At 42.0% G+C, this 124,146-nt stretch overlaps 4 protein-coding genes across 11 annotated transcripts; all 4 read left to right on the plus strand.

Annotated features, from left to right (window-relative positions):
• Positions 1-20,746: 20,746 nt before the first annotated feature.
• Positions 20,747-92,230, plus strand: LOC116217910 (carcinoembryonic antigen-related cell adhesion molecule 5-like). Of its 6 annotated transcripts, XM_031576637.2 has the most exons (10): positions 20,759-20,882; positions 22,397-22,726; positions 25,095-25,352; positions 26,560-26,826; positions 28,151-28,417; positions 30,529-30,628; positions 39,049-39,077; positions 39,339-39,364; positions 39,608-39,763; positions 40,947-42,475. In XM_031576637.2, the coding sequence occupies exons 1-10, from the start codon at positions 20,837-20,839 to the stop codon at positions 41,004-41,006; spliced, it is 1,539 nt and encodes a 512-aa protein (XP_031432497.1). In that variant the 5' UTR covers positions 20,759-20,836; the 3' UTR covers positions 41,007-42,475. The 6 variants fall into 6 exon arrangements, 5 of the variants coding, with proteins under 5 accessions (XP_031432499.1, XP_031432500.1, XP_031432502.1 ...); XM_031576639.2 differs by lacking the exons at positions 39,049-39,077; positions 39,339-39,364; positions 39,608-39,763; positions 40,947-42,475 and adding exons at positions 90,775-90,803; positions 91,005-91,030; positions 91,795-92,230 and having other exon boundaries at positions 20,747-20,882; XM_031576640.2 differs by lacking the exons at positions 39,339-39,364; positions 39,608-39,763; positions 40,947-42,475 and adding exons at positions 91,005-91,030; positions 91,795-92,230 and having other exon boundaries at positions 20,748-20,882.
• LOC105894903 (carcinoembryonic antigen-related cell adhesion molecule 8-like) lies at positions 68,811-87,976 on the plus strand. Of its 2 annotated transcripts, XM_031576646.2 has the most exons (4): positions 68,811-68,914; positions 71,128-71,448; positions 74,404-74,661; positions 87,553-87,736. In XM_031576646.2, coding segments are annotated over exons 1-4 (627 nt in total). In that variant the 5' UTR covers positions 68,811-68,868; the 3' UTR covers positions 87,555-87,736. The 2 variants fall into 2 exon arrangements, with proteins under 2 accessions (XP_031432506.1, XP_031432505.1); XM_031576645.2 differs by lacking the exon at positions 74,404-74,661 and having other exon boundaries at positions 68,818-68,914; positions 87,553-87,976.
• Positions 92,231-100,113: 7,883 nt separating the features above from the next.
• Positions 100,114-111,583, plus strand: LOC105911145 (hemicentin-2-like). Of its 2 annotated transcripts, none has more exons than XM_031576643.1 (6): positions 100,114-100,247; positions 108,027-108,071; positions 108,675-108,923; positions 109,390-109,653; positions 110,060-110,326; positions 111,084-111,583. In XM_031576643.1, the coding sequence occupies exons 1-6, from the start codon at positions 100,196-100,198 to the stop codon at positions 111,203-111,205; spliced, it is 999 nt and encodes a 332-aa protein (XP_031432503.1). In that variant the 5' UTR covers positions 100,114-100,195; the 3' UTR covers positions 111,206-111,583. The 2 variants fall into 2 exon arrangements, with proteins under 2 accessions (XP_031432503.1, XP_031432504.1); XM_031576644.1 differs by lacking the exon at positions 100,114-100,247 and adding an exon at positions 107,627-107,768.
• On the plus strand, positions 102,195-103,471 carry LOC105902937. Its single transcript, XM_012830621.2, has 3 exons — positions 102,195-102,462; positions 102,853-103,119; positions 103,286-103,471. Exons 1-3 carry the CDS (start codon positions 102,201-102,203, stop codon positions 103,387-103,389), a joined length of 633 nt encoding a protein of 210 aa, XP_012686075.2. The 5' UTR covers positions 102,195-102,200; the 3' UTR covers positions 103,390-103,471.
• Positions 111,584-124,146: the final 12,563 nt, after the last annotated feature.

Below are 124,146 nucleotides of genomic sequence, written 5' to 3' on the forward strand. Positions count from 1 at the left end.
GTAAACTTAATGATTTTTTAATTGAATTTGTTCTTTTCTTCCACAGAGAAGGGGCAACCTAGATTGCCAATAGGGACCATTATAGGCATCATTGCAGCAGTTCTTTTGATTGCTGTGGCAGTGGTTGGCATTTCAGTATTTCTGTTTAAAAAGAGAAGGTAAGTTTACTCCTCAGTCAGTTAACACTGGACTGGACTATCACTGTCCACACACATTGAATTATCAGGTTACACTCACAAATGCAATAACTTCCCACAAATTAAATAACTTCCCACAAATGCAATAACTTCCCCCCTTGAAACAAGGTATCGGATGCAAACGTTCAAGGCGTGTTTTACTTTGGATAAAAAGAAAGGCCACGATGGGCGAACAAGGCAAAGAACACAAGAATCAGAGAACACAGAACACAGAACGTAGCGTCTTACAAGTCACAATCAATAACACACAAACAAAGAAAAAGTCCAAAGCTTAAATTGGAACTCAATTAATACATTGGCTACAGGTGAGAACTAAACATGGAGGGAAAACTAAGATGTGAGGGAAATACTAAACACGGGAGGATTAACGGACTAGAGTAGCATCTGGTGCCAGAGCAGGAACCAGGACTGGAGTAGCTGCAGGGACTGGAACAGGAACAGAGGAGCGTGTAGCAGAGAAGCGTGTAGCAGAGGCTGTGACACAAATTTAATAACTTCCCACAAATCTAATAAACCACAGACACAATACAAATCTGCACTTTATAAATTAGTAATCCCATATCTATTTGTAATATTTTTATGTAATATATATTGCCTACCACAAACTAAAATCATCACGAACAAATGTAATTTCCTAACCATATAAGCCTCCTTTGTGTTTCTACCTTTACTTCTGATTCCACTTCTTTCTCCCATCATTGGAGACTATGGCACCTGCTAGAACCATATGGTAAAACTTTTTTAAATGTCTGCATATAACGTTTGAACTGTATGCCCAAATTATTATTTTTTTGGATCAAGCAGATTTCAACGCATTTCTGCTCAATCGGATATTCTGCCAATATCCCTCCTATTATGTTCAAATTTTACCCACATCTATTATGCTTGGGGTCAATTTGACCCCAGCAATTTAAATCTCCAAAAAATTATTATAATTCTTATTTTTTACCAAAGTTTAGGTGTCAGGTACTTTAGGTTTGTTTGTTGACTACCTAAATAGCCCTTAAAAATAAAACAATACCCCCACCCACTCCCTTTATACATCCAGAATACATGTTACTCGACTATGGAGAAATATGCAGATCCCCATAAAATCTCACTGATTGACCTAAAATTGGAAAGAGATATCCTTCTGGTGTTTTTATGGCTTCATATTATTTCTAAGTACATATTGTTGTTATCTATAACATTTGGAATAAAAAACTATTTCTTTTCTCAAGAAAAGTAACAATGTGATGAAAAAAGTTGATATTTCTTATATATTTTATACAATTAAAACAGCCTGGGGTCAAATTGACCCCAAACAACACCTATGCGTAAAGTATGTGTACAGGACATTGAAAACATATCATCATGTTCATTTTGTGTTTACCCAGTTGTCCCCATTAAATTAGGAAAAGTCATTAAATATGAAGCAAAAAAAAGTATGTCAAAAATTTATTTAGAGACGTTAAACATTGAATGGGGTCAAATTGACCCCAAACATAATAGGAGGGTTAAATGAAAAAGTTTAAAGAAGCATTATGGACCCCAGAAACCAAGAGTTTAAAATCGGTACTGCATTTCAAATTCAAAATATTGAAGAGCGTCGTCTCCCTCCTCCCCAGACTGGAAGCTCACACGGGTTGCCAGGTTGAGGACACTGAACCTACACAAACAACCACAAAACTAACTCAACATTAAACTGAACCTACACAAACGAGCACAAGACTAGCTCAACATTAAACTGAACCTACACAAACGAGCACAACACTAGCTCAACATTAAACTTTGACAATGGCAAGCAACGACGAGTGCAACACTATAAGCAGATCAGCTAATGTATATGTTTGCAGTGTTACTATTGTTTGCAAATTATATGCCAGCTCAGATGGATTTTTCATGTCAGTGTTAGCTAGATGCATGTACATTAGCCAGAGCTAAGCCTGTTATCCCAAAAACAAGCCCACTGCACCGAAAATAGGCTACACATTCGACTTGAGGTTAGTTATTTCCAGGCCCCGATGATGATAACATACTGCTCAAGTTAACAGATAATGTAGAAATCAGTTATGAAATGCCCTCAGCAATGTCAAGTGAAGCCACTGATGGCTGGCCAGGTGCCAGAGAGGAGAAGGAGAAGGAGAAGGAGAAGGAGAAGAGAGTCCTAGTGATACAAGAGGCAGAGGATCTAGAGGAAGAGCAACAGAGAGAAGAGAGAGTGCAGGTCCTGCATACCTGTCAAGTAAGAATGACAGAAATCTGTGAGGTCAGTGATTGAAATCCGTGAAAATCCATTGAGATTCAGTGAGACGAGATATGAGAGGTATGGCCCTGATCAATGAGATTCAGTGAGACGTGAGATATGTGAGGTATGGTCCTGATCCAAGGTGAGACATGAGATATGAGAGGTTTGGTCCTGATCCGTGAGATTGAGTGAGACGTGAGATATGAGAGGTATGGCCCTGATCCATGAGATTGAGTGAGACGTGAGATATGAGAGGTATGGTCCTGATCCAAGGTGAGACATGAGATATGAGAGGTATGGTCCTGATCCAAGGTGAGACATGAGATATGAGAGGTATGGTCCTGATCCGTGAGATTGAGTGAGACGTGAGATATGAGAGGTATGGTCCTGATCCAAGGCCCAGAGGACAGAGAGGAAGAGTCAGAGCAAGAATGTCAGAGAGAGGAGTGTCTAAAATTGGCGGAATTTGACCACATTCATTGATTGTTGCAAAATTGAATAAACTCCTCTAAAATGGGTATATGGTTTCTATTTGATAAGATGGATGAATAACTAGTAGCTAGGGATTGGCATGAGTAACGTCACTTATGTCAGTATTTGTTCAACGTATAGAGTAATTACGTTCGTACATTGAGTCAATTTCGAGTCAAACTTTCAGTTCCCCTTCCTGAGAATGTCCAAAAAACATTTTACCAGTTTTTCACCAGTGGTTATGTCTGGTGATGTATTAGGAGATATCAGGACATGACCACCTATCAACTCAACCAAATGTATATGGACGCCATATGGGATTTAATCAACAACCTTTTCAAATCTTCACCAAATTTGGCACGGATAATCTTTAGACCGAGCTTCATGAAAAGATATTTCTTTTACAGCCTATCGAATGGTGAACCTGCCAAACAGGGAGTGAGCTCAAATCTCGAGTTATCTTTGGTGAATTGACATGAAACTTGCTGTGATGGCTAACAGTCATGCCTTTGACACAATGACATCAAGTTCCCATGGCAACACTGGCCTGCTAGGCTGCATGGCCCCTCATTTCTGCTTGCAGCTATACGTTTGATTAATTCATTCTACTGATTCAATTCTATTCTTATTGATGGAGAAGGCACCCAATTCAATTGATTTCATTTAAACAAACATAATAACTTCCTGCAGTTAGTTTGTGGGATTATTATGTTTAAAAAGTATCAATTTGTATTATGTTTGTGTAATCACCCTTATATATATATAAACAAAAATCATTCAAGCCTCAGGTCCATATTGTGGGATTTTAATGCACATTCAGCGTGTAAAATGAATTAGTAATTTTAGTCTCAAAGAGATGTACTGTCCTTTAGTGATTACTTTTTCCTTCTGTATGTCTGTGTTTGTGTGTGTGTGTGTGTGTGTGTGTGTGTGTGTGTGTGTGTGTGTGTGTTTGTGTGTCCTGTCTGGACCCTACAATAAAAGGAGTTTGCCTGGAGACCCTACAAGAAGAGGTTTTAGTTGATTTTGTGACATTACTCATTTTGTCTCATGCACGATAATCCCAAGCTTTTTGTCATTCATATTCCCTAAATGCAATTTTTTCTAAAGTAATGTTTGCAGTAATACATATCATTTGTCTCTCTCATTCAGATGTGGCAGTCTATGAAATACCTGTGAGTAAAATCAATTACAATTATTATTCATTTAACAATTCCACAATTTCATCCAAGCATTTAAGCTTATATAAGTAGTATACCTGGTGTATAAATAGTATACCTGGTAAATATGGTTGATTTCCTGGATGTGGAACCCATGCCTTTTGTGTCATCACCAAGAACACATTAAGCCTCACATAATATGTGAAAACATTATCATGAATGAAATTAAAATTTGATTACATTCACAGCCTTTCTGATTCATATAATTACAGTGAGATATAAATTAAATGTGTATGCTTTAAAATGCTCTATGTTGTGCTATGTTACCCAAAAGGACAACCACATCTACATAAATACTGTGAGAAACCCAGAACCCAATCCTCAGCAGGCACTCAGACCATGCAGCAGAAAAGGTGGTGACTCAACATCAAGCATCAACCAACATCAAGCAGGTCTGAATCATAATTGATGAAAATTAAACTGCAAGTCACATTATTTTACACTATTGTATGTTTTCAGCTGTCATGGTACTGCAAAGGAATACAGTCACCAGCTTTCAAGCTTTCTTCAGTAGAAAGTAGAATTAATTTCAGTTGACAAATAATGTAAACACTTTCAGAGGAAAAAGAAATATAGACATAAAGACACCATAAATGCCAATAATGTCATGAAATAGGGTTTGGACATCATGTAGGAACATTCAGTTGAAAAGGAAATCTTAAACAAAGAAGTCATAAACACAAATCTCAACCAAATGACTTCCTGTCTGTTTCAGGCTTGGATGGTCATGTTTATGAGACCCCTCTTCCTTCTACTGTGAGTACACAAATGCCTTGCACTTTTGATATCAGTTTGTTTTCATTTGCAACTTCAGAATCATTTCAGACCCCAAAACAGAATATGCTTGATTGAGTTCTACCACTCACTTTTTGTTACTTTATCCAATATGTATCTGACCAGGTCTATGAAACCATAATAGGAAAACCTGAGTGACAGGCCTATGACCTCTACCAGTGTGACACAAACATCAACGGAGACAGTTCATTTCAATGGAGGCCTGCTGGTGGTGTCATCATAGCACAGAGTTTGCCTTGTTAAAAGTATCCAATGACCTGCTCCTCTCTGTTGTGCTGTTCTGTACTGTGCTGTTCTGATTCTTCTTGACCTCAGTGCAGCTTTTGACACAGTGGATCACAACATTTTAATTGACCATCTTCAGTGTGGGGTTGGTGTTAGGGGTATTGCCTTGAGCTGGTTCTCATCCTACCTCTGCAATAGAAGTTTTGCTGTGAATTTAGGAAATGTTTCCTCCTCTCCTGCTAGTCTTTCTTGCGGGGTCCCACAGGTTTCCATCCTTGGTCCCATCCTGTTTTCTATTTACATGCTCCCCTTTGGTCAAATTATTCAAAAGCACAACATCTCCTTCCATTGCTATGCAGATGACACAGCTTTATCTCCCCCTGAAACCTAACGACCGGCGAAATCTAAACAGTCTCTTGGACTGCCTTGAGGACATTATATAAGTTATATTATTCGGCCCGCCTGACTCCATCAAACTGACCACCAGCAGCCTAGGCAATATGTCCCAAGTCAGAAACCTTGGTGTGATATTTGATTCAGCCTTTAAATTCGACAAACAGGTCAATGCAGTAGTTAAAGCCAGCTTCTTCCAACTTCGCACCATTGCCAAAATCAAATCTTTCCCTTCACCCAAAGATCTTGAGAAGGTCATCCACGCCTTCATATCCTCCCGGCTAGACTACTGCAATTCACCCAAAGATCTTGAGAAGGTCATCCACGCCTTCATATCCTCCCGGCTAGACTACTGCAATTCTTTGTATACTGGAATTATTCACTCGCCCCTGTCCCGCCTACAACTAGTCCAAAACGCCGCTGCCTGGCTCCCGACCGGTACCCGGAAAAGAGACCATATTAGCCCTATCCTGGCCTCTCTCTACTGGCTTCCAGTGCGGTTCAGGGTTGATTTTAAGGTGCTCCTGTATGTTTTTAAAGCCCTGAATAGGCAGGCCCCTTCCTATATCGAAGACCTCTTAACAACTTATTCCACCGCCAGGCCCCTCAGGTCGTCTAATTTAGGGCTCCTGGCAGTCCTCCAATCAAATCCAGGGGTGACCGCGCTTTTGCTGTTGCAGCCCCTAGACTGTGGAACAGCATCCCCCTCTCTATAAGATCAGCCCCCTCTATTGACTCCTTCAAGTCCAGGCTCAAAACCCACTTTTATTCTTTAGCATTTGGATCCTCCTGATCTGAGTTGGTAATTTGTATATTTGCTTTATGTGTATATAGATGTTTAGTTGTGTTTTGCTTCTGTTTTTCTATTTGATTTTATATTTTATTGTGTTCTAATTGTTTTATTTCTGTTTTCAATTTGATTTGATTTTTTATTGTGATTTAATTGTACAGCACTTTGGTCAACTTGAGTGGTTTTTAAATGTGCTTCATAAAAAAATTTGACTTTGAATTTGACTTTGTGAAAAAAAGATTGCTAGACATAGATAATCAAATAATATACTAGATTAAGTCATCCACAGCATGTTAAACTATATAATCCTGTGAGTTTGTTTTCAATAAATATTAATCCTGTAACTGATGAATGCAAAAGCCACGCAGATGCCTACATTACAATATTCTTGTGTTGAAATGACACAGATATTTTGTTATGATGAATAAAGAAGTAAGTATAAGGACCTTATCTTTTGAGGAGGTGTGTGGACGTGTTTTTGTACCGCCTCACCGTCAGTCATTGGGCCTCATTTATAAAACGTACTTACACACAGATTTGATCTTAGAGTGTTCGTGCGATCAAATCCACGTCTAAATTCAGATTTATAAAAACCGTCTATATCTCTACGTCTCGTTCTAGTTCGCGTAAGTACATTTCCTTGTGGCAATACTGGAGTACTGCAGGAATTCGGAACTCTGAGCGCCGACACGCAGTCACCACCACGTCACCATTGGTAATGGTAAAAGGTCAAATGAATGTTTCGCTCATTAAAATCAATTAAACAATTTGAATAATTCATACAAATGAATGAAATTCACGTCTAATAGGTATTCATTTTAATTCCACACGTGTAAAACATTTCGCTCAATGTATAGCCTATAAAAAGCCTGATAGTGACAGTTTTCAGTAGGAGATATGGCTGCATTGGCGTTGTTAGAGGATATTATCCCTCTATGTCCGAAATGTATTACATGTCCATACAGTGCCCAGGAACAGCGAAATGTGAAAGAGGATTTTCTGCGTAAAACAGGGTTCCCAATGGCTTCTCACCCCGATTGCGCACACTCAGACAGCCTAGGAAGCCCTCTTCAATACAGCATATGCCCGTGCGCGGTCGGTAGTGGAGCGCAGCATAGGCATGCTGAAGGGAAGGTGGCGATGTTTGGACGCATCGGGAGGGAGACTGCTATATGACCCCGAAAAGGTTTGCCAGATCATCCTAGCCTGTTGTGTGCTACACAACATCTGTCTAAGCCATGGCATAGAGCTAGGAGAAGACGAAATGCACATGGACCAAGATGACCACCCTCCCATCCAGTGGCGGCGCCAGAGATTTTTTTCTGCCGGTGCTATGGGGGTGCTCGGCGTTTTACCGAGGGTGCTATGAAATTAGGGTGATAGCATATGTGTCACATGGTTCTCTACTACAACACCTCCCCACCATATCGTCACATATGTTTACACGTTTGCTCACTAAAGCGTCTTTAGGGTCCATAAAAAGCGCCATACAAATCGATCGTATTATTATTATCATTAGGCTACTTTCGACGGACGCGCACAAAGCCGCGTTCTTCGGCGACGGTTAATGACAAAATGCATGCAGCATAGATTCCGCAATCACAAATACTTCACTTACTTCAGTGTGGGTTTAAGTTGGCGCCAGATAACCACCAGGTCACCACTACCATCTCAGACAAATTAAACTAAACATAAATAGTTCAATACATTTTAAACTAAAGAGGGCAAATTAGAATAGCAGATATAATGAACTAAAACAGGCAAAGAGTCAGAAATGCTTTCAAAAAGTATATATTATTTTAGGTCACAATCAATAAAAACATGAATGAAACCAAACAGTAGGCACTCAACCACAATAATCAGAACTAGATCATTGTATCAAAAAATGCACACAAAACTATGCTCGAAAAGCCATAAGAAAAAACTAAATCCGGGCAAGCCAGCAGACCAAGTGTAGCAGTTTCCATCTTATTGTCAAGCACCTAAACAAGAAAAATGTGACAGAAAAACACATTGTAAACCCTTTTGCAAAAACCCAGCAGAATGCAACAGACAACACGGGAAAATCTTTCACTTACCTAGACGTCTTCATAACAGGACAATGCGCCTGTTGTTGTGGTTGAGAGCGAAGGCATCTATGATGCTGTCGCTGTCCAAGGCCCGTGCTCGCAGAGGGTTAATCGCCAGAAGTGCCAGGTCACTGGTTCGGCCATCCCCACTGCTATTCCTCAGGTAGCTCTTCAACCGACGCAGACAAGAAAAACTGCGCTCACAGCTCGCAGATGTGACAGGCAGGGTCAGAGATATGGAGATTAATTTGTACAGGTCCATGAAGGCGTCTTTGTAAGGCCTCATAAGGGATAGGAACTCCTGGTTGCTCTTAATGGTACATCCTTGCTCTTCCTTCCTTTTCAGGAGCCGGCGAACCTGGTGGAGTTCTGCAAACAAATTCTCCTCGCTGACCCCATAATGACGAGCCATGGGCAGAATAAGTTGTTTGTTTAGGAATGATGGGTGATTGGGGCTTAGGGCTGGCAAGCCTGCCAGTACATCGTTTGCTTCTATGGAAAAGCGTCGCCTTAGCTCAATTAACAACCTGTCTAAGACAGGATAGAATGACTGCGTTTTCAGGTCATCCATGCTGCCCATGCCTGGTCTTTCTATCGGGGGGCTCCACAATAAAGTCCTCCAGATGTTTGGCTGTTTGGGTCTGCCTTTTTCACGCTGTACAGTCGCTATCAACGCACAGGTCTCCTGCTTGCTTACGGATGACATCCCATTTGTCGTCTGTACGTTTCTCTGATATGGCAGTGATCACAGATTGGGCCAGGTCATCTGCTGTCAAAAGATCAAAATTGGGAGACTGTAGCGTATCGGACATGAATTTTGTCGTTCTAAAAACATCCTCAAAAAGAATAAGATGCAGAACAAACTGCTCATCTACAAGTGAACTGACAGATTTAGACTCTGTCCTCCGTTTTGCATTCTTGTCGCGAACAGTGTCACGCAGGGTAGCGATGATAGCCGGGAGAGTTTTCTTGACCGCACAGATAGCATCATACTGGCATGCCCAGCGAGTGTCACTCAGTCTCTTCAGCTCTATGAGCTGTGCCGTTGGAAGTTCCCTCTGTTTCTTCAGGAAGAGATTGTGCACCACTGACCCCGAAAAAAACTTGTAAAGGGTTTGCAACGTCTCAAAAAAATCAGCGGCAGCATCTACATTATGCACACAGTCCACCAACACCAGGTTAAGCCTATGAGCATGGCAGTGTATATAAACTGCTTGCGGCACCTCTCTTCTGAAAAGTTCTTGGACTCCGTTGTTACATCCAGACATGACTGCGGCACCATCATAGCACTGGCCAACACAACAATTCAGGTCAATGCCGCACCGACTGAGCGTCTGCTTGATGCTAGCAAAGAGCGAGTCTGCGTCTAAACCATCTGCTGGAGTGAAATGCAAGAACTCCTCCACCACTCTCTCTGATTCCGTGTTTAAATAACGCACGATCACTGAAATCTGTTCTTTTTTGCTGATGTCTTTGCTTTCATCCACCAAAATTGCAAAATGTTCAGCATCCTTAATCTCATCCCTCAATTGTTTCCGAATCATTTCTGCCATTACATTTATAATCTCATTCTGCACGTCATGGTGCACATACTTTGCATTTGAAGGGTTGTTCTCTAACTTTTTTTTGACGGTTGTATCAAATTTTCCGATAGCAACTCGCGTAAATTACCCCTGTTTGCTGAATCCTCATCTTCAATGTGGCCTCGCTGTGCGATCCCCTGGCAAGCAGTATAGCGCAAGCTTTCCACAACACCCATCATATACTTTCTGTTCTCCTGGACCAATACCGAATGTCCTTTATCCAGCATATTTGGGATTTTGGAGCCACTTTTTTCTTTCAGCTTGTACTCATCCCATGCCTCCATGGCAAATTTATGTCCCATACTCTCATGATGGGCCTTAAAAGATGCTGTTGCTTTCCGCCAGTTAGTAAAACCATTGACTGTATAGGTTGGCTCCCGATGAAACCCGTGACCTCCACCGAGAAAGTGCCTGCAGGCAAAGCAAAAGACGGCATCCTTTGATACACTATATTCCAACCACGCAAATGGTTCCATCCAGCTCTTGCAAAAACTTCTTTGCTGGACTCCAAACATGCGAGTTGGATACTTCTGTAGAATTGGTCTTTTCGGACCATACTGGGCGTTCATGCTTAAATCACCCAGGGTGCTAGCATCATGGCTAGCATCATGGCTAGCACCCCCAGTAGAGGTAGAGGGTTGACATCTTTGACCAAGACGTTCCTCTTCATCTAAATCAGAATCAGATACTTGCATTTCTTCTGTTAAAAAGGCCACCAGTTGCACCCAGCTGTGCACCCCCACTGTGCACAGGACCTGGGGTCCATGAAAGGTCAGCCTATCAGTTGATCCCAGAGTTCCGTGGGGCTCGTGCACAGTGGAATTTCACTGACCATTTGGCCACTTCAACAGTTTCAAGACAGTTTCAAGGCCCCCCGTCATCTCTCCACTATATAAGGCCGACCCTCCTCATGGCCATGTTGTGGGTCAAGTCGAGCGGTGTTGGAGAAGTCATCATCAAGGAGCACATCGGACAATATCACGATCAGAGACATTCACTTTCATTCTTGCCGTGCGTCATTAAGAATGTGAGTGTTTGTGATATGTGTCATCTGTATAATTTGTATTTCACTTGTTACCGTCACTTCAATCAGTAACTGTTATTACGGGATAAATGGAATGTTCACCGTTACGCGGCACGGTGTGAAAGGAACATATCCGTAGTTAATCATAGCCGTAATATTCATAGTGTATATACTGTTTCATTCTTGTCGTATTTGATTGTTAATATTTGTATATATTTGTTATATATTATTTTCATAGAAACCACGGTTCATGGTTCTTCAACTCAATCACGGTCAATCAAGAATTCATGTGTAAATACGAGTCCTTTACGCGGATAATCGTATTCACCGTTCATCTTCAATCATTCATGTTCATCCTGCCATTCAAGGCTTGAGTGTGTGCAATAAATACTTCATTACATCTGTCATCATTGGGACATTGACATCATTCTAGTTCTAACCGGACAGACCTGTGGCGATTGTCACCTATTTCAAGTACACCAGCATACAGTCTTTGGGTTTCATTCAATTCACATATCACCCTATTTTATATCTTCTTCTTCTTGAACGTCTACTGATTCTTCCACTCGAGGAATTTTGCGGATCAAAAACCGATCCATTTTTGTGATTTTGTGAACACTACCGCTTGACTTAGAATTTGACAGTGCACTAGCTCTCTTTCTCCTTCAATCATCATTGAACGTGAACGTTCACGCATGCAAAGTGTCTGTGTCGTGCTACGTGAACAATCTGTTTATTTCAATATGTTATTATTTTCTTTTGTGATTGAAATATTATTATTACACAATACATTAAATTAAGAACGCATAATGAAATTAAATAACAATATTAAATAAACCATGATTTTCTTGGGGGTGCTATGGGGGTGCTATGGCTAATCCAGGGGGAGCTCTAGCACCCCCTAGCCCCCCCCCCCCCCCCCCCCTGGCGCCGCCCTTGCTCCCATCCCAGCTGGCTGGAACACGCACATCACTGCGCTGAGAAGACGGGAGCTGATTCACCAACTGTACCAACGTATAAGAATAACGAGGCCCCGATGCTGGTGCAGCAGGTGCTGCTGCCGCAGATGCGGCCGCTGGTGCTTCGGAGACGTGTCTTCTACACACGGACACACTCACACACATGCACCCGTATACAAAGATTATGATATAATTAAAGATTAATTATTTTTTGTATATTGTGTTGTTGAGGAGAGAGTGCTTGGGGAAAGGAGGTGCTGGAAAAATATGGCACAAGTTGGGTGTGCTTGTGTAACCATGTTGGATAGGGAACAGTCAAAGATTTTGATTTAAAAACATTATTTGTTCTACACTTTTTGGACTGAGCCTGTTGATATAGTCTACTTTTCCTATAGCCTCAATATTTAACAGCCATAGGAAAAGTATGTATATAAATGGCCATCATGAGCGATAAGAATAAAGTGTTCCCACATGTCAGAACGACCTCTCCTGCTAGATGCTTCCATAATGATGATGAATCAATACGAACGTAATGTCTGTCACAGAATGAGATAGGCTACTACGAACCAAACGCAATTTTGTGCGCTGAAGTTTTTATGCTTTGAAGGCGCTACAATTCAGACTCGAAACGAGGCAAAGTGGCCAGCGCAGTCACCAGATCTCAACCCCATTGAGCTGTTGTGGGAGCAGCTTGACCGTATGGTACGCAAGAAGTGCCCATCAAGCCAATCCAACTTGTGGGAGGTGCTTCAGGAAGCGTGGGATGAAATTTTTACAGATTACCTCAACAAATTAACAGCTAGAATGCCAAAGGTCTGCAATGCTGTAATTGCTGCAAATGGAGCATTCATTGACGAAAGCAAAGTTTGAAGAACAAAATTAATATTTCAAATAAAAATCATTATTTCTAACCTTGTCAATGTCTTGACTATATTTTCTATTCATATTGCAACTCATTTGATAAATAAAAGTGTGAGTTTTCATGGAAAACACGTGTCTGCTGAAGTGTCCTCTTTTTCACAAACTCAAATCTGGTCACCCTAGTTTTACCCTGTCATATAGATCATCATCACGAGCTGATGACCACTAAAACAGGGACATAGCAATAACGTCTCCTGCACAGCTGCTATGCCCCTATTTAACAGGTTGTTATAATTTCGGAGTCAGGTCGCCGCCGAGCGCCTGTTTGATTGTGTATGTGTTTTTCATTTGTGGGTAAAGCTGCTGTGTGTGCAGCCACAATAAATCGTGCCTTTCATCAGTGTTTTTAAAGAACCTTTCAGCACTTTGACCGTCTGTTTACGTTAGTGTGTAAGAGTGCTATCCATGTTTCTGATAGCTTTCTCTTTGACCTGTCAACTTCCCCAAAACAATAGTAGAGGTAACTAATTTGACCGTAAAATCCAACACATTGTTGGTAATATATATTGTTAGATAAATTAATATTAAGAAGTTAATATTAATGAGACAGAGACCGGCAATCAGAATTTGTTGTTGCTTTATCTTTTGCAAAAGGGTAGAGATGACACAAACAAGATCATGCACATGACTCCAAAGTGCAGCTGGGCGCAGCCAGCTTTTATGCAAGTGCTCACATAAGCTTATATGGGCATGTTCATATTCTGTACATTCTGCTCAGAGTGGTGTCCCTTCTGCAAATGTCTGTGCGTGCAAGATATTGTTGTAGCGAGAACAATCTCTTCAAATATAAGAGTTGATACTTAAATGAGTCAGAAGACCGAATGCGATGAGCTAAAGTTTGTTTTAATTTTGCAGACATTTCATTCAATCAGAGTGGTGGTCAATGGAGCAGCTCTGTCAAAAACCTTGTGAACTAACTTTTTAAAGGGCATATTTCATCATTATGCTTTTCCAATCAAAAGCCTAAAAAGTATCCAAATTGAACCAATTGAACACCTAAAACTCAGAATCAGAATATAGGACAATGGTAACTCGTGATAGCAGGTTGGTGTCCTTGCCAATATGGCAAAGAGCCTATCTACAACTTTTTGGGAGGCTTTGCCTGTCCTTGACTTGTCTGCATCTCTTATCCCGGGACCCCTCCATGACTGCCTCCTTCGGCCTGCACCTGTAGGCCTGTTTTTCGAAAAAAAAGTCTTATCCCTGGGAACAGGCCTTTCTGCTTGACCTTACAAGACACCCACCTCTGCATAGGGGCCATTCTGACTGACCTAACAAGACACTAGTCTCGGCGCACGGGCCTAATGACACTTGTTGTTGCAAAACTGCTTCATGTTCACCACACTACTGTTGTCACGGAACGAACCGAACCGAACAAACTATGGCGGGAGAGTAAGTAATCCTCATGCAAGTCAGGCCGCGGGACATCCAAGGGTTGTGAATCCGTTGAAGTGCGATACCAGACACCTGAGTGAAGGGAGTGTGAGGTATATGTAGGGGCTGTGACAGGTGTGGGTGATTATGAACCCGGTGAATGTAAACACGGTGCAGGTGAGTGAGGATACAGGTGTACGTGATCAGTATTCCGGTGAGTGAGGCGAGAGAGTGGAACACGTGTATGTGCTTGTGTGATTGGGGACCTGAATGCAGCTGATGAGCGTGCAGCTGGGAGAGTTAGTGAGCTGAAGGGGGCGTGGCCGGAGCGGAGCTCCGCAGGAACCTGACAACTGTATTAATACCATGATTCTCAACAATATCGATTTGCAGAAGTGGTTTCAACCGCAACTGGCCTTTAGCTCAGAATATCGCGTGCAGAAGCATGAAAACAGTATGTGTATGTATTGCAGCAGGAGCGTTTCACAGAACACATTCATTTATCATTACACGTGTGTCTCTTACACAAGCATACAATGGATTATACATAATAACAACATAGTTAAACATCATATATATATACATATACGCCTAATGGTGTGTGTGTACGCGCGCCTCTTAACTAGTAACTAGCGTGCACTAGGGCCCTTCATAATAGTATGCACTGGGGACACAGTGTGTGTGTGTGTGTGTGTGTGTGTGTGTCTGTACAGTGGGCGTCGGTGTGTCTGTGTGTACGGTGTGTGTGTGTCTGTGTGTAAAGTGTGTGTGTCTGTGTGTGTGTGTGTGTGTGTGTGTGTGTGTGTGTGTGTGTGTGTAGCTCTGGTCTCCATGGTCTGCCTGCAGCTGCTGTTTGTCCTGTCTGCCTAGTGGGGGCGCTCCTGTGCCATGTAGTGAAGTGCAGCGCAGAGCCTTGTTTGATGCACCCAGGCCGGGCCAACTGAGTCAGACTGTTAACATATTCAGATGGTGTTTTCCCCACAGCACCTCCTACAACCCCAGCACCTCCTCTTCCCCCTACAACCAGTGGCTCAGTGGTGGAGAGACCCTCACTAGCTTGGGTCTCCATGGTCTGCCTGCAGCTGCTGTTTGCCCTGTCTGATAAATGTATGCACAGACATACCTGGCCTGGCCTGGCCTGTCACCAGGAGTGGACAACTTCAGCGAGAGCCTGTCTGGAATCAGAGCAGTTGTATGACAGAAACCACAAGCCTCCAGACCAGAGGAAAATGTGGACCAGGAAACATATAGGACAGGTAGTGCTGATCACCAACTATGAGATGAAAGGACCATGCTAGAAAGTACAGGGATAAAGAGCCACATACTAAATTATTGTAATCTTTAAAAAAGTATAAGCTATTTGAGAGATCCATCCAAAGATCTTGCCTGAGCAGAACAAAAATAACATACCACTGCTTTTAGTGGGCCTTATAATAGTAATGATAAAGGTAATACCAAATAATATATAATTGGACAGATGATGAGCCAAGTATATCAACTGCAGACAAAGACAAAGAGCCAGAGCCAGACCCAGATGAGAACAGAACAGACTTGGAGAACAGGGAAAGGAGAGACGACACAGAAAGTCAGGACAGGATGCCAACAAGGGAGGATATTGAGATGGAGAGTGAGGCATAATCCATGAATACAGATTTTAGTACAAGCAGGCCTTTATCAAATTTTCACATTCAGTCGGCCGTCCTATTGTGAAGTTCCCAAAAAATGCAGAAGGGCGTTCTTTTCAAGCCCACTGGTATGATGATGACCCCTGGCTGGAATATTCTCCACAGAATGATGCCATGCGCAAATTAATTGCTGTATTTAAGTGTTATTTTTATTACTATTAATAAAGACCCTTTTCTTCCCAGTTCTCCATACAGTTTTTTGCTGGGGGGGGGGGGGGGGGGGGTTGCCCTTTTTTCTGGTCAGAGCAATGGCCCTTCAAAATTCCTGTGCACGTCCGTGCCGGAGAGCAATATCACTGTAGCGTGCCTGTGTAGTTCCCGTGATTGTGTGCTCGATGTCAATGTTACTTCTGTGATTAGTGTTCAAATTTAGAATGCGCCTGTGTTAGTGCACAATGCTGTTGCCATTTAGTCTGTTCAGTGGCCAATAAACGGCGTTCCCGGGATTGTGCGGAGATCTTTGGGTCCGCCCCGTTCTTCTGGGCCAGCTTGCCACAATAGTTTGGGTTTGGGAGCCTGTGTAACGGAGTTGAAAAATCTGTTTAACTGTATAATGAGTTTTCGCCATAATTGGGTGTTGGTGTTTTAGAGCCACCTTTGGAGCTGTGGTGTACTGCAGGTCTGCAGCTTATATTCGTGTGCTGTAGACAGAAGAAGTTTGCCTGTCTGCGGTAGGTCCACTATGCAAAATGACCATCACAATTTGTAAACTTTTAGATTGGTAGATGCAGTGAATGTCGAGAACTTCGACAAGTAATGTGTATTTTCTATGATTAGTATGTATTGTGTTGGTTGTAAAGTAGTTTTGTCAATGGGCAGAAAGTTTGATTGTATTTTTGTGTACCACGAGGTTCATTATATATAAACACTGTGATTAGCTAGCTATCGCTAGTTCGCTGGGAACTTCCCATTGCTTACGTTCTGTTAGTTAGCTAACCGTGCTGCCATACTGAACCTGATGTATTTTGTCATTTTATTTTACTTGTGGAGATGCTGCGTATGCCACCGGTTGTATTTGTGTATGACACAGGTATGTTGCTCCAATAGCGAAATGTGTGTGTTATATGTGTCTAATATGTGCATGGTTGTTTGAATTGTTTGTGCACTGGTTTACTTGTATGTGATTAATGTGTTGTATGCAGCGGTTCTCAAACTGGGGTCCGCGGACCCCTTGGTGTCCGCGACGCCTTGCCTGGGGGTCCGCGAAAAAGTCTGGCTTCGAAAGTGTTTTTTTAATTGCAATACAGTATACAAAACATGTAGAGTAATGTTACACGCTGTACCGATACTAGACAAGTTATAAGTATAGTTACTTCATTAAAAAAGCACGCAATCAGAGCGCACTCACTGTTCCGCTCCCTGTCAGGCTGCCTGCACGCATTGACTGCAAGGGCGGGGCTGCCCAACTCTCACCCATGCAACAGACAGCCTTCACTCATCTCAGGGGAGACATGGCCTCATGTGCAGGAGCTCTGGCCGACCGTCCTTGGCTTGTTTTTAAAAAATAAGTGAGATCTAGAATTACTTCGGATACGAAGCAGACTGTGAAGGAAAGCCCATCGACACACAGAGACCCGTCTGTAAAACATGCTTCAAAGCCACTCAGGCAAAGGGAGGTACGTAAAATATGGCTAGGACCTCTCAGACAGACACCCCGAACTTTTCAGAGAGTTCAAAGAACGACAGGTTAGCAAATGTGATTAAAAACATGAACACCCACAAGGTCACTCATATACAGCCTAACACGAGTAACCTTAGCCTATTGTTTAGCGACAAGCGATTTTCCCCATCACATAATTTTGACTATGCGTAGTACAATGATCATAATGCAGTGTGGTTAACGTAACTAAACCGCACTTTTCACGCTAGTAATGTTAACTGCCATAATCTGCAAGTGATGCATTTAATCTTCCATCAGTACAGGTCGTGTTTATCGTTGCAGAAGGCCCTTTTTTAAAGATAGGTTAGCCCTATTGCATGTAGCTATTCTCGTTTAAGACGTTGATCTAGCTTTCAATTTGGTTGCAAGAACGTAGCCCAGTTCATTGTCAAAATTAACCTCTAGAAAGAAAACGCTATACGTGTATAATCAATGCAGTGATGTCACCATGTTGTTTCCATTAGTATCTTGCTGGAGGATAATACTATAAATGCCATTTGTTAAGTGTTCGTGACAACGCTAATACAGACAAGTGCTCATCACATCAGCCATAAAACAACTGCAGATTTCTGGTTTCCAAAGGTTGCCATCGTTCAGTGACAACAAGACCGGGTAAATAAACTGCACTGGACAAACTATGTGCTGAGAGACAGGAACACCCTTCTCATTGATGACACACACACACACGGAGTGTCAGTCTGGGATACCAGTTTTGGATAACATTAGGGGGATATTTCATGTTTGTTAATGTCTTTGTTAAAAATAAATCTTCAGAATCATGTCCGTTGGAAAACCCTTCAATCTGAGTTGTATTGGAAAACCCTACAATCTGCTTTGATAAAAAAAAAATGTATTCCATCAATATTTGGTTTTTATTTAAGGTAAACATTATTTAGCTTCTCAGCACATTTTCCCAAAAATAATTTACAAATCTATCCTACATACTGTCAAGTAATGCCGAATGTAATACAATGATTATCTAAAACTCTTGTAATATTAGTACTATATGATTTTAGAGTAAAAGAGTCCAAAAGCATAAAACATTACATATAAGCCTATATGGTTTAATTTGGGATGTGATTATGAGGGGGTCCTCGGAAAATGTTCTACCCTTTGAGGGGTCCCTGGCCCCAAAAAGTTTGAGAACCCCTGTTGTATAGAATAAGACAATACGTTTGCCTGTCTGCGATGCTGCGTATGCCAACGGTTGTATTCGTGTATGATACAGGAATAAAAAAAAATAAACATTTACTGACGGAGGGGTTGTCAAGTAGTGCATGAGTGCGGTAGCTGAAACCTTACTTGAGGGAAAACAAAAATAAGAGTTAAGTGAAAAAATCAAGCAAATACCTATGTCCACATCATCAGCCACAAAGAAATTTTATTAAAAATAAATATTAACCCAGGATGTGCTAGCACAGCTGGATGAAGCAATTAATTAGGCACCATGTGTAGGCTTAGCTGTAGATGAGTCCACTGATGTGTGTGACAATGCTCAGCTGTTAATTTGTAAGGTTCTTCAAAAAGGAGAAGAAAGAGTTCTGTGAAGACTTGTTAGGTGTTACACCCCTTCAGACCAGTACAAGAGGAGAGGACATCTACCTGGCCATAAAGGAGATGTTAACAAAGAGGGTAATAGACCCGAAACAAGTGGTTTTAATAACCACAGATGGAGCCCCTGAATTGTACTTTCTTTATTTGATTTGACAGTCAGTTTTTGTCTCTGTCATGGTTTTCATAATTTTTAGGGGGAAATCGTCAGTAGCAATCTATAACACAATTATATGCTTATCGTACATACACTATTGAAAAGCCGATTCACTTAAATGAATAATTTCTTATTTAATTTGTTATTTTTGTCATATACAGATATGTAATGATGATTGCTGGGTAATATGTATCTTGTTCGCCAATGTCAAGTCTCTATTTGATCATGTGACGAGACGATACGATATAGCTAATTTAGGCGCAGAATCTGAACGTCAAGACCTACAAGCTGACTGAGCACAGTCAGAGGCACTGTACACTTGCCGAACGACGCCTTTCAAACATAAAAGTGGTAGGCTAATGCATGATTTGCTCTTTCAATGGACAGGATAGCCAGCCCATGCAGCCTCTCCTGCCCCATGCTGCTCAGGTAGGTCTTAATCAGTTTCAATTTGGAAAAGAATCACTCGGCTGTTGCTCTGTCACATGTCACATGTAATGTCAGAAACAATAGCAGGGCAGTGCACCAAAGTTGGATGTTACGGAGTAAACCTGTTTACTTTCCCAATACAATAGCCAAAGTATCTAATTCAACCGTTAAATCCAACACATTGTTGGTAAAATATATATATACGCCTAATGGTGTTTGTGTGTGCGTGCGTGTTTTGCGAGCGCACAATAAAAAAATGTTTGCGAAGGGGGGGACTTTAACCTGTCCAGGCCCAGGGGCCCATGGTTTCTTAATCCGTCCATGACTGGGGTACTTAATATATATGGCACTGAATCATAACGCAAGTTAGACATTATGATGTTCCGGACCTCTGCTTGAGGAAATTTACTCTAACTGGACCTTGTTGAATTTTAATTGAATACCCCTGATGTAGACATTTGCATATTTGGCATTAAGGTGATCCAAAAGTAATGGAAAGTAATCAAGTTACATTACTTTATTGTTGTGATACTTGGATTACTGAATACAATTTTAACAGGTAATTAATACATTTTAAAGTAACCCACCCAACCCTGCATGTTGCATGCATCAACTACAAGTTTCATGGAATTTGACATGTTTTGACACGCTACCAAGTATTTCATGTTTATCTGCACAGACAGGAACATGTTGAGGAGAGGCCATGGGCATGCAGCACTCCGTCGGGAAGCGCACACACTCAGGCATCCCTCACGCATCGTCCAGCTGTACTTCTCCCATCCCAGGGTGCCCCACACACTAGTGCTTCACCCATCTGGGTCCCTCATACGATTCAAATACTGGGCACGCACAGGTAACAATCAATTCACAGATTTTGTTTAGTTTTTCTCGTCCTCCTCTGGGATTAGCAAATGCAATTCAGATTTGTGTCCAGCAGAGGTCAGTAAAAGGTGTCGCTGTGTCGATGTCCCGTGATCACATCACAAAAGTGGAACAAATGTAAGGGTACAGGTACAATACAAAATACGGAAGCTTTGTAGCCTTGATATTCTAAAGATAAGTTCCATTAACACGAGAGCTCAGTCAGTGTGTTCCCATCGTGCTGAATGGATTCTCACGCTTTACTCACCGTAGGGATACTATCAGCAATCGGTAAGAGACATGAGTTTAATGTTTTAATACATGAAGGATAAAACTGCAGGTGTGATTTGCTTCAACAACAATGTATACTTTGAGGAAAAATTGTATGTTTAGGGAAACTTTACAGCAACCTTAAAAATGATGGCCTGCTTTAATGACAGCACAGTACCACAGGTCATTAGTATCCCTTATGATGTTGGCTGTAAGACTTTTCAAACATGCAGGCTATGAGCAATGGGCATGCATCGTTATTATCAGTATTCAAGTTATCAGAATGTAAGGCTTTAAGCTACATATTTGATAAAACAAATCATGGTTTTCAAGTAAAGAAAAATTTAATTTTTCAAAGGTTGCATCAAATCAGATGCATCAAAAATATTTGTACACAATTTACGAGACATGTTTTTGCTGCCTTTTGTTTAGAGGACTTTTTCCTTTTACGGCAAGGATTGACATTAATGAGATTATGCATTTGAAATGATGCTGCATGTTGCAATAGTTACAGCACCAGAGCAATATTTGCAATGCAAACTGGACGTTTTTTATTGTAATTTTCATTGGTGGCCTCTAATGTGGCCAGATGATTCATGAACAGAGTTTTTAGCTTAGTTGACTATGCCCATCGACATATAGCCAGTGGGTGTATCGATATGTTTGTAATAACAGATCTGCAATGAAATAATGCAGTAGCCAGTCTCCTACCACCAGTATCATCTGACTGGGATGACAGACCACATAACCCCTGGCATGGAACTTGTCCGAGTTGTCTCCAAGGAGATGTTTTCCTTCCGATCCTCTTACAGTGGAATCTAGCATCATGTGGCTTTTGGAGCTGAAAGCAATCTGGATCTGCATTGAATCTGGATCAGTAATGGTGGTGTTGTTGTTTTACATGTAGGAATATGATAGTTTAATTTGTTGGAAGTCATAATATGTGTCATAATATGGTTCTGGCATATCTTGCTCAGGTAAAGTTTATTTAAAATGTGGTATCAAATGTTTTTGGAAAGATAAAAAAAAAAAATGACTTTCAAGTCAGTGTCTTAGTGTCTGATTTTATTACCCTAGGGAGGCGGGATTTTTTGTGAAGGGAGTTTCAGTAATAAAAAGGAAGTGTTGAATTGATGGTCATTTGCAAACACTACATTTAGCAGGACCCTAAGAGTTGATCATAGTTAGTTCTAAATGGAGTATTTACTCTACAAAACCACTGCATTTCTTTTATTAGGTAATGTATGTGTAAAGCTTTATAATTCTGTGCTAACATACACAATTTTTTTTAATGCCATATCTTGCTCAGGGAAAGTTTATTTAAAATGATCACATCAGAGCACATCATTATTACTCCTACTTTCATGGTTGTTGATAATTGTGTTTCCAACTATGTTGCAAACACTGTCTTGATTTTGCCAAAGGATTTGGTTGAAGTACACTGAAGTGTTGAAATCCTGTTGTAAGTATATGGTGCTCTGTAGTATTTGTAGCCACTATGAGAAATTCAATCTGTGCCTTTCCTGGTCCTTCAGGATTTTGCTCGTGCAAAAATGAGTTACTACTGAATGGACCTCTGGATGGAGCAGTAGGAGGGAGTGTGGAGTTCACCCTCATTAACCCACCATCTCCACCACCTAATTTAATCACCTGGAGGTTTACTGGATATACAGAGAATATAATCGTTAATTCCTTCAGTGGTGGAAATGAAACACATGTTGATTATGTTGGCAGAATCTCTGTGAACAAAACCACAGCTTCACTGAAGCTCAGGGGCCTGACTCACAATGACACTGGGCGGTACAGTGTGAGCTTCCTCATCAGTGGTGTAGGATACCAGGGAGGCACATCACTGACAGTGTTTGGTATGTACTTTTTATACATCCACTGAATGAATAGTACATCAACAATCATGTTACATAAGATGTAGTGTTATGTTATTTGTAAATGGGACACAGAGATGCTATGGTGCTAAAAATGTGCCAGGAAACTTGTCACTGCCACAGTAAGCATATGTAACATGTGTAGTGCTAAAATGTGCTTTATCGTCTTTACTGCACTATCTAATTAACTAATGAATTACTCTGGGGAAAATACAGAACGTACTGTATTAAATTCTGATATATAAAGATTATGAGTGTTGTATTTCCACAGTGACAGAATCACATAATTTTCTTAATTCATTACTTTAAATACTTTCTTTGGTATAACTCCTCAGATAGTAATTCTCTAACCTACATGTAATACTTACCTTCACTAACACTAATACTATAATGTTACACTTAATACACTAATACTACAATGTTACACTTAAGCTGCTGAGAATTAAGGATCCTGTTGCCTTATATTTTAGTGTACTACCCCCTAGCTTTAAAGGAGAACTCAGTCTTTATTAATGCAGACTTTATTATGCTAGGCAGAGGCCACCCTGGAAAGGGGTTGCAAAGGGCTCATTGTAGTATTTCTGTCATGTTTTGGTTACCCACAGTCCTTATAAAAGGTTTGAGTGCATGGGTTTAGAACCAGCATGGTCAGATTATTGTTCATCATTTGTAATGTATAGTGTGGTGAAGTGGGAGATCTGAATGCTCCCATGTGATGTAATGCTGGCTATTGAACAGAACAGGTTAACAGCTGTTATAGTTTACGTAGCCTCTAGCCGTGTTATTCCCCATGCACTGTGCATCCATAGCACTTGATGCTTATTCTATTATTATCACTTAAGCATGCACAGTCTTTTGTGGCTGGCTGATCAATAGGATCGTACAAGAAACAATGTTTTGGCCTTGTGTGGCCTTACTGTAGTGTAGAGGCTAATGACATTTTTAATTTCTTTTTTGTCATTCCCCCTACACTGACGTGCCTGATCTGTTGCCACTCAGTATTCTGGTAACCTCTGAAATTGCTAATTAAGGACTGGTGGCAAGTGCGTTATCCACGTGTCCTCATTGCTAACGCCACAACTGTTTATCCTAACCTTCAACCTCTTCAGAATTTCTTCCTGGCTGCATTCATCAAGGTTTATGTGAACTGAAAATTGTATTTACCACACTCCGCATACGAAACAGTATAGGTCATACCCCATATATCCATTGATCAGTATCAGCCCAACTGCTTTGCCTACCAATGACTAAAGCTAGAGGAAATGCACTTTCAGGATTAACATGACAATAGATGGATTTTCTTCTTCTTTTGAAGATGCACACTGCAAAAAGGTTCTGCTGAAGCTGATTTTCACTAGCAGCTGACATTGTAACAGGATGACATGTGTCAGTCAGTCACCCCTCTCTTTATGTTGTAAAGATACATGACAACAGTCATCAAGCACAGCATGAGTTGGCCTCTGCATTATCTCCTTTTTCATCATCGATTCAACATAGACAATCTGCGCTGTTTGAACACAATACCCTAATCTCAACTTTTATTGTAATGGTGTTTGCTATACTTTACTTCTGTCATTTCAGTTCTGTTGAGACGAAAGGGAACCTTTCAAGTTTCTGGGGTGCACCAGAAACTATCCCATGATCACAAGAAAGTTTCCCATTCTGAACTGAAAGTATTGCGTCATATCTATGGAGTTAGAATAGTTTCAAAATTCACAAATACATTTCAAGAGATTCACAAATGCATTTGTGATTGAAAAATAAATGTCACAGGATTCACAAATGTAAACGTTTTTGAGACTTTCTAGACGCGGCTTGATAAACAAATTAATTTGTTTTCCAAAAGGACATTCTCATAATCACATAACGTAAATTCGAGGGTATGACATTATGACATTTGTTTGTGAATCACAAAATACATTCGTGAATCGCGTGACATTAATGAAATTTTTAATGAATTTTGAAAACATTGTAACTCCATAGATATCTAGTGCGTACCACATATCACATGTACACACAATACTCTCTAGTGACTAGAAACTTTCTCAAGTGAAGGGGACAGTTTTTGGTGCACATCAGAAGATTTAATTATGTCCCCTTGGAGTCTCCATATGTTGACTGTGTTCCTGACTAAATGCACAATTCTGTACAAAACTGGTATTTCGTTGAGACATTGGTCAAAACAGGAAGTTATATATTTTAGGTGGATTAAACTGTGGTGTGTGTGTGTGGTGGGGGCTGTGTTTCTCAATCAATCTCTAACTAATTTAGTTAGTGTTGATAGGAAACTATTGTTCCATGATTTGGTCCAGCTATGCTAAGAATTGTCCGTGCTGTATTTAACCTCCAGACAAAATCTCCAATGTGAAAGCAGAGGCCAATCAGCATGAGTTGGTGGAGTTCAACAGCTCTGTCATCCTCACATGCTCCGCCTCTGGCTCCTACCCCTCATTTCGTTGGTTTAACAGGAGTGCTGATGTCACAGGAAGTGACAACAGAACCCTCACTGTTGTGAATGTGACTAGATATGATACTGGGCCATTCCAGTGTGAAGCATCCAATGCTATCAATGTCGAAATGAGCTCCGAGGTCAATCTGACCATTGCTTGTAAGTGCATGATTCATTAAAATACATATTTAAATATTATTAAATGTTTTAGTCATATGGATGCCTGCCTGCCTGCTGACACACTTTGCTCTTCACTGGGAGATTTAATTTTATTCATGCTAAGAGTGACTAACATTTTAAGTTACTGCTAGCATGATGCAGACACAATTACAAAAAACCCAAACCTTCCAGAAACATCCCAAGCTGTTGAGTGTTTTGATGCACGAGGGCAGGGCCTCATTTGAGCATAAAAGCTGTCAGTTAATCAACTGAAGTTGAACTAAAATGAATCCAGTAAAGTTAAAGTTCATCACAGATTTAGGTGACATTGAAAGACATTTCTTATGGTGTCTCTGATTGTTTTCTTTTCCTAATTACTTTTGATCCAACTGCACTCCTACTCCTACTTGCACTACTTGTTTTTTCTATGGTGTGCATGTCAACACTATGCTGTCTCTAAAGCACTAATGTTATTAGAATCTGTTTCAGTTTATCAGCATCAGCTACAGCCTCAGGTAACATATGGGGCACCAAGTGTAACAGTCTTTTTTCATTTACAGAACACATTCTCTGCTCCCATTTACGGCTCTGAAACCGTGTAACACCGTAATGCCTATTGTCCTCGTGAAAAACACAAACATTAGCATTGTTCACAAAATATTGAAGAAAACAGTCATGCATTGAAAACAAAACAGATGATTCAGTCGTGCACTGAATTGACTGTTGTGCTTTTCACACGTTTGTGTTTTTTATGGACAAAAGGCATTGTGGTGTTACATGGTTTCATAATAATTTCATGCATTTGGGTACCACAGACTGCATTCTGGATACAAAATAAGTTCTGTTACACTTGGCACATAGTAACAGACCCAAAAATGTCACATTCCACAACCATTCCGTGAAACGTCAAATCAGTAAAATTGTCTTTGGTTGATAGTTGCAATCCACTATGTAGAAAATATGCTTTTGTCAGCACAAAACAGAGCCTTCATAGCTCATGCCCAAAGTCATGCCTTTTTTGACAAGCATGTAGTATCCAGAAGAGCACAGCTACCACAGCCATAAATGTATAGTATCATATATATCAACATTTTTCAATTGGAGCAAATACTCCTCCCAGTGAGCTAAGTGTGAAGGCAACTGTAAATATATAAACCATATTAAAATGACAATGAAATGTAATACTACTAGTACTATTTAATTACAGATGGCCCAGATAGTGCAGTAGTAACAGTGAAACCTCCAGACTCATTCTACAGCTCAGGCTCTGACATCACCCTGTCCTGCTCTTCTGAGTCCAAGCCTGCTGCCCAGTTCCAGTGGGCTCTGAATGGAACCCTGCTGGGTAGAGAGGGACCAGAACTCAGACTGGAGAACGTTCAGGCCAGTCAGAGCGGTGCCTACAGCTGCCGGGCCTATAATAGTAAAACCCACAGGTCTGAAACATCATCACCATCAACAATCACTGTGCTTGGTAAGCCCAAAGAAGAGTCTTTCAACTGGCATCTTTTGACAAAGAGACAGAGAGAGATGTGAGATGTGTGAGAGAAATGATGATAAATCTTCAACATTATCTGTCACATGTTGCCTCCTACATCTCTGTCCATTTTGCCTTCAATCATCTCCAATGGTTGCTGTCTCAATCTCTGTTGTTTATCATATGCCAGTCTAACCTGAACTGAGGAGTATCATAAGATTCCTCTGATGCACATGGGGATATACGTGTGTTTCACATAGTTCCTTTAAATCAACCAAACTCATCTCTGTTGAACTGGACCTGTCACCAACAGCAGATCATGTCAGTGCTTTTTGAGTGCACAATGCTTTTAGGTTTCATTTCCAGGTCTAGCAGCAAAACTATTTCCACACATCAGAGCCTTTAGAGGTCAGTTATGAGGTGTGCTCTTACTTGATCAGCGGGAGTATTAAATCTTACTGTCCCATTAGACAACACATCTCTTTTACCACTTTCCTCTCCATTTCTCAAGCTTCAGTCTTACTTTGTCACACTGTACCTCTGCCTCTGCCAAATGTTTCACAGAGCTATTAAAGTTAAATAGGTAATCCTCTTGTATCTAATCAGTAATATATTATAAGTAAGAAGCAACTTTCCTGCTCAGGCACACAGAGGTGTAATTTTCACTGTTGATTAATAGCCTGATTATCAGATAATAACCTGATATAATAGCTTTAATAACTTGTGGCTATAATGATCAATTAGCATCTATTAATATAAAGTGCACAGGCATGCACTAGATGAAGGGACTTTACTGCCAGAACTGAAGGGATGGGCTGTATTGGTTTAGCTGTTGAGTTTTCCATCAGCTATATTCCAATTGCATTGCTGGCAATACCCATGAATATGAATCAACAGTTTCAGCAGGTACATCTCCTTGTGTCAGACCTGATGCTGCAACAACCCGTACTGAGTTTAGAAATTGGACTGATATTGCCCATGGCCTCTAAAATGCTCACGAAAATATCAAAGTTTGTCTTGTGAAGTTATATATTGAGGAACAGATTGATTTTAGTCATGTGGGTGTCTTTTATTTCTGTAACATAATGAATGAGGACTCAGTTGTTATGCCTTTCACAATATGTCATGGGATTCAAGATATTACCGTCTATTTTGAAGAACTAGCATGTCTTCTCATGAATTAAATACTTTTAAAAGCATTATTTCAAACAGCCCACAAGGCAAGAAGTCTCTGCATGTGTGGTTTGATGTAAATTAAATCTCAAACAATTTAAACCTGGTAGTCATTTACTTCTGTTCCCTTCTTTTCCACATCACACAGAGAGAATCTCTGGTGCTGCCATTACAAGTACTGGTGGCGTCTGGATAGAATGTAAGAGTTCTGTCATCTTAACCTGCGATGCACAGGGCTCCATCATCACCAGAGAGTGGAGAAAGGATGGTAATCCTCTGCATGGAGTTAACATCGATGAGCTCAACAGAACAGTTTCCATCAGCCCACTAAAGAAAGAAGACAAAGGATACTACACATGTCAAGTCAGCAACCCTGTCAGCTCTGAGACCGCCTCTAAAGGACTGATTGTGAACTGTGAGTGTCAACTATGTTTTGGACTGATTCAAGCTATTACACGTGTATTAAACTTGGTTGAAATGTGTTTTGTTACTAGCTAATATCTGTGGTTACAGACGGACCAGAGAAAGTGAACATTATGGGAGAAGGAGCTACCATAGAGATCGGTAGTCCAGTTCATTTGACCTGTACTGCTGAGTCCGTCCCTGAGAGCACCTACACATGGGCATTTAATGGGACAAGTTTGACTGGAGCTTCATACATTTTGAAGAGACCTGGGGTGTTTATCAGAACGCTATTATATACTAGTTTTTCATGATAATTATGTGTATGAAGAAATATTTGTCCATGATTATATCCACAAATAACACCCATTACTGAATGCCCCAAGTATCTTGTTTTACAGAAAGTGATTTTAGCTTCCTTTTGCACAAGGTTGCAGGTTAAATCCTACTGTGGAATTGTGCTTCACAATGCAATTGACACTGGTTTATGTGACACAGACTGGAAGAGATGTTTAGGAGGGTTAGTTCATCTGGTTTCTGTGACACAGACTGGAAGAGATGTTTAGGAGGGTTAGTTCATCTGGTTTCTGTGACACAGACTGGAAGAGATGTTTAGGAGGGTTAGTTCATCTGGTTTCTGTAACACAGACTGGAAGAGATGTTTATGAGTGTTAGTTCATCTGGTTTCTGTAGCTTCGTTTCCATTTGGGCGTTAATCGTCCCGCTCTCATTGGGAATGAATGGAGACGATAGCCCGTCTGTCGAGCAACGAAACGCCTCCGCCTCCCATTTAAAGTTGACGATTCTTTAACTTTATGCAAATGCAGACCACGCGGTAACCAATCAGTTTGGCATGTGTGAGAATTGGAAGCTGACGTTTTGCAGAAGGGCGGGAGTAATCAAAAAAATCAAAGCAAGATGGCGGAGTCTCTGGGGTCTGTTACTGGGACATCTTTTATGTGAATAAAGGTGAATACAGGTGTTTACACGACTTGTATATGTCTACATCGACTCGGTTTGTTGTTTATATACTACACGAACACTGTCAGGGCAAACAGAATATTGTAGGTCCTAACTGAAGCTCTCGACCATTATTGTTAGCTTGCTGCTAACACTTTAATTGAAGATCAATGTAGAAGCTAGCTGGTTTGTAACCTGTAGCCTCATCGGTGCGTTTTGCCTCTGGTATGTGTGATATCGTGATTATACTGGCTGATATAAATGAATCAGAGAAAACAAATAAATAAAGGAATACATTTAATGGATAAGTAAATGAATCAGAGCATGAGTGACAGCCGCAACATCTATCATATTTTCATGACTTCACAAGCTAATCTGCTATATTAGCGCTGCACTGCAACCGAAGTTGCTACTTAACAGAGAAACTTGATTTTTCTGACAATGCCCCCTAGGCGGAATACCGCCTGCCGATAATACGCCCAAATGGAAACTGACTCTAGGTTTCCATTCAGGCGTATTATCGGCAGGCGGTATTTTTTATTCACATAAAACATTTCCCAGTAACAGAATCCCGAGACTCCGCCATCTTGCTTTGATTTTTTTTATTACTCCCGCCCATCTGCACAACTTCAGCTGCCAATTCTCACACACGCCAAACTCATTGGTTACCGCGTGGTCTGCATTTGCATAAAGTTAAAGAATCGTCAACTTTGGAAGGGAGGCGGAGGCGTTTCGTTGCTCGACAGACAGGCTATCGTCTCCATTCATTCCCAATGAGAGCGGGACGATTAACGCCCTAATGGAAACGAAGCTCTAGAGTGTGACACAGAACTTTTTCCTTACTGTCCCTACATTTCTGTCTCTCTGTACCTGGGAGAGTGAAATAGGGGCCAGTACCAATAGGGGCCAGTACCAGATGTCTTTCCAGATGTTGCAGAAGAGAAAACTTCATGTATAAATTATTTAAATCATATATCATATATTTTCTTTACATTTACAGCTTTGAATGTGAGTGGAGGTAGACCTTCATGATGCACACTCTAATTCTCAGAAATACATTTGAAATCAGTATTATGAAGTGTCATTCACTGAAAAAAACTCATTCCTTTTGTAAACTTTTGCTTAATAATAAGCAAGGTATGCTTTTTGTTTTCTCACCACTAGGTCCATTGCCGCCTTGGGTTATAGTCATAATAGTAATAGGAGTGTTAATAGGAGTTACAGCTGTGATTGGAATTTCCATCTTTCTATTGAAGAAAAAAGGGTGAGTTCACTTTACCATTAACTTACACAGCCTGGCCACCTACAATATATAAACTTTATTTGTATGCAAACTATGGTAGTGTATCGCTTGTCCATGACTCACAAAATAAGACCACTTCCATGCATTGAAATGATTACAGTTCCTCATATTCAATCACCCTCTTTCGTAATGCTCTAAAGTAAGTTTCCATTATGAGCCAATTGGTAATGTTAATGTTACAGTAATTTATATCAGCAAAGCACAGGCTTTAGTACACACTAAGAAATCAAAGTACAGGAATGGACCTGAAAAGGTACAAGAGGTTTGTTGCTCCAGCTGTACTCTATCGGGGTACAAGCACTGTGCCTTTATCATAGGTACAATTAGTACCTTCTTGTCTGTACACAAAAAGAACATTTCTGCACCCCTAGTGACAGAAATGTACCTTTATGTCCTGGTACCAAAATTAACCCATTGGAAACCCATGCTGTTTCCATACCTGAGATGCTGAAAGTCGACCAGGCAAAAACCCAAAACAATGTGAGCAGCTTTGGGAAAGAGAGAAAAAGATGAATATGGAATCTTGCTTAGTTAAACAATGTGTGACAAAGTGTTACACTACATCTAGTGTTGTGGCAAATTTAATTCTTAGAGTTGATACTTCAATGAGAGACAGACGATCGAATGTTATGAACTGAAGTTTATTCAATCATACAGACTTTCATCCAATTTGAGTAGCGGTCTATGGAGCATCTCAGTGCATTAACTTTTTATACGACATTTTCTGTCACTATGCTTTTCCAATTGAAAACTAAAAACGTATCCAAGTTGAACCAATCAGAATATTCTGCTCGAACCTAAACATTTATCCAAGTTTAGCCAGTCAGAATATTCAGCTCATTGAAGACAAGAGAAGGTAAAAAGGCAAAAGTCGCAACGATAGTTTACAAAGTTAGTAAGATAAGTCAACTATCAAAATTGAGCAGAGCTAAAGTAAAGACTGAAGACGTTACCAGTAGAGAACATTAGCTGGTCCCTGCTAGCTAGCTTAACCTTTCTCCCAGTGTGATCAATGATTTCCTGCATCATTTGCCTGAACCTTAAGTTTGTTAAAAGTACAACTTTGTACCCTTGGCTGTCAGCAATGATTGTGTACCTTTTCAATGATTTTGGTCCGCAGTTATCACCTTAAGGACCATTTCCATACCTTACCGGATACTTTTCTGACAACTGTACTTTTGGGTACAGATATTATACCTCTATTTCTCTGTGTGTATAAGTGTCACAGGTTTAAACTGAGACCTTTAACTCCACCCGACACAGGTGGATATAAAACCTCTCCACACTCTACTCCACACAGAAGACCAGGACAGTTTGTTTAAAATAAATATCTTTATTTATTGCCCACACCGAGCAACATGTATAAGGTCTCCCACACCCTCCCCTACTCAGCTCTCATGGGGCAAAGAACCTCCCTCACCTTGTCAATGGGGGTGGACATAAGCTTGGAACCCGAGCAGGACAAGTCACACAACACACGTGGTAAACATTAACAACCTCAAACAATCAGGCAATGCAGACAGTCTACCTAGGGCACTGCGAGGGAAAAGTGAAGGCACTCCACTGCACAAAATACTTGGGCACTGCAATCTATTTCCAAGACCCACGCTAGAACCTAGCCCAACCCACACCCCCTTAACTTGGGACCCCCAATGGCGATGGAAATGCAGGAGGGGCAAGGAGACAGACACACAAGACAGACAACAAGAAAGTTCAAAAAGTGGGGATCGACCCTCGAATCCCCACAAATAAAATCAAAACAACAAAAACTGTCCATTAGTGGCTCCCCGCAATGCCACTTCCCTCTGCTAGGCACGGTGACGTCACCCACTGCTCCGTGTCAGTGACCAGGGAAGAAAGAATCCGGGAGTAGATCCGGTGAACGGCACAGCAGAGAAGCCTGAGGAGTGCACAGCCTTCAGTGTGGACAGTAACGAGAGGCAAATAAAAAGAGACTAGACAACAGCGGAGTAGAATGGGACACGTTCCTTACTGTTTGGAGCTTAGCTCCAGTTGCGCGGTGTATAGCCCCGTCGTCGCCGATCTGCCCAGCTGTCACTGCCTCCTCGTCCCAATCACGAACCGGGAAAACAGCCACGCTCTCTCCCGTGGAAATCAGCAGGCACACTGGCAGGCACACTGGCAGGCACACTGGCAGGCACACCGGCAGGCACACAGACAGGACACATAAAACCAGGACAGAAGCAGACGTACAGAGTGCCATCCTGCACCTAAATCCACCAACCTCCCGCACACCAAACACAGGGCCTTTTAAAAGAGGATCAACCTATCCCCACCATGCTCTACCAATGAATGAAATGGGCAACAGCTCTGTCTCAATCACTGCCAATGCCAATCACTGGCATGGGCAACAGCTGGGTCCAACTCACTACCAATTCACCCTGTGTCCCTCCCCCCACCTTTCTCAATAGTCGTCCCGACTACCTAACTTCAGGAAGATTGGTGCCTACTTGGTGGTCTCCGATTCTCCCTTTGAGATCTACGAACTGACCCATCTCCCCCCTCAACTCTATTCGGTTGAACCTCTGGGGAAGTGGCAGACTCTCTGTGGGCAAGTGGGGCCACCGGGGCATATACTGGGTACCAGGTATAGTTGCGCCAGTCAGCATTGGGTAGCTGGGGGACCTGGGGGTCATCTGGTCGACTTGGTTCTGAGGAGTCGGTCTAGGGGTGGATGTAGTACAGCATAGGGGCATGGCTGCACATTATTCCGATGTATCGTCCGTTCGGGTCCCCCTCCCTCGGGTCGGATCCGCAAAACAGGCATCCCAGGAAGGAGATGTCCTAGAACAACAAAGGGCTGGGGCTGCCATCGAGGAGCCAATTTACCTTGGTTGCGCCATCTGAAGTTCCTCAGCAGCACTTGCCAGGCATTAATAGGAGGTCCTTGACTCGCCAATCATACCGCCATTTGTCTCGGTCTTGCTGGTGCCGGGCTCTGGCCTCCACTTGGCTGTAGGCTCGGATGAGCTGGTCGTGGTGATACTGCACCCACCCATCCAGGTCCATTCGAGGCCTTGGAAACTCCACACCTGAAATCACATCCACAGGAAGTCTGGCATGTCTGCCACACCTTACAAAAAAGGGGTTAGGCCAGTAGTGCTGTGTTCAGAGTTGTTGTATGCCTGGAGGAGCCGAGGCAATTGTTCAGGCAAGTGTCTCTGCTCATTGTCCCCAAGCGACCCTAGAAGAGACAGAACTGTTTGGTTAAATCTCTCGCAGGCCCCATTCCCCTGAGGGTGATAGGGAGTGGTACGCATCTTGGTGCACCCATAGAGCTTACAGAACTGGGCTAAGAGGTCTGACTCAAAGGCTGCCCCTCGATCAGTCAGGATCTGTTCAGGACAACCCCAATGCTGTACAACAGCTGACCAAAGGGATTTCACAGTCGTGGCTGCCGTTTGGTCCTTAGTGGGGACAGCCCACCCGTATCTTGAAAACAGATCGGTCATTACAAGTAGGTAAGGGTAAGTGTCATTAGGCCGTCCAAGAGAAAGATAGTCAATAGCCAGCGTCTCCATGGGGTAGCTTGTGGTGATTGGCACTAAAGGTGCACTTACCTCAGGTTCAGGCTTCCTCTGAACACACTGGGGGCACTCTGCAACCCAACATTTGACGTCCTCCCCTAGCTTGGGCCAGTAGAATCCTCGCTTCAGCGCTGCTTCGGTCCGACCTGCACTTAAATGTCCTAGGGCACCATGGTACCTTCGAAACAGACCCTTAGTGGCAGCCCTGGGGACTAGGATCTGCCACCACCAGGTGTCCCCAACGGCATCCCACACCTTCCGGCCAATGACCCCTTCTCGCACACTTAACCGCTCCCACCACCATCGCCTTTCTTCAGGGTGAGCCTCTTTCCTTAAAATCTCAGTAGGTGGTCCGCCTTGGCCAAGCCTTTCAGCAAGTTGGCAGCATCTGTTCGGCCATAATCCTCTTTGTCCGCAGCGAATACCCCTGCCCAGCGAGAGAGGAGGGCATCAAATCTTTGCTGTTGTGTTGGATCCAGGCCTTCTACTGGCTGTGGGCTGAGGTTATGGCCCTTTCCCGGCTGCATTTGGACAGACCGCACTGAGACCTCGACTTCCCCTGGACCCTGAGGGTGAAGCTCCAGATCCAGCTCTCCACATATTTGAATGGGGTCCAGAGGGGTGACGTTGGCCAGTGGTCGTCTCCTCGGTAGCTCAAGGGGGTACGGATTCAGGTTCAACAGTCGTAGGGGCAGCCGCCCTCCTTGTACCCTAATAACAAATTCTATTTGCATCAGACAGAAACTCGTCACATTTCGCTGTTTCATAAAATTGGGAGATCTGTATTAACCCATTTAGGCAGAGAATACATACAATGAAACACGTATACACAACGATACATGCGTGGTTATTAACCTTATAAAGAAAATATTATCGTGTTGTTAACATAAAGTTCTCGGAAACCAGTATTTTCAAGTCCCAGCTGTTCCAGCTGTATTTAAAGTGCCAGCGTTCCGACAGGCCGCAAGTGTCGGCCTGCTTCCGCGATAATGTACCTGGCAGTTTCAGGAACAATCCCATGTGTAACAATAATCCAAAACGTTATCCACAAAAATGAACCCAATCCTCTTCTAACTCAAAAATCACAAGGCATTACCATGCGTAAAACAGGAACAAAAAAGAAATATCGCCCTTCTCGCCGCTTCCCGAGCTGGAAGGAATCTTCCGTATTCCGGTAATCCTCAATGCTTTTAGAATGGACTTGAGAATAACCTCAGTGGAAAATGTAAACAATAAACATAAATAAAGAAACAAAACTAGTTTGAAACAAAAATAGGCCTTTGGCTGTCTAAGTTGTCTCAGATAATTCATAAACCTTAGCTTGCCACCACTACTCCATTCAATCACATTCCCACCACCCCCTTTTGAGCGTTCACCTGCCTTCAGTCAACCCAGGAGCGTCTCTAGTTAAAGGGCTAGCCTCCTAATTTGAAGGCCTAGGTGGTTGCTACTCATCCCATTATTCTAGTCAGATGGGGTCATGTACTTATATATATATATGGCTAGACTGGATTTTTGTCCAGCATACATATAAAAAGGTACCGGAGAGCCTTTAACTGACTTCTCAGTACCTATATCAAAACACCTAGTTTATGTGAACATCACACCCTCACAACAGCACGAGCCACCTGCCACCCAGGCCCAGCCACGGAATCCTCAACCAGAGCATAGTAGTCTTGCAAGGGGCTTCCTCCAACCACCCTTGCCCACAGAAGCTTCTCACAACTGGCTGGAATGCAGTTTGGGTCTTTCTTGAACAGACGTGCAGTACCAGCCGGTTCTTCGGTTTCACAGGTTGGGACAGCCTGGCGACAGAAAGCAAAGGCTTCCTTCCATGCCTTCCTTGCCCCTGGCCCCATGGTGGCAGTGAAGCTCTTCACCCCTAGTGACATGCCGTGAAACAGCTCCTTCCAGCAGTGGCCTATAATATTCATCCCCAGGATCCCTTCGTCAGCCCCAATGCAGTCATCTTCCACAATCACTATCCCTTTGGCTGGGACCGATATCCCTCCGACAACAAAGTCCACGATAGCATAGCCAACATAGGGGATCTTGAGGCCATTTGCTGCCTTCAGGGTGAGCCAATGGAGCCGGGATGTATCGTGGATGGAGAGATGGCCAAGCCACTTCTGAAAGAAACTGAGACTGCACATGGTTACTTGGGACCCAGTGTCCAACATGTACGGTATTTTGACCCCACTCACCTCCACTTCCACTTGAGGGCAGGTCCAGACAAAAGCGGATTGTTCAGGGCTCTCCTCTTTCCCGCTGCCTATATCCCCGACCGCTCGCCCTACAGTGGCCGGGGATTCCGGTTTAACGGGGCCGATTCACCCCTCAAGGTGAATGGGCAATTGCGCTGGACATGGCTGGATTGCCCACACTCCGAACAGATGGGTCTGCCCTGTTCGTCCCACCGAAATGGAGTCTTCCTCTGGTTGGAAAAAGGAATGTACTGTCCCCCCGTTCCATTTCCCCTTGGCTCACTTCTACGTTGAGTAGGGGCAACGGCTGGACCAGCATGGTGCCGAACCTCCTTCACCAAGGTTTCGGTCAGGCTGCTCAGCTGTTCCCTCATTTCCTGGCGTAGCTCAGCTTGCAGGGTTCCCTTCCACTCCTCCAAGTCTGCAATGGTCACAGTGGCTGGGACACCTGGCAATGGGGGGGCAACAGTACGGCAAACCTGACAATCTCTAATCCCTATTTCCCGAGCCAGTACTTCCGCTTCTGCACTATTCTGCTCAAATGTCATTTCTGGTTGTCTTCGCATGTGCCTCTCGAGCTCCTGTTTCAGTGGGCCCTCTCAGCCCCTTAACGAACTGGTGGCAGAGCGTGGATTTGTCCTTGGAAGAGCCATCCGGTTCTGACTTGAGCCACCGACTGAAGAGCTCCCTTGTATGCAGAGATAATCCTGGAGGGACTCTTCCCCATTCTGTTTAGAGTCGAAGAATCGAGACCGGAGGGTGGGTATAGGGGTGAGGCTGCCAAACCGGCCCTGTAAGGCAGTCCACAAAGAAGCAGGTGAGTGTTTCTGCTCTGGGCTAAACAACATGGCTTCTCTCTTTGCACGTCCATCTAGCGCCCCCATGATGAGATCAGTCTGTTGCTGTTCCACTAGCCCTTGTGCCCTCAATATAGCCTCTATCTGTGTCCGCCACTCCCCAAAGCCCATCCCACTAACCTCACCAGTAAACCTTGGGACCCAGGGTGAGCACATAAACCAGGGCATTGCTAGTGGGGTAAATTGGGGGGCTACACTTGACCCAGATGCTCCTGGCAAACTAGGGTTTGACCCCCCCTGTCGCCCTGACTGTCCATGATACCCCTGCGTGCGAGCAGTGTGTGAGAGAGGTCCTGCCGACTACGCCATTTAAAGGTGTCACAGGTTTAAACTGAGACCTTTAACTCCACCCGACACAGGTGGATATAAAACCTCTCCACACTCTACTCCACACAGAAGACCAGGACAGTTTGTTTAAAATAAATATCTTTATTTATCGCCCACATCGAGCAACATGTATAAGGTCTCCCACACCCTCCCCTACTCAGCTCTCATGGGGCAAAGAACCTCACCTTGTCAATGGGGGTGGACATAAGCTTGGAACCCGAGCAGGACAAGTCACACAACACACGTGGTAAACATTAACAACCTCAAACAATCAGGCAATGCAGACAGTCTACCTAGGGCACTGCGAGGGAAAAGTGAAGGCACTCCACTGCACAAAATACTTGGGCACTGCAATCTATTTCCAAGACCCACGCTAGAACCTAGCCCAACCCACACCCCCTTAACTTGGGACCCCCAATGGCGATGGAAATGCAGGAGGGGCAAGGAGACAGACACACAAGACCGACAACAAGAAAGTTCAAAAAGTGGGGATCGACCCTCGAATTCCCACAAATAAAATCAAAACAACAAAAACTGTCCATTAGTGGCTCCCCGCAATGCCACTTCCCTCTGCTAGGCACGGTGACGTCACCCACTGCTCCGTGTCAGCGACCAGGGAAGAAAGAATCCGGGAGTAGATCCAGGGAACGGCACAGCAGAGAAGCCTGAGGAGTGCACAGCCTTCAGTGTGGACAGTAACGAGAGGCAAATAAAAAGAGACTAGACAACAGCGGAGTAGAATGAACACGTTCTTTACTGTTTGGAGCTTAGCTCCAGTTGCGCGGTGTATAGCCCCGTCGTCGCCGATCTGCCCAGCTGTCACTGCCTCCTCGTCCCAATCACGAACCGGGAAAACAGCCAGGCTCTCTCCCGTGGAATCAGCAGGCACACCGGCAGGCACACAGACAGGACACAAAAAAAAACAGCACAGAAGCAGACGTACAGAGTGCCAACCTGCACCTAAATCCACCAACCTCCCGCACACCAAACACAGGGCCTTTTAAAAGAGGATCAACCTATCCCCACCATGCTCTACTAATGAATGAAATGGGCAACAGCTGTGTCTCAATCACTGCCAATGCCAATCACTGGTATGGGCAACAGCTGGGCCCAACTCACTACCAATTCACCCTGTGACATAAGTACATCACAATTCATGTTAAAGGTACATGTTTTTATGAAGGTTTTTATGTAGTCATGTTTTTGTAGGTAACCTGTTTTTACTACCACCCCAAATTCAAATTGATGGCATATGGTAATGTGAAGGACAGATAAACACATCTGTCACTCCCACTAGCTGGCCTGGTTAGATGAAGGCAGCTGTCACGGAGCTGTGGAGTTTGTAAAACCTCACTTCTAAAAATACTAGCTAGCAGACACCTGAGCACTTGAATGGGAATTATGTGGATGATCATTGACTTAGGTGTCATTTTTACTCTCCATAGGAAACTGGGCCTTCCAATGGGTCGACAAGGTAAGAATAAGTTCTCTCTTTGTGTGTGTGTTTGTGTGTGTGTGAGTGTGTGTTTGTGTCCGTAAGGGAGAGTGAGGAAGAGAAGGAGTCTGATGTTGTATTACATCCTTTAAATAACATACTGACCAGCTACAGGAAAGGCCACTGATGTTGTATTACCTCCTTTAAATAACATCCTTGTTTTAAAACCATGTCATCACTGACCAGCTACAGGAAAGGCCACTGTTTGACTTGATTGTTTTTTATCCCTGTCTCACACAGCACCTCCACAAAATAATGCTTCAACAGTGAGTCCAAACTACATTCTTTATCCGCATTCTTTTTAATTGATCTTTGACTGCAAACAACAGATAGCATTGCACTTGTCTTATCAGTGTAATGAGTTCCCGTCAGTCTCTTCTTCCTCAGTACCCTTGTCCTGTCGCTTTATAAGATAAGTTATATTAATTGTGTTTTAGTAATTCATTATTATTTAGTATGAGTAATAACAAATACAAAAACTTCTTTGTTTCTCATTTACTTGACTTCAGGAACTTGACTATGCAGATATCAGCCACTTTCAGAAAAGAAATGGGCAGAAGGAGGATCTGGGAAATGGAGGAGACGGAGGAGATGGAGGAGTAGCCGCGGCAACGATATATGCAGCAGTCAAACTCCCAAGGTCTACTGGTCCCAACCCAGGCCAGGTGTGATGACTGCCTTGTAGAACATGACATTGCATTTTTTACATTTGAAGCCATTTCAATATCTTTATCCAAAGCTGTGTCTGTGTGTGTGTGTGTGTGTGTGTGTGTGTGCGCGTGTGCGTGTGTGTGTGTGTGTGTTTGTGTGTGTGTGTGTTTAATTGTGATAAAATGAGTGTATATGAGTGTATATGTGTGTATACAGTATGTGTGTATATGAGTGCATTTGGCTTCTAATCCTCCAGGCACCACCAGACCCTATGCATCCATGTTTGCTACAGCATATTGTAATCTGTTAGGCTTGGATATACAGACGGGTTGGCACAGAGAGTTGCCCATAGTGTGCCCACTGGTCATGCTACAATGCCCTTGTCTATATTACCCAATACAGACCCCTTTCAGCTCGAATATTGCTCCTTTGCTGGAGGTCAACTGTGATCATTGTGTTCTAGAGGTGCTGTGATCATTGGGTTCTAGAGGTGCTGTGATCATTGTGTTCTAGAGGTGCTGTGGTCATTGTGTTCTAGAGGTGCTGTGGGATGAGAGAGGTCCACTGTGGTCATTGTGTTCTAGAGGTGCTGTGGTCATTGTGTTCTAGAGGTGCTGTGATCATTGGGTTCTAGAGGTGCTGTGGTCATTGTGTTCTAGAGGTGCTGTGATCATTGTGTTCTAGAGGTGCTGTGATGATTGTGTTCTAGAGGTGCTGTGATGATTGTGTTCTAGAGGTGCTGTGATGATTGTGTTCTAGAGGTGCTGTGATGATTGTGTTCTAGAGGTGCTGTGATGATTGTGTTCTAGAGGTGCTGTGGGATGAGACAGATTTCTGTGGACTATCCCAGAAAAAGGAGCTGGTGTTCCTGTAGCTGATAAAGCAAAGTGGACAAAGTCATGGGTTCAATACCGAGGGACTGACGAAAAATGATATCTGTACAGCATTTCAACTGGGTTTGGATGAAAGCATCCGCTAAATGACAAAATGTCCAGTAAATGCTGTGGTAAGACTAGAGTGGCCCCAAATGGCCAAATATTTATGGGCAATTAAATGATGATGCTGTGCCAAGGTGATGGGATTACAAGCTCTATAGACTTGTGTGCTCAGTGTCTGCTTCAGTTTCCTTTCCCTAAGTGACCAGATGTAACGTTCATTACATGATTTGCATTCATGATTACATGATTCTTCCTACAGGCTCCTGGACCACCCAACCAGGTACCAGATGTGACGTATGCTCAGGTGAAAAAGAAATGATCACCCTCTCTTACTCCCTTAGTGGGGTTTTCAAGCAGGCACCTTCCTTCATCAGTGTTTTGTATATTAGGCCCAAGACACCTCCAGAAGGCTAAACAGTGGTGTCTGGCATCCCAAATCCACCCCCTCCATACTCATGATGGGGTAGAAAACAGCTTTCCATCTAGTGTTGTTTGAGTATCATTGGAAGATTTGAATTCTACATTTGGTTGTCATTCATAAATACTCCACCAGTAACTGCCCCGGCAATTTGGTGCTTCTGTAGTTTAAAGCACACAGTAAGATGTTTGCCAGCAAGTCATTTATCTGAATCGTGTCATTTGGCAGATTAACTCAGGTGTCACTTTGAAAATGGAAGCACGCAAGAACAGCTGGCCTGCTTCAAATTGTTCTGTAGCTCTGAATATGAAGCCAATCAATTTCTGTTTAATTGAATATTGACTGACTTGACCATTCAGATTGCTTTGCCTTAATGTTGTAGTCTGAATGTATGCACTTTATGTTTTAAAGTGAGAGTTAATTTGTATGAGGTAAATTAATTGTCAGGTAACGTTTGCTACAACAAAGTTTGCTACAATGTATTAGTGTGATTGAGTAAGCAGTAATTTGCGCTGCCATTCATTCCCATTCAAATGAATGGTAGAACATTCGCCTACTGTGACGTATTAGGCTACAGTACGTAGACCAATGGTAGCTGCCATAGCTTGCACACAAAGATTATAGAGCGCAGCAGTGGGGTAATATAACATGGCCGATAGCAACATAGCGCATTAGCGTTAATGTTTACAGCTTAGATTACACATTTTAACATTTTAACCCTTTATGGACACCTATCTGCAATATGTTTTAAATAAATGAAGAAACCACCAATAATGTGGATTATTTACAGCCTACAGCTATGTTCCAGCTGAGTTTTTGCTTGTATAACGTTCAATTCAGAGTTACTAGGTAATGTCTGCAATAACAAACCATCAACTAGCTAGCATAGATAGTACTCAGTGCCAGCAAATAGCTAATGTTAGCTAATTTAATAACAAATGGCGATAGGGCACTAATGTCAGTTTGTGTCCACGTATCTGCTGAGGGGTTAGGGCTGGGCACTTGCTGGGCAAGGGTTAGTGATCCTCTGCTGCCCTTGAGCAATCACAGTTTTGAGTGCCGAAATGCATCTGTAGTTGTGTAAATTGTGTTATTTTTATATGGGAAGATTGATTTAGAAGAAGATTTAGATATGCATGTGTTGGACCAATCGCAAACCTTTTGTGAATTTTGTCACTTAACTCCAGTTTATTATTTTTATTTTGTAATATGCATATAAGAATGCCTCAGGGATGCACTGTTTTTAAAGATATACTGCGATATAATATAAAGGTTTTGTTTTCCTCGTTTATCAGTGTCCTGTACTGTGCAAATGCTCTTGTTGCTGTTATGATGCTACCTTTCAACAATAAAAACAAACTAAATTCAAATTCTGTGCTAAAACAGTTCTCTGTTGGCCATCTATCCCACCCTCCACACATAAACTGAAGAAAATCTATGTTAAATGAGTCAATCAAGTTCATCAAGATGTGCTAATTTCTCAGGGTATTATTTACAATTCTCATTAATATTCAGTAATTCACGCCATATACTGTATATAAGTGCTATCCATGCTCAGTATTGTGTCTGAAATGTACAGTAAATTTTATGAAATCTGTAATACCACATAAATGTCTCTCAGCCAAGACCTGGTAACTGAATTTTTAGCAAGCAGAGGTGTAACCTCAACAGATGATTGCCAGGTTCCATGTAGTGGTGCTTGTTATGAACATCCAACGTCCAAAGTTTAAACATGAAGCATTACTGCCATTCAAAATGACTTCCTTATTCCAGTCATATATCATCCTAGCTATAGCCAGACTATGTATACTAAGATGTTTATCTGGGAAGAAGGCCTTACCCAGCGTCTGGGCATGAGCAGTCAAGCAGTTAAGGAGTGTTTATTAGTCCTTTACTTTGGACAGTCATTCAGCAAGCATTAGGAGAGATTTAAGCTATGGTAAAGAGGACAGCTTTAAAGTCTTGAAGAATATTCAGATGTAGTTTTTGAAAGCCTTTATTGTCATTGTATTTGCATGCAATGGAATTTGGAGCGCTGCCCCTGTTGGTGCCACGAGGGACAACATATCACAACACAACAATAGTGTTTGTGTATTGGTGTTTAATTGTGTATTAGTGTTTCATTTCAGTATTAGCTATGGTCATGTCAATACAGTTTGGACATGCACCTGAAACAAATATGCTTTACACACTCAATCAGTTGTTGGCAAAGATCTTTCTGTTCAGTTAAGTGTTTCGTAACCCTTCCTGTGCAGGGTTCCTGTGCAAGTTTCTCACCATCCTTCCTTATTTGTGATATGTGAACCTGAAGCGTAACTTCATCTCATCTATTTCTCTCAGTATTTGCATCTCTGCAAAAGGAAACAGGTGACAGTGAGAGTACGACTTTTGGCGGTGTACCCACACTACAAGGTTTGCAACCAACTGCAACACTGTTGCCCACATACACACAGGCACTCTACTGCGGTTCACTTTTTGAAAACAGGAAGTGTGCAGCCCAGCCAAACCTCAGGGGTATTTAGAATAACAGAACACGGTAGCAGGTGCGGCAGGTTTAAATAATTCAGCTCATAAACGACAATTGAATGTTTACTAACATGTCTCCACTGAAAAACCATGGAAACCACTCGCCTCAGTGAGCAAGGATTGGTAAGAACCGATCCCCTCCCCCGTCAGAGACCGATGTGGATGGAACACAGGGGCTGTTATCATGTTCATGTATCAAAGTTCTGAGGGTTCCTTGGTACTTATAACAAGATAAAAAAGACAGCAGACAACATGGCTTTAACAGAAAGACATTTCACAAGGCTTTGCGTTGTCTTTTTAATCACTTGAATACACATGACTGCAGTAGTGGCAGAAGACCTATTTCATATCAGACAATAAAAGCTCAGTTTCAGTTTACTACATTTCAGTGAGGGGAACTGCAAGAACAGGGCCAGTCTGCCGTTCCAATGACATTAGATCATGATTTCAGGTGAAGAATTGAACTGAAAGGACATTGACACAGTGAGCACCTCTGAACTGTCTGCCAGTAAATGTTTGTTTAAATGGTTTTTCATGGATTGCTGATATAGTTTTAAAATAAGGACACAGATAAGATAAGAGCAGTCCGCCCTCCTCTGTGCAGGTGCTATATTCTTTGTCCTTAATAGTTACACTCAGGCACTAGGACCCAGGAGAGAGAAATAAGACACATAAATAAGACAGAAATAAAACAGCCAACCTGGCTTGCATTGTTTTATAATTATGTGTCTGTCCATTCTCATTGTTTCATAATTATGTGTCTGTCCATTCTCGTTGTTTTATAATCCATAATTATGTGTCTGTCCATTCTCTTCCAAATGTACTTTTTTCAAATGTACTTTTTAGTAGAAGTGTATTTGCTATACACCTTTTGACCTCATCTCAACCACGTACTGACAGATGGCAAATTAAGGTGCAATGTCACAAGACATTATGACATGTAGATCCATTATGACATGTAGATCCATGTTACGCACACAAAGGAAGTCTCTCATTTTCTGGAAGTTGGTAATGAATTGTATCATATTAGAACATTGTATCACTTTTTATATCACTTTTTCTCTCTTCTCTCTCTCTCATTCCCTCTCTCTCTCTCTGTGCATGTGTGTGGGTGTGTCTGTGTGGCTGTGTGTGTGTGTGTGGGTGTGTGTGTGTGGACTGCGCAGTGGAGTGCCACCATCTGACGTGTGTTAGTCATTGCACCCCTAATAGCACTCAAGAGTCTCTACAACAGAAACTCAAACAAATGAAAATACCTTTGAATTTACTCCTCCAAGGGTAAAGACATGTATTCAGACATTGCATCAGCCTAGAGGTATGTGTCTCTAGATCTAAGGTAGCTTAGCCAAATTTACATCACAGCGCTAGTGCACTTATGTGGATTTTACTAGCATAATGCTGCAGTTCAATGTAGATGAATATCTTACAAAAATCCATCACATACAAAATCAAACAGTCCTATGCCACAATGAGGAGACGCTCACTTTAAAAATAAATAGTGAAAAGACATCAGAGGTGTTCTCATGTAAACATTTAGAGGGCTAATTAAAACTTGGATGAGATGTTTTGGGTGGGCTACTTTTACTAAGTGCATTTGAAGGGAGAGATTTATGAAACGACAGATAACACATCTAGATGTTCTAGACAGATTACACATCTAGATGTTCTAGACAGATTACACATCTATATGTTCTCAAGTAGTACTCAACAGCATATAATAGGCCTGGGCCACTGGGCTCCAATGCAGAATACACATTTTATCGTCACTCAGTGTAAATAGGCCTAAAAACACTGTTTTGGTAACTTGAAGTAAGCAGCATCGTATGATCACTACTGTGTAAACATGCATTTTAGTTTATTGATAATCTTGTCTTGGGTCTACCCTCACATGTCACTGTCTCATCCTACAGACCCGGTGATGGTGAATCCCACCACCGGCGCAGATCCACAGGAGGGCCAGGCCTTCATGCTGGCCTTCTCAGCCAGGGGAGACACGGTCCGATGGACTCCAGCGACTCCTGGGCTGGTTCAGGTGTTCCAGTGTAGCGCACAGAACTCACTGGCCCAGAGGACAGCCCAAGCCACCAAGAGAGTGACAGTAACGGGTGAGTTAAACTTGTTATTACCTGATGAGGATGCACTGTCTGTACGGTGTGTGTCTGTACGGTGTGTGTGTGTGTGTGTGTGACTGTACGGTGTGTGTGTGTGTGTGTGTGTGTGTGTGTGCGCGTTTGCGTGTACCTGTGCCTGTGCCTGTGCCTGTGCCTGTGCCTGTGCGTGTGCCTGTGCGTGTGCCTGTGCGTGTTCGTCCGTGTCTCTCTCTGTGTGTGTGTGTGTGTGTGTGTGTGTGTGTGTCTGTGTCTGTGTCTGTGTCTGTGTCTGTGCCTGTGCACGTTCGTCCGTGCGCCTGTCTGTGTGTGTGTGTGTGTGTGTGTGTGTGTGTGTGTGTGTGGTGTGTGTGTGTGTGTGTCTGTGTGTTTGTGTGTCTGTACGGTGGGTGTGTGTCTGTGTCTGTGTCTGTGTCTGTGTGTGTGTTTGTGTGTGTGTGTGTGTGTGTGTGTGTGTGTGTGTGTGTGTGTGTGTGTGTGTGTGTCTGGGTGTGTGTGTGTGGGTGTTTGTTTCATCAGAAAGGAGACTAAGGGTCTGCTGCCATCTGCTGGTAGTTGACGTTTGTGTTTCAATCGATACAATCAAGTGAACCTCTAATATCATGGACCACTTTTATCATTTGAGTTTTACCCATACTGCCTCATATATCAGCATCACAGAGTCAACATTATTGTTTACTCACCAGAAAACATAAAAGTAGCATATTGAAACAACTCAGTAAAAGTAGCGTATTGAAACAACTCAGTAAAAGTAGCGTATTGAAACAAATAAATAAGTAAACAAGTAAATGTCACCCAAGTGAACACATAAGATTTGGTCTCTAAAAGACAGTTTTTACTCGGATGGTGTTTTCCCCACAGCACCTCCTAAAACCCCAGCACCCTGACACAGCATGGTGAGACTGAACAAGGAGTGCTGAGTGGCTATAGCGCCCCCTGCAGGATGAATACAGACCTGAAAAGGACCAGCATTCACTGGCTGAAAGGTGTGTGGGGGGGGGGGGGGGGGATTCCTGTCCACGTCCGTATTAACTGTGTTACGGCCCTACTAATCAGGCCAGGGGCTCCGCCCCTTGTGTGTTACGGCTGTTGCTTATCTATCCTGCAGGGTGCTGAGTGCTGAACAGTTAATGGGCTGGCCTATAAGAGGCTGGGGTTTTGCCATGGACGGTCTCTCTCTGATCTAGACCTCTGCGTTGCCGTCGTAGGGTATGGACTGTTCCAGTGGTGAGAGCCTGGGGAAAGACTACTACTGAACTCTACACGGAATACCACACGGAATACTTCCTCCGTCCTCGTCGCGTTCTACATTATTGTTTGTTTACTTGATTACCCCTAGACACATTGCACGACACTTCCTTTTAATACATTATACTGATTGTTTGTCCTATTGTAAATAAACCCTTTTAATTATCACTACGGTGTGGTCGACCCATTTTATGTCAGGGCTGCCTTGAGCCAGGCAGTCGTGACAACTATTTTCATTGAAGTAAAATTATTGAAAGAAAAAAAAACTGTTGACATTAAATAAATATTTTTCCCCAAAACATGTGTGCCACAATTATTGGCACCCCTTAAATTAATGTTTTGTGCAGCCTCCCTTTGCCAAGATAACAGCTCTGAGTCTTCTCCTATAATGCGTGATGAGGTTGGTGAACACATGGCACGGGATCTGAGACCATTCCTAGATGCAGTATCTCTCCAGATCCTTCAGATTCTGAGGTCAACGTTTGTAGACTCGGCTTCAGCTCATCTCACAGATTTTCTATGGGGTTTAGGTCGGGGGACTGTGATGGCCATGGCAAAACCTTTATTCTGCGGTCGGTGAACCATTCTTGTATTGATTTTGAGGTGTGCTTCGGATCAGTGTCCTGCTGGAGGGTCCAACCACGGCCCATTTCAAGCTTACTGGAGGGGGCTGTTTAATATTTTAATTTAATATCTGCTGGTATTTGATGGAGTCCATGATACCATGTATCCTAACAAGATGTCCAGGGCCTTTGGAAGAAAAACAGCCCCACGAAATCAAAGATCCGCCACCATACTTCACATTGGGTATGAGGTGCTTTTCTGTATGGCTATCTTTCTGTCTACGCCAAACCTTTGATTTTTGTTGCCAAAAAGCTTTATTTTGGTCTCGTCTGACCATATAACTCTGTCCCATTGAAAGTCTGACTTACATTTGGCAAACTGTAGGCGCTTTAGTTTGTTGTTGATTGACAGCAGAGGCTTTTTTTCTTTTTCGTCTGATGGTAGTTTTGGAGACTTTCTGACCCCAAGACTCAACTAACCTCTACAATTCTCCAGCTGTGATCCTTGGAGATTCTTTTGCCAGTCAAACCATCCTCCTCACGGTGCGTGGGGTAAATGTACACACACGTCCTCTTCCAGGCTGATTCTTAAAATCTCCTGTCGCTTTAAACTTCTTAATTATTTCCATGATAGTGGAAATGGGTATTTTCAATTGTTTAGAGATTTTCTTGTGTCCATTTCTTGATTTGTGCAGCTCAACAACTTTTCGTCGCACATCGTCACTGTGTTCTTGGGTCTTTCCCATAGTGATGAATGACTAATGGAATTTGGCCTGTGTCACCTCATATTTGTACGCCAGTGGAACAGGAAGTCATGGTTGACCTCTTAAGAGTTCCTTATCAAACAGGTGAACTTAAAAATGTAAAACATGACTGGAAATATACTTCAGTTGGATTTTAATTATAAGATTTTTCTAGGGGTGCCAATAATTGTGGCACACAGGTTTTGGGGAAAAATATTTATTTAATGTCAACAGTTTTTTTTTCTTTCAATAATTTTACTTCTATGAAAAGGTAAGATTTTTGTGAATATTTTGAGTGAAAGACCAAGAGGATAAACAGCAAAGACATATTTTTTTATAGCCTGTTTTGCTCATATTCACTAGGGGTGCCAATAATTGTGGAGGGCACTGTATATACAGTAATCCTGTGAGTTTGTTTTCAATACATTTCAATCTTGTAACTGGTGAATGCAAAGGCCACACACATGCCTACATTACAATATTCTTGTGTTGAAATTACACATATATTTTGTTATAATGAATAAAGAAGCACAGATATTTAGTTATGATGAATAAAGAAGCAAGTATAAGGACCTTAACTTTTGAGGAAGTGTGTGGCTGTGTTTTTGTACCGCCTCACTTTAGTCAGTCATTGACACATTTGGAGAGTTCAACTGAAGTGGCTTTGACAGACAAAGGACCAACCGATTCCATCTCACCAAATATATAAACGTACAAAGTCAAGATATCACTCATGCATTACTGATAGACATAGCCTTTAAAAGTTAAATAAAACCCTTCACAGCATTTGAGGGAGAAAATCAACACACTCCTAATCCACATAATGTGTACTACAATACCAGACACCCGCTTGATCTGTGTGTGATCAGAGAGAATCCAATCATATACTGCATTAACCCATCTACAGCAAGTGGAAATTTAAGATTTATTTTTAATTTCTTGAAACTGATGAATGCAACGACTACATACAGATACATGCCTGCATTACAATATTGCTGTGTCAAAGAGTTTTCTGTAATGACAAGTGTAAAGACCAAACTGAGTTCTTTTAGTTGGTGCTCTGTTGACGATGTGTATCACTGCATACAGCCTATTTGAGTCATTAACATGTATTTGTAATGGTCAACTGAAGGGTCTGAGAGAAAGGAAATACCTATCTAATCTCACCAAATCAATAATGTCAAAAATGTATGTCACTCACTGATGACTGTGGGGGAAATAAAACCTTGTTGGTTTCAGAGGGAGACCCAGTCCAACACTGATCACATGGCATTGTTTACATTCCCACTCACCTGCATAAACAGAACAAGGAAATACATGACAGTAAAGTAGTACATTTGGTATCTATTCATTCAGGCCTGACTATGACCTTCTGTTTCACATAGCATCATCAAGATTCCCTGTGCACTGACAGACTGCTAAACACAATATATCATTACAGAAGCATTTAAAGGCCTGTTATCTGAAAAGCAATTGACAAAGTTAAAGACTTAAGAATATATTAATCAAGTGCCTCGTATTAATAATATATATAACCAGGTCATATTTTGAGGTTGTTGTATGTTTTCTAAGTGGTAATGGGACATGTCTCCTTTAAATGCCAGAAAACTACATCGCATCATGTTGTAGTTCCTGGGTTGGTATGTGGTGAATTCTGGGTATTAAGACTGGAGCGAGAACGCGGTGCATCAGAGAAGGTGGCTGGCGTGAGGGAGATTTGGTGGGACATTTGTCTTAAAATACTTTAATAACATTGCAATTGTATATATCATTGATTTATATGAATGGATGAGTTAGTTTGGGAAAGAATGTTTGTGGATTCTGGCAGCATGTGGATTAGCCCAGTCGCTCTGTCATTTGGGGATGTCGCTAAATTTAAGTTTACATTTGTGAAATACAATCACGTTTTGGCTTATAGAGTGAAGAGTATGAGGTGATGTAGTTAGTGTAGAAGTAGATGTATTTTGCTAGGAAATTAAGTTGCATACAGGGTTTATTAAAGTGAATTGTCATGTTTCACCTAGCAGACATATACAAAGCCATACTGGTATCCTGTGAGCACACGTGTGGAGGATAGAGTGTGCGTGTTAAGAACATGTAAGTGTTGGTATTATTTCATTCGGACATACCGGTGTATATTTTGGTTTTATGTATTTGATGTTAATGGTGTATTAATGATGTTTCTGTATTTTTCTACTCTCAGTATCACCACTACCGTTTTGTACTGTTGAGATTTACTGTTTTATTTTATACTGCTAGTCTGGTCACAGTTTTGGGGATAAGTTTAGCTTGTGTACCATAGCTTTATATTGGATGTCATTTTATTTTTGTACTTCAATACAAATCCTCTTTTTCTATATCTATCAGATAAAGAACCCTTACTCTTAGTAGTTGGACTTTGTGTGTTTTTATTCCCTGCCAACATTAATAATTACCTTGAATGAATCATGTACTTATGAACATGGCTTTTCTGTGTGTGTGTAACTGTGTGTGTAGAGGTGATAAGAAGGGTCAAACTGACATCTTTACAAGACAGGAAGCATAGTAAGATATCCTCGGACGTCAGAGACCCACCACGTGGTTATCCCTGCTGATGTATTGTTTTGGCGCCAGAGAACGCTAAACTTCTATCTATATAAACCTTGTGTGATGGGTTTAATAGTGCTTCTCTCACTTCTGCTGCATTGTGGGAGTAAGCCCGGGCTCCCTCTCTCTCTGAGCATCTCTCCGACCTGCTGGGACGTGGGTGACCCAACGAGCTTGTTGTTGTTGTTTAATAAATATACTTATATGCATCTCCGGAGTCCTGAGGTAACTTGAGTGAATTTTCACCTAACAGCAAGTTTAAAGTGATCATATAGTACAATACAGTTTGGCCTCCATAGCATCTTTTAAAACAACTTGAAAATAGTGATTTATTTCTGATGAGACTGTGTTATCTAAAATTGTCATTTCTGCTATAATTAACAGTGAAAATATTTTGTATGTGTTTGTTTGATGATCATTCATTTCTGTTTGATTATTTTCAACATTGGTGTTTTATTTGTACATTTTAAATTAGTTTAGTAATTAAATATAATAATATATTTATTTTTTAAGTACAGCAGGTGTTATTTCTCCTTATTGTCCTGATTTATTTAATTTACACTTCTGATAATTTCCTACAAAGCTCTCCTGGGGACTTGGGGTTGGTCTTTCTTTCTGCGCCCTTGTGACATCACACCAACCACAATCCTAACCAATCACCAGAGCTTTAGCAGAATAAACCACAGCGATTCAAATTCATTTACAAACGTGTGTCTGTCAGGGTTTTCAGGCAAGGATTTTTGTAGTGTCGGCGATGTGGAGAACAAAGCACTCATTATTATATGACAGTGTTATTAGTACACCATAGCATATCATTATTGTAGAAAATTATAAGAATGGAGAGAAATACACACAATTTCTTTTCACTGCTTCAATTTATTGAATTTCTTATTAAAACATTTACATTGTCATTTAGCAGACGCTTTTATTCAAAGCGACTTACAAGGAAATGTAAAACTACACTTAATAAGGAGATGAGGGGAATCAAACTAGCAACCTTGTAACTACTAACCAACAGAGCTACCCACTGTACCAAATCACACTTGCCATAATCTATACATACATAGATATCCCCCCTTAAACAGCCTCATACACAGCTTCTTGTCTTGCTCTCGCAGCGGTGTTGGATTTTGCCATGATTATGGTCTTGTATTCTTCATAAGCGTTCATGATCTCCAGCGGAGAAAAAAAAGATTCTCCTTCATTGAGTTTAATAGCCATTGTACAGAAAATCATGGTTTTGGTGATTGACGCTTCTCCCTTTTGACGTAGGACGGGCACGCGCAATTGCCCTGATAAGTTTAGCCTGGTTCAAATTAGCGACATGGTTAGACCGCGGATAAGCCGTCGACGAGCCGATATATCCTGTTCTCAATCATCTCTGTAATTCAAACGGGCTAAAAGGACAATTGATCGACTTAACTTAATCCCTTACAACGAATACACCCCAGGGTTTATTCACCAAAAAGGGAAAAGCACAGAAGATCCAAAGGCAAAAACTAAAAAATCCCAAAACACAGAAGACTCCAATTTAGGAGTCCAGAAACAGGCAGGGCAAAAAACCTCAAAGCACGGTAGAGAAGGAATAAGGGAACGCTCACAGCTAAATAGGACATAATCTCTCACTATACTAAAACTGACGAACCCACGCGAAACACAAGACAGACTGAACTTAAATACCAAAGGAGGAACTAGACAACAAGACACAGGTGAAACAAATCAGGTAAACAAACAGGGTGATGATTGGGAACAGGTGAGGGGTGGAGACACGGACAAAGACAGAAATCTCATGGCATGACAAAACAAACACAAGAAGCACATGACAAAATAAACAATAGGTCTCGTAGCACACATGTCAGTTTTTGAGCACAAGAGGGCAGGTATTCAGCATTTGTCTCTGCAGTGCTTCTATGACATTAACACAGGTTTCACATTTCCTATGTGAAACTTTGAGGAACCAAGCCTGCAATGCTGAAGTCCAGTGAGTTCCCTGTGATACTCTGACACATAGTTCCCTTCTCCTGTCAGGAAACATCAGGCAGGTGTTCTAGTGCCTCTGCTCAGCTTTACATCTTCAGTGTTCATGCTGTTTTAGGTTAAAGTACCGACTGTCCCTGAGTTAGAACAGGATCAGAGAACTTAGAACCGGATCAGAGAACTTAGAACAGGATCAGAGAACCTGGCTCCGTCGGTTTGAGCCAAACCAGCTGAATGGATCTGCACATCTCACTTATCCTGTGTTTACTCTCAGCTCTTGGTAAGAGACATTCATTTCATGGTGTGACAGTGCAGAGATAAGGACTTTGTGTGAACTCACTCATGCCTCATAGACTTAGTCTATACCATTTTTATATCATTTTATATCATCTTATACTGGACTATAAGAGAACTCCCAATTATTTTCTGATTGGCTAGTGAGAATGAGCACATTTTAATAGTAGAGCACTCACTTATTTGTTTACTTACTTATTAAAATACATTATTAAGCAAAAGTCATATCCTATTTGTAATGGTGATGTATTCATGTGATATGTTCATATTCATGTCCCTCAGGATTCTGCTCGTGCCAAAAAGAGTTACTACTGAATGGACCTCTGGATGGAGCAGTAGGATGGAGTGTGGAGTTCACCCTCATTAACCCACCATCTCCACCACCTATAAGATTCACCTGGAGTTTTAGTGGAAATACAATCGTTAATTCCTTCAGTGGTGGAAATGAAACACATGTTGATTATGAAGACATAATCTCTGTGGACAAAACCACCGCTTCACTGGAGCTCAGGGGGCTGACTCACAAGGACACTGGGCTGTACACTGTGAGCTTCATCATCAGGGGTGTAGAATACCGGGGAGGCACATCACTGACAGTGTTTGGTACGTACACTCTCTATTATTTATGTCTACGAGGTCATTTACATATGGAATGTTTGCACTAAACCATCTTAGTGTGTTTGTAGAATTTGGAAATGTAAAAAACTATAATGTTTTCTAAATACCAGTGCAGGAAACCACAACTGGCCAAAAACACTAATCCTTGTATTTTCCTCTGGTAAACGTGTCCGCTGTTTCACTTTGAATTTCTAAATTCTATTTTCTTTCAATTTTTCACCCACTGTTAATCTGCAAAGTATATCAAAATTGGCATTTGATGGATCGATTTTAGCCTTTTGGTAATTGTAACCTTATCAACATTTGAACGTTCTCTAGCGTATTAATATGGACATTGAGATAAGGTCACAGCTATGGGTAAATTAGGGGAATACAATAATCTTGATACCGTATCAGTCAATCATGAGTGAGGGCTGGGACACTCCATTTAAAATAGCATAATTAATGGAAGGAGGTACAGGTCTTGGCTAGTCCAGGTCCAGTGGGCTCTGAGTGAAACCCTGCTGGGTAGAGAGGGACCAGAACTCAGACTGGAGAACGTTCAGGCCAATCAGAGCGGTGCCTACAGCTGTCGGGCCTATAATAGTAAAACCCATAGGTCTATAACATCATCACCATCAACAAAGGTTGGTAAGCCCAAAGAAGAGTCATTCAACTGGCATCTTTTGACAAAGACAGTCACCTCTGTCCATTTTGCCTTCAATCATCTCCATAATTGCTGTCAATCTCAATCTCTGTTGTTTATCATATGCCAGTCTAACCTGAACTGAGGAGTAGCATAAGATTCCTCTGATGCACATGGGGATATACGTGTGTTTCACATAGTTCCTTTAAATCAACCAAACTCATCTGTGTTGAACTGGACCTGTCACCAACAGCAGATCATCTCAGTGCTTTTGGAGTGCACAATGCTGTTAGGTTTCATTTCCAGGTCTAGCAGCAAAACTATTTCCTCACATCAGAGCCTTTAGAGGTCAGTTATGAGGTTTGCTCTTACTTGATTAGCGTGAGTATTAAATCTTACGGTCACACCGGCCCTCTCTGGTTAAGACCACCAACGCCTGATGTTTAGTCTTCTGTGTATTCCTATGGTAGGGCAACAAAAGGTTATTGGTATGGAAGGTCCAGGTATTTAACATGTTTATGTCTGTGCATCCATTTCCTCATCTCTCTGTCTGTCTCATCATGTACGGTGCTGTTAAGAAAATCACCTCTCATCTCTAAAGTGATTCATTATCTTTATCTCTCCATTCTCTCCTATTAGACACCACATCTGTTTTTACCACTTTCCTCTCCATTTCTCATGCTTCAGTCTTACTTTGTCACACTGTTCACTCTGCACCTCTTTCAGTCTCCCCCTGCCAAATGTTTCACAGAGCTGAATAGGTAAACTATTAATCCTCTCTTATCTTATCAATATACTGTATTATACCAGTAAGAAGCAACATTCCTGCTCAGAGGTCATTTCTGCTTTTGGTTAATAGCTTGATTATCAAATTATAGAACAAAATGACCAATTAGCATCACTTAATGCAAATGAACAGGCATGCACTAGATGAAGGGACTTTACTGCCAGAACTGAAGGGATGGGCTGTATTGGTTTAGCTGTTGAGTTTTCAATCAGCTATATTCCAATTAAATTGCTGGCAATTCCCATGAATATGAATCAACAGTTTCAACAGGTACAATTCCTTGTGTCAGACCTGAGGCTGCAACAACCCGTACTGAGTTTAGAAATTGAGAAGTTTTTCTTGTGAATTCAGATATTGAGGAAGAAATTGATTTGAGTCATGTGGGTCTATAATTTAATGAATGACTACTCTGTTGTCATGGCGTCCACCCTATGTTATGGTATTTCACACCTTCCATTAACATGACAAATTATGTTCTTCCTTATAACTAGAGTGTGTTTTAGCTTAGAGAACTAATGTAACGGGAGCAAATGTCATTCATTTGAACACATGTTTGGGGGCGGGACAGCCGATATCGTTCTGTATGTTTGCTGTGTCGGTGTTTGTGTGACATCTCTCTACAGGTGTTCCTTATCTGCGGGCTGATTTGACCACCTACGGGATTGGCTGGGTAAAGGCATAAGAACAAACCAAGATCTCCTCTCAAGGCTCGCACCCGACTACGGACAACAACGGTTTCAACACGGAGGCGAGATCCGGAGCCAGCTGCTCTCTTCCCCGAGTCCTGAATGATCGGTCAGCACGGTGCCTCCAAGCCTCACCAGATTGTTCAACGCACTCAACTCCACGCCATAAAGGGAAGTAGCTCCGCTATTGCTGTATGTGTGTAAGAACAACCCCAACCGTGATCATTACATTCTTTGTGTTTGATTTTACACCTCCTGCACTTCCCCAGCACACGGAAGAAGCAGACGCCATCAGCAGTGTGGACGACTACTCCGAGACGAACTATTGTTGGTGCGGATTATAGTTTCCTGCTTCCCCAGCCTGAGCTGGGCTGCTAGGACACGGGGGAACAACGTCAGTGCCTCGTAGGCGGGGCCGACAGGCTCGCATCTGTCCCTCAATCTCCTCCTGGACTTCGGTTGGCTAGGCCGTGGGTTGGGCCGTGAGTACTGTCGAACGGTGATTGGCCTTCGAGCCCGTTCCCCCGTTAGAGTAGGGAATTGTGTATTTTAAATTGTGGTTAGACTTTCCACTGGCTGCCCGCAGTGTCACCATATTTATATTGATTATCTTCATACCTAGGGCTCTGTGTTGTCATACTATGTGGTGATCTTACCTGTTGGCTCATTTAGCCTCCAGCTGTTTGCATGTTGCACATGCTATTATAGTGCCAGATTGTTTGCATTCTTTGCACGTACGTTTGCAGTGTCATTGTTTACACGTTTGCACATACAGTTACAGTGTTGACCTTCCTTGTAATTTGCACATAATGACTGCCGTGTTGTATTGTTTGCATGTTTTGCACAGACTGATCTCAGTGGGGATCACTGCTTAAACTTTGCACATCTTGACGTTTACCACTATAGGGTTACTACATGGTCGGTTAGATTACTATAGCCCTCTTTACAGGTTTGCAGATAATACCCATTTCCACTGCCGGCGCCTAGTCTAGCCACCCTGTTCTAACCGTGAATTGATGAGTTGTCTTTTTGTGTTTTTTCATCTGCTAGTATTTTATAGGATGACGGTTTCCTGTTTTAAACTTTGTTAATACCAATAAAACCTTTTTCATAAATACATTGTTGGTATTGTTGTGTATTCAAGGGTCTAACGTTTTAACCTGTCCGGTTACACTAACACGTCTTCTCATGAATGCAATCATTTTAAAAGCATTATTTCGAACAACCCACAAGGCAAGAAGTCTCTGCATATGTGGACATTTCAAACAATTTGACCCTGGTAGTCATTTACTTCTGTTCCCTTTTTTTCCACTTCACACAGAGAGAATCTCTGGTGCTGCCATGACAATCACTGGTGGCGTCCTGATAGCAGGTGAGAGTTCTGTCATCATCAGAGAGTGGAGAAAGGATGGCAATCCTCTGCATGGAGTTAACATTGATGAGCTCAACAGAACAGTTTCCATCAGCCCAGTAAAGAAAGAAGACAAAGGAAGCTACACATGTCAAGTCAGCAACCCTGTCAGCTCTGAGACCGCTTCTAAAGGACTGATTGTCAACTGTGAGTTCAGCATGTTTTGGACTGATTCAAGCTATTACACGTGTATTAAACTTGGTTGAAATGTGTTTTGTTACTGGCTAATATCTGTGGTTACAGACGGACCAGAGAAAGTAAACATTACGGGAGAAGGAGCCATAGAGATCGGTAGTCCAGTTCATTTGACCTGTACTGCTGAGTCCTTCCCTGAGAGCACCTACACATGGGCATTTAATGGGACAGAAACAAGTGTGACTGGAGCTTCATACATCAAAGAGCCGAGTGAATATGAAGACAGTGGAACCTACACCTGCACTGCTCTGAACAGCATCACCAAACACACAGACAATGCAGTTTTTGAACTGTCTGTCAAAGGTAATACATTTTGAAGAGACCTGGGGTGTCTATCAGAATGCTATGATATACTAGTTCTTCATGATAATTATGTGCACAAATAAATATTTGTATATGAATATATCCACAAATAACACCAGTAACAGAATGCCCCAAGTAACTTGTTTTACAGAAAGTGATTTTAGCTTCCTGGCTAGTAACATGTCTCTTTTGCACAAGGTTGCAGGTTAAATCCTACTGTGGAATTGTGCTTCACAATGCAATTAGCAGTGGTTTCTGAGACACAGACTGGAAGAGATGTTTAGGAGGGTTAGTTCATCTGGTTTCTGTGACACAGACTGGAAGAGATGTTTAGGAGGGTTAGTTCATCTGGTTTCTGTGACACAGACTGGAAGAGATGTTTAGGAGGGTTAGTTCATCTGGTTTCTGTGACTCAGACTGGAAGAGATGTTTAGGAGGGTTAGTTCATCTGGTTTCTGTGACACAGACTAGAGGAGATGTGTAGGAGGGTTAGTTCATCGCCGGCCAGATGGGCAAAACCATGAGTCAGACCAGACACAGGATGATGAACCTTTTTGAAATTTAATTTGAAACTATTATTTACAGAACTTTTTCCTTACTGTCCCTACATTTCGGTCTCTCTGTACCTGGGAGAGTGAAATAGGAGCCAGAACCAGGTCTTTTCAGATGTTGCTGAACAGAACACTTCATATTAATATAATATATAACATATATTTTCTTTACATTTACAGCTTGGAATTTGAGTGGAGGTAGACTTTCATGATGCACACTCTAATTCTCTGAAATACATTTGAAATGTAGTGTCATTCACTGACACAAATTAATTCATTTTGTAAACCTGTAAGAAAATGAATAATAAGCAATGTATGTGTTTTGTCTCCTCAGCACAGGGGTCCCTTGGTGGAGCAGGTGGATTGTCAGATGGGGCTATAGCCGGAATAGTATTAATGATCATCATAGTGGTTGCAGCTGGGATTGGAATTTCCTTCTTTCTAGTGAAGAAAAAAAGGGTGAGTTCACTTTTCCATTAGCTTACACAGCCTGACCACCTGCAGTGTATAAAGTTAAATTGTATCTGAACTATGCTAGTGTATCGCTTGTCCATGACTCACAAAATCAGAACACTTCCATGCATAGAAATGATTACAGTTCCTCCTCATATTCAATCACCCTCTTTTGTAATGCTCTAAAGCACCTTTTCCCAAACTGGGGTACGTGTGACTGGAAGGGTACATAGCTGGAGATTAAATGTCTGAAGAGGTACGCGACTAAAAAGAAAGAAATTTGGCAAATTTTTCATGGGTGCAACCCACGTTTCGTTATGCTGAGACAGCACACATGCCTTTGACACAATGAGTTCCCATGGTAACACTGGCCTGCTAGGCTGCATGGCCCCTCATTGCTGCTTGCAGCTCTACGTTTGATTCATTAATTCTATTGATTCAATTCTATTCTTATTGATGGAGAAGGCACCCAATTCAATTGATTTCATTTAAACAAACATAATAACTTCCTGCAGACGATAGTTTGTGGGATTATTATGTTTAAAAAGTATCAATTTGTATTATGTTTCTGTAATCACCCTTATATATATAAAAAAATCAGGTCCATATTGTGGGATTTTAATGCACATTCGGGGCCTCATTTACTAACAGGATTGCGTCCATTTCAGGCGTAATTTCTGCGGGTAAAGACATAAAACCGTATTTCCAAAGGCGGCGCGCCTCAGTAAAAGCGCAGATTACCGCTGATGGGAGGGTATAAGGGAAAGTGGGTGTTCGTCTCAAAGAGATGGGAGGAGATGCGTAAAGTGGGCCTAATTTTGTATAAGTAACGAAACAAGAGGTGTTTTAGCATGACATATCAGCTGCTAAATGAAAACTTTGTGAGTGCGAGAAATAAAAAAAATACGAACATCACAAATGTTATTTGTTGAAATGTTTATATTTGATATATGATTTAATATAGGCATATAAAAAATCGTCCCACCAGCTAGCTGTTCGGCCAGGTCTTACCCAGAATCGCCTCTCCATGTAGGGTTTAAACTGCATTTCCACCAATCGTTCAAGCACACCGAGTATAGTGCTCGCCTTCTGCATAGGAGTAACACGTATCTATTCAGGAAAAGTACTTGTACTCGAAAGTACACTAACTAAACTAAGTAAATTGTAGAGACAGAGCAGCATATTCATTTCACCTTCCATGTTAACTTTGACGTTATAGCCTCTCGAGCGCAAGCAACCCCCAGTGCCATGGCAACCAAACGTCCCTGTCCACAATTAACGCCTGTTCACAAAGAGTGTCCCCTTCCTAACATTAGATGGAATGTTGGAGAAGTAACGCTGGCATCACGGTGTAAAAAGGATGAAATAACAATCACAGAACAGAAGGGAAAGGCACCCTTACGGTCCTGTTCAACCCTTTAAAAGCAAATATTTTTTGAAAAGCATCGTTTCAGTGTCGGAATACGCCGTTTTAGTGTGGACAGAAGGGCTAAACAGAGAAATATTTATGTGTTTCTATGTTTAGTGTGGACGGGGTCTAAGTTTTCTGTAACCTCGTAAACCAAAAGCTCAAATTCTAATTCTAATTCTAACTCTTCCACCATGGTGGCAGGAATATGTATCCATTCTCTCCTATTTTAGTGGTGCGCTATTAACACTAATGGGTTAGGCGCTGATTACGCGACAAGGTTCTAAATACCACGGAAAATGCGGAAAAATACCGTGCGGTATATGCGGTTTGGCAAAGGCGCAGATTAAGCTGCGGTCGCAATGTTAGTAAATGAGGCCCTCAGTGTGTAAAATGAATTTGTAATTTTTGTCTCAAAGAGATGTACTGTCCTTTAGTGATTGCTTTTTCCTTCTGTATGTCTGTGTGTGTGTGTGTGTGTGTGTGTGTGTCTGTGTGTGTGTGTGTGTGTGTGTGTGTGTGTGTGTGTCTGTGTGTGTGTGTGTGTGTGTCTGTGTGTGTGTGTGTGTGTCTGTGTGTGTGTGTGTGTGTGTGTGTGTGTGTGTGTGTGTGTGTGTGTGTGTGTGTGTGTCTGTTTGTTTGTGTGTCCTGTCTGGACCCTACAATAACAGGAGTTTGCCTGGAGACCCTACAAGAAAAGGTTTTAGTTGATTGTGTGACATTACTCATTTTGTCTCATGCACGATAATCACAAGCTTTTTGTCATTCATATTCCCTAATGTTTGCAGTAATACATCTAATTTGTCTCTCTCATTCAGATGAGGCAGTCTATGAAATACCTGTGAGTTAAATCAATTACAATTATTATTCATTAAATAATTCCACAATTTCATCCAAGTATTTTAGTATACCTGGTGTATAAATAGTATACCTGGTAAATATGGTTGATTTCCTGGATGTGGAACCCATGCCTTTTGTGTCATCACTATGAACACATTAAGCCTCACATAATACTGTATGTGAAAACATTATCAGGAATGAAATTCCCTTGGATTTAATCATATTCACAGCCTTTCTGATTCATATCATTACAGTGAGATATAAATTAAATATTTATGCTTTAAAATGCTCTATGTTGTTCTGGTTTACCCAAAAGGACAACCATACCTATGCAAATACTATGAGAAACCCAGAACTACTGGATGGACCTGCTCAGGTGACACCCAATTCAGCTGGTAGAAATCCTCAGCAGGCACTCAGACCATGCAGCAGAAAAGGTGGTGACTCAACATCAAGCATCAACCAACATCAAGCAGGTCTGAATCATAACTGAGGAAAATTAAACTGCAATCACATTATTTTACACTATTATGTTTCAGCTGTCATGGTACTGCAAAGCAATACAGTCACCAGCTTTCAAGCTTTCTTCAGTAGAAAGTAGAATTAATTTCAGTTGACAAATAATGTGAACACTTTCAGCGGAAAAAGAAATATAGACATAAAGACACCATAAATGCCAATAATGTCATGAAATAGGGTTTGGACATCATGTAGGGACATTCAGTTGAAAAGGAAATCTTAAACAAAGAAGTCATAAACACTAATCTCAAACAAATGAATGTTTCAGGCTTGGATGGTAATGTTTATGAGACCCCTCTACCTGTCCACTCATTTCCTTCTACAGTGAGTACACAAATGCCTTGCACTTTTGAAATCAGTTTGTTTTCATTTGCAACTTCAGAATCATTTCAGACCCCAAAACAGAATATGCTTGATTGAGTTCTACCATTCACCTTTTGTTACTTTATCCAATATGTATCTGACCAGGTCTATGAAACCATAATAGGAAAACCTGAGTGACAGGCCTATGACCTCTACCAGTGTGACACAAACATCAACGGAGACAGTTCATTTCAGAGGAGGACTGCTGGTGGTGTCATCATAGCACCGAGTTTGCCTTGTTAAAAGTATCCAATGACCTGCTCCTCTCCGTTAACTCCGGTGACTGTTCTGATTCTTCTTTGACCTCAGTGCAGCTTTTGACACTTTTGACAACATTTGAATTGACCATCTTCAGTGTGGGGTTGTTGTTAGTGGTACTGCCTTGAGCTGGTTCTCATCCTACCTCAGCAATAGAAGTTTTGCTGCGGGGTCCCACAGGGTTCCATCCTAGGTCCCATCCTGTTTTCTATTTACATGTTCCCCCATGGTCAAATTATTCAAAAGCACAACATCTCATTCCATTGCTATGCAGCTGACACACAGCTTTATCTCCCCCTGAAACCTAGAGGCCGGCGAAATCTAAACAGTCTCTTGGACTGCCTTTAGGACAGTAAGTGCTGAATGGCACAAAATGTCCTACAATTAAATGAAAATAAGACTGACGTTATATCATTCGGCCCCCCTGACTCCATCAAACTGACCACCAGCAGCCTAGGCAATATGTCCCAAGTCAGAAATCTTGGTGTGATATTTGATTCGGCCTTTAGATTTGACAAACAGGTCAATGCAGTAGTTAAAGCCAGCTTCTTCCAACTTCGCACCATTGCCAAAATCAAGTCTTTCCCTTCACCCAAAGATCTTGGGAAGGTCATCCACGCCTTCATATCCTCCCGGCTAGACTACTGCAATTCCTTATATATTGGAATTAGCCACTCGTCCCTGTCCCGCCTACAACTAGTCCAAAACGCCGCTGCCTGGCTCCTGACCGGTACCCGGAAAAGAGACCATATTAGCCCTATCCTGGCCTCTCTCCACTGGCTTCCAGTGCGGTTCAGGGTTGATTTTAAGGTGCTCCTGTTCGTTTTTAAAGCCCTGAATGGACAGGCCCCTTCCTATATCGCACACCTCTTAACCACTTATTCCACCGCCAGGCCCCTCAGGTCGTCTAATTTAGGGCTCCTGGCAGTATCCCAATCTAAGCTTAAATCCAGGGGTGACTGTGCTTTTGCTGTTGCATCCCCTAGACCAGTGGTTCTCAAAGTGGGGGGCGCGAACACTCTCCAGGGGGGGCGCGATGTCACAGACGGAGAAAAAAAAAAAACGACCGCTGACCTGTCACTGGTTAGTGACAGCTCCCTCAGTGACGAAATGCAAGGGGCTGGACTGACCCAAACAAATCAAATACGATTTTGCTCCTGATCCACTAATCAAAACGGAGTCTTATCATTTGAACGCGAGTTGCACCCAAGCGTCCGAGTATAAAAAAAAAACGCAGACATGGTAAGCGCTCACCCTGAGACAACACTCTGCAGAGTTTGTTCAATTTCTCTTGTTTCCTCTATCATTCAGATATTCATTGCTTTATAAACAGTCTTTTTAAAGACTCACTCCTTCCTTAGTAATACCTTACTGCACTTGCAGTAGGTCTATTCGTAGCCTATTCTAAGGAGTAATTTGCTCCACAGTCTTTTGAAAAAGCTCGTAGCCCCGAGAGCTAGCCTAGCTAGCTACCTTCTTCCAACTGCAGTTAGCCCTTTTCTCCTTAACATCTACCTTTACATTTTTTGATCATCCACCGTGTTGCAACAAATAAAACACCAGCACTTGAATACTATTTTGTGCTGTCCCTGTCTACATTGTGTACAGTTCGTTTTGTTAGGAATCATTGCCTAGCACAGCCTTATCCATTATTCGTGTGCAAGTTGTTCACAACCACACATACAAGAACACGACGTTGAAATTAGAACTTTATTAACTTCACACACACTGTATCAGCAAACAAACACAACTATGGACACGTTTCTGATTCGTAAAAGTCAGAAAGAGAAGCCTGTGGACTTCTTTAAACATAAACGTGATGGCCTCCAGCAACAACGAACCACCATCTCCAATCAGTGTCTGGAGGCATATTATGTAGTTGCTCATAGAATTGCTAAGCTTGGCAAACCCCATACAATTGCCGAAACACTGATTTTGCCGGCCGCGCAAGACGTGTAGAATAATGACAGGAGCTAAACTCAGCTCAATACCTAATGTAAATATCTCGCTGAATATCAGAAATCAGTTTGGGTCCTACAAAGAGGACTACCGTTCATTCGCCTGAGTTCGGGATCCATTTATCTGCTCAGCATACGAGCTGCCAATAGATATGAAAGAGCAGCTGAAGAGTGACAGAAGACTTAAGCATCTCCCCTCTTTCGTCATTCTGGGTAGCAATGATCAGCTTTGCGACATAGCCTTAAAAATGCTCCTCCTTTTTGCGTCGACATATTTGTGCGAGGCAGGCTTTTCAAGACTGACTGCGCTCAAAACTAAATACCACAATCGCACACAGATCGAGGATGACCTGAGGATATGTTGTTTGTCAAACATTGCCCCAAGATTTGAGGACCTTTGCAGTGCAAAGCAGGCTCATGTCTCACATTGACAGACCTGTAGGTTTTTTTTTGTAAAGATCACAAGAGGCCCATAATAATAACAGTATCCTAATGATAGCAATAATAACACTTATTATTATTATGATAATATGATAATAATAATAATACAATAATAATAATTGGTCGATAATCATTAATTATAATAATAATAACATAATGATGGTGATACTAATGAATAGCCTACTAATAGGCCTACTATTACTGATAATAATAATAATAATAACAATAATAATAATAATAAATAGTTATAATAATTGTCTGTATGGGCCTAACAATAACAATAGCCTAACCTTGACATGTCAGGCCTATCAATAACAGTATGCTATCTACGGTATCTATCTATCTATATATGGTGGTGTAGTTGAGGGCGGTGGCGGCGGGCCGCGGGCGGCCCTGGGGATGGGGGGGCCCCAACTACCCCTAACCAGCTTTGGGGGGGCCCAGCTTGCAAAAGTTTGAGAACCCCTGCCCTAGACTGTGGAACAGCATCCCCCTCTCTATAAGATCAGCCCCCTCTGTTGACTCCTTCAAGTCCAGGCTCAAAACCCACTTTTATTCTTTATTTGGATCCTCCCGATCTGAGTTGGTAATTTGTATATTTGCTTTCTGTGTATATAGATGCTTAGTTGAGTGTTTTGCTTCTGTTTTTCTATTTGATCTTATATTTTATTGTGTTATAATTGTTTTGTTTCTGTTTTCTATTTGATTTGATTTTTTATTGTGATTTAATTGTACTGCACTTTGGTCAACTTGAGTTGTTTTTAAATGTGCTTCATAAAATTTTTTGAATTTGACTGTGAAAAAAAGATTGCTATAGATACTCAAATAATATACTAGATTAAGTCATCCACAGCATGTTGAACTATATAATCCTGTGAGTTTGTTTTCAATAAATATTAATCCTGTAACTGATGTATGCAAAAGCCACGCCGATGCCTACATTACAATATTCTTGTGTTGGAATTACACAGATATTTTGTTATGATGAATAAAGAAGCAAGGTATAAGGACCTTATCTTTTGAGGAGGTGTGTAGACGTGTTTTTGTACCGCCTCACTTTAGTCAGTCATTGACACGTTTGAAGAGTTCAACTGAAGTGGCAATTCACTTTACAGACAGAGGACCAACAGATTCCATGTCAGCAAATAAAGAAACGTACAAAGTCAAGATATCACTCGTACATTACTGATGGACATAGCCTATAAAGTAAAATATAACCCTTCACAGCATTCGAGGGAGAAAATCAACACACTCCTAATCCACATAATGTGTACTACAATACCAGACACCCGCTTGATCTGTGTGTGATCAGAGATAATCCATCATATACTGCATTAACCCATCTACAGCAAGTGGAAATTTAAGATTTATTTTTAATTTCTTGAAACTGATGAATGCAACGACTACATACATGCCTGCATTACAATATTGCTGTGTCAAAGAGTTTTCTGTAATGACAAGTGTAAGGACCAAACTGAGTTTTTTAGTTGGTGCTCGGTTGAAGATGTGTATCACTGCGTACAGCCTAATTTGAGTCATTAACATGTATTTGGAATGTTCAACTGAAGGGTCTGAGAGAGAGGAAATACCTATCTAATCTCACCAAATCAATAATGTCAAAAATCGATGTCACTCACTGATTACTGAGGGGAAATAAAACCTTGTTGGTTTCAGAGGGAGACCCAGTCCAACACTGATCACATGACATTGTTTACATTCCCACTCACCTGCATAAACAGAACAAGGAAATACATGACAGTAAAGTAGTACATTTGGTATCTATTCATTCAGGCCTGACTATGACCTACTGTTTCATATAGCATCATCAACATCAAGTGTCCCTGTGCCCTGACAGACTGTTAGAAACATTACATCATTACAGAAGCATTTAAAGGCTTGTTATCTGCAAAGCAAGTTTAAAGTGATCATATAGTAGAATATAGTTTGTCCTCCAAAGTAGTGATTTATTTCTGATGAGTCGGTGTTTTCTAAAATTGTAATCGCTGCTATAATTAACAATGAAAATATTTTTGTTTGTTTGTTTGATGGTCAGTCATTTCTGTTTAATTATTTTCACCATTGGTGTTTGTAGTATTGACCTATATAGTGGATATGTAGACAATACTTCCACATGGTGGCAAAATACAGTTATTACAGTTGGTGTGAAACAGGCTGGTTGTGCTGGTATCGTTTGAATGCAGGGGCAAGTCAGTAAAAACATAGATATTTCATTCTGACACATTTAGCCAGCTACTCCAGCAAGGCCAAACAGTCTGTGATCTCTTCTGGGTCGTTTTAAGCCAAATCTAGAGAACCCCACACCATAGCAATGTATGCAGACAACACTCTCAACGACTCCCTTACCAAATGACTGGTCCGATATGGATTTGAATATTTCTTTATGAATATTTGTATATGTATTTGATGGATTTATTTATTTGTTAACATTTGTGTGGTTGAAATAGTTATGAAAACCTCAGAAAACATAAAAGTAGCATATTGAAACAACTCAGTAAAAGTAGCATATTGAAACAACTCAGTAAATGTCACCCACGTGAACACATAAGATTTGTTCTCTAAAAGACAGATGGTGTTTCCCCCACAGCACCTCCTACAACCCCAGCACCCTGACACGGCATGGTGAGACTGAACGAGGAGCGCTGTGTGGCTATAGCTCCCCCTGCAGGATGAAAACAGACCTGAACAGGACCAGCATTCGCTGGCTGACCTAATCTCCAGAGAGGGCAAGCCAGAGGAGATACGCTTTTTGTTCCAATTATTCAATTAATAACTCAGTGAAGGCCTGCTATTTACAATAAAAACATTTTAAACGGCAGTTTTAAAAGAGACACAAAAAATACATATTATTATAGCCACAATGCTGTCTTGTTAACTATGGCTGTGTCTGCAGACTGGTTTGAAGATTGTCAGACTCATTTTAAGTCTCAACTCACCTTCTGCTCCCACTGCGGATAGTTGAATTGCCACCACAAGGTCAGAGTCATTCGCTATGTGGCTGACATGTGATACAAGTAGCATCGCCCGTAAGAAGAAAAGGAACATTTTATATTTTCTTGTAACAATATACAATAACTTGTACAAGCCACCTGTCCCCCGTGAACTGGCTGACACTGACTGATTGTGAAAGTGTGCACAAATGTGACAGACGCTCTTGTTGTGTCTGGGGGAAGAAATTGGTGCTTTTCCCCAGATGTATGGGTTTTAACTTTCACTGTTTTTCATTCAGTGTCACTGCTTACAAGTCTGGCCCGTTTTGTTCAAGGCTGCTGCCTATTGCATCTGATTGCATCTGTACCACCAGTGTCATAGGAATTTGGCCCTCTATTGTCAGAAACATGTCAGTGCAGTTGCAAGGTCGGGGCAAACTGTGAATTTGACAGCCAGCTGACGTTGTTGACGTTTGACGTTTGACATTTGACGTTGTTGGTTGTCCACGCGTCCTCCACACGTTTGTCTTCATATTGTAAATTAGATAGAGAGCTGGCCTGTCAGCAGGAGTGGACTACTTCAGCGAGAGCCTGTCTGGAATCAGAGCAGTTGTATGACAGAAACCACACGCCTCCAGACCAGAGGAAAATGTGGACCAGGAAACATATAGGCCAGGTAGTGCTGATCACCAAATATGAGATGAAAAGACCATGCTAGAAAGTACAGGGATAAAGAGCCACATACTAAATTATTGTAATCTTTAAAAAAGTATAGGCTATTTGAGAGATCCATCCAAAGATCTTGCCTGAGCAGAACAAAAATAACATATCACTGCTTCTAGTGGGCCTTATAATAATAATGATAAAGGTAATAACAATAATATATAATTGGACAGATGATGAGCCAAGTACATCAACTGCAGACAAAGACAAAGAACCAGAGCCAGACCCAGATGAGAACAGAACAGCCTTGGAGAACAGGGAAAGGAGAGATGACACAGAAAGTCAGGACAGGATGCCAACAAGGGAGGATATTGAGATGGAGAGTGAGGCATAATCCATGAATACAACCAATTCACAGGCCATGTAAACTATGGCTAATTCACAACTTTAGAGGCTCATTTCAGATTTAGTTTAGTTTTTCTCGTCCTCCTCTGGGATTAGCAAATGCAATTCAGATTTGTGTCCAGCAGAGGTCAGTAAAAGGTGTCGATGTCCTGTGATCACATCACAAAAATGGAACAAATGTAAGGGTACAGGTACAATACAAAATACGGAAGCTTTGTAGCCTTGATATTCTAAAGATCAGTTCCATTAACACGAGAGCTCAGTCAGTGTGTTCCCATCGTGCTGAATGGATTCTCACGCTTTACTCACCGTAGGGATACTATCAGCAATCGGTAAGAGACATGAGTTTAATGTTTTATTACATGAGGGAAAAAACTGCAGGTGTGATTTGCTTCAACAAGATATACTTTGAGGAAAAATGGTATTTTTAAGGAAAATTTACAGCAACCTTAAAAATGATGGACTGCTTTAATGACAGCACAGTACCACAGGTCATTAGTATCCCTTATGATGTTGGCTGTAGGACACTTTTTTTTTTCTCAAACATGTAGGGTATGATAAATGGGCATGGATCGTTATTATCAGTATTCAAGTTCTCAGAATTTTAGGCTTTTAAGATACATATTTGAAAAAACAAATCATAGTTTTTTGGTAAAACTAAATGTAATTTATTTAAAGGTTTTGTCTGTATGTTTGAAATGATAAAATACTTGTATTCATAGACATACAACATATATCAGATACATCATTTGTATACAACTTAAGAGACATGTTTTTGCTGCCTTTTGTTTAGAGGACTTTTTCCTTTTACGGCAAGGTTTGACATTAATGAGATTGTGCATTTGAAATGATGCTGCATGTTGCAATAGTTACAGTATCAGAGCAATATTTGCAATGCAAATTGGCGTTTTTATGGTCATTTTCATTGGAGGTGTCTAATGTGACCACAGATGATTCATGAAGAAAGTTTTTAGCTTAGTTGGCTGTGCCCATCGACATATAGCCTATAGCAGTAGCGGGTGTATTGATGTGTTTGTAATAACAGATGTGCAATGAAATAATGCAGTAGCCAGTGTCCTACCACCAGTATCATCTGACTGGGAAGAGAGTTAGCATTTAGCACATAACCCCTGGCATGGGACTTGACAGAGTTGTCTCCAAGGAGATGTTTTCCTTCCGATCCTCTTACTGTGGAATCCAGCATCATGTGGCCATCACAGAAGTGTAAGTGACCTTTGCCAAGGGCACTGTCACAACCCCATACCATGACAGACCCTGGCTTTGGGACTTGTTGCTGGTAACAGTCTGGATGGTCCTTTTCTTCTTTGGTCTGGAGCACACAGCGACCATTTCTTCCAAAAAAGACCTGAAATACTGATTCGTCTGACCACAATACACGTTTTCCACTGTGTGATGGTCGATCCCAGATGCCTCCGAGCCCAGAGAAGTCGGCGGCACTTCTGGACACAGAAAACATAAGGCTTCCTTTTGGGACAGTAAAGTTTTAACTGGCATTTGTGGATGTACCTACGCATTGTAGTGCTTGACAAAGGCTTGCCAAAGTAATCCTGAGCCCATGTGGTTATATCGCTTATAGATGAATGACGGTTCTTGATGCAGTGCCGTCTGAGGGATCAGAGATCACGGTTATTCAGCTTAGGCTTGCGCCCTTGCCCTTTACGCACTGAAATTCCTCCAGATTCCTTGAATCTTTTAATTATGTTATGCACTGTGGAGGGTAAAATATCAAAATCCCTTCCTATCTTTCTTTGAGAAACATTGTTTTTAAACATTTACATTTTTTGCTCACGCATTTGTTGGCAAACTGGTGATCCACGGGCCATCTTTGCTCCTAAAAGACTAGGCCTTTCTTGGATGCTGCTTTTGTACCAAATCATGATTACAATGACCTGTTGACATCACTAGTTTCAAATCCGGCATTATTTAATTATTCTACCTCACTACTACCCCTAAATTGCCCCCGTCCCAACTTTTTTTGGAATGTGTTGCAGGCCTGAATGGCAGGAATGGATGTATATTTACAAATCAAATTAAGTTGACCAGACAAAACATGAAATATCTTATGTTCATACTGTCTGCAATGAAATACAAGTCAAGGTAAATTTATAAATCACTGCTTTCTTTTTTTATTTGCATTTTCCATACCGTCCGAACTTTTTCTGATTTGACGTTGTGATTTTAAAGTCATAATATGTTTTGTAGTCTTTGTAGCCGCTATGAGATGTTCATTGTGTCACTGTTCTGCTTTTCTGGTTCTGGCATATCTTGCTCAGGTAAAGTTTATTTAAAATTTGGTATCAAATGTTTCGGAAAGATTTTGCTCACATCAGAGTACATCATTATTACTCCTGCTCATGGTTGTTGCTAATTGTGTTTCCATCTATGTTGCAAACACTGTGTTGATTTTGTCAAAGGATCTGGTTGAAGTTCACTGAAGTGTTGAAATCCTATGTAAGTATATGGTGCTCTGTAGTATTTGTAGCCACTATTAGAAATTCAATCTGTGACTTTCCTGGTCCTTTAGGATTTAGCTCGTGCCAAAATGAGTTACCACTGAATGGACCTCTGAATGGAGCAGTAGGAGGGAGTGTGGAGTTCACCCTCAATAACCCACCGTCTGCACCACCTCAGGGAATCACCTGGCGTTTTAGAGAGACGCCAATCTTCACTTCAATTGGTGAAACAGAGCTTCCAAATGTTGTTTATGATGGCAGAACCTCTGTGAACAAATTCACCGCTTCACTGGAGCTCAGGGGCCTGACTCAAAATGACACTGGGCTGTACACTGTGGAAATCAACATCAGTGGTGTAGTAAGTCAGGGAAAAACATCACTGACAGTGTTTGGTATGTACTTTTTATACATATGCTGAATGAATAGTATTAAATCATGTTACATAAGATGTAGTATTATGTTATTTGTGAATGGGACACAGACATGCTATGGTGCTAAAAATGGGCCAGGAAACTTGTCACTGCCACAGTAAGCACTACTTGTGTTAAAATGTGCTTTATCGTCTTTACTTCACTATCCTCATTACACCATTACATATAGCCACTATAGACTAGTAGTATTAGGACTCCAGAACCCAGAATCCCCCTGTTTCATCATTATAGCCACGATACATTTTGTTCTTGATGTAGTTCTTTTACATTCTCAACTCACAACTTTAATACTTACGGAAAAAGGGTCAAATTAATATCTTTTGTCTTGAAAGTCTCCATGTATTGTTGCAGAGTATTTCCTACTAGTTCAGAAGAAGAATTACTCTTGGGAAAATCCAGAACATACTGTATTATATTCTGATATATAAAGATTATAAGTGTTGTATTTCCACAGTGACAGCATAAATGTTTTTTTTAATTCATTACTTTAAATACTTTCTTTGGTATAACTCATCAGATGGTAATTCTATAACCTACATGTAATTCTTACCTTCACTAACACTAATACTATAACGTTACACCTAATACACTAATACTAGGATGTTACACTAATACTGCAATGTTGCAACACTAAAGCTGTGAGAATTAAGGATCATGTTGCCTTATAGTTAAGTGAACTATCCTCTAGCTTTAAAGGAGGCCTCAGTCTTTGTAAATGCAGACTTTATTATGCTAGGCAGATGCCACCTGGGAAAGGGGTCACACAGGGCTCGTTGTAGTATTTCTGTCATGTTTTGTATACCTACAGTCCATATAAAATACCCACAGTCCTCATAAAAGGTTTGAGTGCTTGAGTTTAGAACCAGCATAGTCAGATTATTGTTCATCATTTGTAATGTATAGTGTAGTGAAGTGGGAGATCTGTATACTCCCATGTGATGGAATGCTGTCTATTGAACAGAACAGGTTAACAGCTGTTATAGTTACAGTAGTCTCTAGCCTTGTTATTCCCAATGTACTGTGCATCCATAGTGCTTGATGCTTATGTAGCGCTCCCTTCGCTACTCGAAGTGATTAGCTAAGGGAGAATAGCTTAAAGTTCATGTATATCTATTTAATATTATGGGTCCCTGTTCCCTTGTGAATGTAAATAAAACCCAACACAATGGCTTTATCTAGCGAATTATTATTATTATTATTATCAAATATCATATATAATACAAACAAACATTTAGAAAACTGATTCATAAACTCATAGTTGCCGACAAAAGGTCACTTTTAAACTCAATATCCACATTAGGACAAACAAAAGCAAAACCAGTTAACAAACAAAACAGGTAACAGTCACACAATGCTAACACTAACCTGGTAAGCGATTAGCCTACCTGCTAGCTAGCATGCACTCGGTACCGACAAACACAATGTCCACAACGTTACCGTAGCCGGTAAACCCTCCTCCTAACCCCCAAACGTAGCAGGCCTGGATCTCGTGGCTAGGGTACGTTGGAACATTAATCTTCCCTGACCAGTATGCAGTTCACTCCGATCAGTATGTTTGTTGAAACTCTCCGGTCAGTATGTTTGTTGGCACTCTCCATTTACCGTCAGTGTCCCGTCATAGATTGTTTAGCCAACAACTGTACAGTCCACACAACGAACGCGAAGTCCTCTCGAGAAAGCGTGTTGCCTTCCTTGTCCTCCTCGTCATACCTGGGGTTTCCCTCTCGTCATACCTGGGGTTTCCTTTCTCAGGATTCCAGACTCTCACGCTTTAATCAGATCCTCCACCAATCAGAACTCACGGAGATAACTAATTGATTAGTGCAGTAGTCGTAATTACATACACAGCAGCAATGGGAATAATAAAACACACAACAGGTATCAGGAAAATAAATATCTTATAAAAAGTAACATATGTATTTTTTAACCCTGTTACACTTATCATGAAAGAAACAATGTTTTGGCCTTTGGCCTTGGGGGGAACTCTTAAAGTTTCTGTAGTGCACCAGAAACTATCCCATGCTAACAAGAAAGTTTCCCATTCTGACAAGACAGTATTGAGTGATATCTATAGAGTTCACAAATAAATAAATGTCACGAGATTTCCAAATGTATTCGTGCAAAAAGGTTCTGCTGAAGCTCTGATTTTCACTGACAGCTGACACTGTAACAGGATGGCATCCCTCTCTTTATGTTGTAAAGATGCATGACAACAATCATCAAGCACAGCATGAGTTGGCTCTCTGCTTTATTTCCTTTCATCATCAATTCAACATAATCAATCTGCACTGTTTGAACACAATAAACTAAGGGGGGGGGGGGGGGGTAAACTTTCAAGTTTCTGGAGTTCACCAGAAACTATCCCATGCTCACGAGAAAGTTTCCCATTCTGAACTGAAAGTATTGCGTGATATCTAAGGAGGAGTTCACAAATACATTTCAAGCGACTCACTAATGTATTCATGATTTAAAAATAGATATCACAGGATTCACAAATGTAAATGCTGTTGCAGTTATTTACAAACGAATCTGCATTTACAATATCTAGCGCGTACCACATATCACATGTACACACAATACTCTCTAACGACTAGAAACTTTCACAAGTGCAGGGGACAGTTTCTGGTGCACATCAGAAGATTTAATGATTTTTTGACCATGTCCCCTTGGGGGCTCCATATGTTGACTGTGTTCCGGACTAAATGCACAATTCTGCACAAAACTGGTATTCCTTTGAGACATAACATTGGTCAAAACAGGAAGTTATATATTTTAGGTGGATTAAACTGTGGTGGGGGCTGTGTTTCCCAAGAGCTTCTAATCTCTAACTAATTTAGTTAGTGCTAATAGGAAACAATTGTTCCATGATTTGGTCCAGCTATGCTAAGAGTTGTCCGTGCTGTATTTAACCTCCAGAGAAAATCTCCAATGTGACAGCAGAGGCCAATCAGAATGAGTTGGTGGAGTTCAACAGCTCTGTCATCCTCACATGCTCCGCCTCTGGCTCCTCCCCCTCGTTTCGTTGGTTAAACAGGAGTGCTGTTGTCACAGGAAGTGAAAACAAGACCCTCACTGTATTGAATGTGACTAGATATGATACTGGGCCATTCCAGTGTGAAGCATCCAATGCTATCAATGCCCAAATGAGCTCCGATGTCAACCTGACCATTGCCTGTAAGTGCATATACTATATGCAATATTTATTTAAATTAAATACTATTAAATGTTTTTGTCGTATGCATGCATACTTGTCTGCCGACACACTTTGCTTATCACTGGGAGTTCATTTTATTCAAGCTAAGAGTGACTAACATTTCGGGCTAACGCTAACATGATGCAGACACAATTACAACAACAAAAAAAAACCTTTTTTACAGAAATATGACTGCATAGTATTGCGTTAGGACTGCCAAAAAACAAGTCGAAGTACTTCCGCCCAGGAAAAGGCGGCTCCAGAAATCTTACATACCACAGTATTTTCCCTACAGACCCCCGATGGCAATGGCGGAGAGGTCATTCTCCATATTAAAAGTAATTGTAGTGGCACAATTTTTTTCAAGCTGTTATTTTAAGGTAAAATTTGTACATATTGTTACTTTAATCCACAAAAATTGAACTAAAGTTATTCCAGTTAAGTTAACGTTCATCACAAATTGACCATGATAATCATCCCTTGTGAAAGACATTTCTTATGGTGTCTTTTGATTGTTTTCTTTTCCTAATTACTGTTGTTCCAACTGAACTCCTACTCCTACTTGCACTACTTGTGTTTTTTTATGGTGTGCATGTCAGTAATGTGCTGTCTCTGAAGCACTAATGTTATTACCTTCTGTTGAAGTTTATCAGCATCAACTACAGCCTCAGGTAGCATATGGGGACTAAGTGTAACAGTCCTTTTTCGTTTACAGAACACATTCTCTGCGCCCATTCACGGCTCTGAAACCGTGTAACACCGTAATTTCTTTTGTCCTCGTGAAAAACACATGATTCAGTCGTGCACTGAATTGACTGTTGTGCTATTCATTTTGTGTTGTGTTGTGCTTTTCACACGTTTGTGTTTTTCATGGACAAAAGGCATTGCAGTGTTACAAACCAGCTGTACTGATATGCAACAAATAAAGGACAAACAGAATGGGCTCGAGTCTAGGGGGTTTTAATAAACAAAAAGGCGATATCGAACAGAGAATTTCAAAGACAAAGTAGAACGAAGAGGAAGGCCGGAATAGCGTGGCAGCACGCAGTTGAAGGAGAGAGACCTTTTGGTCGGCGATCCCGGCCTTAAAACATATTGGGCTCCGCCCACGGCTGACAGGCAACACCTGCACACAATTACAGCAGTAACAGAAATAGAAACAAGGTAAAATAGCGACCCCTAAGGCAGGAGGACGTAACACCTCCCCAACAAGATGGTGACCATAGTCTCCATAAATAACTATATACACAATGATTGCTTTGCACCACACCCACTGGCAGGGATGCGTGCGGCAGCACAATTTCAATAAACAAAAGTAATACAGCCATGCTGTAATAATTGTAACTCGAACACACAAGTACGGCTTTCATACTCAGAAAAATTGGTTATGAACACAAACACACGAACACTCCCAGGCATACACAGACACATTCATGACGAAAACAAACAGAGAACCGTGACATACGATTATTCCTAATCGTAGACAGGTAGATTACAGCTAAGGCACCCTTGACAAAGCATCCGCAATGACATTATCGGTGCCGCGAATATGCTTGATCAGGATGTTAAATGGCTGTAATATCAAGCTCCACCGCATTAGACGCTGGTTTGAGTTTCTCATACGGTGGAGGAACTTCAGCGGGTCGTGATCGCTGAACACGACAATTTCGTCAGACGCTCCTAAATACACCTCAAACTGTTGGACCGCTAAAACAAGGGCCAGCGTTTCCTTCTCGATGGTGGAATACCGCCGTTGCTGTTGGTTAAACTTCTTGGAGAAGTAGCAGACGGGGTGACGGACGTTTTCAGCACCATTCTGCAGAAGGACAGCGTCAACGGCCAGAAAGAACGGCTTCGGAAAGCCAGGCGCAGCCAACAGAGGAGCAGAACTCAACAATGCGAGTGTAACTACAAGAGTAGCAGCCCACATTGCCAGCAGATACCAATACCCACTGGCGGATCGCACACATGAACAAATAATGTCACTAACGGCAACTGACTGGACCGTCACCGCAGGACCTTCACTCGGCATCCGTTTCTCACGGACACCCGGGTGACTCTCAACTTGCTTGCCAGGCCTAGTAGGACGAACAGTGCACTCCTCACCCTCAACCTTACAGGCGGGGAACACACCGGGATGTTGTTGCGCACCCTCAAGAACCACAGGCTCAACAGCCTGGGGAAACACGTTACCACCACCGATATCGTTACCAAGTATAAATGTCACACCGGGAAGCAGAAAAGATTTCCGGACACCAACATGGACAGTGCCAGTGATCACATTGGATTTCAACTCAATGCGATGAAGTGGGACCACAGTTGAGCCCATCTCAAAGCCTCGAACGAGTACCCTGGTGCCAGTCTTTGACTCTTTAGACAACGGTAAAATCCCCTCTAAAAGAAACGACAGTGCAGCGCCAGTATTGCGTAGAATGCGCACTGGGGCGAGATGTTTACCACCGGCTAGCGTTACAAAGCCGTCGCTCAGAAAAGGTTCATACCCCGTCGTAGAGTCGGTAGCAGACTGCAATACAGACGACGATGGATGCGACACCCTTCTAATGAGCCCGACAGTTTTGGTTTCCTTCTTGCGCAACACTGGACACTCTGCCACTAAATGACCAGGTTTCTTGCAGTAGAAACAAACCGCGTTGGTATCCCTAGAAGTCTGGGGCCTGTCGCTACGACCCGACTGAGAGTGCTCTGATTGCCTATCCCTGAAGGACATGCGATGGGTCAGAGCATACTCATCAGCCAGGACCGCCGCTTCCCGCACAGTGTTAGTCTACCTTAACTTGTTAGTTCAGATACGCCCCCTAGCGGTCGCGCGGCCGCGACCGGGCTGATAACATCTTAATTACGTGCATGTAGCCACAAAAATAAAAAACATTTTACCATAAAAAGACTTGTATCTGAAAAGCACTAATACTGCCAGAAGCACACGTAATATCAAATGCCTGTGTTCAGCAGGTCATTAGAAAACGACCAAAAGAAAAACGTGGTGTGCCCCCTGCTGTGCCCCACCCCCTGACGCCTCCTCAAACTAATCGTCCATTTAAACATGCTATCTTTGCCAAAATGTCTTGTTTTCTGCCATGAAAAAATCGTTATCTATCCAAACAACTAAATGATGACACTGAATAGTTTAACTGAGGATATTATTGTGGTTTATTTATGTACTCACATCACAGCACAAAACATGCCTCCATTTCCCATATCATATGATCTCAATCTTCTCGAGCTCCTCATGGCCATGACAAATATATATTTTTTTAAAACATACCTGAATAATCAAAGCCATATATCTCTTCTACGAAACTGTGTAGTTTTTATTGGCAACAGTACATTTTATTCCTTGTTCTACGTTCATTTTCATGTCTAGTGCCCACAAACCAACCACTTCCTGTAACAGACGACCGCATTCAAAATGCCTGTTTCTCCAATCCAGTTACTATAAACTGATTGACACCTATTCTATCCAATAGTACTCATTCTCATGTTTACAATGGTATGCCCATTGCCTGTCTTTGAATAATATTACGATGTGATTGGTCCACGCGTAACCGAAGGTTCTCTGGTGCGCTTTCCATGCGCCAGAGCAGTCATTCCCAGCACAGGCTTTGCGCATTCAACACAAGACGTGGACACAATTGGAACAGCTGGATTGTGTCCTAGACATGACATGTAAGTATCTATATCTGCATTTATGTTTTCAGACACGCATAATACTATTAGTATGCACTTTGGTATGTTCTCACAATATTGGCTTGCCTATGTATTTGTCTGGCATATTAGCAAGCCTGCTAGCAAGTTCGCTAACGTTAGCTACATGCTATTTTTGCTGTGTTGTGTGCTCGTAATGTAAACTATGTAAATACATATCTGTATGTATGGTTTCACACACGCTTAATACTATTGGTATGCATTTTTGTACGTTTCCAAATTATTGGCTTGCCTATGTATTTGTCTGGCATATTAGCAAGCCTGCTAGCAAGTTCGCTAACGTTAGCTACATGCTATTTTTGCTGTGTTGTGTCCTACTGATGTAAACTATACATGTATCTGCATGTATTCGTTCACACACGCATAATACTATTAGCATACATTTTGGTATGTATGGCATGTTATATTTCTCCTGTTGTGTACTCTCTATGTCTGCATCTTTCTTGTTTTTAGTTGCATATTGTGTTTGGTTATTTTACAATGTCTTTATTTTTTTTGCTGGATTAATGAGTTGTTTGTGTAACATTTGCCAATTGATTTATTTTTTCCAGAGAGATGTCCCTGCAGGAGATGCATCTGTCCGCTCCCCACTCATTTCATCTCATCTGAACAGATCTCATCTCATCAGAACAGAACTCATCTCATCTTATCCCTCCACACCCACACCCCACTACACCACCACACCCCACTACACCACCTCCACCCCACTACACCACCTCCACACTACACCACCTCCACACACCACCTCCACACTACACCACCTCCACACACCACCACCACACACCACTACACCACCTCCACACGCCTCCACACACCACTACACCACCTCCACACACCACTACACCACCTCCACACACCACCACACACCTCCAAACGCCTCCACACCCCACTACACCACCTCCACACCCCACTACAACACCTCCACACGCCTCCACACCCCACTACACCACCTCCACACACCACTACACACCTCCACACCCCACTACACCACCTCCACACGCCTCCACACAGCACTACACACCTCCACACCCCACTAGACCCCCTCCACACCCCACTACACACCTCCACACACCACTACACCACCTCCACACGCCTCCACACACCACTACACCACCTCCACACACCACTACACACCTCCACACACCACTACACCACCTCCACACCCCACCACACACCTCCACACACCACTACACCACCTCCACACACCACTACACCACCTCCACACGCCTCCACACACCACTACACCACCTCCACACACCACTACACCACCTCCACACACCACCACACACCTCCACACGCCTCCACACCCCACTACACCACCTCCACACCCCACTACAACACCTCCACACGCCTCCACACCCCACTACACCACCTCCACACACCACTACACCCCCTCCACACCCCACTACACACCTCCACACACCACTACACCACCTCCACACCCCACTACAACACCTCCACACGCCTCCACACACCACTACACCACCTCCACACGCCTCCACACACCACTACACCACCTCCACACACCACTACACACCTCCACACACCACTACACCACCTCCACACCCCACTACACACCTCCACACACCACTACACCACCTCCACACCCCACTACACCACCTCCACACGCCTCCACACACCACTACACCACCTCCACACCCCACTACAACACCTCCACACGCCTCCACACACCACTACACCACCTCCACACACCACTACACACCTCCACACCCCACTACAACACCTCCACACGCCTCCACACCCCACTACACCACCTCCACACACCACTACACACCTCCACACACCACCACACACCACCACAAAACATACATGATTTACTTTTGAGTACAAAACCACAAAACATACATGATGTACTTTTATATGGATCTGGATAGGTTTTTGGGTATATTTTGGAGAGGCTATAGACCACCAATGTGTTGTCACAATAAATTACAATATATTACACTGAAATTAATTCAGAATGGTTTGCTGTAGTACAGAAGGCAAGAAAAAAGTATGAATTCTTGATGTACAGTGACAGGTACTGGATTTTGTATTTGGTGAGGTTGGAGAGGTTATGAGACACTTGGAGACGTCTAAAGGTATCATATGGAAACTGATGTGTAACACTTGTAAACTTTTGTCTATCTGCTTCAAATTTTTTACACACACTGTCAAGATGTTGTTGCATCAGGAAATGTAAATGTTAGTTTCCTATGACATTCAAAACCCAGTTCTACACTGAAACATAAAAAAAACACTAGGCGTTTTATGTTTTTTTCTGACAAAAATGTTGGTTTTGCTGCACTGAAATGTAAACTAAAATGACATAATAAAACACTTTAACTGATTGCATTTGATGGGCCAAGTGTCTTCTTTAATTTAAGCCATGAATGGTTATTATGCAATGTTTAGAACCATAGATATTCAAGTTTTAAATGGGACAGTGCAATATAGGCGGAAATTGTCAAAAATACCCTTCTGAATTAACAGGTTAACGAGCGCCAGACTAACACTGTGCGGGAGGTCCCGGGTTCAAATCCCGGACGAGCCCCCAAATGTTACAAACCAGCTGTACTGATATGCAACAAATGAAGGACAAACAGAATGGGCTCGAGTCTAGGGGGTTTTAATAAACAAAAAGGCGATATCGAACAGAGAATTTCAAAGACAAAGTAGAACGACGAGGAAGGCCGGAATAGCGTGGCAGCACGCAGTTGAAGGAGAGAGACCTTCTGGTCGGCGATCCCGGCCTGAAAACATATCGGGCTCCGCCCACGGCTGACAGGCAACACCTGCACACAATTACAGCAGTAACAGAAATAGAAACAAGGTAAAATAGCGACCCCTAAGGCAGGAGGATGTAACAGCGGTGTTACATGGTTTCATAATAATTTCATGCATTTGGGTACCACAGACTGCATTCTGTACACAAAACACAGTCAGTTACACTTGGCGCATAGTAATTGGCCTAAAAATGTCACATTCCACAACCATTCCGTGAAACGTCAAATCAGTAAAATTGTCTTTGGTCGATAGTTGCAATCCACTATGTAGAAAATATGCTTGGAACAGCATTACCAAACAGACAGACAATGCAGTTTTTGAATTGTCTGTCAAAGGTAATACGAAGAGACCTGGGTCGTTCATCAGAATGCTATGACATACTAGTTTAATTATGTGCATGAAGAAATATTTGTCCATGAATATATCCACAAATAACACCTGTTACTGAATTCCCAAGTAACTTGTTTTGCAGGGAGTGATTTTAGCTTCCTGGCTACTAACATGTCTCTTTTGAACAAGGTTGCAGGTTAAATCCTATTTTGGAATTGTGCTTCACAACGCAATTAGCACTGGTTTCTGAGACGCAGACTGGAAGAGATGTTTAGGAGGGTTAGTTAATCTGGTTTCTGAGACACAGACTGGAAGAGATGTTTAGGAGGGTTAGTTCATCTGGTTTCTGTGACACACTGTACTGTCCCTACATTTCTGTCTCTCTGTACCTGGGAGAGTGAAATAGGGGCCAGTACCAGGTCTTTCCAGATGTTGCAGAACAGATCACTTCATATATATTTATATAATTGCCAACAGCAGATCATGTCACTGCTTTTTGAGTGCACAATGCTTTTAGGTTTCATTTCCAGGTCTAGCAGCAAAACTATTTCCACACATCAGAGCCTTTAGAGGTCAGTTATGAGGTTTGCTCTTACTTGATTAGCGTGAGTATTAAATCTTACTGTCACACCGGCCCTCTCTGGTTAAGACCACCAACGCCTGATGATTAGTCTTCTGTTTTTTCTTATGGTAGGGCAACAAAAGGTTTTTGGTATGGAAGTTCCAGGTATTTAACATGTATATGTCTGTGCATCCATTTCCTCATCTCTCTGTCTGTCTCCTCATGTACGGTGCTGTTAAGAAAATCACCTCTCATCTCTAAAGTGTTTCATTATCTTTATCTCTCCATTCTCTCCCACTAGACACCATCTGTTTTTACCACTTTCCTCTCCATTTCTCATGCTGCAGTCTTACTTTGTCACACTGTACCTCTGCCCCTGCCAAATGTTTCACAGAGCTGTTCAAGTTTAAAAGGTAATCCTCTTGTATCTAATCAGTAATATATTATAAGTAAGAAGCAACTTTTCTGCTCAGGCACACAGAGGTGTAATTTCCGCTGTTGATTAATAGCTTGATTATCAGATAATAGCCTGATATAAAAGCTTTAATAACATGACGTGGCTAAAAGGATGAATTAGCATATCTTAATATAAAGTGCACAGGCATGCACTAGATGAAGGGACTTTACTGGCAGAACTGAAGGGATGGGCTGTATTGGTTTAGCTGTTGAGTTTTCCATCAGATATATTTCAATTCAATTCAATTGTATTTATATAGCGCCATAACAATATAATTGTCTCAAGGCGCTTTACAGAGCCCAGAGCCTGAACCCCCTTAGTGCAAGCACAATGGCAACAGGGGCAAGAAAAAACTCCCTGTTAGTCAGGAAGGAACCTTAAGCAGAACCACGGCACATAAGGGGGGACCCATCTGCTTGAGGTCGGCCGGGTGGAGATAGGAAGGGGGGGATGGGGGAGGGTTGTGTGGCAGAAGGGGAAGGGAAACAACAAGTGTTGTACCCAGCCTGCATTTGGTAGATGTACATAATATATATACAGACATCCGGTGGTAAATACTTGATACAAACAAGACCAGTTTAGTGGGTATACACTGTGCTCATAGGGTTACTGTTGGGGAGTAGGAACAGAGAAACATGTCGGTGGTGGCAATAATACTGTATATATTGTATATAAATGCTAGCATAGGATATGGGGTAGAGTAAGAGGCTGCCTGGCTAGGTGTATGGGAATATTATTTAGTATTTAGTTAGGTTTGGTACATGCAGAGATTTTAGTCATAAGCTTTTTAAGGGTGCACAACAGTGCCCAATTGGCTGGTGACAGTCGCAACACGCGCTGTATGCTGTACCCGGGATCTGTCGCACTCCTTCACGGTACAACATACGCTGTCTGTAGCCCAGTTTTATTGATTTGGGGGGTTTTGCATGTGTTTAGATATGTTTAGTTATGCTGGCTTTTAGCATTTTGTTTGGTTTGGTACATGTGGAGATTTTAGTCGTAAGCTTTGTAAGGGTTGCAGGGTGCACAACAGTGCCCAATTGGCTGGTGACAGTCGCAACACGTGCCGTATGCTGTACCCGGGATCTGTCGCACTCCTTCACGGTACAACATACGCTGTCTGTAGCCCAGTGTTATAGATTTTTTTTTTTTACGTGTTCAGATATGTCTAGTTATGCTTGCTGGCTGGCTGGCCCAGCAGGTGATGGGTTTGTTGACGCAATTGCTTGTGGCTATAGGATGCACTAAAGAGGAATGTCTTTAGTCTCGATTTGAATATAGTTAGGGTGTCTGCATCTCGGATGGAGGCAGGGAGATTGTTCCAGAGGAGGGGGGCTCGGTAGCTAAAGGCTCTGCCTCCTATTGTGGTTTTTGATATTCTTGGAATTACGAGGAGGCCTGTACTCTAGGAACGGACATAGGCGGAGATCCCGGGGGGGACAGGGGGGACGTGTCCCCCCCTACCATAAAGTTGTCCCCCCCAACAATCATTGTTAACACAAATAAATCATTTTATTAAATATAGTAATATTAAATAAAAGCACCACCAACACATGCGGTGCTAATTATAAACGTTAAAAAATTAGTTTTTTAAGTGTTTAAAAATCATGATCCCCCTATTCCTCAAAGTGGTTTGGTTCACATGCTGTTTCCAACGAGCGGGGCAGCTCCGTGTTTCAGTCAATCAGCTCAGTACACGGTCCAATTGTGAGGATACCAGCATCACTAGTAAATCCTCTACAAGTAAAAGCCAGTAGGTAATTTATTACACCACTTGTTCAAAAAGCACAGGCTTGCAACATGAAAAGTGACATTTCTCCTGCTGTGTGCAAAAGCTCAAACTTGAGCTTGTTAACAATCATTAGCTAGTGGCTTAACCAGCGTGCTGATTAAAAAGAGGATGATTTTGGACAAAGCACACACAACATAACGTCCTGTATGAATAATTGCATGCTGATAACTTCAGTAAACTCAAGCGAAACAAGACTTGTGGATTCACTTGAAATTCATCATCTTTATTCTGCAAAGAAAAGTGTTATCTAGCTGGCTAGTCCTGCAAGGTAGCAAACGCAGTACGAGGGCAGCATAGAGAGGGCGATAGGGCCAGACAGCAAATTTTATATGCCCCCCCTCTAGGAATTACTCTCTGAAATTTGACCATGTATTGTCCCCCCCTACAAAGAAATGGGATCTCCGCCTCTGGGAACAGAGCGGCCTTGGATAATAGGGGACAACTAATTCCTTAAGGTAGTTTGGAGCCAGGTCGTTTAGGGCTTTGTATGTTAGCAGGAGTACTTTGAAATCAATTCTACTTTTGACAGGGAGCCAATGCAGAGAGGCAAGTACAGTCGAGATGTGTTCATATTTTTTGTTCTGGTGAGTGTGCGGGCAGCAGCGTTCTGTTTAAGTTGGAGGCTCTTTATTGAGTTGATGCTGCATCCGGACAGGAGAGCATTGCAATAATCTAGTCGGGATGTAATAAATGCGTGGATTAGTTTTTCTGCATCTTGGAGGGATAGTACTTTTCTAACTTTTCTAAAATTGCTGGCAATACCCATGAATATGAGTCAACCATTTCAACAGTTACATCTCCTTGTGTCAGACCTGAGGCTGCAACAACCCGTACTGAGTTTAGAAATTGGACTGATATTACCCTTGGCCTCTAAAATGCTCACGAAAATATCAAAGTTTGTCTGATTATATATTGAGGAACAGATTGATTTTAGTCAGGTGGGTCTCTTTTATTTTTGTAACATAATGAATGAATACTGAGTTGTTATGCCTTTCACAAAATGTTATGGGATTCAAGATATTACTGTCTATTTTCACACCTTCCATTAACATGACTTACGGTTCTTCCTTATAACTAAAGTGTGTTTTAGCTTGAAGAACGAGCATGTCTTCTCATGAATTAAATCCTTTTAAAAGCATTATTTCAAACAGCCCACAAGGCAAAAAGTCTCTGCATGTGTGGTTTGATGTAAATTAAATCTCAAGCAATTTAAACCTGGTAGTCATTTACTTCTGTTCCCTTCTTTTCCACTTCACACAGAGAGAATCTCTGGTGCTGCCATTACAATCACTGGTGGCGTCCTGATAGCAGGTGAGAGTTCTGTCAACTTAACCTGTGATGCCCAGGGATCCATCATCACCAGAGAGTGGAGAAAGGATGGCAATCCTCTGCATGGAGTTAACATCGATGAGCTCAACAGAACAGTTTCCATCAGCCCAGTAAAGAAAGAAGACAAAGGAAGCTACACATGTCAAGTCAGCAACCCTATCAGCTCTGAGATTGTCTCTAAAAGACTGATTGTGAACGGTGAGTGCATTGCACATGTTTTTGACTGATCAAAGCTATTACACATGTAATAAACATGGTTGACTGTATGAAATGTGTTTTGTTACTGGCTAATATCTGTGGTTACAGACGGACTAGAGAAAGTAAACATTATGGGAGAAGGAGCCATAGAGATCGGTCGTCTAGTTCATTTGACCTGTACTGCTGAGTCCGTCGCCTTTAATGGGACAAGTTTGACTGGAGCTTCATACATTTTGAAGAGACCTGGGGTGTTTATCAGAATGCTATGATATATTAGTTTTTCATAATAATTATGTGTATAAAGAAATATTTGTCCATGAATATATCCACAAATAACACCCATTACTGAATGCCCCAAGTATCTTGTTTTACAAAAAGTGATTTTAGCTTCCTGGCTACTAACATGTCTCTTTTGCACAAGGTTGCAATTCAAATCTTATTGTGGAATTGTGCTTCACAATGCAATTAGCACTGGTTTCTGTGACACAGGATGGAAGAGATGTTTAAGAGGGTTAGTTCATCTGGTTTCTGTGACACAGACTGGAAGAGATGTTTAGGAGGGTTAGTTCATCTGGTTTCTGAGACACAGACTGGAAGAGATGTTTAGGAGGGTTAGTTAATCGCCGGCCAGATGGACAAAATCATGGGTCAGACCAGACAGAGGATGATGAACCATTTTGAAATTTAATTTGAAACCATTTTTTACAGAACCTTTTCCTTGCTGTCCCTACATTTCTGTCTCTCTGTACCTGGGAGAGTGAAATAGGGGCCAGTACCAGGTTTTTTCAGATTTTTCTGAAGAGAACACTTCATATATAAATTAATTATACAATAAATAACCTATATTTTCTTTACATTTACAGCTTGGAATGTGAGTGGAGGTACACCTTCACGATGCACACTCTGATTGTCCGATATACATTTGAAATCAGTAATATAGTATACCAGTAAGAAGCAACTTTCCTGCTCAGACACACAGAGGTGTAATTTCCGCTGTTGACTAATAGCCTGATTATCAGATAATAGCTTTAATAACATGACGTGGCTTAAATTAGCATCAATTAGCATCTCTTAATGTAAATGTACAGGCATGCACTAGATGAAGGTACTTTACTGGCAGAACTGAAGGGATGGGCTGTATTGGTTTAGCTGTTGAGTTTCCCATCAGCTATATTCCAATTACATTGCTGGCAATACCCATGAATATGAATCAAGAGTTTCAACAGGTACATCTCCTTGTGTCAAACCTGATGCTGCAACAACCCGTACTGAGTTTAGAAATTGGACTGATAATGCACATGGCCTCTAAAATGTTCACGAAAATATCAAGTTTGTCTGATTATATATTGAGGAACAGATTAATTTTAGTCATGTGGGTCTCTTTTATTTCTGTAACATAATGAATGAGGACTCAGTTGTTTTGCCTTTCACAAAATGTTATGGGATTCAAGATATTACTGTCTATTTTCACACCTTCCATTAACATGACTTACGGTTCTTCCTTATAACTAGAGTGTGTTTTAGCTTGGAGAACTAGCATGTCTTCTCATAAATGCAATCCTTCTAAAAGCATTATTTCAAACAACCCACAAGGCAGGAAGTCTCTGCATATGTGGTTTGATGTAAATTAAATCTCAAACTATTCAAACCTGGTAGTCATTTACTTCTGTTCCCTTCTTTTCCACTTCACACAGAGAGAATCTCTGGTGCTGCCATGACAATCACTGATGGCATCCTGATAGCAGGTGAGAGTTCTGTCAACTTAACCTGCGATGCACAGGGCTCCAACATCACCAGAGAGTGGAGAAAGGATGGCAATCCTCTGCATGGAGTTAACATCGATGAGCTCAACAGAACAGTTTCCATCAGCCCAGTAAAGAAAGAAGACAATGGAGATTACACATGTCAAGTCAGCAACCCTGTCAGCTCTGAGACAGTCTCTAAAAGACTGATTGTCAACTGTGAGTGTCAACTATGTATTGGACTGATTCAAGCTATTACACGTGTATTAAACTTGGTTGAAATGTGTTTTGTTACTGGCTAATATCTGTGGTTACAGATGGACCAGAGAAAGTGAACATTATGGGAGAAGGAGCCATAGAGATCGGTAGTCCAGTTCATTTGACCTGTACTGCTGAGTCTGTCCCTGAGAGCAACTACACATGGGCATTTAATGGGACAGAAACAAGTGTGACTGGAGCTTCATACATCAAAGAGCCGAGTGAATATGAAGACAGTGGAACCTACACCTGCACTGCTCTGAACAGCATTACCAAACACAAAGATGATGCCGTTTTTGAACTCTCTGTCAAAGGTAATACATTTTGAAGAGACCTGGATTATGTGCACAAAGAAATATTTGTCCATGAATATATCCACAAATAACACCAGTAACAGAATGCCCCAAGTAACTTGTTTTTACAGAGAGTTATTTTAGCTTCCTGGCTAGTAACATGTCTCTTTTGAACAAGGTTGCAGGTTAAATCGTATTGTGGAATTTTGCTTCACAATGCAATTAGCACTGGCTTCTGAGACGCAGACTGGAAGAGATGTTTAAGAGGATTAATTAATCTGGTTTCTGTGACACAGACTGGAAGAGATGTTTAGGAGGGTTAGTTCATCTGGTTTCTGTGACACAGACTGGAAGAGATGTTTAGGAGGGTTAGTTAATCTGGTTTCTGTGACACAGACTGGAAGAGATGTTTAGGAGGTTTAGTTCATCTGGTTTCTGTGACACAGACTGGAAGAGATGTTTAGGAGGGTTAGTTCATCGCCGGCCAGATGGGCAAAATCATGGGTCAGACCAGACACAGGATGATGAATCTTCTTGAAATTGAATTTGAAACAATTGTTTACAGAACTTTTTCCTTACTGTCCCTACAGTTCTGTCTCTCTGTACCTGGGAGAGTGAAATAGGGGCCAGTACCAGGTCTTTCCAGATTTTTCAGAAGAGAACACTTCATATACAGTATAAACTATTTATACAATAAATAACATTTATTTTCTTTACATTTACAGCTTGGAATGTGAGTGGAGGCAGACCTTCATGATGCACACTCTAACTCACTGAAATAAATTTGAAATCAGTATTATGAAGTCTTATTTACTGACACAAACTCATTCTTTGTAAACTTGTAAGATAATTAATAAAGCCCAATGTATGCGTTTTGTCTCCTCAGCACAGGGGTCCCTTGGTGGAGCAGGTGGATTGTCAGATGGGGCTATAGCCGCAATAGTAATAATGATCATCATAGTGGTTGCAGCTGGGATTGGGATTTCCATCTTTCTATTGAAGAAAAAAGGGTGAGTTCACTTTTCCATTAACTTGCACAGCCTCACCACCTACAGTATATGAAGTTAAATTGTATCCGAACTATGGTAGTGTATTGCTTGTCCATGACTCATGAAATCAGACCACTTCCATGCATGGAAATTATTACAGTTCCTCCTCATATTCAATCACCCACTTTTGTAATGCTCTAAAGCAGACCTGGGCAAAGTGCGGCCCAAGGGCTATTTGCGGCCCGTTGGCTGTCCCTGTGCGGCCCGCGGAGGTCAATTGTAAATTAGGAATCAAACGTAAATACCTGTACTTATTATACGGCTCTTCAGAATGTTCCAAAACGTTCCGTTGATTTGAATGGGCCATCCCAACGTTAGCAGGACTGTAATTTCATTATATTCACTGCTGCGAAAAATGTATGACTGCTGTCATTGGCAACGGGTTTTGTGCTTCTAATTCACATCTTTCATATCAATCCGCAACGCAAGTAGTCCGGTCATTTAACGTAACTGAAAGTCATTGAAACTTGAAGTCAGAAGGTGGGTTGCTTCGCATTTGCGTGAGGAACTAAACGGCAACAAAATCATTAAAAAGAGGTATTTTGGAGAAATGTCTTCTATTGTTTTGGCAAGTAACCGTATAATAAGCGGGATATTTTTTGTATTTCCGTAGGCCTACATTCGTGCGTGTGGGCGTGCCTGCGACCATTTGCGCTGATAAAAATGTATATTACTATTAATTTGTATACTTATACTATTGCATTGCATTGCAAGCTTGCTCTCGTCTGTGTGTGCCATGTGTATTGATCGTCTGGGAACACCTTTAATACTGCAAAAACATGCTCATTTTCAAAATCGTTTTGGTGAATGTTGATTAAATGTTGATTAAATAATGTTGGCGTTTTTACTATGCCTGCATCAACTTTTTTTGATAGCCTAAATGTAACATCTACTCTTACCAGTAGCAGTTAATCAAAACCATACAATGTAATGTTTTTTATGAAGAGATATAACTTATATTGAGCAGAATTGAGTTCAGCCTATTGGTCCGGCCCTCCACAACAGTCCCACTATCTCATGTGGCCCCTTGGGGAAATGAATTGCCCACCCCTGCTCTAAAGTAAGGTTCCATTATGAGCAATTAGTAATGTTAATGTCACAGTAATTGATATCAGCAAACCATAAGCTTTAGTACACACTAAGATATCAAGTACAGGAATGGACCTGAAAAGGTACATCTCTACCCCCCTGGTGACAAAAATGTACCTTTATGTCCTGGTACCAAAATTAACCCATTGGAAACCCATGTTGTTTCCATGCCTGAGATGCTGAAAGTCGACCAGACAAAAGCCCAAAACAATGTGAACAGCTTTGGGAAAGAGAGATGAATATGGAATCATGTTCAATGAAACAAAGTAAAACTATAAACAAGTGTTACACTAAATCTAGTAAAAGAAACTACAGGTAAGACACACAACTGATGTGTTAATGCCTTAAAATAGGACACATTGGTGATGGAAGAGATATGGGAAATAAAACAACTAATTGATTGATTGTGTTATTATAAGGGTCCTTAATGGAATGTGAATTATGTGGATGATCATGGACTTAGGTGTAATTTTTACTCTTCATAGGAAACTGGGCCTTCCAAAGGGTCGACAAGGTAAGAATAAGTTATCTCTTTGTGTGTGTGTGTGTGTGTGTGTGTGTGTGTGTGTGTGTGTGTGTGTGAAGGAGAGGGAGACTGATGTTGTATTACCTCCTTTAAATAACATCCTTGTTTTAAAACCATGTCATCACTGACCAGCTACAGGAAAGGCCACTCTTTGACTTGATTTGTTTTTTTTACCCCTGTCTCACACAGCACCTCAACAAAATAATGCTTCAACGGTGAGTCCAAACTACATTCTTTATCCGCATTCTTTTTAAGTGATCTTTGACTGCAAACATCAGATAGAATTGCACTTGTCCTATCAGTTCCCGTCAGCCTCTTCTTCCTGTAACACCACACCATTTTACCATCAATGTCATTACGACTACTTTCACAGAAACTTCCTCATACAGGTCAAAGCCGTTCCATGCAGGGGTGATAAGCAATACAACTGTAAGTTTAAAAAGGACATTGCACTATAGCACTACAGATTGAAGACAAGATATAGGTGGTTGGTTCAAAATATAACATCAAGGTGCTCAATCATCAAAAAAAGGCAGGTGATACAAAAGGGGGGGGGGGGGGGGGGGGGGTCACCTGTGGGGGGTTCACAGAGTAAGATTAAACTAAATAATGAAATAACTCAGTTCATACAGGATAACAGCAATATTCAGTTCCATCAATGATGTCACTGAAAGGATACATTTCGAGCCCCATGTCAGTGGAATCGCTCAGTATCCTTGTCCTGTCGCCTTATAAGATTAATGATATTAATTGTGTTTTAGTAATTAATTATTATCTAACAAATACAAAAGCTTCTTTGTTTCTCATTTACATTAACATTTGAAGCCATTTCAAGAATATTTTTATCCAAAGCTGTGCGTGTGCGCGTGTGCGAGTGCCTGTGTGTCTGTGTGTGTTTGTGCGTGTGTTAAATTGTGAAAAAAATTGTAAATAGTTTTTTTTTTTTACGTTATTGTCATGCATGTTTCTCCATTTACAGACTAGCGCAGCGTTGCCGAGGGCAGGGCTGGGAAATGGAGTTAATGTTGGAGAACAGAACACAGAGCATCAGTATGATACCATCATGCTTACCTCCTCCTCCATGTCTGGTCCCCAAGCTCACAGTCTCAAAGGCCAGGTCAGTGGCAAGTTATAAAACTGTTTATAAATAATCATTTTAGCATGACGCGTAAATGTATATATTAGTATATATATTACATATTACAAAATAATGAATGCACTCAGTTCATTTCTAACACAACAGGATAACAGCAATATTCAGTTCCATCAATGATGTCACTGAAAGGATATATTTTGAGCCCCATATGTCAGTGGAATCGCTCAGTACCCTTGTCCTGTCGCTTTATAATATAAATGATATTAATTGTGTTTTAGTAATTAATTATTATCTTGTATGAATAATAACAAATACAAAAGCTTCTCTGTTTTTCATTTTGCGTGCGTGTGTGTGTGTGTTTGTGTCTGCGTGTGTGTCTGTGTGTGTTTGTGTGTGTGTTAAATTGTGATAAAATGTGTACATTTAAAAATATATATATATATTTTTTTTTAACATTGTTGTCATGCATGTTTCTCCATTTACAGAAAAGCGTAGCGTTGTCGAGGGCAGGGCTGGGAAATGGAGTAAATGTTGGAGATCAGAACATAGAGAATCACTATTCTACCATCATGCTTCCCCCCTCTTCTAAAGGCCAGGTCAGTGGCAAGTTATACAATTGTTTATAATTATTATGATTATTATGATTATTATAAACAATTACCGTATCGATATCCGTTTTTAGCGTCTAAGATACGACTACATCGATGCTTGAAGTCCCGTATCGGTATTAAAATGACATGAACCGGTCTTTGCCCGATTTAAAAGTTATGAACCGGTTCACAAGCGTTTGTCTCTCCGTTAAGTTGCTACGCAAAACACTCACTCGCTGACCTGTTGCATTTGATCTCAGTCAGAACAATGACAGCCTGTCATTGGCCAAAGCCCGCATAGCATAAGCCAATCAGGCTGTATTCTCACAAATAACGCCCCGAGGTACATGGAGGTATTATATAGACCTGGAGAGAATGAAAGATTTCAACTCCCATTCATTTCAATGGCCAATGCTATGCTAGCTACGCTATTCATTTCAATGGCCAATAGCTACTTCAGCCAAGGAAGAGAAACGTTGTTGATTGCGTGATTCTACAGACACCCTCGGATTTAAATGATTATAATAATAATAAATAGGAGAATATTTGTATCATTAACAATTATGTTTAACATTTATAGTCATGATTCCGAGACCGAGCCATCGTGATGTCCTAACATAAATAAAAGCACTATACGAACACTGCAAATGGCAGTGAATAAATAAATAAGCACTAAAATCAGTCGCGTGGATATAGCCATAGTGGAATAGAATGGACACATCTACATTCTGTAACAGTACCTCCACCTCTGCACCGATGAAATTAGGTCTGCGTTTACCGGTGCTCGATTTGACATGATTTTGATCAGTCTGAAGTTGCTTTTGCGTTGCCTGTGGAGTGTGCTGCGCACATTGCAATTGCATGCCCTTACTGGCGGGCGTTTCTGTTCAGGTGCATGAGAAAGCGTGTTCAATTAAAGAATCAGTGCAGAGCTAAGAAATCTTTGGCGGTTTAAGAACACATTTCCAGGCGTTCATGAATCCGGCGGAGAGCTTTTCTTGGTCTTTCGAAGTTGGTAAGAAGATATTTAAGAAGACACTTTACAAAATGTTCGAGAATGAGGTCCATTGTTTCCTCACATCGCAGTGTTTTCAATTATTGAACTGCATCGAATTGCATTGAATCGCATCGAATCGTACTGAATTGTGTTTTATCAACATGCATCTTTTCTTGTATCGTATCGTGCCCATGTATTGAGATACAAATCGGATCGTCTTTTTCATGAGATTGAGATGGATGAGATATTTCTGTGGACTATTCCAGAAAAAGGAGCTGGTGTTCCTGTAGCTGAATTGATAAAGCCAAGTGGACAAAGTCATGGGTTTGTATGAAAGCATCAGCTACATGACAAAATGTCCAGTAAATGCTGTGGTAAGACTAGAGTGGCCCCAAATGGCTGATAGGTACTGGAAAACCAAATATTTATGGGCAATTAAATGATGATGCAGTGCCAAGGTGAAGGGATTACAAGCTCCATAGACTTGTGTGCTCAGTGTGCCTCAGTTTCCTTTCCCTAAGTGACCAGATGTAACGTTCATTACATGATTTGCACGTATTTTTCCTACAGGCTCCTGGACCACCCAACCAGGTACCAGATGTGACGTATGCCCAGGTGACGAAGAACTGATCGCCCTCTCTTACTCCGTCAGTGGGGTTTTCAAGCAGGCACCTTCCTTCATCAGTGTTTTGTATATTAGTCCCAAGACACCTCCAGAAGGCTCAACAGTGGGGTCTGGCATCCCAAATCCACCTCCCTCCATACCCATGATGGGGTAGGACACATGCCACAACCAGAGACAACAACAGATACACCTCAAAATACAACTCAACAAGATTCCACGTATCTTAGGTTAATTCATGACCCCAAATAGTCTGTGATTACTGCCATTCAGAATGTCCTCCATCCACACATACAAACCTGAAGAGCTTTCCCTTTTATTGGCTTCATTTAGTGTCGTTTGAGTATCAGTGGAAGATTTGAATTCTATCTTTGGTTGCCATTCCTAAAGTCTCCACTGGTAACTGCGCTGGCAATTTGGTGCTTCTGTAGTTTAAAGGACACACACCTCCTTACACAGTAAGATGTTTGCCAACAAGTCAGTTATCTGAATTGTGTCATTTGGCAGATTAAAGTGTCACTTTCAAAATGGAAGTACGCAAGAACAGCTGGCCTGCTTCAAATTGTTCTGTATCTCTGAATATAAAGCCAATCAATTTCCTGCTGCAGTGTAGTCTGCTAAATTGAAGATTGACTGACTTGACCGTTCAGATTGCTTTGCCTTAACGTTGTAGTCTGAATGCATGCACTATATGTTTTAAGGTGAGAGTTAATTTTTATAAGTTACCCTTTAAAGAAAAAATGAAGTGTCAGGTAATAACGTTTGCTACAACAAAGTTTGTCACAATGAATGGTAGAGCATTTGCCTACTGTGACGTAGACTACATTACGTACACGAATGGTAGCTGCCATAGCAAACAAAGATTATAGAGCGCAACAGTGGGATATCATAACATGGCCTAAAGGACCCGCCGTAACATGGTCAAAGATACTGCCTGAGACGGCCAGCTTTCTGAGTGTTCCTGTTTCCGCGCCCCCGAGGTTGTTTTCCGTAGTTCCGTGTTCACGACTCCAAGGGCATTCTGAGAGTTCCCTGGTTCCCTACTACTAGGTCGTTCTGAGTGACCTGATTCCGCAACTACAAGGTCATCTGAGTGTACTGATTCCACGACTCCAAGGTCGTGCTAAGTTTCCTGATTCCACGATTCCCTGAGTGTTCAGCAGCACTGTGCTCCTGACCCCAGGTCTTCCGTGACTTTCTTTGTGCCGTGAGTTAAACCCCCTAGCGCGAGTTAAACTCCCTAGTGGGAGTTAACCAGAGTTATACTCTGTAGTTTGTTTAATCCTGAGTTTGTCTCTGTGTGTTTTGTTTGTTTATTATCCTCTGTTAGTTAAGTAGTTATTTCCCGTTTGTGTTTTCCGGTGTTAGCCACCGTGTATCTTGTTTACGTTTACTATTGCCTTTTGAGTTACAAGTTATTCTGGTTACATTCCTGAGTTCTGTTAAGTTATCTTAGTTAATAGTTGTGTCTTGTTTTCATGTTCCAGAGTGTGACACTGTAGTTTTGTTCTGTCTCTTTTCTAGTCTTGTCTTGAAGTCTGTCGTCATACTTTTGTGCATTTTCTCATTTGTTTGTTAATCAGCCCTGTTTGTGTCTATTTCCCTGGCTGTATTCCTAAATTAACTCTGCTTTACCCGAGAACATTGTTGGACCAATTGCAAACCTTTTGTGAATTCTATCTCTAAACTTATTCTTTTTATTTTGTAATATGCATATATATATAAGAATGCCTCAGAGATGCACTGTTTTTAGAGATGTACTGCAACTTGGTCTTTGAGACTGAATGTAAAGATAGATTGTGTTAAGATTAATAAACAACATTGATTCAAATGATGTGCTAAAACAGTTCTCTGTTGACCATCTATCCTACCCTACACAGACATACACATACACTGAAGCAATTCTACGATAAATTAATCAATCAAGTTTATCAAGATGTGCTAATATCTCAGGGTATTATTTACAATTCTCATTAATATTCAGTAATTCACACCATAAATAAGTGCTATCCATGCTCAGTATTGTGTCTGAATGTACAGTACATTTTATGAAATCTGTAATACCACACAAATCTCTCAGCCAAGACCTGGTAACTGCATTTGTAGCAAGCAAAGGTGTAACCTCAACAGATGATTGCCAGGTTCCATGTAGTGGTGCTTGTTATGAACATCCAACATCCAAAGTGACATGAAGCATTACTGCTATTCAAAATGACTTCCTTATTCCAGTCATATATCATCCTAGCTATAGCCAGACTATGTATACTTAGATGTTTAGCTGGAAAGAAGGCAAAAAATGCATCACTTTTACAACCTTGTTGTAACCAATACTGTCCCGGCAAATTGTAGATAAGGAGTTAAGGTGATAAGAAAAATTGTGGGTAATGTAGTCTATAGTGGGACTACACCTACAGATGTTAAGCTGGAAAGAAGGCCTTACCCAGGGTCTGGGCATGAGCAGTCAAGGAGTGTGTGTTAGTCATTTACTTTGGACAGTCATTCAGTAAGCATTAGGAAAGATTTAAGCTATGGTAAAGAGGACAGCTTTTATTTCAAATGTCTTGGCCTGTGTCAAGGGGATTTGAAATGTGTTTGGATCTGTTACATGGATAAAGTCTAGAAGAATATTAAGTTTTTGAAAGCCTTGAAAGTCATTGTATTTGCATGCAAAGGAATTTGGAGCGCTGCTCCTGTTGGTTCCCACGAGGGACAACATATCACAACACAACAATAGTGTTTGTGTATTAGTGTTTAATTGTGTATTAGTGTTTCATTTCAGTATTAGCTATGGTCATGTCAATACAGTTTGGACATGCACCTGAAACAAATATGCTTTACATACTCAATTAGTTGTTGGTAAAGATCTTCCTGTACAGTTAATGGTTTCGTAAACCCTTCCTGTGCAAGCTTTTCTCCATCCTTCCTTATTTGTGATATGTGAACCTAAAGCGTAACTTCATCTCATCTATTTCTCTCAGTATTTGCATCTCTGCAAAAGGAAACAGGTGAGAGTACAAGTTTCTGTGGTGAACCCACACTACAAGGTTGGCACGAACTGCAACACTATTGCCCACATACACACAAACGCTCTACTGTGGTTCACTTCTGGGAAACAGGAAGTGTGCCCATCCCTCCAGGGTATTCAGAAAACCTGAAACACAGTAGCAGGTGCGGCTGCTGACAGATTAAATTCCTCATTTGAATGACTTTTGAATGTTTACTAACACGTCTCCACTGAAAAACCATGGAAACCACTCGCCTGAGGGAGCAAGGATGGGTAAGAACCGATCCCCTCCCCTGTCAGAGGCCGATGAGGAACAAAGGGGCTGTTATCATGTTCATGTATCAAAGTTCTGGGGTTTCCCACATATTAACCACTCAGTGAGATCTATACTGGGTGAGCGATTCGTTTTGGCTGGGCAAGTAATGCTACAGTCTTGTCACTATTTTACTCTATATTTCAGGGGTACTCAATAGGCGGACCCCGGTCCGGATCCGGACTCAGACGCAATCAAATGTGGACCGAAGCCAAAATCAAAATTTTAATTGAAATCATGATCCAAACGAGTTTTCATTTTTGCGTGATTTCCTGCTATATATTTTTTTCCTATTTGATGTGGTTTCTATCTTCCGTGTCCAATCCAGAGGTCCAATTAGGAGCTGTAATAATAACATCACTATGACAACTCACTCACTCAATGTTGGCCGCAAGCTCTGTGGGTTACGCAGGTTGTGTGTGTCAATGGCAACAACGCGGGCAGATCGATTTGTGAACGATATCTGTTTATCAGCAAACAAAAATGATGGCGTGCTCTAAACCCGACAAAAAACGTGCAATTGTTAAGGTGCAATGTGACAGGACATTAGATCCATGTTCCGCACACAATGGAAGTTTCTCGTTCTCTGGAAGTTGGCAATGAATTGAATCACATTAGAACAATTCATTGCCAACTTCCAGAAAATGAGATATGTTTGACATTTGACATCACTTTTTCTGTCTTCTCTTCTGCTTTCTCTCTCTCTCTCTCTCTGTGCATGTGTGTGGGTGTGTCTGTGTGTGTGGGTGTGTCTGTGTGTGTGTGTGGGTGTGTCTGTGTGTGTCTGTGTGTGTCTATGTGTGGGTGTGTGTGGACTATGGAGTGGAGTGCCACCATCTGACGTGTGTTAGTCATTGCACCCCTAATAGCACTCAAAGAGTCTCTACAACAGAAACTCAAACAAATAAAAATACCTTTGAATTTACCACTCCAAGGGCAAAGACATGTATTCAGACATTGCATCAGCCTAGAGGTGTGTGCCCCTAGATATAAGATAGCTTAGCTCAATTTACATCAGAGCGCTAGTGCACTTATGTGGGTTTTACTAGCATAATGCTGCAGTTCAAATGTAGATGAATATCTTACAAAAATCCATCACATAACCCTAGATGTTCTACATTCATCAGGAATATCAGCATACTGTTTAGAGATAATACACACTACTGCCATGGTTACACACTAATGCCATGGTAACACACTACTGCCATGGTTACTGTCAAGTTCCTAGGTTTTTCTTGTCTAACTCTCTGGCCCAACTTGAAATGGCCTGGTACATGAACCCCAAAGGACGCACGGGACAACTCTTTCCAACTCAGATTGATCTTTATTTTTCCTTATTTCTTTGGACGGGTTGGTTCATAAGGTTAAAAACCTTAAAAACACAAAAAGCACAAGTTATACAAAAAAGTAAAATAAATTTCAAACAATTTCAGTACCAAGTACCAAGATTACAACTGACACGAAAAGCCAAACTCATATGCATGCAGCAAACTGATATCATGCTGCCTGTATGCTGTGTGCTTCTTGGTTGTTATTATAATACAAACCAAACAGTTCCTCCTATCATCAACCATCAATGTCTATAGCAGCACTTCCAACAACAAATAATTATCACAATAAGTAACAGTACCAGTGGCTTCTTTGGTTGTACCACAAGTAGATCCTTCGTTTGCCTCTCTCTCTGCTGAAATGTTTGCTGAGAGACCATCCACAGGTGTTCCAACTTAAAATAATGAGCAGCCTGCACTGGCCTGCTAGTGGTGCATTCTGGGACTTGCTGTTTTTAAGGCAAAGTCAAGTTAGCTGGTGTAATGAACTGAAATTATTATAAAAAAGATTGACAATGTTCATTTTACCTCAACATTACTGCCATGGTTCACATACTGTACCAGGGGCTTGAAACTACTAAAAGCTAAACTGAAGAAGAAACGTATTCACTCCAGCAAAACTTCTCTCTCTGTCCATTCGTTTTAATGGATTTTTTTTTTTATCTGACATCAATTCATAAGTACTCTTACACATGTCACTGGGAGGTCACTGGGAGGTCAGAGGCATCAGATGAAGAGGAGCACAGACACAGAACCAGGAAGCACCCCAAGAGGAGAGCAGGTGGAGAAGGAGAGCATGGCTTTCAAATCACCTGACAGATCATGACAGATGGCAAAGGAACCTCCAGACACAAAAGCAGTTTCTTCCCCCTCGCCGTCTCACTACTGAACAGCTAACCCACTGTAGCATATTTAGCATATATATTTATCCCTGCACTTCTTGCACTCTCCACTTCTTCTTTGCACTATTGTTGTGTAACATTTCACAGCTACTGTATATAGCCATTCCGCCTTGTATATACTTTCTTAAACTTCTTAGAACGTTGCACTGTTGCACTGTTGTTTGTATTGTATTATGTTGTAATGTATATTTTGTGTAAGCACACTGAGAGCCACTTTACCAAGTCAAATTCCTTGTTTGTGCAAACTTACTTGGCCAATAAAACCTGATTCTGATCTTCTGATTCTGATGTGCTTAAGCAGGACATTATGACATGTGTATCCCTGTTCCACACACAAAGGAAGTCCCCAAATTGCACAATACAATGATTCATTGCTAGCTTCCAGAAAATGGCAAAAGTTTGACATTACGTAATCAAATAACTATATAAAAGTCACTGAAGGGTGATCTCTAGAACGGACCGATCTACGAGGAAAAGACTGCAGGCCCTAGAACAGACTCCAGGGAAAAGACTACAGGCCCTAGAAGAATGGCCAATCATATGAAGTGTCTGTACACTATCCTTCTGTTCACAATGACAGGTAACATTATCACACACACACACACACATGCATACAGCTGTTAAGATGCATCGGAAGAATGTATTTAATTTCATTCATAAGTATTTAATTCGTATATGAGTGCTTTCTCCATTTCTCTCAGCCATGTTGATGAAAATATTTTATAGGGACGTATTTTTGGAACAGACAAGTGTGTGTAGAACAGAGTTGCACACTCATTGGTACTCAGTAAGATGATAAGATGACATCTAGTCCAGTGATCTCATGTGTGTCATCTGTTTGATCCACAGAGTCAGTCCTGTCCCTGCCGCCAAGGGCTTCCCTCTCCGACCCACGTAAGCTCTGGGGTCTTTTACTTCTGAAGCGTTTTATTTCCTACGACCGTCTCCCTTTAGCCTTACTAACGGTATAATTTGGTATTTCTTACCACTGAAATTTGTTTGAAAAACAGTTCATGATATGTAACGTAATGGCACAAGCTTTGCTAGTATTGCTTTGTTCCAAGTCTCAGTGGTACTATAGAACTCTAAATGCCGATTAGAGAGGTTGTCATGAACACAAAATGGGCCGATTAGAGAGGTTGTTATGAACACAAAAAGGGTCGATTAGAGAGGTTGTTATGAACACAAAAAGGGTCGATTAGAGAGGCTGTTATGAACACAAAAAGGGCCGATTAGAGAGGTTGTTATGAACACAAAAAGGGTCGTTTAGAGAGGTTGTTATGAACAAAAAAAGGCTGCGCCTAGTTTCCTCTTTGAGCCATGTTTCTCTCCTTTGACTTAACTGACATCACCTGCTCACTTCTACCTGAGGCACCGTAAAATCACAGACTGTTTGACTAAAATGTAAACAGTTCTCTATGTTTTGACCTTTGACTCTGCTTTTGACCACAAGAGTGAGGCTGATCTCAATGTTCCTCACTAGGGGGCCCGCATTTCACCTCCATCAAGGGGCCTAGCGAGATTAAGGCCGGGGTCCCGACGGAGTTCGTCTGCTCGGCGATGTGCAGCCCAGAGTGCTCCTACACCTGGCAGGTGTCCGGCCAGGAGGCGCAGGGTGACACGTTGACCGTGACCGTGAGCGGTGATTATCAGAGCCTGGAGTTGGTGTGTACCGCCGTCAACCCTAGCAACAACGACTCACAGAGCACCAGCAAAACTGTGCAAGTTGACAGTGAGTACAGTAGAACCCCCCCCCCCCCCCCCCCCCCCCCGTGCACTGAGATGGGGGAAGTGTGTGCGTGAAGAGGGAAGTGAAATAGGGCAGCTGGCAGTGAAACAATTGCTTTTTCAGGTCTTGGATAAAGGTCAAAGTGAATACAAGAATACAGGCATAGAGAGGGAAGTGTTCTTTTAAAACTGGCGATGTCAACAATGCAGTACTCAACAGCATACAGTATAATAGGTCTGGGCCTCTGGGCTCCAATGCAGTACTCAACAGCATACAGTATAATAGGCCTGGGCCTCTGGGGTCCAATGCAGTACTCAACAGCACATAATAGACCTGGGCCTCTGGGCTCCAATGCAGTACTCAACAGCACATAATAGACCTGGGCCACTGGGCTCCAATGCAGTACTCAACAGCACATAATAGACCTGGGCCACTGGGCTCCAATGCAGTACTCAACAGCATATAATAGGCCTGGGCCTCTGGGCTCCAATGCAGTACTCAACAGCATATAATAGGCCACTGGGCTCCAATGCAGTACTCAACAGCATATAATAGGCCTGGGCCACTGGGCTCCAATGCAGTACTCAACAGCATATAATAGGCCTGGGCTCCAATGCAGTACTCAACAGCATATAATAGGCCTGGGCCTCTGGGCTCTAATGCAGTACTCAACAGCACATAATAGGCCTGGGCTCCAATGCAGTACTCAACAGCATATAATATGTTCCCTACTGCATAAACTAATACATAACCTTGTCTTGGGTCTACCCTCACATGTCACTGTCTCATCCTACAGACCCGGTGATGGTGAATCCCACCACTGGCGCTGATCCACAGGAGGGCCATGCCTTCATGCTGGCCTGTAAGGGCTCGGGCCCTGGCATCACCACGGTCTGGTACAAAGACAATGAGCCTATCGCCGCCGACCAAAGGATTTGGCTCAGTGAGAACCACGCCATGCTGGCCTTCAGCTCTCTGCTGCCCTCTGATGGCGGCTACTATGAGTGTAAAACAGTCGTGACCAACAGCACCATCCGCGTGACAAGCCGAGGGTACCAGCTGAGCTGTGAGTCCAATGCCTCATCGCCTCCTTTGATACCAAAGGTTGTGGTGGTGATGGTGTGCACGGTTGAGATCAGTTGTCCACACCGCACCTGACATGGGTCATAGACAGACCGGTATACAAGACAGATCTGTGGGAATATGCCATTCTCATCCACGTGATCCAATCTGAAGTGCATCAGCATGCAATGTCCTCAATCAATTCATCGTCTGTAGTCTACGTAGGGATATGATTACAATGTGGTACCCTCTACCTTAATATCCAGACATCTGTAAAAGTTGGCAAACACTCAGAAACTGGTTTCATATCAATAAATGAATGAAGAAATAAGTGATTCCATAACTGGAGCACAATCTAAGTATGTCTGCCTTCATCTTTTCCTTTTTTCCACAGTCGGAACTATAGCTGTGAGCATCATTGGCCCGGACACAGTGGAGGCCGGAGTCGAGCACACCTTCACCTGCCAGGCCAACTGCACCCTGGACTGCTCCATCTCCTGGAGCTTCCCACACAGCTTCCCCCAGGGCTCCTTCTCATTCAGGGGAGACACGGTCCGATGGACTCCAGCGACTCCTGGGCTGGTTCAGGTGTTCCAGTGTAGCGCACAGAACTCGCTGGCCCAGAGGACAGCCCAAGCCACCAAGAGAGTGACAGTATCGGGTGAGTTAAACTTGTTATTACCTGATGGGGACGCACTGTCTGTGTGTACATGTGTGTGTGTGTGTGTGTGTCTGTGTGTACGTGTGTGTGTGTACGGTGGATGTGAACACATAAGATTTGGTCTCTAAAAGACAGTTTTCACTCAGATGCAATGTTTCACCCACAGGACCTCCTCTTCCCCCTGCACCCAGTGGCTCGGTGGTGGAGAGACCCTCACTAGCTCTGGTCTCCATGGTCTGCCTGCAGCTGCTGTTTGCCCTGTCTGCCTAGTGGGGGCGCTCCTGTGCCATGCAGTGAAGTGCAGCGCAGAGTCTTGTTTGATGCACCCAGGCCAGGCCAACTGAGTCGCACTGTTAATTAACGAAGTAGACTGGAATACATTTGTCAGGGTTTACTAAACTGGTGAATACAGAAAGACATGATGTGGTGGATACTTTGCCTGCATATTCTGCTAATGTAAAGACATTGTATATGTATACATTGTAGTCAATGTATATATTTTTTCTTTTTCCTCAGCTCATCGCTTATTTTATATTCAGACAAAAGTTTTGCAGGACATGAATGTATGCCATAGAGTAGACAACTAAAATATCACACATATTTACGGGTATGAATTTCATATTGTTGACTAATAAAACCTTTTCCCGAATGCATTAACGTCACCATAGCCTTCCTTTGCACTCTCAGCCATTGACTTAAAGGACCTATCGTATGCCCATTTTACCACAAGTTGATATGGTTCCTTGGGGTCTTGATTAAATGTCTGTAACATACTTTGCTCAAAATACCACAAGGATCATTTAAAACAGCACCCTTTTTACCCTGTTTATAATACAGCCCTCCACAGAGTGACCTGTTTTGAGTGCCTGTTCCTTTAAATGCTAATGAGCCAGCTCCCCCCTCCCCCTCCTACCTCCTCCACGAAATGCGTTCACCTAGCGTCTACATAGCGGTTGCTCGCCTACCTATCCATTACCATTGCAGAAATATGGCTACTGCAGATAGATAGATGGATACTTTATTAATCCCCAGGGAAATGTAGGTCATCCAGTAGCTTATACACATACACAAATACACATATACACTTATACACCTCACCGACATACATGCATAAATCACATATACATACACATAGGGAGAACATATTCACACAGAGAGTTTCCAGATGCAGGAAAGGGTCTGACCCTATTGTACAGAGTGCAATGATTTTGACAGTGTTGGTGCTAGGAGGAAAGTGAAAAGTGATCTTGTGCTGCTGGTGTGGAGAGTGCAAAAAAAATATATAATGTTCTTGTGCTTGTGAGGATGGGTAGTGCAAGATAGTGATCTTGTGCTTGTGTGTGTGTGTGTGTGTGTTTGGAAAGTGCAAAGAGCAAAGTGATAGTGCAGGATATGTAGGTGGTAAAGTCTGTGCATGGGGCTGGGATGAGATGAGATGGGATGAGCAGGGGAGGGCAGACTGAGGTGGACTCATGCAGATAAGTCCATCTCCCTCCCCCTCCCCTTCTGTGTGGCGTTAAAAAGCTGAATGGCCCTGGGGACAAAGGACTTCCTCAGCCTGTCCGATGAGCATGACAGTGACAGGAGTCTGCCACTGAATATGCTCTTCTGTCTGTTGACAGTACTGTGTAGTGGGTGGTTGACATTGTCCAAGATAGTCAGCAACCTACTCAGGGTCCTTCTCTCCGCCACCGTTGTTAGGCAGTCCAGTTCGGTGCCCACAACAGCTCCCGCCTTCCTCACCAGCCTGTCCAGTCGCCCCGCATCCTTCTTCTTAATGCTGCCTCCCCAGCACACCACAGCATAAAAGAGGACGCTGGCAACCACAGACTGGTAAAACATGCGCAGGAGTTTGTTGCAGACATTGAAGGACCTCAACCTCCTCAGGAAGTAGAGCCGGCTCTGACCCTTCTTGTAGATTGCATCAATGTTGGCTGACCAGTCCAGTTTATTGTCCAGATGCACTCCTAGGTATTTGTAGGTGTTGACCACCTCCACACTGACCCCCTCGATGGAGACTGGTAGCAGAGGAGGCCGAGACCTCCTAAAGTTCACCACCATCTCCTTGGTCTTAGAGGTGTTCAGCTGCAGGTGGTTGTGTCCGCACCACTGAACAAAGTTGTCCACCAGGCTCCTGTACTCATGAAGATAGAATAGTGCAACCATATCATTTTGAACTAGAGTCAGACCCTGAACAAGAAGAGGCTCTCGAACAAGTTCGAGAATTTAGGGCTCAACAGGACGTTTCTGAATGGTAAGTAAACTTTGTCACTTCTACATTCCTTTTTTAGTTTGTAGATTGGCTAAGGTCTCACGGTCTTGTTATCGGTGTTGAGAGCATAGCGATGCTAGTGACTCCAGTACGTAAATAGTGTGTGCATGTACAAGTGTGTAACAAATACAGTGTGTTTATGTAAGTTACTGTTTGTGAAAAGTCTTGTAAATGCAAGAAACGGGAACGCCATAAAGATATAATTGCTACATGAGTAAATCTGTATCTCCATCTGTAAACTAAAATGTTATCTGACAACAGCTATTGACCAAGCAGGAGGTGTAAGACGTAACGTTTTTACCTCCATTAATTAGCGTTTAAACATGGTTTACTTATTAAATCGCTGTATTTGATGACTTACGTATGTCTGTAATAACTAACAACTTTCAAATAAACTTTACCTGCAAAGTTGTCACTTTTTAAAACTCTGTTTACAGGTGTATTTGTGGCAAGTGTGATCAAATCTCAAAAGTCACTACAACAGAAACTCAAACAAATAAAAATACCTTTGAATTTACCACTCCAAGAGCAAAGACATGTATTCAGACATTGCATCAGCCTAGTGGTATGTGCCTCTAGATCTAAGATAGCTTAGCTCAATTTAAATCAGAGTGCTAGTGCATTTATGTGGGTTTTACTAGCATAATGCTGCAGTTCAATGTAGATGAATATCTTACAAAAATCCATCACATAACCCTAGATGTTCTACATTCATCAGGAATATCAGCATACTATTTAGAGATAATACACACTACTGCCATGGTTACTGTCAAGTTCCTAGGTTTTTCTTGTCTAACTCTCTGGCTCAACTTGAAGTGGCCTGGTACATGAACCCCAAATGACGCACGGGACAACTCTTTCCAACTCAGATTGATCTTTATTTTTCCTTATTTCTTTGGTCTGGTTGGTTCATTAGGTTGAAAACCTTAAAAACACAAAAAGCACAAGTTATACAAAAAAGTCAAATAAATTTCAAACAATTTCAGTACCAAGTACCAAGATTACAACTAACACAAAAAGCCAAACTCAAATGCCTGCAGCAAACTGATATCATGCTGCCTGTGTGCTTCTTGGTTGTTATTATAATACATGTTATAATGTTATGATATAATACATCATCAACCATCAATGTCTATAGCAGCACTTCCAACAACAAATAAATATCACAATAAGAAACACAATAAGTAACAGTACCAGTGGCTTCTTTGGTTGTACCACGAGTAGATCCTTCGTTTGCCTCTCTCTCTGCTGAAATGTTTGCTGAGAGACCATCCACAGGTGTTCCAACTTAAAATAATTAGCAGCCTGCACTGGCCTGCTAGTGGTGCATTCTGGGACTTGCTGTTTTTAAGGCAAAGTCAAGTTAGCTGGTGTAATGAACTGAAATTATTATAAAAAAGATTGACAATGTTCATTTTACCTCAACATTACTGCCATGGTTCACATACTGTACCAGGGGCTTGAAACTACTAAAAGCTAAACTGAAGAAGAAACGTATTCACTCCAGCAAAACTTCTCTCTCTGTCCATTCGTTTAATGGATTTTTTTTTTTAATCTGACATCAATTCATAAGTACTCTTACACATGTCACTGGGAGGTCACTGGGAGGTCAGAGGCATCAGATGAAGAGGAGCACAGACACAGAACCAGGAAGCACCCCAAGAGGAAAGCAGGTGGAGAAGGAGAGCATGGCTTTCAAATCACCTGACAGATCATGACAGATGGCAAAGGAACCTCCAGACACAAAAACAGTTTCTTCCCCCTCGCCGTCTCACTACTGAACAGCTAACCCACTGTAGCATATTTAGCATATATATTTATCCCTGCACTTCTTGCACTCTCCACTTCTTCTTTGCACTATTGTTGTGTAACATTTCACAGCTACTGTATATAGCCATTCCGCCTTGTATATACTTTCTTAAACTTCTTAGACTGTTGCACTGTTGCACTGTTGCACTGTTTGTTTTGCATTATGTTGTAATGTATATTTTGTGTAAGCACACTGAGAGCCACTTTACCAAGTCAAATTCCTTGTTTGTGCAAACTTACTTGGCCAATAAAACCTGATTCTGATCTTCTGATTCTGATGTGCTTAAGCAGGACATTATGACATGTGTATCCCTGTTCCACACACAAAGGAAGTCCCCACATTGCACATTAGATTCATTGCCAACTTCCAGGAAATGGCGAAAGTTTAACATTACGTAGTCAAATAACTATATAAAAGTCACTGAAGGGTGATCTCTAGACTGGGCCGATCTCCGAGGAAAAGACTGCAGGCCCTAGAACAGACCGATCTCCTAGGAAAAGACTGCAGGCCCAAGAAGAATGGCCAATCATATGTGTCTGTACGGTATCCTTCTGTTCACAATGACAGGTAACATTATCACACACACACACACACAAACATGCATACAGCTGTTAAAATGCATCGGAAGAATATATTTAATTTCATTCATAAATATTTAATTTGTTCATTTCTCTCAGCCATGTTGATGAAAATATTATATAGGGACGTATTTTTGGAACAGACACGTGTATGTAGAACAGAGTTGCACACTCATTGGTACTCAGTAAGATGATAAGATGACATCTAGTCCAGTGATCTCATGTGTCTCATCTGTTTGATCCACAGAGTCAGTCCTGTCCCTGCCGCTGAGGGCTTCCCTCTCCGACCCACGTAAGCTCTGGGGTCTTTTACTTCTGAAGCGTTTTATTTCCTACGACCGTCTTTCTCTTCAGCCTTACTAACCGTATAATTTGGTATTTCTTACCACTGGAATTTTGTTTGAAAAACAGTTCATGATATGTAACGTAATGGCACAAGCTTTGCTAGTATTGCTTTGCTCCTAGTCTCAGTGGTACTATAGAACTCTAAATGCCGATTAGAGAGGTTGTTATGAACACAAAAAGGGTCGATTAGAGAGGCTGTTATGAACACAAAAAGGGTCGATTAGAGAGGTTGTTATGAACACAAAAAGGGCCGATTAGAGAGGCTGTTATGAACACAAAAAGGGCCGATTAGAGAGGCTGTTATGAACACAAAAAGGGTCGATTAGAGAGGCTGTTATGAACACAAAAAGGGCCGATTAGAGAGGTTGTTATGAACACAAAAAGGCTGCGCCTAGTTTCCTCTTTGACTTGACTGACATCACCTGCTCACTTCTACCTGAGGCACCGTAAAATCACAGACTGTTTGACTAAAATGTAAACAGTTCTCTCTTTGACCTTTAACCCTGCTTTTGACCAGAAGAGTGAGGCTGATCTCCGTGTTCCTCACTAGGGGGCCCGCATTTCACCTCCATCAAGGGGCCTAGCAAGATTAAGGCCGGGGTCACGACGGAGTTCGTCTGCTCGGCGATGTGCACCCCAGAGTGCTCCTACACCTGGCAGGTGTCCGGCCAGGAGGCGCAGGGTGACACGTTGACCGTGACCGTGAGCGGTCAACATCAGAGCCTGGAGTTGGTGTGCACCGCCGTCAACCCCACCAACAACGACTCACAGAGCACCGACAAGACTGTGCAAGTTGACAGTGAGTATGGCAGAACAACGCCTGGGCCACTGGGCTCCAATGCAGTACTCAACAGCATATAATAGGCCTGGGCTCCAATGCAGTACTCAACAGCATATAATAGGCCTGGGCTCCGATGCAGTACTCAACAGCATATAATAGGCCTGGGCTCCAATGCAGTACTCAACAGCATATAATAGGCCTGGGCTCCAATGCAGTACTCAACAGCATATAATAGGCCTGGGCTCCAATGCAGTACTCAACAGCATATAATAGGCCTGGGCCTCTGGGCTCCAATGCAGTACTCAACAGCATATAATAGGCCTGGGCCCCTGGGCTCCAATGCAGTACTCAACAGCATATAATAGGCCTGGGCCCCTGGGCTCCAATGCAGTACTCAACAGCATATAATATGTTCCCTACTGTATAAACTAATACATAATCTTGTCTTGGATCTACCCTCACATGTCACTGTCTCATCCTACAGACCAGGTGATGGTGAATCCCACCACCGGCGCTGATCCACAGGAGGGCCATGCCTTCATGCTGGCCTGTAAGGGCTCCGGCCCTGGCATCACCACGGTCTGGTACAAAGACAATGAGCCTATCGCTGCTGACCAAAGGATTTGGCTCACTGAGAACCACGCCATGCTGAACTTCAGCTCTCTGCTGCCCCCTGATGGCGGCTACTATGAGTGCGTCGTGACCAACAGCACCATCCGCGTGACAAGCCGAGGGTACCAGCTGAGCTGTGAGTTCACTGCCTCATCACCTCATTTGATCCCAAAGGTTGTGGTGGTGATGGTGTGCATGGTTGAGATCAGTTATCCACACCGCACCTGGCATGGGTCGTAGACAGACCGCTATACAAGACAGATCTGTGGGAATATGCCATTCTCATCCACGTGATCCAATGTGAAGTGCATCAGCATGCAATGTCCTCAATCAATTCATCGTCTGTAGTCTACGTAGGGATATGATTACAATGTGGTACCCTCTACCTTAGTATCCAGACATCTGTAAAAGTTGGCCAACACTCAGAAACTGGTTTCATATCAATAAATAAATGAATGAATGAATGAATGAAGAAATAACTGATTCCATAACTGGAGCACAATCTAAGTATGGCTGCCTTCATCTTTTCCTTTTTTCCACAGTTGGAACTATAGCTGTGAGCCTCCTTGGCCCGGACACGGTGGAGGCCGGAGTCGAGCACACCTTCACCTGCCAGGCCGACTGCACCCTGGCCTGCTCCATCACCTGGAGCTTCCCACACGGCTTCCCCCAGGGCTCCTTCTCATTCAGGGGAGACACGGTCCGATGGACTCCAGCGACTCCTGGGCTGGTTCAGGTGTTCCAGTGTAGCGCACAGAACTCACTGGCCCAGAGGACAGCCCAAGCCACCAAGAGAGTGACAGTATCGGGTGAGTTAAACTTGTTATTACCTGATGAGGACGCATGTCTGTACGGTGGGTGTGTGTGTGTGTGTGTGTGTACGGTGGGTATGTGTGTGTGTGTGTGTGTGTCTGTGTGTCTGTACGGTGAGTGTGTGTGTGTGTGTGTGTGTGTGTGTGTGTGTGTGTGTGTGTGTACGGTGAGTGTGTATGTGTGTGTGTCTGTACGGTGAGTGTGTGTGTGTGTGTGTGTGTGTGTGTGTGTGTGTACGGTGAGTGTGTATGTGTGTGTGTCTGTACGGTGAGTGTGTGTGTGTGTGTGTGTCTGTACGGTGGGTGTGTGTGTGTGTGTGTGTGTGTCTGTACGGTGTGTGTGTGTGTGTGTGTGTGTGTGTGTGTGTGTGTGTGTGTCTGTACGGTGTTTGTGTGTGTGTGTCTGTACGATGTGTGTGTGTGTGTGTACGGTGGGTGTGTGTTTCATCAGAAAGGAGACTAAGGGTCTGCTGCCATCTTCTGGTAGTTGACGTTTGTATTCCAATCAATAAAATCAAGTGAACCTCTAATATCATGGACCACTTTTATCATTTGAGTTTTTACCCATACTGCCTCATATATCAGCATCACAGAGTCAACATTATTGTTTGCTCACCAGAAAACATAAAAGTAGCATATTCAAACAACTCAGTAAAAGTAGCATATTGAAACAACTCAGTAAATGTCACCCACGTGAACACATAAGATTTGGTCTCTAAAAGAAGTTTTTACTCAGATGGTGTTTTCCCCACAGCACCTCCTACAACCCCAGCACCTCCTCTTCCCCCTACACCCAGTGGCTCAGTGGTGGAGAGACCCTCACTAGCTCTGGTCTCCATGGTCTGCCTGCAGCTGCTGTTTGCCCTGTCTGCCTAGTGGGGGCGCTCCTGTGCCATGCAGTGAAGTGCAGCGCAGAGTCTTGTTTGATGCACCCAGGCCAGGCCAACTGAGTCGCACCGTTAATAAACGAAGTACACTGGAATACATTTGTCAGGGTTTACTAAACTGGTGAATACAGAAAGACATGATGTGGTGGATACTTTGCCTGCATATTCTGCTAATGTTAAGACATTGACTACAATGTATACAAATACAATGTATATATGTTTTTCTTTTTCCTCAGCTCATCGCTTATTTTGCATTCAGACAAAATTTTGCAGGATATAAATGTATGCCATAGACAATTAAAATATCACACATATTTACGGGTATGACTTTGATATTGTTGACTAATAAAACCTTTTCCTGAATGCATTAATGTCTCAATAGCCTTCATTTGCACTCTCAGCCATTGACTAAAGATAAAAACATACATTTGAAACCAAAAGGCACCTTTCTTCCTCGTGGGCACAACCCTGGGCGTAATATTATTTGCATTCTCCTCCTCTGGATAATCTTATTGACTCTCCTCACATTGAGTCTATTTTTAGCATGAGCAGTTAGACACGGCATGGTGAGACTGAACAAGGAGCGCTGTGTGGCCATTGCGCCCCCTGCAGGATGAATACAGACCTGAAAAGGACCAGCATTCACCGGCTGACCTAATCTCCAGAGAGGGCAAGCCAGAGGAGATACGCTTTTTGTTCCAATTATTCAATTAATAACAATGAAGGCCTGCTATTTACAATAAAAATGTTTGAGATTGTCATGCTCATCTTAGGCCTCAACCCACCTTCTGCCCTCAGTGCCGATAGTTGAATTTCCACCCCAAAGTCAGAGGTGTTGCTGAGTCATTCGCTATGGGGCTGACATGTGGTCCAAGTAGCATTGTCCGTATGAAGAAAAGGAACATTTTATATTTTCTTGTAACAATATACAATATTGTTACAAGAAAATATGTTACAATATGTTACATATATATGTTACAATATATATATATAATGTACAAGCCACCTCCCCCCCGTGAACTGGCTGACACTGACTGATTGTGTGCACAATGTGACAAACACTCCTGTTTTGTCTGGGGGGGGGGGGGGGGGGGGGATTGTGGGTCAGACCTGGGTATTAACTTTCACTCTTTTTCATTCAGTATCACTGTAACTACCCGCTGGTCTTAACTAAAAAAAACATGACTCCACGTCTCATACTGAAGTCCAAGACAGACAAAACAAACAAACAAACAAACAAACAAATAACAAACAAACCCAAAGTTTACACATAACATCTCAAACATATGCATATTCCATTTTGAAAACAAAATGCAGATACTTAAATTCCATTACCGTGTTCGCCTGGAAACCAGCAGTAGTTTCTTTGGGAGCTTAATTAATGCGTGTTCTCTTAGTCTCTCAAGTCCGATTTGCCCTATTCCAGATCATATAACCACAAATGTTCGTCTTTCGTGTGCGCCTTTTATCCGCCGCGCGTTGCCTCTTTCTAGCGTTTTTTAGGTGCGCTTAAAAGTTGAAATATTCTCAACTTTTCAGCGCAAGGCGCGGAGGTGCACCGCTCATCAATGACACACTCGGCCCAGGCAGGTTGCGCACGCAGCCCCGCTTCATAGGCGCCGGGCAAAACAGGCTGGTGCGCCTGCGGCTGTTTTGCCCGCCGCACTTTGCCAAGTTGTTTTTGAAGCGTCTACGTTTTTAGAAACGCGTCTGGTGTGTTCGTACCCTTACGCAATTGTGTGCGGTGTAGTATAGTTCCCGTGATTGTGTGCTCGATGTCAATGTTACTGTGATTAGTGTTCACTTCACATTTAGAATGCGCCTGTGTTAGTGCACAATTCTGTTGCTATTTAGTCTGTTCAGTGGCCACTAAACGGCGTTCCCGGGGCTGTGCGGTGTATGGGATACGATACGGCACCCTGCCATTTAATCAGAGCTCTTTCGGTCCGCTCTGTTCTTCTGGGCCAGCTCGCCACAATAGTTTGGGTTTGGGAGCTGAAGACATGTGAGGGCTGAGTGAAACCTTGGTTTAGGTCAGGGGTCGCTAATAGGCGGACCGCGGTCCGTGTCCGGACCCAGACGCCATCCTATCCGACCTATAACTGACACATTACTGAGAATTATTACAGCGTTTCTATTTAAACTGGGACTGGTTTAGCGGCCCAGACACTCACAGACTAATTACATTCGTTGTAAATAATCTCACGTGATGCTTCTCAGCCAATCAAATCTGCATTCCAATAAGCATTGCGACCATACCTGCCAACATTTGAGTAGCAAAATCCGGGAGATTTCGGCGGCGGCGGTAGGTGGGGAGTTTTGAAGGGGCCATGGATGGCAGAGGCGGGCAAATGTTGGTTTTGAGGGATCAGGGGCGTCGTTAGGCCTATTTTAGGGGGGCTGAAGCCCCCCTAAAATGTTCTTCAGCCCCCCCAAATCATTTGGCATTATTGGCTTAAAAAAAAAAAAAAAATTAAACTATTGTTTCTGACACGGACAAGTTATTTATAACTCTAACATGCTACTTATGTGCGTGCGTTCTGGTTTGTATGTTTACTCCCCCTTCAATTTATAATCCAATAGCCTTTCATCATACTTTACGATATAAACCCCAGGCACTAGTACCGTCTCTCGTCAACGACAGCCAGTATTATAGACAAGGAGTTCAAAGTAAATAATGCACGGAGTGAAATTGTAAGTACAAGAAGTTACAGAATGTGGCTATCTGTAGTTGTTAACGAGTGTTACCTGCTTTAGGTTTACTTGATATGAGGCAAATGAAAGCTAATATTGTAGTGGGCTATGTTAAAACTAAGCTAGCTTGCTACTTTGTTAGAAACTGTAACCAGTTAGCAAGAGTGTGAACGAGCGAATTCGAAATACAAGAAATAACTATCGACATCTCTCTATTCTTTGCATTGATATATCTCTCTAGTATTTCAAAACAATATTATCAGTCCCTATATAATGTTGTTATTTATAATCAGTTAATGCTAGTGAAAACTAAATGTCATAGTGTCCCTCATAACGCTATTGTACCGGTATATCATCCAATTCATTGACCAGATGGATATAAGAACATTCTTTAGGAGAGGTGGCAGCTCCGCCCAGTCAGATGAGAGAGAGAAGCAGGAGATTGACAGGGCTGAAGGAGCCGGTGTGATGGAGGTTAGTGGTCTACAGGTCTAGAAGGAAATGAGTGGAGTTTTTTTATTTTCTTCTACTGTGGTAGAAATGTATAGGCATTTGTTGTCAGGCCTAGGCTACTCCAAGGGTTAGCCTAAACTAGATTATTACATGATATTGTTATGCCAAGTCATAAAATTGGCTTCTGGAATTGGATCAGTTAATGTTTCAATGTTTGAACTTATCTTAAAAGGTCATGCAGAAGGAGAGGCTGAGGCAGAGAGTCAGAGAGAGGAAGAGACAGACCAAGCAGCTGCAGCAACTAATTATTTAGGTGAAAAAGACACAGGGCCCAGACAGGTTAGGCTGAAGAGCTACCCACAGGACAGCTTTGGTGCTCAGAACAGGTCATTTCACCACAGCTGGTATATTTGTGTTGTCAAATTTCACTATGACCCTGTCATTCTGTCTCTTGTGTTATCATATATTGAATGCAAGCAAAACTACAGAGCAAAATCACACTCTTTCTGATTAAACCAATCTATGAACTGTCTGAAACAATGGATATCCGCGGCCCCAAATGTGCCTTAAAAAAAAAATTGCCGTGCGCAAACATGCCACTCCCCTTGGGGCTAAGCCCCCCTTTTCTTTGAATCCTAGAAACGCCCCTGTGAGGGATGTTGTGCGTATAAGTCTTTATAGACAACGTATTTGTTATGTATTACGTAGTCTTCAGTATATAAATAAATACACAATAACCGTGTAACTGTATTTATTAACAAAACTAATTTATTGATTTATTAGTATGAATTCACAATTAATTTATTCACAATCGCTTGTGTATTATTATAACAACTAACTATTGCAATAACTTATTATTTATTCATGACGTTTTTTATTAAAGAAAAATCATTCATATGAACATCACAGAAACAGTTGATGTTAGCCTTGCACAGGTCTCAGGATATGCATTATAATTTAAAATTACTGTTTTGTAGTATTGTATATGTAGGTGGCTGACTTGGCTGCCCTAAGTGTTTTCTTTCCATACAAGGCCCCAGAATCTGGCTAAATACTCATCACAAAAGGAAAACAAGATGTTTTTGGCGACTAACATTGCACTTTTCAGTTCGGAGTTCAGCACTTGCTCTTGTTCGGTCTGTCCCTTAGTGATGTAATTTGATAATGCCTGAGTGCCCTTTTGTGCCTCGGCATCACGAATATGTTTGACGGACGTCATTCTTACCGCCGTGCCCTATGTTGAAATCAATACGACAAGCTTTGCAAAAAGCATGACTATTATCAAGATGACTGTTCGATATGTATGGAAACTCCTCTGTCCAACAAGACTTAAATTCACAAACATATTTCGACTTCTTCGGTGGTACACCAGCGTCGCCTTCTGCCATTTTCCCTTTCCCTTGCAGTTTCAACTTCGCGCGTCAATAGCCTGCGCAGAAAGATCAACTGCGCAATAGGGGATGTAGGTTGCAAGATTGACAAATGGGTTGAAAATGGTATAGTGTATTTATTGTGCAAGACATGATTGTGTTTCATACATGATCTGGCAACTTTAAAACATTGGACAAACATTTTGATTTGATTATTAATAAAATACGTGTGGACCTCGTAAAATACGGGAGATTACCAGGTGAAATTACAAAACGGGAGGGGGCGGGAGATGGGACAGAATACAGGAGAAACTATTACATGTTCATTCTTCCCACGGGCAGTTCAAAACCAGTATGTCTTATATGTTCCCAGACTGTGGCGATTATTAAAAGCGAGCCCAATTTGATCGATTCACCAGAATCCCCTAACACATTCATTCACTGCCCAACAATGTGCTAACGAATGTTCCCTTATAGTTGCTTGGATTTTGGGTCAACATAAAAAAAAAAAAAAAGCATTTACTGGATGAGTGCGGTAGCTGAAACCTTACTTGAGGTGAAACAAAAAGAAGAGTTATGTGAAAAAATCAAGCAAATACCTATGTCAGCATCATCAGCCACGAAGAAAAAATGAATATTAACCCAGGATGTGGTAGCACAGCACCATGTTTAGGTTTAGCTGTAGATGAGTCCACTGATGTGTGTGACAATGCTCAGCTGTTAGTTTAAGTAAGGTTATTCAACAAGGAGAAGAAAGAGTTCTGTGAAGACTTGTTCGGTGTTAACCCCCTTCAGACCAGTACAAGAGGAGAGGACATCTACCTGGCCATAAAGGAGATGTTAACAAAGAGGGGAATAGAGCCGAAACAAGTGGTTTCAATAACCACAGATGGAGCCCCTGAATTGTACTTTCTTTATTTTATTTGACAGTCAGATGTTTACTACATACAGACGTTGATACATACTAGGCTACTTTAATATATATGGCACTGAATCATAAGGCAAGTTAGACATTATGATGTTCCGGACCTCTGCTTGAGAAAATGTTCTCTAACTGGACCTCTTTAGATTTTATTTGAATACCCCTGGTTTAGGTTATCTCAACCCAGTCATGGTCCAAAGAGTATTATGGAGACAATACTACAGTTATAGTATTTTATTAATATATATTATCATTATTATAATATAATATATATTATGAGCATTATGAAGCCAATACTACAGTCATAGTGGCACATTGTCCTGCACTGGCCCCTGAAGCGTATGCTGCATCAAATGAAAATGAGATCATCATCATTGTTTATTCAGGGAAAATTGACTGAGCACAGGGCTCTTTTGCAGCAATGCCCTGATTGAGGCTACATAGTACAGAAGAACAATAAATAAACAAACCATAACAAAACAAAACAGACAAAATATTTTTTTTTTCTTTTTTTTTAAACAGAGATATACCGGTTGTGTCCATAAAGCTTTTGAAAACACTGCAATCAGAACAGTTTTGTTTGTTTGTTTTCTATTCTCAGAGACCAGTTAAGTGAGGCATTCATAGTTCTCCAAAGAATGAATGTTCTATCAGAGAGCCCCCTCTTTTGAAGTTGCTCTCAGGAATAAAATGCAAAACCACACCCACACCCGCATAGCGCTGTGGTGTACCATTGTATGTTCCTCTGTAATGGATTAACGTATTGTCCCACTTCTGGGCTATGATGTTGGCTGAGTGTGTTTACAGTATATGCAACCATAACCTGATCTCTCACCCATTATAGAGGTCATAGGCTGGTAAGGGTGCCTGGTAATTTTTCTCCGTGATGTATTTGGTTAAAAATTACATTTGTTGCAACACTATGTATGGGGTGCCTTTAGGGAATGGAATTCATGTAAAACTATTGAGGATTGGGCTCTTTGCTTTAACTGCATTAGCAAACAGTAAGAGGTTGAATCAAGAGCAAGTCTTGGGCAATCTGCCAAATGCTGAATCGAACCCTGATGCTGATGACTGTGACGCCTAAACCGAAGCAGGTGGGAGTACCTGTGGACATTTCCTGTTGGCCCACTTGGTCACCGCTCCCAGAAAGAAGAGATGAATAAAAAGGATTGGCAACAGCATTGTCATGTGTGTCATGATGATTTGTACTGTCACATTAATATGAAATGTATCCACAAACCCTTATCCATACTTTATATGAAGTACTTATATACTTATATACTTTATATACTCTATATCATGTATAACCCCGGAACAATATCCACAAACCCTTATCCATACTTTATATAAAGTACTTATATACTTATATACTCATATACTATATATCAGGTATAACACCGGAGCAATCCTGTACTCTCTCCCTTTTCCTGTCCAGTTCCATGAACTCAAAAGCGTGCTGTAATAATCTCAGTGTTATTCTCTAAACATAGGTATTAGGAGGAGCTGTGTTCAAACTTGATGAGAACAGCAGAACACCGGTCTGTTTATGGTGTCAAAGGTCAGGTTTATCCTGCATGGTTTCCATGGAAATCAAATCAGCCTTGGAAAGGTGACAGACCACATGCAGAGAGGGCGCAATGTGCCTGTGACAAACATCTCCATCAATTCATATGTCTCCGTGTGGACACGTAGAGGTGTGCTCAAGTGCTGCTGATATGCTCTGGCTTTGTGGACGATCCCAGTGATGTTTATCAAGGAGAGGTGTGACATATGGCCTGACTAATGTCACCGGTAAGGAATTAGCGTTTCCCAACATTCAGAAACTGGAACAAAATGTGACACAAGTTTTGAGAAGGCTGCGCCTATTAAACAAATACATTCAACACTAGAGTAAATAAATACAATGTTAACAAAACTGAAGGATTCACATCTATGTTATGGTAGACGTGTGTTTCTTGCACTTACAGTAAGAAATGGTCCTATGGAATTCTCATACAAGTTCTTATTGTACACATTAGTAACACTAACGTTAATCTAATTTAATTTCACAACACATACTAATAAGAACTATTCTTAATTCACCAATTAACTAAATATTTTAAACAGCACCTAAGGAAACCTAAACGGGGCAAAGATTCCTTACATGGCCAAGAGTATTCTATTTCAGTGATAAACAGAGCTTGATATCTCAGTGGATATGGGTGTGTGCTTCATAACAAGCATAAGAAAGGTCAAGTGTTTTTTAGACTGTTTAGTCCTAAGCAAGCGTGAATCGACAGAATGGCTGAAACAAAAGAAGGAGATAAGCTTGTTATAGATCCACCTGGGTTGTTAAAGCAACACTAAGGGTCACTTGTCTGTTGATCTGTTGGTCTTTTGAGGTCATAAAAAGTCAACTCTTTCCTTTGACCTCTCCGCCGCCTCCTTGTATCCTCACATTCCAAGTGTCACCATTGGTCACCTATGTGCCACTAATTGGTCATTTGGCTCAACGACCCACTCTGTTAGGTTTGCCCAAAGAGGGGACACCGGCACCAACAGGAACATGCCTGGAAATTAGAGTTCTAAAGAGTTCTAAAGATGGTGCAGTACTGCTGATCCAGAGGGAAAAAGAACAGTTCAAAGTATGGGAAACCAGACGCAATTTTCACAGACCATGATGACACAAAGAAGAGGAAGCGTTGTTTTTCTTCTGCTTTTGAGTTCATTAAAGGGTAAGTGTGGCTCTTTAAGGTAAGAGTTAAACAAACTCCACCTACGTAATGCTGCTCCTCTTTATTTCACAGAAGATACATGAAAAGAGAAGAAAGTACTTGTGATTAGGATATAATGGTATGGATTACTGTTATGTTATGTACACACAGTAAGGCTCATGTGATGATGTAGTAGGCCATGGCACAAAACAGAGTGACAGAAAAAATGTGTTTCTAACAGTGTCTTGCTTTATCATGAAATGTGCCATTCATTGCAGGGTAATACCCTGTCCTACACTCATGAATTGTGTGAGTGAGCGAGTGTGTGTGTGAGTGAGTGTGTGTGTGTGAGAGTGTGTGTGTGATATGTGAGTGAGTGAGTGTGTGAGTGAGTGTGTGAGTGAGTGAGTGAGTGAGTGAGTGAGTGAGTGAGTGTGTGAGTGTGTGACATTTTAGTGTGTGTGTGAGTGAGTGAGTGAGTGAGTGAGTGAGTTTGTGTTTGTGTGTGTGTGTGTGTGTGTGTGTGTGTGTGTGTGTGTGTGCCTCTTCACCTGTCTAACTACCGAGCGGATATCCCCCAGCAAGGTGTGTGTGTGTGTGTGTGAAATCACAAAAAATGTGTTTCTAACAGTGTCTTGCTTTATCATGAAATGTGACCCTGTCCTACACTCATGAATTGCCATTTTGTCATAAACTAAAGTATCAATAATTTCCTTTGCGAAGGCTAAGCCAAACACCTCGTCATCAGTTGTAGGTGTTTGCATTGTAATGTCTGGATTTCAGATCAGAATTTCCTTTCGAATCAGGCTCATAGCTGCTTACACCACTGAAGGTAAAGGACTGAGGGCCGTGTGGTGCTGGTGAAATCACATTTTCACTAAATAAATGTATAAAAATAGATGAATAACATAAAACCGCTTCTAGAGCATTTGGGTCCGGTCGAACGATTTATTCATTTCTGATTGGACGAGAGGCATTCCATGAGTGGGGCTACTCACATTTAGATTCCCATTGAGGAGAGGGAGCACATGGAGTAGGGAAATGTACAACCTACCATGTAACATGAAGACAGGTGACCACCTTTACCACCTTTACCACCTTTACCACCCGCATGAACACCTTTACCACCTTTACCACCTTTACCACCTTTACCACCTTTACCACCCGCATGAACACCTTTACCACCCGCATGAACACCTTTACCACCTTTACCACCCGCATGAACACCTTTACCACCCGCATGAACACCTTTACCACCCGCATGAACACCTTTACCACCTTTACCACCTTTACCACCTCTACCACCTTTACCACCTTTACCACCCGCATGAACACCTTTACCACCCGCATGAACACCTTTACCACCTTTACCACCTTTACCACCTCTACCACCTTTACCACCTTTACCACCTGCATGAACACCTTTACCACCTTTACCACCCGCATGAACACCTTTACCACCTTTACCACCTTTACCACCCGCATGAACACCTTTACCACCTTTACCACCCGCATGAACACCTTTACCACCCGCATGAACACCTTTACCACCTTTACCACCCGCATGAACACCTTTACCACCCGCATGAACACCTTTACCACCTTTACCACCTTTACCACCTTTACCACCTCTACCACCTTTACCACCCGCATGAACACCTTTACCACCCGCATGAACACCTTTACCACCTTTACCACCTTTACCACCTCTACCACCTTTACCACCTTTACCACCTTTACCACCCGCATGAACACCTCTACCACCCGTGGGCGGCATCCTTTGCCACCCACATGAACACTTGTGTCATATTGCTGAATTGAACATCAGTAATGTCAAGGTCATGCGTAAGTTTCTGATGATTTCAATCCCAGAATGCTTGTCTTTTCACTCCAGGTCTGACAGCCATCGAGGTAAGACCCTCGATTAACCCGGCGCGCGTCGGGGAGAACGTGACCTTTCTGGTGACCCCTCCGACGGCCATGAGGAGCGGCACAGCAGGCAGTGTTTCCGGGTCACGAGGGCAGAGCCAGGGTCAACATCAGCACAGGTGAACTGTACCTGACCTCCTTGAGAGTGGAGGACTCTGGGACCTACGTCGTCCAGGGCAACGACCCAGCGGTTCGTGCCAATGCCAGCCTGACTATGCTCGGTAAAGCTTTCCGTTTATACTCATGAAATGGTTCCAGGTACCCACTGCCAACCCACTGCCAAGAGAGCAGTGTCTGCCAGTGGTTTAGGGTTGTCTTGCTTGTGATGTGTTGAATATTGTGGGCCTGCGTTTTCAGCACTACCAACTCACTCAAGACTGAATTTGTGCAAGTCACAGTGCAAGCCTTTTGTTCTCTATACTTAATAATGATTTCAATATTTCTCATTACATTACTATGTGACTGGGCATTTGCAAAAACACACTCTACATATTTACAGTGTTTTGGCATTATAATTACTCCATAGACATAAAGTGACCAGGGTGACTCTACATGTTTACAGTGCTTTGGCATTATAATAACTCCATAGACATAAGGTGACCAGGGTCCCGACTTATTCTGAAAAATAATCATATTTTGTCTGTCCCGTAGGTTTGAGAGCAATGAGATAAGATTTATGGGAACACAATTTTCACCCAGGAGAGGAATCTAGCCACCCCACATAGACAATGGACTGAATTGATCGAAGTAGAACAAGCATGTTCTGTGTTCCTGCAAATGGGAACACAATCTGCAGGAGCTAAAAATGAGGCGCGTCTATTTGTACATTATTTGTTTGTGGTTGTATCACTTTTGCATTCCTCTTTCTTATCAAAGAGCCTATCACCAGTGTGACCGTCAGTGAAACTGAGCTGGTGGAGTTCAACAGCACGGTTAGTTTCTCGTGCTCTGCCGCAGGCTCCTCTGTCTCCTTCCGATGGATGAACGGAAGTTCAGAGGTCACGCAAAGGGTGGGCGTTCTGCTGGAAGATGGCAACCACACCCTCATCATTCAAAATGTCAGCCGGTATGATGTCGGGCCGTTCGGTTGCCATGGAAGCAACGCACTGAGTACTTCCCCAAGTCACCCAGTCGACAGTAATGGTCACATATGTCCTGAGTGCTTGTAGTTAGGTATGGATGAGGTAAGTGAACATTCACTCAGAACTTTAATGATGCTGTCATTGGCATGTATGTTACACCCTCATAACCATCATGAGTTTGAACTAATGATGCTGTCATTGTCATGTATGTTACAACCTCATAACCATCATCAGTTTGAGATAGAGAACTAATGATGCTGTCATTGTCATGTATGTTACAACCTCATAACCATCATCAGTTTGAGATAGAGAACTTTAATGATGCTGTCATTGGCATGTATGTTACACCCTCATAACCATCATGAGTTTGAGATAGAGAACTCAAGTCACATCACCTTTCACACTCCCAATTAAAAGAAGACAAGCTCCTTTTTAAAGAGACACTACTCTAAATCATGTGCTCCTCTTCAGATGGACCAGAGGACCTGAGTCTGGCAGTGAGTGGCTCCTTGCAGGTGGGCTCCAACCTGACCCTGCTCTGCCAGGTCCGTTCCCAGCCTCCGGCCCTCCTGGAGTGGCTCTTTGACGGGGAGTCGCTGAACAGGACAGGACAGGACACACTGGAGCTGAGCAGGGTCGAGGAGAGACACAGTGGCCTGTTGAACAGGACAGGACAGGACACACTGGAGCTGAGCAGGGTCGAGAAGAGACACAGTGGCCTGTTGAACAGGACAGGACAGGACACACTGGAGCTGAGCAGGGTCGAGAAGAGACACAGTGGCCTCTACTCCTGCAGAGCCTTCAACAACAAGACCCTGAGGTGGACAAGTGTCACCAAACACCTCGTCATCAGTTGTAGGTGTTTGCATTTCAATGTCATTTCAATGTTTTGAATATTTTGAATGATCTTATCATGACATGTGTTGCTTCTCCCATCACTCTTGAGACATGCTGTACCTTTTGCATGTACCTGTTTATTTGCTGTTTTATTAATGTCTATTTCAAGGGCAATATTAGCATTGATGAGAGCACTTGCATTGTGATCATGCCAACTGAGAAGAAAGACCCGTTACTTTAAAGTTTAATGTTTCTTCATATAATGAGGAATAAAATTAATGAATCAACTCAATCCTTCAATCTGGTTATCCCTCCATCATTGAAACAATTCCTCTGCAGATGAAGAGATCTGATATAGTTTGTATTGTTGTCTTTGCCATACAAAATGACACGCTGTTCTTCTTTTTCTCCATCTTGTCTGTCCGTGCCAGCACTCCCTCTGTCTAAAGCACAGCAGTTGAAGAGCTTTACCACGTCTTGGGTGTTCGTCTTGGCTTTGGTCCTACCCTACCTGTCTTGCTGAGTTAGCAGAGGTAACCTGAGCTTTGATGTTAATCCATTTCCAAGCAACCACAGTACACTAGCTCCCACGTACATATTAAAATTGCCTTGAGGTGATCGTGGTCAACTTGAGACGTATACGGTCTGGCTACCTCACTAAGTATATTGAGAATTGTGCAAAATTAATAAAGTTACACCACTACTTTTTTTCTATTTTAAGAGTTCAATATTGACTTTTGACTCCTCATCTCTGGCATGTCTATAGGTCATTCCTGCGGTGCATACCCCACCCTGGCCTGCTGTCTCACAGAATGGGCAGACTGCAGGCATATGAGGTCTGATTTCTGATTTCAATTGATCACAAACAATGAAACAGACAACTGCAGATGATTTCAATCAAAGTAACTTGTCTAAAATCCATTACGCATTGTATTGTCACAGTATTT

The sequence above is a fragment of the Clupea harengus genome, chromosome 11, assembly GCF_900700415.2.
Source record: "Clupea harengus chromosome 11, Ch_v2.0.2, whole genome shotgun sequence".
NCBI lineage: Eukaryota > Metazoa > Chordata > Actinopteri > Clupeiformes > Clupeidae > Clupea > Clupea harengus.

What these genes read in the sequence shown, in the direction of transcription:
- LOC116217910 (XM_031576637.2), top strand. Translation starts at nt 20,837, where the DNA reads ATGGATTCTCACGCTTTACTCACCGTAGGGATACTATCAGCAATCG. An exon ending in AGGGATACTATCAGCAATCG is followed by an intron (nt 20,883 to 22,396) that starts GTAAGAGACATG and finishes CTGGTCCTTCAG; the next exon opens with GATTTTGCTCGTGCAAAAAT. An exon ending in GGTCAATCTGACCATTGCTT is followed by an intron (nt 25,353 to 26,559) that starts GTAAGTGCATGA and finishes ATTTAATTACAG; the next exon opens with ATGGCCCAGATAGTGCAGTA.
- LOC105894903 (XM_031576645.2), top strand. Translation starts at nt 68,869, where the DNA reads ATGGATTCTCACGCTTTACTCACCGTAGGGATACTATCAGCAATCG. An exon ending in AGGGATACTATCAGCAATCG is followed by an intron (nt 68,915 to 71,127) that starts GTAAGAGACATG and finishes CTGGTCCTTTAG; the next exon opens with GATTTAGCTCGTGCCAAAAT. An exon ending in AACATCACTGACAGTGTTTG is followed by an intron (nt 71,449 to 87,552) that starts GTATGTACTTTT and finishes CACTTCACACAG; the next exon opens with AGAGAATCTCTGGTGCTGCC.
- LOC105911145 (XM_031576643.1), top strand. Translation starts at nt 100,196, where the DNA reads ATGGCCAATCATATGAAGTGTCTGTACACTATCCTTCTGTTCACAATG. An exon ending in GGCTTCCCTCTCCGACCCAC is followed by an intron (nt 108,072 to 108,674) that starts GTAAGCTCTGGG and finishes GTTCCTCACTAG; the next exon opens with GGGGCCCGCATTTCACCTCC. An exon ending in CAAGACTGTGCAAGTTGACA is followed by an intron (nt 108,924 to 109,389) that starts GTGAGTATGGCA and finishes CTCATCCTACAG; the next exon opens with ACCAGGTGATGGTGAATCCC.
- LOC105902937 (XM_012830621.2), top strand. Translation starts at nt 102,201, where the DNA reads ATGGTGAATCCCACCACTGGCGCTGATCCACAGGAGGGCCATGCCTTC. An exon ending in CCGAGGGTACCAGCTGAGCT is followed by an intron (nt 102,463 to 102,852) that starts GTGAGTCCAATG and finishes TTTTTTCCACAG; the next exon opens with TCGGAACTATAGCTGTGAGC. An exon ending in CAAGAGAGTGACAGTATCGG is followed by an intron (nt 103,120 to 103,285) that starts GTGAGTTAAACT and finishes TTTCACCCACAG; the next exon opens with GACCTCCTCTTCCCCCTGCA.